At 45.4% G+C, this 144,179-nt stretch overlaps 2 protein-coding genes across 4 annotated transcripts in view; one reads left to right on the forward strand and one right to left on the reverse strand.

The window, feature by feature from the left end:
* The first annotated feature begins 25,805 nt into the window (after positions 1–25,805).
* On the forward strand, positions 25,806–111,704 carry SLC25A13 (solute carrier family 25 member 13). Its single transcript, XM_075271792.1, has 18 exons — positions 25,806–25,879; positions 48,984–49,037; positions 49,120–49,262; positions 60,709–60,824; positions 64,589–64,728; positions 66,816–66,962; positions 68,384–68,522; positions 71,609–71,702; positions 71,848–71,932; positions 83,844–83,931; positions 84,307–84,465; positions 87,948–88,000; positions 89,853–89,933; positions 97,563–97,703; positions 101,031–101,169; positions 109,419–109,577; positions 109,808–109,898; positions 111,066–111,704. Exons 1-18 carry the CDS (start codon positions 25,868–25,870, stop codon positions 111,238–111,240), a joined length of 2,016 nt encoding a protein of 671 aa, XP_075127893.1. The 5' UTR covers positions 25,806–25,867; the 3' UTR covers positions 111,241–111,704.
* Positions 111,705–119,627: 7,923 nt separating this feature from the next.
* Positions 119,628–144,179, reverse strand: part of DYNC1I1 (dynein cytoplasmic 1 intermediate chain 1) — a 280,263-nt gene continuing 255,711 nt past the window's right edge. For all 3 annotated transcript variants that reach the window (XM_075271791.1, XM_075271790.1, XM_075271789.1), the window contains one exon: positions 119,628–120,000. In XM_075271791.1, coding sequence (XP_075127892.1) covers positions 119,893–120,000 — 108 coding nt within the window. In that variant the 3' untranslated portion in view covers positions 119,628–119,892. The remainder of the gene's footprint in view (positions 120,001–144,179) is intronic.

Below are 144,179 nucleotides of genomic sequence, written 5' to 3' on the forward strand. Positions count from 1 at the left end.
TTTCCACAAACATAGTTACTACACTGGATTGCGCAATAGGCTACTTTTCGTCACAATAGCACACATACGTTTTTCCTAGGACCCCCACAAAACCCAAACTCACATCTCCATCTCTGTAATCTCACACACTTACAAGCATAGCAATTGCCCTCTACAGCCTAGCCCCTAACCCCACACAATCACATTTACAGATACTTTAAGACTTTGCCCCTCACCTTCAGGGGTGAACCTTCCCCTTTCGCTGCCCGAGGCGAACTACAGAAAGCCCCCCCCCCCCCGGAAGGAGGGGGCGTGGCTGAGTGGAGGGGGCGGGGCTTAGTGCCGTTCACAGGCACAGAGATGACCTGCTCTCTACCTGAGCGTGAGGGGAGAGCGCTGGAGCAGCGCTGCTCCAGTGGCCTCCCCAAACCACCGCTCGGTGCTAAGCCAGTCCAGGACAAGTGGCTTAGGGAAGCAAAAATGCCGCCCTCCCTGGGGCCCTGACATAGCGCCGCCTGAAGCGCTTGCTTCAGGTCGCCTCATGGGAGGTGCGGCACTGCTCACCTTAATAATACTGCAGGAGGCTACCTCTGCAACGCTCTGGAGCAGCCATGTTTGCCGATCCTCCACCACTTGCACGCTCAGCGCACCACCCACCCAGCCACTCCACTGTGTTGCCAGGCGCATGCGCATGTTACCCACCTACAGAACATGTTCCTGCATGCCACCATTTTGCACCTCCAATGTAGGCCGCAGAACCCAACATACTGTCTCCAGCCAGCTACACTCCCCTGTGACCACCCTGCTCTTTCGTCTTCACCATCCATCCACGTTCCCAAGCTCTACATGCCACACTGGTAAGTTCGGCTCCACAGCCGCAATCACTCCCTCTCCTCTACACTCCGCTGTACCCTCTGAACACACCATACACACGTTACGGCCCATAACATCTGAACAATCTGCCTGTCTGCCGTCTCCTTCATTTTCCCCCCACACCAAAACACCAGACATTCACTTAAACCTGACTTCAGCCCTTGCCTACATACGCCGTACTACTACGGCCCATGCCGGCTGGCTTCTTATACCAAGCGCCCGCCATACAGGCCTCTGTCACTACTGGCGCTCAGTTAACTCTTTGCCGACATATGCCGTTGTACTACGGCGCATGCCAGCAGGTTCACTATAGCAGCCGCCTGGCAGCGGACGGCCGCCATAGCCCTCCCGTTGCCTAATATTCCATGCTCTTGGCAAGCCACCGTCATGTCCAAGGTTGCTGGCCACAACAATCGTGGACATGACCCTTTCGGCACCATAATGTGCCCGATTGCTGCCCACAGCAATCGTGGACATTACCCTGTCCTACCACATACCTCTACAGCGCCTCCAGTCTGTCCCCCACTGCGCATACCTCTCCTCCTCTTTATGTACAACACCTGCACTCTGCTACCCTGCCGGCGTCTGGGTGCTATAGCAGCTGGCAGGTCTCACACGCCTCCCTGTCAGCTCACTCCCGTCAGCCTTCTGCACGCTACGCCACCTAGCCTGCAATACCACTGCTGCTATTATGAAATGCATTACTCATCACACTCCCTGCTACCCCTCGGGGGTCTACCAAAAAATACAACTGAAAAAAAAAATACAAATTCAACTCACCCCCCTTTCTCTAGAAGACATTAAAAAGTACTTACCGTTTTTTTCGGACTATAACACGCCCTTCCCCCCCCCCATATTTGGGGGGAAAAGAAGGGTGCGTGTTATAGTCCAAATGTGGCCGCCAATACAGACCCCGCATCTGCTGTAATAGAAAGGTGGATGCCGGGGAGGGTTATATGAAGGGCAGGAGCGTATTCATGTCTCAGGCCCTGGTACCTGTGCCGCCATCTAACCCTCCCCGCCATCTGCCTTTCTATTACAGCGGATGCCGTGTCTGTATTGGTGGCCCCTTGCCCCCAAAGTGTAAACTACCTCCCCCCCCGCGGCCAAGCCCCACCGGCCCCATAGCTGTAAAGTTGCAGCTGCGATATCGCAGGAGCCGAACATCAAATACCTCTTTCCCAAAGACACTATGTACAGTTTATAACAACACCGTATAGCGGCTGAAATACTAATTAACTTCAACACAAAAGTCTCACGTATTCTCTGAATTACAACTAAAACAAGATACAAAGTTACATTACATATCCCATACCTTATACACAGTACGAAAACCTTACCCGCGCCTGTATATACCCACTTCTACAATCACCGCAGACGAAGTCGCGGGTACCAGCTAGTAATAATATACAGTAACTACTAGATAATAAGAATACAATACAAGAATATAACTGCTATAATATTTACACAGTATAATTTATACAACACTGGCTATTAATATTATATTACTGGCTATTATATTATGAGTAGAGATGAGCGAACACTGTTCGGATCAGCCGATCCGAACAGCACGCACCCATAGAAATGAATGGAAGCACCTGTGACGCTGACTTTGCCGGCGGCCTGCCGGCGTCACAGGTGCTTCCATTCATTTCTATGGGTGCGTGCTGTTCGGATCGGCTGATCCGAACAGTGTTCGCTCATCTTTAATTATGAGTAGCCTTTGCCGAACACAGAATAGTATGCAGGCAGTAAAAGGGAGAGCACTGGAGGGATTGTCGGGCCAAAATGATTTTCATACTGATGATGTACTCACATGATAGGTGATAATCAGCAATTGATCTCTGGGGGTCTGACACCCGGACCCTGCACAGATCAGCTATTCTGGCAATGTCTAGGTGCTGAAATTCACAGCAGTGGAAAGTGATTGTGTTCATGTAATAGCAGCGGTGCTGAACTTCCCTGGAACCAGCGCTATACAGTCGATCGGGTGCTGATCCTGTTCCGGAACAGCTGATCTGTGCAGGGTCCAGGTGTCAGACCCCCATAGATCATGTACTGACGAACTATCCTCTGTATAGATAGTCAGAATGACACATAATGGGGCCGGATGAGCCTACCTATACTATATGCTCAGGATCAAATAACTGGATGTCACAGATGATAATCACGACTTGTTTACAAACATCTTGAAATACACCAAGACCAACAGTGCCACCTACAGGCATCTGAATGTAACAACACTTTCAAAAAGTAAAACGTTCATGAGTTTGGGTCTAATATTATGGGCTCATCCCAGTGTCATAGCTATGGATGGAGATACAAGTGGGCCTTACCCCTGAGGGGGCAAAGACTTTCAACGATGTGGAGGCACAAGGACATCATGTAATTGCATCGTCATGCGGGCAACCTCCAAGGTTAAGGATTTGCATTTACAGCTCTGCGTCTTCATAGACTGGAGTACAACACCTGCCGGAGACTATAGGACTTCTTAAGCCTATGAAATAAAGATGAATTTCCATCATCTCTCCACACTACAGACACTGTGACCTGTGAGACGATTGGGTCTTCTCATGTTAGACATGTTTTCCCGGTTCTAAAGCCTCGGGGAGTTTAATATTTGAAAGAACCTCTTAGCAATAGATTTATCCTTTAATTCCTTCAGAAAATCTATAAAAGGTATGTCTGAAATCTCTTAAGCCCATGATAACCTGAAGCCACGGCACTTAATCTTCAAAAAAAAAAAAAAAAAGAAAAAAAAGAAGAAGTCAGAGCTGAAGACAAGGCTCTTGAGATCTCTGTAAATCAGCGTTGGGTACATCCAGGGCGATGTCAGATCAATGGTCGCCTCTCTTGGAAGTGCATGCCTCGACAGCCAAGACCAAAACGTCTTGATTGCATTCCTCCTTCAACCTGGCTGCTCGGCTTGTCCGGTTCTGTTTCTAAACAGATGGGTGCAAAAAAAACATAGATTGTTACCAGGCTACACTGGGAAAAACACAGCAAGGTGTCTCCATGGCCGGGCCGCAAGAGCGAGACTTCAATCAGAGGCATTTTTTCTACTTCACTTCATTTAACTAGTGTTCAGCTGCCCTTGAGCACATGGCAGCGCAAGGAAAATGATCATCGGGCTGTGCATTCAGGCCTGTGCCGTATAGGAGAGAACCCTGCCCGTAGCTTATACACAGATACATTATGCATGCTTACAAAGAGCAGGGTGATAAATATGGTAAGTGATATACCTGGTGCTATGGTTTGATTCAGGAATTAGGGAAGTGTCCAGGGGTGCCCACAGCTATAAATCCCCTCAATATTTGATATGACCTTTGCCCTTTGGAGGAGTCCTGTAAGTGATGATATGACCCCCGCAGATATAGCCCAGTCTGTCTGGGATGACATGAAGGGACAGAAGGATTGGAGCAAGCCTACATCTACAGAAGATCTGGGCTTAGTTCTCCAAGATGGCGGCAGGAACAACCTCCCTACTGAGTTCTGCCAAAAAGTGTCTGCAAGTACCGAGAAGAACTGATGGAGGGCAAAGGGTAAAGGTCACACCAAATATTGATGGGATTTATAGTAATATCTTGGCAACTTAGACAAGTGAGGGAAAGCACCAATTCATTCAGGTGACACTAACCTATCTATCTACAGGGCTGGGGTGATATGCTGGGTCTGGTGACACTAACCTATCTATCTGCAGGGCTGGGATGATATGCTGGTTCTAGTGACAGTAACCTATCTATCTGCAGGGCTGGGGTGATATGCTGGTTCTAGTGACAGTAACCTATCTATCTGCAGGGCTGGGATGATATGCTGGTTCTGGTGACACTAACCTATCTGCAGGACTGGGGTGATATGCTGGTTCTGGTGACAGTAACCTATCTATCTGCAGGGCTGGGGTGATATGCTGGGTCTGGTGAGACTAACCTATCTATCTGCAGGGCTGGGATGATATGCTGGTTCTGGTGACACTAACCTATCTATCTGCAGGGCTGGGGTGATATGCTGGGTCTGGTGAGACTAACCTATCTATCTGCAGGGCTGGGGTGATATGCTGGCTCTGGTGACAGTAACCTATCTATCTGCAGTGCTGGGGTGATATGCTGGGTCTGGTGACAGTAACCTATCTATCTGCAGGGCTGGGGTGATATACTGGGTCTGGTGACACTAACCTATCTATCTGCAGGGCTGTGGTGATATGCTGGGTCTGGTGACAGTAACCTATCTATCTGCAGGGCTGGGGTGATATGATGGGTCTGGTGAGACTAACCTATCTATCTGCAGGGCTGGGATGATATGCTGGTTCTGGTGACACTAACCTATCTATCTGCAGGGCTGGGGTGATATGATGGTTCTGGTGACAGTAACCTATCTATCTGCAGGGCTGGGGTGATATGCTGGGTCTGGTGACACTAACCTATCTATCTGCAGGGCTGGGGTGATATGCTGGTTCTGGTTACAGTAACCTATCTATCTGCAGGGCTGGAGTGATATGCTGGGTCTGGTGACACTAACCTATCTATCTGCAGGGCTGGGGTGATATGATGGTTCTGGTGACACTAACCTATCTATCTGCAGGGCTGGGGTGATATACTGGTTCTGGTGACACTAACCTATCTATCTGCAGGGCTGGGGTGATATGCTGGTTCTGGTTACAGTAACCTATCTATCTGCAGGGCTGGAGTGATATGCTGGGGTCTGGTTACAGTAACCTATCTATCTGCAGGGCTGTGGTGATATGCTGGTTCTGGTGACACTAACCTATCTATCTGCAGGGCTGGGGTGATATGCTGGGTCTGGTGACACTAACCTATCTATCTGCAGGGCTGGGGTGATATACTGGTTCTGGTGACACTAACCTATCTATCTGCAGGGCTGGGGTGATATACTGGTTCTGGTGACACTAACCTATCTATCTGCAGGGCTGGGGTGATATACTGGTTCTGGTGACACTAACCTATCTATCTGCAGGGCTGGGGTGATATGCTGGTTCTGGTGACACTAACCTATCTATCTGCAGGGCTGGGGTGATATGCTGGTTCTGGTGACACTAACCTATCTATCTGCAGGGCTGGGGTGATATGCTGGTTCTGAAGATCCTAACCTATCTATCTGCAGTTAGAAGACTCGATGCTATCTTATTGTATCTGACTCTGCCAACCACTGCCTATTTACCCTACCATTCCACCAAATTAGATCTTGACAGGGTACTTGGAGTTTTTGAAGACACTCACAATGGTATAATAAACTTCAATGTATACAACGTACATACACAGGTATCTGCATCGACTCTAAAATGCCGCCCGCGCTAGATCTTTATTAAAAATAAATAAATAAAAACAACAATTAAAGATAAAAAAAAAGTACAAAAAACAGGGAGGAGCGGCGGCGACTACTTTCTCTAGGCACTGTATGTGTTTGTAAATTCCACATAATGTACAGTAATTGACATTTCAATGTGAGACTAACACATTCCTGACGGCGTTTGTAAAGCACATTCATTATTCCATCGAGCAATAAACATGTGTTATGATGCTGTCAGGGTGATTGACGGACGGAAATTGTATGCAGCCGCGTACGGGTCACTGGCCAATTTATCAGCCTCCATTTTGTGGATAACAAATCTTGTAGAAATGATTTGCTTCTTGGCTGTGAAAAGAGAGGAATGAAACAAACAGGTGATACCGCTACTTATGTAAGAATAATAATCTTCCTGCGTATTATAAAATATCAATGTGGATCGCGGCGGCTCGTACGCCGCGGAGGTGAACACCACTCTAATTATCAGACACAATTATTAGAAATCACAACCGGGTATTTGGCACCAATGTAAGAGTTTTCCATGTTCCGTACGCCACCTGCCGAGACCTTACGTGCAACAGAAAGACTTTGAGAAATTATGTTAAGAAATAGCCAGTGAAACGTGGAGTTAAAGGGGTATTCCGTTAACACGTACCGGTGGTGATGCAACCGCTAAGAACCCCACCAACCAGAAGAAATGGGGCACTTTGAATAGCATGTGCAGCTCCATTTATTCAATGAAATTGCCGGAGACAGCTGTATGGCTGTGTTCACTGCCATTCTATTCACAGGCATCCTAGTGGTTGCACCCCCAGGATCAGCAATGTACCCTTTATCCTTTGGATAGAGGGTAACTCCAGGCTACCAGAATACCCTTTACACCTGCCTGGCTTGACACCTACTCCATATTCCTCCTTGACACCATCCCCAAAGATCCCCATTACTTAAAGAATTGCATGCAGTTCACATAATGTCCTTGAAAGTGCTTACCTGCTCCTCATGGGCGGGCCTTAAGCTCGCCATATACAGGGAAGAGGTTTTCCCATGAACTATATTTAGATTTGAAGTGAATTAAAAGTAATGCATTTTAACAAATAATTAAAAATTTTGCTGAGTTTTCTAGATGTCCTCTAATCATCTTAGTGGTGACATCTGTTGTCTCAATCGGGTGCCAATGGATACAACCATTAATCTAGAAAGTTTCTACAGTCTGGAACTTGTCAGACACCCAGTCATGATTTCCTTATTGAGTTATCTTCTCATGCATGTAGTGTTCTCCTGATAACCAGCCATGATGTCCTTATTGTGGTCGGGTTATCTTCTCATACATGTAGTGTCCTCCTGATAACCAGCCATGATGTCCTTATTGTGGTGAGGTTATCTTCTCATACATGTAGTGTCCTGATAACCAGCCATGATGTCCTTATTGTGGTCGGGTTATCTTCTCATACATGTATTGTCCTCTTCTCATGCATGTAGTGTCTTCCTGATAACCAGCCATGATGTCCTTATTGTGGTCAGGTTATCTTCTCATACATGTAGTGTCCTGATAACCAGCCATGATGTCCTTATTGTGGTCGGGTTATCTTCTCATACATGTAGTGTCCTCCTGATAACCTTCCATGATGCCCTTATTATGGTCAGGTTATCTTCTCATACATGTAGTGTCCTCCTGATAACCAGCCATGATGTCCTTATTGTGGTCGGGTTATCTTCTCATACATGTAGTATCCTCCTGATAACCAGCCATGATGTCCTTATTGTGGTCGGGTTATCTTCTCATACATGTAGTGTCCTCCTGATAACCAGCCATGATGTCCTTATTGTGGTCGGGTTATCTTCTCATACATGTATTGTCCTCTTCTCATGCATGTAGTGTCTTCCTGATAACCAGCCATGATGTCCTTATTGTGGTCAAGTTATCTTCTCATACATGTAGTGTCCTGATAACCAGCCATGATGTCCTTATTGTGGTCGGGTTATCTTCTCATACATGTATTGTCCTCTTCTCATGCATGTAGTGTCTTCCTGATAACCAGCCATGATGTCCTTATTGTGGTCAAGTTATCTTCTCATACATGTAGTGTCCTCCTGATATCCAGTCATGATGTCCTTATTGTGGTTGGGTTATCTTCTCATACATGTAGTGTCCTCCTGATAACCAGCCATGATGTCCTTATTGTGGTCAGGTTATCTTCTCATACATGTAGTGTCCTCCTGATAACCTTCCATGATGCCCTTATTATGGTCAGGTTATCTTCTCATACATGTAGTGTCCTCCTGATAACCAGCCATGATGTCCTTATTGTGGTCGGGTTATCTTCTCATACATGTAGTGTCTCTCCTAATAACTGGCCACAGTAAGAACATTATGGCTGGGTGTCTGATAAGTTCCAGACCATAGAAAGCATCACTACTAAATGGTTACTAAAAGTCCTCTCATATACTGCAAAATTTTTAACTATTTATATTTGTAAGGCTCGGTTCACATCTGCGCTTGATCTGATGTTTATGGGGATATACCAATTATCCTCTCATTGGTGGAGAAAGAGCAAGCAGTTGGTTTCAGCACGACTAATTCTTTGCATTGTCTGGCCATGCCAAATCCCCCTTCCCTTTTAGAATAAGCTGAGTATCTTTGCTTAGTTCTCCAAGATGGCGGCAGGAACAACCTCCCTGCCCAGTTCTGCCAAAAACGGTCTCCAAGTACTGAGAGGAACTGATGGAAGGCAAAGGGTAAAGGTCACACCAAATATTGATTTACATGTGGGGGCACCAGAAAAACGTAGTATACAGGTACCATGGAACACAAGACTTGCCTGGTCTTAGCCTGGTCTCCATACTCCAGCTTTCCAGTGTCCTCCAGATCTTTGTACCTTTCTAGAGACATTAGAGGTGTATCACCAAACCAAGTATCCAGACCTCTGCGAGATGCCAGACACACACTGGCATATGGTACCTATAAAGTTTCATGGTAAAATCACATAATACCAGCACGCAGCTGCTGTCTACAGAAAGACATCCTAAAAAACCAAACCCAGCTATGTTAACACCTACTGACCCGGTGGATGCCAAAAGGCCGTCCATTGGGAAAATATGGCCTTGGAGATGTCCAAAAATTGGTGAACAATACCTTGAATGTCTATAAGTATTATAACAGTTCCTATTAAAGCTCTAATTCTGAAGAATATTTTATTTTATTTTTTTAATTTATATGAATTTTTTAAATTTTTTTTTCAATTTTATATGAATATTTAAAATTTATTTATTTAAAAAAAAATTTGTATGAATTTTTTAATTTTTTTTTCAATTTTATATGATTTTTTTTTAAAAAAATGTATTTATTTTTTTAAAATTTTGTATGATTTTTTTAAAATTTTTATTTATTTTTTTAAATTTTTTTATGAATTTTTTTTTTAGACCTTCTGCATTGTATTGCTCCTCTGCGTCTTTTTGCAGACTACATTGTTTGTCCTGCTCTCCCTACAAAGACGACGCTATACAAAGACGTCAGACCAAAAATTGACAGCTGCAGAAAAAAAATCGAAAAAAAAAAGAAAAAAAAAAAAGGCTATCACTCCCATCTTTAACACCCCGGTGATTAATCATCTGCAACGTTTTTTTTTTTTTTTTAACAGAATAAACAATTCTCTTACACATGGGCAGTGATTATATTTCTGTCAGGGTATAAAAAGGTAGCGAGCGGCTTACTCATGCATGTGGTACACAGGAATCATTTCCACCCATGAAGAAACATAATACCCTTCATAGGAAACGCAGCTTCTCTATAATCCGTATCCACAGGGGTCCGTAGAGGGAGGTAGACTCATGTCTTCCACCCTCAGAAATTACTATGCAGCTGTCATGACCACATGCATCGCTTTCTGTCACCGCATTTAAATGCCACACACAAAAATAAAAAGCTTCTTCTAAATTCTTCTTTTTCTGTTTTCTTAGCCCCTACCGGAGGGTGCCAGGCCGCTTCGGATGGATGAAGACAAGGGGCATTGTTATGTCGTTGTGTAATAGACGGTTACTGACCTGATTCTGTTCCATCTGATACCTAAGAAAGATAACTGTGGAAAAGAGACTTTTTGGAACACCAGCGGAGGTCTTAAAGGAGTATTTTCGGGAGACCATACGATTACGATGGCATTGGTGGGATCCAAGGGATGTGACTTCACCAAGTGCAGCGACAAAGTGACTAGGAAAGGCTCTTTATGGTTGGCCCATTAAAGGGGTCTTATCATCAAAAGTCATTTTTTTTGTCCCTAACACATAGGAATAGCCTTAAGAAAGGCTATTCTTCTCCTACCTTTAGATGTCTTCTTCAGGCCGCCGTTCGGTATATAATCCAGTTTTCGTCGGTATGCAAATGAGTTCTCTCGCAGCACTGATGGCGTCCCCAGCACACAAACAGCACTGGGGGCGTCCCCAATACTGCAAGAGAAATCTCCAGCGACACCTCTATCTTCTTCAGGAACTGCCTCTCCCTGAGTATTCTTCCGGCGGTGGCTTCAAACCTCTAGGCCTTGGGCAAAGCTGACTGCGCATGCCCACAGGCCACAAGAAAATGGCCGCTTGCACAGTATTGTAAGCAGCCATTTTCTTGTGGCCTGTGAGCATGCGCAGTCGGCTTTTCCCTAGGCCTAGAAGTTTGAAGCCAACCCCCGGAAGAGGATGCGTGAAGACCCCGTTCCTGAAGAAGATGGAGGTGGCGCTGGAGAGTTCCCTCACAACATTGGGGACGCCCCCAGTGCTGTTTGAGCGCTGAGGACCACCCCCAGTGCTGTGAGAGAACTCATTTGCATACCGAAAACCTGGATTTCTACCGAACGGTGGTCCAAAAAACCCTGCATGAACTTACCTTTAAAGAGGTTTTCTAGGACTCCATATGTGATCAATACACATCTGACACCCAGGAGTTCCACCGATGGGTGAAGAGGTTAGAACATTCGGGTGATCGCTGTGGCCTCTATACTAAATTCCAACTCTGTACCTATCGTAGTGGCTATGGAATGGGTCATTGATACAGGGCCTCGGCCTCTTCACATAGCTCATTGTTGGGGGATCCAGGTATCAGCCCTCAAATGATCATATCAGGATAGGTCATCCATAGGCAAGTCCCCCCAAAAAAAACCAGTTTCCTAAAAAAAAGTTGACCATGACTGTCAGGAGACAAAGAGACTTGGACATTTTCCTTGCAGATCTGATCAAGCCGGTTTCATTCCAAACTTTCCATATCTAGGGTTCAGCTGAACCTGACATCTTTGGGATTCTGCACCCACAAATTATTATTATATTCAGGGTTCTCTGCACAATGTCAAACTGTCAGGACTCTGATGTGCCCTACGTGACCACTGAAGTCCAAATTCAGGCCTAGGTGGTCCTCCCAGGTTGCTGACATCTTGCAGAGGACTAGAAGAAGACCAAAGAAGCCCACAAAGGAGAAGTGGGTACTTGTGAGGGAACCCAGAAGAGGTGAGGGAAGGTGAGTTGGGTGAGTATGACAGCACCTCTCTTGGGCTAGGATGTGACTAGTTGTCACTAAAGATGACAACCAGCTACACGAAACGGTGTTTCTGCAGTAGGAACCAGGCTACAGCACATGGTACCTCCATCAAGGGTAGCCAAATTTAACTGAACCAAATAGATTCAGTACTATGCAGTGGAAAAATGGCTATAGTGGTCAGACCCACACCAAATGGGTATAGAAGGGCTATGCATGTGATGTCCACTTTACATAGATCGGTCATCATGCTATGCTTTCCTGGCAGACTATGGGGCTATGTTCACATATGTGTTAGGGTAAATTCACACGGGGATTTTTGGTCAGGATTTTGAGGTCATATCCGCCTCAAAATCCTCACCAAAAAGACGGCTCCCATTGATTTCCATGGGAGCCGCTCAGGTCTTTTTTCTGGGAGCCAGTTTGTTCTGGCTCCCGGAAAAGGAAGCGAGGTTGTTCATTCTTCAGGCCGTTTCGCCTCACGATTCGGCCTGAAGACACTCCCTCCTCCGGATTAGACCCATTCATTGGGCCTAATCCAGAGTGGAGTGTGTGGCTGGATGCCGGTGCAGTGCACCGGCTTTCACTCGCAGGTACCTGGTTTTTGGTCCGGAACCTGAGGCAGCTTCCGCCTCAGGTCCTGGACCAAAAAACTCTGTCTGAACTTACCCTTAGAGGCTCCATCACATTCGACAGCCACTTCAATGGGATTTCATGACCCCGTTACTGGTTGTAGGTCCTCAATATTAAAGCCGTGCAAAATACCATTATTTAAATCTCTCACTTATCTACAGGATAGGGGATAAGTGTCAGAGCGTAGGGGGTTTGACCAATGGGACGTCCACATTCATTCAATAGGTAAACCTAAATAACAGGCCTGTGCGTCTTCAATAGGCCCTTGGCTTTCGTGACAACTGCTCAGTTCCCATTATTGGGGGTACATCTGGGGTTCAGAGGCAATCCCTTTCCTTTAACCGACCCAACGTTTGGAAGGGGCTAAATGGGTTGTCACGCATAAACAGCTAAGGGCGGGTCCATACCAGCACCCGGTCTCTGCTTTGCAGGTTTCCATCTTCTGTTCGAAAAACTGGACATGAGACGGAAATCAGCAGTCAGTTTTCAAACCCAATCATTCGAATGGGTTTGCAAAGTGTCCGCCCGTGAGCGTCTTCTGGTCTCTGCGGCAAAACCGATTTTTTTAACCAGACACAAAGTCGGACATGCAGGACTTTGTGTCCGGTTAAAAAAAAAAAAAAAAACGGTTTCGCCGCAGAGACCAGAAGACGCTCACAGGCGGACACTGACTGACGGTTTCCGTCTCCTGTCTGGTTTGTTGGGCAGAAGATGGAAACCCACAAAGCGGAGTCCGGGTGCAGGTGTGAACTCCCCCTAATATCCATAAACTGTATCCTAGAAGGGCCTATGGGCTTTTTAGATAAGGGGGCTTGGAGTCTCCATCGCACTGTCTGCCTGAAAGTTGGCGGGAAAAACAGAGGACTTTTTCCTCCGCCGATTTCAATTTTAAAATGACACCCAATGGACCCCTGTATAGTCAATGTGGTCCCTTGGACTCCGTGTGTCACCGTTTTTTTTTTTTTTTTTTGGGGGGGGGGAGGAACAGAACAATGGTTTAGCGATGCTAGTGTGAACTTAGCTAAAGCGATCACAGTATGATATAGAACTAAAAAAAAAAAAAAAAAAAAGGAAAGTTTATTTAAGCTTATTTTAAAAAAGTTACAAGAAAAAATACTTCAAAATTGCAAAAATGTAAAAAAAAAGCACATTAATAATTTTATCCTAAGGGGCCGGGATCAGTAAATGATGCCGCGGGCCCCACAATATTATACTAGGGGTTCTTTTCAGAGAGGTAAGGGAACATAAAAATAGTGTTACTTACCTCTCCAGGCAGGCTTTGGGCCTAGTTGTATGACATCCATGATGTCACATGACCGGGACCTGCGTCCCAGGTAATGTGACATCCTGGATGTCATTGAAGATGGCCAACACCATCGGGGACTGAAGCGGAGCCGGAGATAGGCAAGTGACAGTGTTGTTTATGTTGGATTCAAACCAAACCCCCCCCCCCTCCTCCCCGATTATTATGCTCTAGGGCACTGATGGCGAACCTTTTTGAGACCGAGTGCCTAAACTGCAACCCAAAACCAAATAAATTATCACGGAGTGCCAACACGGCAATTTAACCTTAAAACTCTGTGGGTCCACAATTGCGGACCCACAAATTACAGTCATGTGACTGGGGCTTTACAGATCTTGTACTGAAAGGTAAAGGTCTCTGCATTCTGTACTTTTAAACAATTAATTTTCACTATTTACATCGCACAGGATCTGTTTTATAGTTTACCGTGCAATGTTATTACATCCTGTACTAATTTCACGTCTGCTATAAAACAAATACTGTGTGATATACATAGTGAGGGGACCCCACACAGTACAATCTGGCCCACAGTGGCCCCCCACACAGTACAATCTGCCCCTCAGTGGCCCCCCACACAGTACAATATGGCCCACAGTGGCCCCCCACACAGTACAATATGGCCCACAGTGGCCCCCACACAGGATTATACCTGTATACTCCACAGTAGCCCCCTCCCACACAACATGAAATGGTCCACAATAGCCCCCTCCCACACAACATGAAATGGTCCACAGTAACCCCCTCCCACAGAGCATGAAAGATCCACAGTAGCCCCCTCCTACACAACATGAAATGGTCCACAGTAGCCCCCTCCCACACAACATGAAATGGTCCACAGTAGCCCCCTCCCACACAGCATGAAATGGTCCAGAGTAGCCCCCTCCCACACAACATGAACTGGTCCACAGTAGCCCCCTCCCACAGAGCATGAAAGATCCACAGTAGCAGCATAAAATGGTCCACAGTAGCCCCCTACCCGCACAGCATGAAAGTCTACAGTAGCCCCCTCCCACACAACATAAAAGGTCCACAGTAGCCCCCTCCCATACAGCATTATATGGTCCACAGTAGCCCCCTCCCACAGAGCATGAAAGTCTACAGTAGCCCCCTCCTACACAACATGAAATGTCTACCGTTGCCCCCCTCCCCTGACAGTGCAAACAAACACAATATAGTTACCTGAAGAGCTGCCGGGTGTTCTCTCTTCTGTTCACTGCGCGCGCTGATGACTTACGTCATCACGCCCGCGCTTGTTCAGAGGTCACACTCTGTAGTCAGTGTAGGCCGCGTAGTACGCGTGGCCTACACTGAGCTACACTGACAGCTTTCAGCTGGATGCGCATTTGCACAACCAGCTGAAGGCAGCGATCGCTCACTAACGGGGAATCCTGCATCGGATTCGCCGTTAGTGAGCGATCAGGGCGACAGCACGCGTGCCAGCAGAGGGGGCTCTGCGTGCCCTCTCTGGCACGCGTGCCATAGGTTCGCCATCACTGCTCTAGGGCCTGAAGAGACCCCAGAACATAATAATTGTTCATAGCGGTTCACAGTGGGGCATGTTGCTGTGTTCAGGGGCCACTATGGGACATAATACTGTGTGCAGGGGCCACTATGGGGCATAAAACTGTGTGCAGGGGCCACTATGGGGCGTAATACTGTGTGCAGGGGCCACTATGGGGCATAATACTGTGTTCAGGGGCCACTATGGGGCAAAATACTGTGTGCAGGGGCCACTATGGGGCATAAAACTGTGTGCAGGGGCCACTATGGGGCGCAATACTGTGTGCAGGGGCCACTATGGGGCATAATACTGTGTGCAGGGGCCACTATGGGGCATAATACTGTGTGCAGGGGCCAATATGGGGCGTAATACTGTGTGCAGGGGCCACTATGGGGCATAATTGTATGTGCAGGGGCCACTATGGGGCATAATACTGTGTACAGGGGCCACTATGGGACATGATACTTTGTGCAGGGGCCACTATGGGGCGTAATATTAAGTGCAGGAGCCATTATGGGGCATAATACTGTGTGTAGGGGCCACTATGGGGCATAATACTGTGTGCAGGGAGTTCCTGCCAGACCTCCTCCTCCGGGGGCCCCCCCGCGTCCCTTACTGGCCCGGTTGATTAATAGTACGGATCGTGACACCGCGCTGCGGGCTGCGCGTCAAGTTGGGGAGATCAAGTTCAATGGAGCTACAGTGGCGATGTTTCCTGACTTCTCGGCTGCCCTCCAGAAAACCCGAGCATCCTTTGTGGCGGTCAAGAGACGTCTCCGAGAAAAGGCTATACAGTATTCTATGATTTATCCAGCCCGACTTCGTGTCATCCATGGTGACCGTTCCCTTTTTTTCAATTCTCCCAAGGATGCGGAGGACTGGTTGTCCCTGTTGCCCCGATCTCCTCGGCGCTGACATCGTATCCTGGTGGTGAGAGGTCCTGTTAGACCGGAGACCCGGCCTTATGGCTTTTGTCGTTACAGTGTTTAATTGACCCGGTGGCCTAAGGTGTGTTCACTGCTTTGGTTCTGCACCTTCGGCTTTATTACATGAACGTACTTTGCTTATTTTGCGCAAAAAAATTTTTTTCGAGAGAGTGCCCAACAATCCATCTGTATTGGGTGCACTTTCTCCCCCGTTGATAGTAGCTACGAGACTGTACTACTCCGTATTTGGTTAATGTGTTCGAGACTGTTTGCGCCCTCCATGGGTGTGTTGTTCTATTTTGTCTGTGTTTTCACGTTTTTTTTGTTTTTGTTATGCCACATACTGAATTGTCTTTTTCTCCTGAGACCCCGCTCACTGCCCTGTGCCTCCTGCCCGTGGCTCACGCTTTACGGATATAAGAGATTGTATTGTTATGGCGTCACTTAATGTTTTTTCATGGAATGTGAGGGGTCTAGGTAGTCCGCGTAAGAGATCTACTGTCTTCTCTCAAATTAGGCGGGTCCATCCTCATATTGTTTGCCTCCAGGAGACACATATGGTGGCGGAGACTGTTAGCCGGCTTCAGAAGCCGTGGGTTCAGTGGGCCGCTCATTCTATGCATACCTCCTTCTCTAGGGGGGTGTCTATCCTGGTGCATCGCAGTATTAGGTGGGAACCGGGGGTGATTGAGCGGGATCCCGAGGGGCGCTACATATTTGTCCAAGCATGGATAGACTCTACCCTGTATGTGATTTTAGGTGTATATTTACCGCCTGCCTCCGATATGTCTGTACTCCAGGGTGCGACTCAGTTTGTGGTCAGGTTTCCTGGGGCGGTGGTGTTATGCCTGGGTGATTTTAATCGGGTGATGAATGAAGCTGCAGACCGATTTCATGCTGGTGTGGATCCTCCGCTGTCTTCTCGTCCCACCTCTATGGCCAAATTGGTCCAGGAGTTGGGTTGGCAGGACTTGTGGAGGGTGGTGCTCCCTGATTCCCGAGTTTTTTCCTGTCATTCTGCTCATAGACATGCTCTGTCCCGCATTGATTATGCCTTTGGGAATGTTAAGACCTGTTCCATTCTACAATCTGTATCTTACTTGCCTAGGACGGTTTCCGATCACTCCCCTCTCTTGGTTATCTTGAATCATGGGGACACGATTAGATCGAGTTTGAGCTGCCGTATACACCCCTTTTGGCTCAAATTATTTACACCCAATGATAGGATCCCTGACCAGCTTCAAGTATTTCTGACCGTTAACTCCCCGGATACATGCCCCTCCCTCCTTTGGGAAACCACGAAGGCATACCTACGTGGGTGTATTAGGTCCTCCATTTCTTTTATTAAAAGGGAATCCTCGTTACTGGAGACTTCCCTAGCGGCTCGGTGTACCTCCCTGGAGGCTGAGTATGTTGCGAACCCCACGGATGAGTCTAGATCCCAATGGTTGCATGCAGGCAGACAGTATTTGCATGCACTCCATGAGAAGGCCCGCAGGTCTCTGTTTTTTAGCAAACAGAAATTTTATGAACTCGGGAATCAGTCTAGCAGCCTATTGGCCCACCTGGTACACCAAAATACGGCCTCTCCAGCTATTTTCCGAGTACGCTCGGAGACAGGCGATATCCTCACCAATAGTAATGATATTAGAACCCGTTTCCACCAGTATTACAGTGACTTATATAGTTCTAAATTAGGAGTTGGTGATCAGGATCTGGCTCTTTACTTAGATTCCATTCCCTTCCCCGTTCTGTCTGAGGACCAGCGTGCTTTTTTGGACTCCCCCTTTACCTTGGAGGAGTTGACGGAGGCGCTGGCGGACATGGCGAGGGGGAAATCTCCAGGTCCTGACGGTATTCCGATAGAGGTGTATGCTCAGTATGGGGATGTGCTCCTGCCAGTGCTGCTAAAATGTTATGAACGTGCCTTTCGGGACCGCAGTCTTCCGGCGTCCTTTTATGATGCCACAATTGTTGTTCTTCTCAAACCAGATAAGGATCCGCTGGACTGTGGTTCTTACAGGCCTATTTCTTTGTTGAATATCGATTATAAATTACTGACTAAAATGTTGGCAAGGAGACTTAACACTGTGGTTCTTGATCTGGTTCATTCGGATCAAGCTGGTTTTATGCCAGGCAAATCTACGTCTGATAATCTTAGACGTGTCCAGGTGGTGACCCAGATTGGCTCAGCCACTTCGGCGGACTGGGCAATAGCCTCGTTGGATGCTACAAAGGCATTCGACTCTGTCGAGTGGCCTTTTCTTTTACAATCTTTGCGTAAATATGGGTTTGGGGATGGATTTATTACTTGGATCTCCATTTTGTACTGTTCCCCTAGGGCGGCGTTGTCCATTAATGGTTCGCTGTCTCCGTATTTTACTTTGGGTAGGGGCACGCGGCAGGGTTGCCCTCTCTCTCCGCTGCTATTTGCTTTAGCTATAGAACCCTTGGCCATACTCCTGAGGCATGACCCTCTCTATAAAGGTATCTCCATTGGCCCTAGTGAGGAGAGGGTTGCGCTTTATGCTGACGACCTCCTTCTATTTATGTCTGACCCCTCTATATCCTTGCCCCGAGCCATGGAAGTGGTAAATGTTTTTGGCAATTATTCGGGCCTACGCACTAACTGGTCTAAGTCCTCTTATATGCGTATAGGTGGGGTGCCGGCAGCAGCGGAGGGGGAGGTAGTATGTGGATTGCAGGTGGTCTCTGCTTTTAAGTATCTTGGGATCGTCATTCCCAGAGACTATAAGAGTTATCTGGACCTTAATGTTTTCCCCCTTCTCTCGCACTTCCGCTCTAAATTCCTGACCTGGGCTGCATTGCCCCTGTCCGTAGCGGGCAGGATAAACCTGATTAAAATGATTGTATTACCCAAATGTCTATATTCTTTAAGTAATTCGGCCGTGCCTGTGCCCCTCCGATTTTTTAGTCAGATGGACTCCTTGATGATATCTTTTGTGTGGGGTCATTCTAGATCCAAATTGAGATTGACTGCTCTCCAGAGGCCGAAACAGCTCGGGGGGGCGTCACTCCCTGATCTGTTTCTTTATTATCTTGCGGGTCAACTCCGCTTTATAAAGCCCTGGCTTTCCTCGGATCGGCTCCCGGGGCCGGAGAGGCATTTGGCTCACCATCTGGACCTGAATATCTTGTGGCCTGTGCTGGACCAGTCTCGGTTGTTCAGGGGTAGGCTTTTGCCCATTCATACTCTGGCGGCGCAGGTTTGGGCGCAGGCCCGGAAAGTATCTTCTTATTCGGACACCCCTGCAGAGACCCCCTTGTGGGACAATCCTGGCTTGTCTGATTTATTCGTGTTACCTGATGCTAGGTCTTGGTCACGATATGGGGTGTCTACTCTAGCGAATTTATATACACAGGGGGTGTTTGTTACTTTTGATTCTTTGACCGCATCACATGAGATCCCAAGACACCAGTTCTTTAGGTTTCTTCAGATACGTCATGCCCTTTCCTCGATATTTCCTGCCCAACCGTGTGCCATTTCCGAATACCCGCTCATTGGTGTGCTACGCTCTCAGGGCCCTGGGGGTCTTATTTCGGTTCTATATAACCATCTAATTCATGTAAAGGTATCTCTGGCTGAGTCCCCGGCTCTGACGCGTTGGCGCACCAACATCCCAGAATTGACTGATGAGCTGTTTCAGGAGGTTTTGGAATCTCCTCTTTATGTCTCTCCTTCAGCTAATAATAAATTGATCCAAATTTTTATCATACACCAATGTTATTTGACCCCTGTCCGTTTGCACAGAATGGGCCGTATGTCTAGCTCGACTTGTCTCAGGTGTCCATATCCTCGTGCAGATTTTTGGCACATGATGTGGGGTTGTCCGGTGGTTCGCACCTTTTGGAGGGGAGTGGTAGACCTTCTGGCAGATGTCCTGGGCCGCCCAGTCCCGTTTTCTCCCGAAGTCTGCCTGTTTGGCGTTTTGGAGGAGGAGTTGTGGCAGCATCATACTCGAATTTTTCTTAGAGAGTGCTTGTTTTATGCTAGGAAAGCCATCGCCTTGCGGTGGATGGCCCCTAGATCCCCATCTGTCTCCCAATGGCGGAAAATGGTTAACTCGGTTCTCCCATTTAATCAGATTATATATAAAGGGAGGGGTTGTCCCCAGAAATTTACTACGGTATGGGGTGCGTGGTGTGATTCTCCCGTGACCCAATACTCTGCTCCCATGATGCGTTTGGCCCTAGACACCTTTGCTCCATAAATAGGAGCTACTGCCAGATAGGTTTGTGACTCCTCGTGTGGGGAATATATGTGACTGTTGTAACTTTGTTGTTGTGTCATGTGATATTGTGTTCAGAACTGTGTTGTGGTCGGGGTGGTTGGGTTGGGGTCGGGATGGACCAGTGCTGTGGCCTGTTTCTGGTTAACTGTATGTTTCTTGTGCTTATACTGTACCTGTGTTTTTCTTTTGTTTTGATTGTATTACTTGCTTTGTTATGTAATCTTCAATAAAACGAGTTTAAAAAAAAAATACTGTGTGCAGGGGCCACTATGGGGTATAATACTGTGTGTAAGGACCACTATGGGGCATAATACTGTGTTCAGGGGCCACTATGGGGCATAATACTGTGTGCAGGGGCCACTATGGGGTATAATACTGTGTGCAGGGGCTACTATGGGGCATAATACTGTGTGCAGGGGCCACTATGGGGCATAATACTGTGTGCAGGGGCCACTATGGGGCATAATACTGTGCGCCGGGGCCACTATGGGGGATAATACTGAGTGCAGGGGCCACTATGGGACATAATACTGTGTGCAGGGGCCACTATGGGACATAATACCATGTGCAGGGGCCACTATGGGACATAATACTGTGTGCAGGAGCCACTATGGGGGATAATACTGTGTGTAGGGGCCACTATGGGGGATAATACTGTGTGCAGGGGCCACTATGGGACATAATACTGTGTGCAGGGGCCACTATGGGACATAATACTGTGTGCAGGGGCCACTATGGACATAATACTGTGTGCAGGGGCCACTATGGGACATAATACTGTGTGCAGGAGCCACTATGGGGCATAATACTGTGTGCAGGGGCCACTATGGGACATAATACTGTGTGCAGGAGCCACTATGGGGGATAATACTGTGTGTAGGGGCCACTATGGGGGATAATACTGTGTGCAGGGACCACTATGGGGGATAATACTGTGTGCAGGGGCCACTATGGGGCATAATACTGTGTGCAGGGGCCACTATGGGGTATAATACTGTGTGCAGGTGCTACTATGGGGCATAATACTGTGTGCAGGGGCCACTATGGGGCATAATACTGTGTGCAGGGGCCACTATGGGGCATAATACTGTGCGCCGGGGCCACTATGGAGGATAATACTGTGTGCAGGGGCCACTATGGGGGATAATACTGTGTGCAGGGGCCACTATGGGACATAATACTGTGTGCAGGGGCCACTATGGGACATAATACTGTGTGCAGGGGCCACTATGGGACATAATACTGTGTGCAGGGGCCACTATGGGGGATAATACTGTGTGTAGGGGCCACTATGGGGGATAATACTGTGAGTAGGGGCCACTATGGGGCATAATACTGTGTGTAGGGGCCACTATGGGACATAATACTGTGTGCAGGGGCCACTATGGGACATAATACTGTGTGCAGGGGCCACTATGGGGGGGATAATACTGTGTGCAGGGGCCACTATGGGGGATTATACTGTGTGCAGGGGCCACTATGGGGCATAATACTGTGTGCAGGGGCCACTATGGGACATAATACTGTGTGCAGGGGCCACTATGGGGGATAATACTGTGTGTAGGGGCCACTATGGGACATAATACTGTGTGCAGGGGCCACTATGGGGGATAATACTGTGTGTAGGGGCCACTATGGGGCATAATACTGTGTGCAGGGGCCACTATGGGACATAATACTGTGTGCAGGGGCCACTATGGGGGATAATACTGTTTGCAGGGGCCACTATGGGGGATAATACTGTGAGTAGGGGCCACTATGGGGCATAATACTGTGTGCAGGGGCCACTATGGGACATAATACTGTGTGCAGGGGCCACTATGGGGCATAATACTGTGTACAGGGGCCACTATGGGACATAATACTGTGTGCAGGGGCCACTATGGGGGATAATACTGTGTGCAGGGGCTACTATGGGGCATAATACTGTGTGCAGGGGCCACTATGGGGCATAATACTGTGTGCAGGGGCCGCTATGGATAATACTGTGTGCAGGAGCCACTATGGGGCATAATACTGTGTGCAGGGGCCACTATGCGGCATAATACTGTGTGCAGGAGCCACCATGGGACATAATACTGTGTGCAGGGGCCACTATGGGGCATAATACTGTGTGCAGGGGCCACTATAGCACATAATACTGTGTGCAGGGGCCACTATGGGACATAATACTGTGTGCAGGGGCCACTATGGGACATAATACTGTGTGCAGGGGCCACTATGGGGTATAATACTGTGTGCAGGGGCCACTATGGGGCATAATACTGTGTGCAGGGGCCACTATGGGACATAATACTGTGTGCAGGGGCCACTATGGGGTATAATACTGTGTGCAGGGGCCACTATGGGGCATAATACTGTGTGCAGGGGCCACTATGGGATATAATACTGTGTGCAGGGGCCACTATGGGGGATAATACTGTGTGCAGGGGCCACTATGGGGTATAATACTGTGTGCAGGGGCCACTATGGGACATAATACTGTGTGCAGGGGCCACTATGGGACATAATACTGTGTGCAGGGGCCACTATGGGACATAATACTGTGTGCAGGGGCCACTATGGGGCATAATACTGTGTGCAGGGGCCACTATGGGGCATAATACTGTGCGCCGGGGCCACTATGGAGGATAATACTGTGTGCAGGGGCCACTATGGGATATAATACTGTGTGCAGGGGCCACTATGGGGGATAATACTGTGTGCAGGAGCCACTATGGAGGATAATACTGTGTGCAGGGGCCACTATGGGGGATAATACTGTGTGCAGGGGCCACTATGGGACATAATACTGTGTGCAGGGGCCACTATGGGACATAATACTGTGTGCAGGGGCCACTATGGGGGATAATACTGTGTGTAGGGGCCACTATGGGGGATAATACTGTGAGTAGGGGCCACTATGGGGCATAATACTGTGTGTAGGGGCCACTATGGGACATAATACTGTGTGCAGGGGCCACTATGGGACATAATACTGTGTGCAGGGGCCACTATGGGGGGGATAATACTGTGTGCAGGGGCCACTATGGGGGATTATACTGTGTGCAGGGGCCACTATGGGGCATAATACTGTGTGCAGGGGCCACTATGGGACATAATACTGTGTGCAGGGGCCACTATGGGGGATAATACTGTGTGTAGGGGCCACTATGGGACATAATACTGTGTGCAGGGGCCACTATGGGGGATAATACTGTGTGTAGGGGCCACTATGGGGCATAATACTGTGTGCAGGGGCCACTATGGGACATAATACTGTGTGCAGGGGCCACTATGGGGGATAATACTGTGTGCAGGGGCCACTATGGGGGATAATACTGTGAGTAGGGGCCACTATGGGGGATAATACTGTGTGCAGGGGCCACTATGGGACATAATACTGTGTGCAGGGGCCACTATGGGGGATAATACTGTGTGCAGGGGCTACTATGGGGCATAATACTGTGTGCAGGGGCCACTATGGGGCATAATACTGTGTGCAGGGGCCGCTATGGATAATACTGTGTGCAGGAGCCACTATGGGGCATAATACTGTGTGCAGGGGCCACTATGGGGCATAATACTGTGTGCAGGAGCCACCATGGGACATAATACTGTGTGCAGGGGCCACTATGGGGCATAATACTGTGTGCAGGGGCCACTATGGCACATAATACTGTGTGCAGGGGCCACTATGGGACATAATACTGTGTGCAGGGGCCACTATGGGACATAATACTGTGTGCAGGGGCCACTATGGGGTATAATACTGTGTGCAGGGGCCACTATGGGGCATAATACTGTGTGCAGGGGCCACTATGGGACATAATACTGTGTGCAGGGGCCACTATGGGGTATAATACTGTGTGCAGGGGCCACTATGGGGCATAATACTGTGTGCAGGAGCCACTATGGGACATAATAGAGGGGTATTGGGGTTGGCAATTTTAAGCGCAAGGTCTTTTACTTTGATAGGGCTGTTGGTTTTGCCGTTTATTGGGTGGTGAGGTTGGCATTGATGGTGGCACTGTAATTGGGATCTTCGCGACACTATGGCTTGCTTTTATGGGACTTATGACTGACATTTTTAAGGCGTTGTGGCTGGCATTTTGGGAGGTAATTTTTTATTTTTTTTTTTCAAAATTTTTGCAGGCGATGTGCTTTACATGTTTGGGGCATTGCGTCCGGCATTCTTGGGAACAGTGTAAAAGCCATTTCTGGGAGTACTGTGTGCTGCGGGCATTTCGGGAGCTGTCTTTGGCATTTTGGTGCACTGTAGCTAGCATTTCTTTTATAGGACACTATGGCTGGCATTCTGGGGTGCTGTAGTTGGCATTTGGGACACCATGACTAGTATTCATGGGGTGTTAGTAGTTGCATTCCTAGGGCACTATGGATGTTATATTGGGGAGCTGTGACTATCATTGTGATTGGCATTTTTACACAAAAAAACCATTTGTTATTTGTAAACCATAGTTATTTTCTGCCCAGAATCTGTGTATATGTATAACGCCCTGGACACTGTGAGCATAGTAATGGGCTGTCCCAGATTTTGAGTACATAATTATCTGCCGCCCCGGACCCTGTATACCACCCAGGACACTGTGCACATAGTACTGGGCCGCCCCGGACCCTGTATATATGTATACCACCCTGATACTGCGCAGTTATCTCCGCCCCGGACCCTGTATACATGTATATCACCCAGGATACTGTGTAGTTATCACTGCCTTGGACTCTGTATACATGTATACCACCCTGGATACTGTGTAGTACAGGGTCTCCGCCCCGGACACTGTATACATGTATATCGCACTGGATACAGTACTGTGTAGTTATCTCCGCCCCGGACCCTGTATACATGTATATCGCACTGGATACTGTGTAGTTATCTGCGCCCCGGACCCTGTATATATGTATATCGCACTGGACACTGTGTAGTAATCTCCGCCCCGGATCCTGTATACATGTATACCACCCTGGATACTGTGTAGTACAGGGTCTCCGCCCCGGACCCTGTATACATGTATATCGCACTGGATACTGTGTAGTTATCTGCGCCCTGGACCCTGTATACATGTATATCGCACTGGACACTGTGTAGTAATCTCCGCCCCGGATCCTGTATACATGTATACCACCCTGGATACTGTGTAGTTATCTCCGCTCCGGACCCTGTATACATGTATACCTCCCTGGATCATGTGTAGTTATCTCCGCCCCGCACCCTGTATACATGTATACCTCCCTGGATCATGTGTAGTTATCTCCGCCCCGCACCCTGTATACATGTATACCACCCTGGATACTGTGTAGTAATCTCCGCCCCGGACCCTGTATACATGTATACCTCCCTGGATCATGTGTAGTTATCTCCGCCCCGCACCCTGTATACATGTATACCGCCTGAGGACACACACACCTCTCTCAGTCTCCTCACACTTCTCCTCTAAACTCACCGGCGAAGGACGCCTGGTCACGTGGCCAAACCGAGGGCGGGAAACGATAATCGTCCAATCCTCTCTCTCGGTTGGGCCAGTGTGGGCGGGGCCGCCGTGACGTGACGGGGAAGTGTCTGATGGGAAGTGTGTGTGAGTTCTGTACAGCATGGCTGCCAAGGTATGTGAGCAGAGCCGGGGCCGGGGTGACAGCCGGGACTGAGGGGACGGGAGAGGCTGACAGGGACACGGGCTGCTGCAGGGGGCGCCACAGGAGGAGGGGCGCGGCGTGTGTCCTGTCTCACAGTCTGTGTGGCCTCTCTACACTGGTGACCTAGGGCCTGTCCTTGTGTGTGGATTATACCTGGGTTATGTATACAGCTGGCTGCAGGGGCTGCTGGGACTAGTAGTGCTCCCATGACAGTGGTGGTCCCATATAGTGCCCTATGCTACTGATATGCTACTCCCATTCATACAGGTGTGCCCTCCAGAGACTGCTGGTACTCCCATTCATACAGGTGTGCCCTCCAGAGACTGCTGGTACTCCCATTCATACAGGTGTGCCCTCCAGAGACTGCTGGTACTCCCATTCATACAGGTGTGCCCTCCAGATACCGCTGGTACTCCCATTCATACAGGTGTGCCCTCCAGAGACTGCTGGTACTCCCATTCATACAGGTGTGCCCTCCAGAGACTGCTGGTACTCCCATTCATACAGGTGTGCCCTCCAGATACCGCTGGTACTCCCATTCATACAGGTGTGCCCTCCAGAGACTGCTGGTACTCCCATTCATACAGGTGTGCCCTCCAGAGACCGCTGGTACTCCCATTCATACAGGTGTGCCCTCCAGAGACTGCTGGTACTCCCATTCATACAGGTGTGCCCTCCAGAGACCGCTGGTACTCCCATTCATACAGGTGTGCCCTCCAGAGACTGCTGGTACTCCCATTCATACAGGTGTGCCCTCCAGAGACCGCTGGTACTCCCATTGGATGCAGCTCTGCACGGTGGTGGTTGTAGTCTGGTCACATCCTGTATATGGTGGCCCATACTATCCTCCATAGATGGAGTTACTCCCATTGTAATGAACTCGCGCACACGCACTACTCCTGTATGAAGCAATGTAGGTTGTGAGTTGTGTCCTGTCACATCCAGTTACAGGCGGTGCGTACCCCATACCATACATTATACATGGCTGACCATAATAGAAGGTGACACTGCCATAGAGCAGCCCAGGACGGTAAGTACTAATGTCACATCTAGGCCGACTGTCTACTATATAGTATACGGAGTATAGTGCCCTCCATGGATAGTGGTACTCCCATTATTAGCAGCTCAGGATGGGGGTGGTATAGTATATAGTAGACGGTAGTATGCTCAGGATGGGGGTGGTATAGTGTATATAGTAGACGGTAGTATGCTCAGGATGGGGGTGGTATAGTATATATAGTAGACGGTAGTATGCTCAGGATGGGGGTGGTATAGTATATATAGTAGACGGTAGTATGCTCAGGATGGGGGTGGTATAGTATATAGTAGACGGTAGTATGCTCAGGATGGGGGTGGTATAGTATATAGTAGACGGTAGTATGCTCAGGATGGGGGTGGTATAGTATATAGTAGACGGTAGTATGCTCAGGATGGGGGTGGTATAGTATATAGTAGACGGTAGTATGCTCAGGATGGGGGTGGTATAGTATATAGTAGACGGTAGTATGCTCAGGATGGGGGTGGTATAGTATATAGTAGACGGTAGTATGCTCAGGATGGGGGTGGTATAGTATATAGTAGACGGTGGTATAGTATATAGTAGACGGTAGTATGCTCAGGATGGGGGTGGTATAGTATATAGTAGACGGTAGTATGCTCAGGATGGGGGTGGTATAGTGTATATAGTAGACGGTAGTATGCTCAGGATGGGGGTGGTATAGTGTATATAGTAGACGGTAGTATGCTCAGGATGGGGGTGGTATAGTGTATATAGTAGACGGTAGTATGCTCAGGATGGGGGTGGTATAGTGTATATAGTAGACGGTAGTATGCTCAGGATGGGGGTGGTATAGTGTATATAGTAGACGGTAGTATGCTCAGGATGGGGGTGGTATAGTGTATATAGTAGACGGTAGTATGCTCAGGATGGGGGTGGTATAGTGTATATAGTAGACGGTAGTATGCTCAGGATGGGGGTGGTATAGTGTATATAGTAGACGGTAGTATGCTCAGGATGGGGGTGGTATAGTGTATATAGTAGACGGTAGTATGCTCAGGATGGGGGTGGTATAGTGTATATAGTAGACGGTAGTATGCTCAGGATGGGGGTGGTATAGTGTATATAGTAGACGGTAGTATGCTCAGGATGGGGGTGGTATAGTGTATATAGTAGACGGTAGTATGCTCAGGATGGGGGTGGTATAGTGTATATAGTAGACGGTAGTATGCTCAGGATGGGGGTGGTATAGTGTATATAGTAGACGGTAGTATGCTCAGGATGGGGGTGGTATAGTGTATATAGTAGACGGTAGTATGCTCAGGATGGGGGTGGTATAGTGTATATAGTAGACGGTAGTATGCTCAGGATGGGGGTGGTATAGTGTATATAGTAGACGGTAGTATGCTCAGGATGGGGGTGGAATAGTGTATATAGTAGACGGTAGTATGCTCAGGATGGGGGTGGAATAGTGTATATAGTAGACGGTAGTATGCTCAGGATGGGGGTGGAATAGTGTATATAGTAGACGGTAGTATGCTCAGGATGGGGGTGGTATAGTGTATATAGTAGACGGTAGTATGCTCAGGATGGGGGTGGTATAGTGTATATAGTAGACGGTAGTATGCTCAGGATGGGGGTGGTATAGTGTATATAGTAGACGGTAGTATGCTCAGGATGGGGGTGGTATAGTGTATATAGTAGACGGTAGTATGCTCAGGATGGGGGTGGTATAGTGTATATAGTAGACGGTAGTATGCTCAGGATGGGGGTGGAATAGTGTATATAGTAGACGGTAGTATGCTCAGGATGGGGGTGGAATAGTGTATATAGTAGACGGTAGTATGCTCAGGATGGGGGTGGTATAGTGTATATAGTAGACGGTAGTATGCTCAGGATGGGGGTGGTATAGTGTATATAGTAGACGGTAGTATGCTCAGGATGGGGGTGGAATAGTGTATATAGTAGACGGTAGTATGCTCAGGATGGGGGTGGAATAGTGTATATAGTAGACGGTAGTATGCTCAGGATGGGGGTGGTATAGTGTATATAGTAGACGGTAGTATGCTCAGGATGGGGGTGGTATAGTGTATATAGTAGACGGTAGTATGCTCAGGATGGGGATGGAATAGTGTAGACGGTAGTATGCTCAGGGTGTTGGTGGTTACTTGTAGCTGAGTGTTACAATATACATTGCTGTATTGTTATCTGAGGAGACTGTTGCGACTCCCAGCTGCCTTACACTTTAGAGTCTCCACCAAGGATGTCCCCATTCTACCATTAAAATCAAATTTTCGGTAGAAATCCCGGTTTTCTTCTGTATTCAAATGAGTTCTCTCGCAGCACTGGGGGCGGTCCCCAGCGCTCAAACAGTACTGGGGGCGTCCCCAAAGCTGCGAGAGAACTCTCCAGGGCCATCTCCATCTTCTTCAGGAATGGCCTCTCTGTGCTGGGTTCAAACTTTTAGGCCTTGTGCAGAGCCGACTGCGCATGCCCACAGTCCACAAGAAAATGGCCGCTTAGTTACTGTGTAAGTGGCCATTTTCTTGTGGCCACGGGTATGCTTCACTGGAGATGTCTCTCGCAGCCCCCTGTGCTGTTTGAGTGCTGAGGACCGCCCCCAGTGCTGTGAGAGAACTCATTTGCATACAGACAAAAACTGGGATTTCTACCGAACGGTGGCGCAGAGAAGACATCTTTCTTAAGGCTAATCCTACATGTGATCAACAAATAATATGATTTTAATGGTAGGATCCCTTTAACTAAACTTTCTGTGCAAAGTGACTTTGAAACCCACAATGCAAAGCTTGCAGACTGTGGGCAACCCCGGAGGATTCCTGCAAGTTGTCACCACAAAAACCATCAGGTATCGGCACTTTTTTTGCAGCAGTAGCTGTCAGGAAAACACATCAGTGATGGAAATTCAGCAGCTTGTCCGTCCCCTGTGTCTCCAGGCTCATGGTACTATTCTCACCTGTGTCGCAGGTTCTTAAAGGGGTTGTCCTGCTGTGGACACTTATCCCCTATCTACATAGCACGGGATGTGTCTGATCGCTGGGGGTCCCATCGCCAGGTCCCCCATTGATCAGAAGTGGTGTTTGGAGTGCCGATGCGCTTGTTTATCCGCTGTTCCATTCACTTCTATGGGGCTACCTGGACTTTAATGTTCCCACAGCCCCATAGAAGTGAATGAGGCGCCAGTCACAATAAGCAACTGGAGCTCCAATCACAAGGAGGTCATAGGGGAACCTTTGCACCCCTGTCCTGATCATTGGAGCGGTTGGCGATCGGGCCTCAGTGATCACACACTTAGAACAGGGGATCAGTGTCCTGATTTGGAGGCAGAATCTGGCTCAGAATCGGTGCCATGTGAATACACTATATGGCGGTATTACTTGTAGGGGAGTATACATGGTGTCTCGTATTGCCATATGGCGGCACATGTAATGCAGAGGAGCCGCTCTGGCTATAGCTGATGTGTCAGGTGCGTCTCCTGCACTGTATATAGTAGTATATTGTCCTCTGGAGATATGACCGCCGTTTATCTATAGGTCAAGTGCCTCGTGACCCCGGGCTTGTGTGTAACTTACGATTTCTGACGTTGACGTGAAGCAGATCAGCTCTGAGACGATTATGTTATATCAGGCTAATCAGAATTTGTCTGCAGAGATTGCGGCGCGCTCCCAGCTCTGCTCTATGTTCTCGTACAATTACTCCGAGCGCTAATTGATTGTCGGGTAATGTCATTTACCCGTCTGGTTTTTTTTCTCCTTTTGCTTGTTATTTCTAGCAGGTTACCTGAGCGTTTAGTCACCGGCGCGGGGGCGGTGTAGACGGGTCTATTCATTTACCGCCTGTAATCACTTGGGGTCTCCTTGAAGGAGAGGTCACGTGGATTTCTTGTAGGAGCAGGAAAAGCACTAAATTGTTGTAATGGTAAGCGGCGGCGTAACAAGTGGAAATTGAGTTATTCCAATTCCGGGAAAGTGAGCGCCCCCGTCGTGTGGTCACCGTCCCAGGGATACAGGACAGATAAGTCACTGCTCCTTTATGCAGCTCTCGCTCCAAAGTGGTGAGGGGCACATAGGACACATTTACCTGATGAGATCCCCAATGGTTATCAGATTGGGCGTCCCTGAATCCCCTGCGGTGAGCGAGGCAGCGGTGTGCATGCTCGGCCACGACTTCCCCCTTCTATGGGACTGACTTAAAGGGATTCTACCATTAAAAGGTTTTTTTTTTTTGTGGATAAGACGTCGGAGTAGCCTTTAGAAAGGCTATTCGTCTCTTACCTTTAGACGTGGTCTCGACCGCGCCGTTCCTTAGAAATACAAGTTTTTACTGATATGCAAATGAGTTCTCTCGCAGCAATGGGGGCGGGCCCCAGTGCTCAAACAGCAATGAGAGCGTCCCCACTTCTGCCAGAAAAGGGTCTCCAAGCGCCGCCTCCTTTTTGGTCCGCCATGTCATGTTCAAAGTCTTCTTCCGGCGCAGGCTCGTAACCTAGCAGAGCAGACTGCGCAGACGCACAGGTCACGGGAAAATGGCTGCTTGCACAGTATTGTTAGCGGCCATTTTCCCGTGGCCTGTACGCCTGCGCACTCTGCTCTGCTCGGTTACGACCCTGCGGCGGACGAAGAAGGAGGCGGCTATTGGAGACCCTTCTCTGGCAGCGGGTGGGGACGCCCTGAGCGCTGGGGCCTGTCCCCATCGCTGCGGGAGAACTCATTTGCATACCGGTAAAAACCGGTATGTCTGAGTAACGGCGCAGCGGAAATCACGTCTAAAGGCTATTCCGACGTCTTATCCACACAAAAAAAATGGTTTTAATGGTAGAATCCCTTTAAGCTGGCCATACACTTGAGATATTTCTCTGCAGACCATTGGCAGATCCTGCTTAGTTTTGTAGCATCGGCTGCTAATCTTATGTCAGACACGTCATGCCTTGAAAAGTTGGAAGCTAGGGCCGGCCGCCCGGGTATCGTAGCTGAAGGCTGCGGCGAAAACCAGCTGACACCCCACAGTGGACTCAACACTTGTGGCCTTAGCCTAAAGGGTTTTTGGAACTTGGGTATTGATGACCTCTCTTTAGGATAGATTGGAGGGGTCAAACACCCTCGCTGGCCGGTGTCGTCATGTTCATCGGTCACATGACCAGTTGACGTGTGCCGCACTGCCCATCCGAGGTCCTCTCAGATAGCAAACCCCCTACTAATCTGATACTGGGGACCTACCCCAGAGATAGGGGAGTCTGCTATCACCGGGAGGGGCGGCTGCTGACCCTACACTGGGAATTTGACCGGAGCCCTATATGGAGGTTATTGACATGGTTACTCTAGGTTCACACTGGTGTCTGACGGGCCCTATTGAATATAATTGGGTCCATCGTTTTAGAGCTGAAAGCGGCGGAGTGGTCCCCGGTGCAGATACAGTGACGTGGTCTGCAACATAGGCTCCAGTGCAATGTGAACATAGCCTTAGCTGTCCTTGTAATATGGATATGCTGGCTCTGTGGGTGTGGATATATATATAGAAGTGTAGAAAATGGATATAGTCTCTTAGAGGTGTCCATTTCTTCTACGTTCCGCTCGCTGTCACCATTCCATGCTGTGTTATATCCATAAAGCTGCCATTGTTGGCCTGCAAGAAACGTCTATAGATATCTGAGCCTGACCCTTATGAGGTTAGTCATGCATCCTAGTCACTGACCAAGAGCAGGGAATGGGCATCCGCTCTACCAGGGGATTAGGATATTGATCTCTCCCACATTCTCCATAGTAGCCAGCATGGCCAGTAAGCTCTTATGGGATTTACTATTCTTTATTGTTGTGTTTCTGTATCTTAACCCCCCCAGAAATACCCGCTGGTCCAGCTGCAAACCGCTTATTTTGCATGGGACATTGGTGGCTAGTAATATTACATGGCGGTGGTTTGTATAAATGGTGGTCCATGTAATTCTAGGACTTGTCCCCAGTCCGCCATTATGGAAGCTGCTTGGATAGAGCGTCTTATAGGTATATATAGGAACACACACGCTCTGTCCACGTAGACCATACTAAAAGGGTGTAAGTCGTTTATTCATATCAGTATAGGTCAATACTTCCATCTATATGTCCTGCATGGATGGAGCCTACTGAAAGGAAAACTGCTCATAGAGGGATGTGGTCTGTATTATAGTGACCCAAAAATGTCACTACTACTATTCGGTGTTTTCTAAACCAGACAACTTTGTTTTTAAAGTCTACTTTCAGTTTTAGAAAACTTCTGACACATCAAAAGTTTTTATTGTTGGTGCTCCAGGTGCTGAGGCCCCCTCTAGTCGCTGACGGGACGGGCCTGAGTCACCCAGATGAGCCTCGCGCCTCTTCTGCTATGGTCAGTGATCTGCAGTGGAGGTTAGATTAGTGTATGGTCTCATATAGAAGGCAGTGGGGGCGACCACCTATCACTATCACATGTCACAGTGATAGGTGGTGGGCCATGTGACATGTCGCAGTGATAGGTGGTGGGCCATGTGACATGTCATAGTGATAGGTGGTGGGCCATGTGACATGTCATAGTGATAGGTGGTGGGCCATGTGACATGTCAGATGGTCCCATGGTCCACCACCTATCAGTATGACGTGTCAGATGGTCCAATGGTCCCACCACCTATCACTATGACATGTGAGATAGTCCAATGGTCCTATCACTATGACCTGTCAGATGGTCCCACCACCTATCACTATGACATATCAGATGGTCCAATGGTCCCACCACCTATCACTATGACCTGTCAGATGGTCCAATGGTCCCACCACCTATCACTATGACATGTCAGAGGGCCCAAGGTCCACCACATATCACTATGACATGTGAGATGGTCCAATGGTCCTATCACTATGACATGTCAGATGGTCCAATGGTCCTATCACTATGACATGTCAGATGGTCCAATGGTCCCACCACCTATCACTGTGACATGTGAGATAGTCCAGTGGTCCCACCACCTATCACTATGACATGTGAGATAGTCCAATGGTCCCACCACCTATCACTATGACATGTCAGATGGTCCAGTGGTCCCACCACCTATCACTATGACATGTCAGATGGTCCAGTGGTCCCACCACCTATCACTGACATGTCAGATGGTCCAGTGGTCCCACCACCTATCACTATGACATGTGAGATAGTCCAATGGTCCCACCACCTATCACTATGACATATCAGATGGTCCCACCACCTATCACTATGACCTGTCAGATGGTCCCACCACCTATCACTATGACATATCAGATGGTCCCACCACCTATCACTATGACCTGTCAGATGGTCCCACCACCTATCACTATGACATATCAGATGGTCCCACCACCGATCACCATGACACTAGTGTTTTTCTTCTGCCTCTCCTTCATTTCATGACACTTCAAATATTTTTTTTTCTTCTAGCTGAAAAAATCTGCCCGACTCCCACTGAAACGAAGGGGAGAGCAGAGAAATGTTTTTTTTACTGTGTATGAACTCCCCCCTAGACACGCTGTATAGTCTCATAGCGGGGTTCTGTTATTTTGGTGTCCGCTCTCTCAATGTCTGTGTGTTTTACTGTTTAATGGCCTGTCTGTTATCTGCAGTCATGTCTCATTGTGTAATGTTGCGCGTGGTCGCTGACCGACCGTGTACACGATCACATGCCATGTGCATGCTGCCCTTTATTTTGTTACCTGCTCGTAATCGTGTTTGTTCAGGAACATCGGCATGTGGCCAAGATTAGTAAATGATTTCAAGGTGCGGAGAGCAGAACGGCGAGGTTATTTGGGGTCTAATGAGGGTCCTTTTCAGTGCTGGATGTGAAATATGTATTTTGTGTACTTTTTATAACCCTACGTTATTATGGGGAGTGACAGAGAGGCGCCAGATCTAGGGCAGTATTTCTTTACAATCCAATTTTTTTTTTGTGTGTTCCAATCCACCCCCAGCCCCTGAATATAAGAAGATTTCAGGGTCTCCCCTTTGCTGAGACCTTCATTGATCAGCTGCAATCTCTAGGTTCAGTATCCCCCGCACAGCGCCACCACAGGAGAAATGGAGCATTACACAGTACACATTGGAAATAACCAATGTACAAACATGTCGGGTCCTACAGAGTGATGAGCGTTTCTGTTTTTCGCTGCTCTGTATAGACGTCCCCCCTGTTAGTGTAGGGTTCCCTACTCGGGTATTTCAAGATGAACTAAATAAACTTCCCGATGGCAGAGCCCAACTGCACATGCCAGTGGCCATTTTTTTGTGGCTGTTTACGTGAACGCATGCGCAGTACACTGCTGTAGTTCAACGGAGTACAGAACGTAAGCAGCCACCAAAAAATGGCGGCTCCCAGGCGACTGCCATAAATAAAAACACTCAACGTCCGCCGTACTAGTACGGCAGATGTCGGGAAGGGTTTAAACCTATGTCCTGGTTCACATCTGTGCATGGGTTTCCGTTTGGGAGAGTAATCGCATAAAAAAGTGGTTACCTAAGGAAACCTGCGGACCCCATAGACTATAATGGGGTCCTTGTGGTTTCCGCACGAAAAATGCGTAGAGGGGAACGGAATGGCTCAAAAGCAGATGTGAATCGGGCCTATAACAATGACAATTCTTGTCACATATGGGTACAAAGTCATATAAAAGTACCTACGGTCCTCCCATGTTCTCTACCTCCATCACAAGGCCTGTGTGAATGACTGTTTGGAGGTACCTTTGGACTTTACTGCCCCTGCTGCTCTATGATCGCCCGGTCTACTGCCCCTGCTGCTCTATGATCGCCCGGGCTACTGCCCCAGGTGCTCTAGGATCGCCCGGTCTACTGCCCCGGCTGCTCTAGGATCGCCCGGTCTATTGCCCCGGCTGCTCTAGGATCGCCCGGTCTACTGCCCCGGCTGCTCTATGATCGCCCGGTCTACTGCCCCGGCTGCTCTATGATCGCCCGGTCTACTGCAGCGGCTGCTCTATGATCGCCCGGTCTACTGCAGCGGCTGCTCTATGATCGCCCGGTCTACTGCAGCGGCTGCTCTATGATCGCCCGGTCTACTGCAGCGGCTGCTCTATGATCGCCCGGTCTACTGCAGCGGCTGCTCTATGATCGCCCGGTCTACTGCAGCGGCTGCTCTATGATCGCCCGGTCTACTGCAGCGGCTGCTCTATGATCGCCCGGTCTACTGCAGCGGCTGCTCTATGATCGCCCGGTCTACTGCAGCGGCTGCTCTATGATCGCCCGGTCTACTGCAGCGGCTGCTCTATGATCGCCCGGTCTACTGCAGCGGCTGCTCTATGATCGCCCGGTCTACTGCAGCGGCTGCTCTATGATCGCCCGGTCTACTGCAGCGGCTGCTCTATGATCGCCCGGTCTACTGCAGCGGCTGCTCTATGATCGCCCGGTCTACTGCAGCGGCTGCTCTATGATCGCCCGGTCTACTGCAGCGGCTGCTCTATGATCGCCCGGTCTACTGCAGCGGCTGCTCTATGATCGCCCGGTCTACTGCAGCGGCTGCTCTATGATCGCCCGGTCTACTGCCCCGGCTGCTCTATGATCGCCCGGTCTACTGCCCCGGCTGCTCTATGATCGCCCGGTCTACTGCCCCGGCTGCTCTATGATCGCCCGGTCTACTGCCCCGGCTGCTCTATGATCGCCCGGTCTACTGCCCCGGCTGCTCTATGAGCGCCCGGTCTACTGCCCCGGCTGCTCTATGAGCGCCCGGTCTACTGCCCCGGCTGCTCTATGAGCGCCCGGTCTACTGCCCCGGCTGCTCTATGAGCGCCCGGTCTACTGCCCCGGCTGCTCTATGAGCGCCCGGTCTACTGCCCCGGCTGCTCTATGATCGCCCGGTCTACTGCCCCGGCTGCTCTATGAGCGCCCGGTCTACTGCCCCGGCTGCTCTATGAGCGCCCGGTCTACTGCCCCGGCTGCTCTATGAGCGCCCGGTCTACTGCCCCGGCTGCTCTATGAGCGCCCGGTCTACTGCCCCGGCTGCTCTATGAGCGCCCGGTCTACTGCCCCGGCTGCTCTATGAGCGCCCGGTCTACTGCCCCGGCTGCTCTATGAGCGCCCGGTCTACTGCCCCGGCTGCTCTATGAGCGCCCGGTCTACTGCCCCGGCTGCTCTATGAGCGCCCGGTCTACTGCCCCGGCTGCTCTATGAGCGCCCGGTCTACTGCCCCGGCTGCTCTATGAGCGCCCGGTCTACTGCCCCGGCTGCTCTATGAGCGCCCGGTCTACTGCCCCGGCTGCTCTATGAGCGCCCGGTCTACTGCCCCGGCTGCTCTATGAGCGCCCGGTCTACTGCCCCGGCTGCTCTATGAGCGCCCGGTCTACTGCCCCGGCTGCTCTATGAGCGCCCGGTCTACTGCCCCGGCTGCTCTATGAGCGCCCGGTCTACTGCCCCGGCTGCTCTATGAGCGCCCGGTCTACTGCCCCGGCTGCTCTATGAGCGCCCGGTCTACTGCCCCGGCTGCTCTATGAGCGCCCGGTCTACTGCCCCGGCTGCTCTATGAGCGCCCGGTCTACTGCCCCGGCTGCTCTATGAGCGCCCGGTCTACTGCCCCGGCTGCTCTATGAGCGCCCGGTCTACTGCCCCGGCTGCTCTATGAGCGCCCGGTCTACTGCCCCGGCTGCTCTATGAGCGCCCGGTCTACTGCCCCGGCTGCTCTATGAGCGCCCGGTCTACTGCCCCGGCTGCTCTATGAGCGCCCGGTCTACTGCCCCGGCTGCTCTATGACCGCCCGGTCTACTGCCCCGGCTGCTCTATGACCGCCCGGTCTACTGCCCCGGCTGCTCTATGACCGCCCGGTCTACTGCCCCGGCTGCTCTATGACCGGCTGCTCTATGACCGCCCGATCTACTGCCCCGGCTGCTCTATGACCGCCCGGTCTACTGCCCCGGCTGCTCTATGACCGCCCGGTCTACTGCCCCGGCTGCTCTATGACCGCCCGGTCTACTGCCCCGGCTGCTCTATGACCGCCCGGTCTACTGCCCCGGCTGCTCTATGACCGCCCGGTCTACTGCCCCGGCTGCTCTATGACCGCCCGGTCTACTGCCCCGGCTGCTCTATGACCGCCCGGTCTACTGCCCCGGCTGCTCTATGACCGCCCGGTCTACCGCCCGGTCTACTGCCCCGGCTGCTCTATGATCACCCGTCCTAACATACACAGCACTGCCTCATTATTATTACTTTTATTACAATAATCAGACTTCTTATATTTCCCGCCGGCTCCCGTGACTTTCACCCGTCCCGCTCCTTCACGTCCTCGCCTCTCGATCTGTCACATTCTCCTTCTCGTCATCCTCGCTTTTTTCCATATTGAATGTCCCAGTAGAGAGATTATCTCTTATAGTTCAGCAGGAATAAAAAACCCCGTCTTAAGACAGATTGCAGCATCTTTTTCGTAAACTGCTTCTTAAAATACATTCTGCATCTTTATCCTTTCCCCGATGGCGCTGAAAAGCAATTTTAGTCCCAGTTTTCTGTCCATTAGCTTTATGAGGAATAAACCACTTACGCCCCCCACCTGCCGCACCGCCAGCACCTCTGGATATCACATTGATCCAGATTTAAGGCTTCTTTTGAGCTTTTCCAATTCCCTTGAATTTCAAGTGTTCGGTGTCGCGCTCTTTTCTTCCTTTACCCCCAAGGAGTCTCTCAATGGTTTGGTAATTGAAACTCTTTATGTCCGGGGGTAAGTGGCTTCCACAAACGGATTACCCCGCCAACTTTTCCAATATTTCTTCACCTGGTGGTTTCTCTTTAACAGATTATTACTTTTAGGCTTCTTATTGTAAGCAGTTAAGTTGTAGAGAGGCATTTGCAAGATCGGGCACAAGTTTTTGTTTCTTATTTCTGAACCCCCCCCCCTTTCTCACATGACCGCACTTCAGAACAACTCCCTGAGTCAAAGATTTCCGTCCGTCATAGATCTTCAGCCAGCAAAGAATGTGGCCAATATTGTGTATTATGGATGATAAAGCCGCACCTAAGTTTAGAGTAAAAATAAGGAAAACATTTTCTTACGAATTTTAGATTTTTCTGGTGGTTTGGGACAGCAAGCGGTCTAATCCAAGCTTCCCCGGTGGGCTTAGGGTAATTGAACAGAGAATGCTGGCTTCACTGGTGGTCTAGGGGACTAAAGTGGTTAATGCTCACTTTTATGGTGTGCGGTAGTGGATGGTTCTTGGGGGTGTTGGAAGTGTTTCAGGACGTTGATGGGATCACTTTTTTTTGTGATCTAGTGGAGTGAAGCAGTAAATTCCATCTTCGGTGGTCTAAGACTGTGAAGAGGTGGACGTCCTATTCTCTGGTGGTCTAGGGTAATGGAGTGGTTAATGTTCACTTTTATGGTGTACGGATGGTTCTAGGGGTGCTCTAGGGCATTGAATGGGTCAATCTTTACTACACTAGACCACAAAAAAGTGACCATTTTACCCATCCAACACCCTAAAAATTTTTCAAAGAACCCTCCACTACCATCCTACTAATATTATAAGTGTGAAAGTTTGTGTGTTTGGATGTTTGGATGTTTGTGAGTTTGGATGTTTGTTCCTCAATCACGCTAAAACGCCTGGACGGATTTGCGTGCAATTTTCCAAAAACATAGTTTTCCCTTAGGATTGAGTCACAGGCTACTTTTGGTGCCACTAAACAACATGGCTTCCTAGCAGGAGACTCACAAAAGCAGGACTCCTAGCCCCAGCTATAGACTCACACACACTGCCTGGCATTCCCTGCCTCTACCTGCCTGCACACTCCTTACTGTCACCTCAGGAGTCGCCCTCACTCTACTCACTCACATTTACATATAGATTTCCACTATATAACACATCACATTGTCTGTATCACGACATACACAATACAACACATCACATTGTCTGTATCACGACATACACAATACAACACATCACATCATATTTGCTATTCCACCAAACTTTTTAAAGCACTTTTACAGTTTCACACGTCTGTGTCCGCCCAATTCTCAAATCACCGCAGACGAAGTCGCGGGTAAAAGCTAGTATACCATAAAAGCGAGCATTAACCAATCTAATAACCTAGACCATCAGGTAAGGGGACGTCTACCTCTTCACAACCCTAGACCACCAGAGAAGAAGGCATTCACTCCACTAGACCACAAAAAAGTGACTGAATGACTTCTTCTCTGTTGGTCTAAGGTTAGGAAGAAGTGGACGACCCCCTTCCTGGGTGATGTGAATGCTTACTTCCTTGGTGAGCTAGGGTAATTGGGGTGAATGCTTAATTCTCTAGTGGTCTATACTAGTCAAGGCCTGAATACTTCCCTGGTGGATAAATATTTTGAGTTGGGGTTGAGCCGCTCTTGAGATTTCAGGATCAATTTTAAATTCCGATTTCCGATCATTTTCCAGCCGATCCCGATCGTGAAATTTGCTCGATCACGGATCGGAATCCGATCTTTTCCGATCCCGATCGCTCAGCCCTAGACAATGCTTCTCTATGTGAAAAGTCACTTTTAGGGTTGAGCCGATCTTGAGATTTCAAAATCCGATTTCCCATCATTTTCCAACTGATTCTGATCTTGAAATCTGCTCGATCGCCGATCGGAATCCGATCTTTTCTGATCCCGAACACTCAACCCTGATTTTGAGTGCCGCTTTCCTCGGTGGGTTAGGGTTTGGACAGGTCTCTATCCTTGTGGTCTAGGATATTGAAAATGTGGATGCCCACTTCCCTGGTAGACTTGGGGGTACTGGCAAGGTGAATGCCTGATTCATTGGCGGACTAGGGCAGGATAAAAGTGAATGCTCAATCCTCTGTGGGTCTCGGTATAAGGGGGTTGAATATATCCATGGTGGACGGATGTGTTGAACCAGTATGTGTCTTTGTCCATTTTTTTTTTTTGCTGGTTTAGACTGGTGGAGGAGTGGTTGCTTGCTTCCCTGGTGGTCTAGAGTGTTGAAGGGATGAATACCCTTCTCCCCCCCCAGTGGTCTAGGATGCTGAAACGGTTAAATACCCTCTTCTGTGGTGGTCATGAATGTTGTGCTAGGATATCCCATCATATAACCAGTTGGGGGGGGGGGGGTCCAGACGTTAGGAACCCTTCCGATCCTAAAACAAAATCTGTGCCCGGGCTCCTGATATGAGGTAGAGACAGAAGGTTACTTTACAGGCTTGTTTATGTAGGTAGTAATATAGAAGGAACAAAGAACATGGCAGACTGTCCTCTACCAGTAGCTATAAGATCTTATCACTCACCATCGGAGTACACCAGTTACTGAATTTATTTGTTCAGCGTATTATAAAAGTTTTACAATGATCAGTAGACAGGCTGTAAATGTGCTCCGGGAGCGTGGCTGGGCCGTAATCTGTAAGGGACTGATCGTGGCATGATAAGGGGGTGCGTGCCCAGGACCTACCTGCCCAGAGTGGCCTGAAATCTGTACATATGGATTATAATGCAGCTCCTCTGGTTTCATGCACAGAAATTTGCACCTGTATCTCAAAATTTTTGACTTTTTGGCAGGATTTGTCTCAAAAAAAACCAAAAACATACTCAGCGTTTCATTGTCTCCCACCGTGTCAGTGGTCCCTGGTGTATTGTTCCAGCAGAAGTCCTTGTCTCACATTATCGTTGAGGCCAATGTAAAGGACACCGACAAGGCACATGGGGTTGAGTATGAGCCTTAATAGTAGAAACAAGGTAAAGAATAAAGGAGCACAGAATTTTTAAAAAGGACCTTTCATGTTGGATATCCCGGTATGTACCTGGGTGGTGGAGATATCGGTGCTGTTAGTTTCGGCACTGATGTCTCCCCTCTGTCAGAAGGGTGTTCTTTAAAGCTCGGCGTCATCGGACTTGTCCCGTGTGCTCGTAGCCTTACTAACAACCCTCAGAATAAGGCCCAGGTGTCACTGCTGGGTGTCCAACTATAGATTGATGGAGACAGCAGATTAGTGTCCGGTCAGTCCCATGGAAATAACTGGAGTGATGGTCATGCATGTGCACCCCATTATCTACTCCATTGGTTCAGGGACCCCCTTTCTATTGATCACTGTGCACCTCATGGTCAAATCCAGTGATCCCTTGAGAATGGAGGATACGTGGCGTTAGTGGGGTTGTCCAGGGTTTCCTGGGTCCTCCGCTAGCCTCTATTTCCTATAGTCATGTAACCAGTCAGAGGCCGCAACAATGGCCCATCTTGGCTAGTGATTGGCCGAGCAGCTTTTCCTGTTTGTCCAGAGGGACCAGGAAGTACAGACTGGCACGGAGCATTGGGTACATGGACCGACCCTAAGGATAGGGGTCCAACACAAAGACCCCTGCGGATTAGCTGCATCCTCTTCCCTGTGCCAATGATATCACGTTAATTGGTCGCCTGGTACATCAGCAGCTCAGTCCTCTTTTATTTTTTTTTAATGTAGTTTGTGAGCCCCTTATAGGGATCACAATGTACTTTTTTTTTCCTCCTATCAATAGGTCTTTGTAGAATGGGAGGAAATCCACGCAAACAAGGGGAGAACATACAAACGCCTTGCAAATGTTGCTCCTGGCGGGATTCGAACCCAGGACTCCAGCGCTGCAATGCTAACCACAGAGCCACTCTGTTGCCTCCCTTTATTTCTAAGGCGCTCCGCTGCAATATCCAGCACATTCTCAACCATATGTATGGCGCTGTTCTTCGCTTTCCATAAAGAGGGTTCAGCACTTGCACAAACTCGATGACCTCTTCAACCAGCTGATCTGTGAGGGTTCTGGTTGTTGTACCCCACAGTCACTTATTGATGACCCATTTAGAGGAATCCCATACAATCCCTTTAAATGTTTTTTAGTAGCCCGTGCACTGGGGTTCTTCTGAAGACCTGAATAGCTGACCTGTGCAGTGTCTGGGTGTTAGATCCAACAGATCTCCTACAGATGATCTGTCCTGTATATAGGGTATCAGTATGAAAACTTGATTTGGGATCTCAAAACTCCTTTAAAGGGATCTTATGATTGGATACCCTTTTTTTTCTGACCAACACGTAGGAATAGCCTTAAGAAAGGCTATTCTTCTCCTACCTTTAGATGTCTTCTCTGCGCCACCATTCGGTAGGAATATGGGTTTTCTTCGGAATGCAAATGAGTTCTCTCCACACTGGGGGCGGTCCTCAGTGCTCAAACAGCACTAGGGGCGGTCCCCAGTGCCGCAAGAGAACTCTCCAGCGACACCTCCATCTTCTTCTGGAACGACCTCTCCCTGTGTCTTCTTCCGTCCTGGGTTTCAATCTTCTAGGCCTTGGACAGAGCTGACTGTGCATGCCCAGGCCACAAGAAAATGGCAAATACAGTAAGCTGTAAAAGCGACCGTTTTCTTGTGGCCGCTTACACAGTAAGCTGGTGTAAGCGGCCATTTTCTTGTAGCCCGGGCATGCTTCGTCGGTTCTGCCCGAGGCCTAGTAGATTGAAACCCAGGACAGAAGAAGACACAAGGAGAGGGCGTTCCTGAAGAAGATGGAGGCGGCGCTGGAGAGTTATCTCGCAACATTGGGGATGCCCCCAGTGCTGTTTGATCGCTGAGGACCGCCCCCAGTGCTGCGAGAGAACTCATACTGAAGAAAACCAGGATTTCTACCGAACGGCGGCGCAGAGAAAACATCTAAAAGTAGAAGAACAGACTTTCTTAAAGCTATTCTTGCGTGTTAGTCAGAACAAAAAGGTATCCAATGATAGGATCCCTTTAAGACCTAATTCTTCATCATCTTCTCCTACAAGACATCCTAGCTCACATCAGTCCGCCGAGACTCTTCCACTTGAGGCTGGAGATTCGTCTCTCCTTCTCATTGAAAGGACTTATAAGAGGTGTAAAGCTTTTCCCGGCGAGGAGCGTCCACGAAATATTATTCTTCCTATTTTGGGTATTTATTTACCGGCGTATTTTCTTATATGACATATTTTTTTTCATCTGCGGCTTTCAGCACCGGCGGTGACACTTACACTTAAAGTAATTTCTGAAAGTATGTCAAAAATAAATGTTTTTGCATAGGAATGCAGGATAATGTCACTCTGAGTGATTTTGATTTTTCAAGCCTGCTTGAAACAATTTTCCGGCGAGCCGTGGGCTCGGGCTAACGTCGGCTCCTCAGAATGGATTTTCTGTACGTTTTCGCGAGCGCCGCCGTTCCCTTTTTTTTTTTTTTCTTTTTTCAATTGTTAACATCTCAAACTGATTGCGGTAGAAGGGAATTTGTGTAAGATATCTCTAATCATAGAGGAGAACATGACTACTCTGTTTCCACTCAATACTTGTAAACATAATTGACACGTGTTACCGCGCCGGCGTCTTAAGAGGTCATTTGCCTGTTCTTTTCGTGCCGCTAACATTTCCGATCTACTTTGTAAAAAGAGCAAATAAAATGATTTCTGCTCCGAGTCTATGAACCGCTGACATTCACTGAGTTTTTGTTATTCTTTTCTTTTTACAAGTTTCTTTCCGCTCAGTCCCCGTGGTGAAACTGACGTTGGGTTTGTTTTGGTCTTGGACCTGTCACCATCTCCGCCATCTCCACTTTTTTTTGCCTTGGCACTGTTGGAATTTTTTCTCTAGCCCCCGCCATCCCTAAGCGATCAGTGTTCATAGTTTTGGGGATTGATATGGCAATTAGGCTGTACTGTCAAGGGGGTGGAGCCAGGGAGGAACAGATAAAGAGGCGTGAGAGAGCTCAGATTCACACCTACTTGTCTTATCCTTCTTGGCATAGCCCACTCGACAGTAGAAGCCTAATGAGGATATCGGACATCAAAACTAATGGCACTCATTGCTCAGGAATGGTGTGGGACGAAAACAAAATTCCAACTGTGCCAGAATCTGTAAAGATGAAAAGAATTGGAGATAGTAACAAGGTTCTCTTTAACACTCCTATCTTCACCCCAAAAGTTTGGTTGACTTTTGTGTGTTCTTTAAGGCAGATACCTTTTAAAGGGATCCTATCATTGGATACCCTTTTTTTTTTTTTCTGCCTACCATAAGGAATAGCCTTAAGAAAGACTATTCTTCTCCTACCTTTAGATGTCTTCTCCGCGTCGCCGTTCGGTAGAAATCTGGGTATTCTTCAGTATGCAAATGAGTTCTCTCGCAGCACTGGGGGCGGGACCCAGCGCTCAAACAGCACTAGGGGCTTACAGTCTATGATGGAGGAAGGATAGAGACAGAAGGTGAGGGGAGGGACTGTACAGATGGTGGTGTGGGGACAGTAGTGTTATTGGGGGTTGTAGGCCTTCCTGAATAGGGGAGTCTTCAGGGCCTTCTTGAAGCCTGTGATTGTGGGGATCAGTCTTATGTGTCTTGTTAAGGAGTTCCAGAGTATGGGGGATGCACGGGAGAAATCTTAGAGACGGTTGTGTGAAGAGTGGATGAGGGCAGAGCGGAGTAGGAGGTCATTGGAGGATCTGAGGTTACGTGTGGGCAGGTAGCGGGAGATTAGGTCAGAGATATATGGAGGGGCCAGGTTGTGGATGAGGTCGGAGATATATGGAGGGGACAGGTTGTGGATGAGGTCGGAGATATATGGAGGGGACAGGTTGTGGATGAGGTCAGAGATATATGGAGGGGCCAGGTTGTGGATGAGGTCGGAGATATATGGAGGGGACAGGTTGTGGATGAGGTCGGAGATATATGGAGGGGACAGGTGAGGATGAGGTCAGAGATATATGGAGGGGCCAGGTTGTGGATGAGGTCAGAGATATATGGAGGGGACAGGTTGTGGATGAGGTCGGAGATATATGGAGGGGACAGGTGAGGATGAGGTCAGAGATATATGGAGGGGACAGGTTGTGGATGAGGTCAGAGATATATGGAGGGGACAGGTTGTGGATGAGGTCGGAGATATATGGAGGGGACAGGTGAGGATGAGGTCAGAGATATATGGAGGGGACAGGTTGTGGATGAGGGAGGAGATATATGGAGGGGACAGGTGAGGATGAGGTCAGAGATATATGGAGGGGACAGGGTGTGGATGGCTTTGTATGTTAACATTATGGGGATAATATCACTCCTTAGGGAGAGACCACCTTTTCAGGTGTGTGGAGACTTATACAGCCATAGTTGCTCCACTGCAAGGGAACATGGGAAGAATATGAGAAAAGATGGTCTCTCCCTAAGGAGTGACATTATCCCCATAATCTGGTCTCTCAATTCGCTGGGCTATAGGTAGCCAGTGGAGGGACTGGCAGAGGGGAGCAGCCAATGAAGATCGGGGGGTGAGGTGAATTAAGCGAGTAGCGAAGTTTAGGGTGGACTGGAGGGGGTGAGGGTGATAGCTGGGAGTCCATGGAGAAGGGTGTTGCAGTAGTCTAAGCGGGTGATTATGAGGGCCTGGACGAGTATCTTAGTAGTTTGTGGGATCAGGAAGGAGCAGATTCAATGGAAGTTCTTGAGTTGGAGGCAGCAGGAGGTGTTGAGGGTTTGAACGTGTGACTTGAAGGATAGGTCGGAGTCCAGGGTTATCCCAAGGCAGCAGATCCGTGGGACAGGGGTAAGTGTGCTTCTATTAACTTTGATAGATGGGTCAGGTGGAGGGGCCATACGGGGTGGGGTGAAAATGATGAACTCAGTTTTCTCCATATTGAGTTTGAGAAAGCGGGAGGAGAGGAAGGAGGCTACAGCTGCTAAACAATCTGGAACTCTGGACAGCAGGGAGGTAATGTCAGGTCCAGAGATGTAGATTTGGGTGTCATCGGCGTAGCAGTGGTACTGAAAGCCGTGAGATTCTATGAGTTGGCCCAGGCCAAGGGTGTAGATGGAGAACAGGAGGGGTCCTAGGACGGAGCCCTGGGGGACACCTACAGAGAGAGAGCGAGGAGAGGAGGTGGTGTGCGAGTGGGAGACGCTGAATGTGCGGTCGGTGAAGTATGAAGAGTATAATACAGGATGTAACTCGGGATCAGTAATGTATGTACACAGTGACTGCACCAGCAGAATAGTGAGCGCAGCTCTGGAGTATAATACAGGATAAGTAATGTAATGTATGTACACAGTGACTGCACCAGCAGAATAGTGAGCGCAGCTCTGGAGTATAATACAGGATAAGTAATGTAATGTATGTACACAGTGACTGCACCAGCAGAATAGTGAGTGCAGCTCTGGAGTATAATACAGGATAAGTAATGTAATGTATGTACACAGTGACTGCACCAGCAGAATAGTGAGCGCGGCTCTGGAGTATAATACAGGATAAGTAATGTAATGTATGTACACAGTGACTGCACCAGCAGAATAGTGAGCGCGGCTCTGGAGTATAATACAGGATAAGTAATGTAATGTATGTACACAGTGACTGCACCAGCAGAATAGTGAGCGCGGCTCTGGAGTATAATACAGGATAAGTAATGTAATGTATGTACACAGTGACTGTACCAGCAGAATAGTGAGTGCAGCTCTGGAGTATAATACAGGATAAGTAATGTAATGTATGTACACAGTGACTGTACCAGCAGAATAGTGAGTTCAGCTCTGGAGTATAATACAGGATAAGTAATGTAATGTATGTACACAGTGACTGTACCAGCAGAATAGTGAGCGCAGCTCTGGAGTATAATACAGGATAAGTAATGTAATGTATGTACACAGTGACTGTACCAGCAGAATAGTGAGCGCAGCTCTGGAGTATAATACAGGATAAGTAATGTAATGTATGTACACAGTGACTGTACCAGCAGAATAGTGAGCGCAGCTCTGGAGTATAATACAGGATAAGTAATGTAATGTATGTACACAGTGACTGTACCAGCAGAATAGTGAGCGCAGCTCTGGAGTATAATACAGGATAAGTAATGTAATGTATGTACACAGTGACTGTACCAGCAGAATAGTGAGCGCAGCTCTGGAGTATAATACAGGATAAGTAATGTAATGTATGTACACAGTGACTGTACCAGCAGAATAGTGAGCGCAGCTCTGGAGTATAATACAGGATAAGTAATGTAATGTATGTACACAGTGACTGTACCAGCAGAATAGTGAGCGCAGCTCTGGAGTATAATACAGGATAAGTAATGTAATGTATGTACACAGTGACTGTACCAGCAGAATAGTGAGCGCAGCTCTGGAGTATAATACAGGATAAGTAATGTAATGTATGTACACAGTGACTGTACCAGCAGAATAGTGAGCGCAGCTCTGGAGTATAATACAGGATAAGTAATGTAATGTATGTACACAGTGACTGTACCAGCAGAATAGTGAGCGCAGCTCTGGAGTATAATACAGGATAAGTAATGTAATGTATGTACACAGTGACTGTACCAGCAGAATAGTGAGGGCAGCTCTGGAGTATAATACAGGATAAGTAATGTAATGTATGTACACAGTGACTGCACCAGCAGAATAGTGAGCGCAGCTCTGGAGTATAATACAGGATAAGTAATGTAATGTATGTACACAGTGACTGTACCAGCAGAATAGTGAGCGCAGCTCTGGAGTATAATACAGGATAAGTAATGTAATGTATGTACACAGTGACTGTACCAGCAGAATAGTGAGCACAGCTGTGGAGTATAATACAGGATAAGTAATGGATTTATAGATAAACTTCATGAAATAAATCTACCATAACCCGTTTGCACTTTTTCTCCTGTGTTTTTTGTTTCCCACTCTTAACAGGAATTTTCCTTTCAATGCAATACTGACAGGGCTTTTCTTTCATTATGTTAAGGGGGTTTTCCCGTCTTATAAACCGATGGCATATTGCTTAGGTATGTCATCACTTTCTGATCAGTGGGGATCCCACTGTCAGGACCCCCATTGCTACTCAGAATGGGGAAGCTGCGGCACTGACCATTTTTATTCTGTCTTACACAGCAGGTGATCCGGAGCGCCGCTGTGCTAAACCTGCAGCACAGTCCCTTTATTCTTAGAATTGGCAGGGGTTCCAGCCGTCGGACCCCCACGAATTGCAAAGTGGTGGCCTATCCTAGCTGTGTAAAAACCCTTTAATGTCTAGTACTTGTAATTAAACCGTCGGGTATATAAATGCAGCTCTCGGACACAAACACCGCTACATACCTGCCGGCATAACTCCTCATAAAGACGACTGTCCTCTTCTCATTTCCAGGTAGCATTGACCAAGAGAGCGGATCCAGCTGAGCTGAAGACGATATTCCTGAAGGTAAGCGTTCTCCCTCTACCCTGTAAACTGCACTGAGTCTCTCTAGACAAAGGTTTTGACGTTTTTGGGTCGTCTTTCCTAGTACGCCAGCGTTGTAAAGGATGGAGAACATTACATGTCCCCGTTTGACTTCGTCAGACGTTACCTGAACTTCTTAGGAGATGGAGAGCCAAACCCCAAAACCGTCCAACTTCTGGCCGGCGTGGTGGACCAGACCAAAGACGGGTGAGTCCAGATCTTAGTTTTAGTCTTAGACCTTGCTCTAGCGCCACCATTTGGATGGTAGCTCCTTATAGATCTGTGCACGGTACGTCATGGTGGCGGTAGAGTACCATCTTTATTAGAGATGAGCGAGTACTGTTCGGAACGGCCGATCCGAACAGCATGCTCCATAGAAATGAATGGATGCACCTGGTACTTCCGCTTTGACGGCGGCCGGAGACTGCAGCGTTACACAGACTGTTATCATGAAGATACATAGGGTCTGCATCTGATCCTTTTTAATTAAAGGGGTTATCCAGGGAGCAGAATTGACCATTGATTTTCCTAAAAGTGATCATGGTGCTTGCTGATGTGCAGAATTCCAACCCTTCCTCCACTTCTATCACCACGTGACTGACAGCACCCCACTCCCCCTCCCCAAGTTGCGTCACCTAGTCACTGATCACATGACTGTAGGGTTGTTTGCGGGTTGCAGTCTTGTGATTTCTGACCTCCGGACACCAGGGGGGTGGGTATCCAATAGATTGATGTACGACACAATACAGGTCTGACAAGACATTGGGCAATAAAATAGAACTGAATGTGACTTTTTAAAGGGTTTATTCAGAGACTGTTCCTTCCTCCGGTTCTATGTGGGTCATGTGATCAGAACCAGCACCCGGCATTCCCCTCTCCCATGTTCACTGGTGTTTACTTGTACTATAGGGGCTTTTGGAATGGGTACTTGTCCTAGTAAAGCCAGTCCCTATAGGACAGAGAAGAGATGGGAGACGGCAGATTGGCTCAGGAGCTGGTTCTGATCACGTGACCTAAGTCTGGAACCAGCCTGTTGTCCTGATTCCTGGGGACCTGGTGATCGACCTACCAGCGACTCGACACCTATTCCCTGACCTATGAATAGAAGAGATGTGTCCGTAACGGCACAACCCCTTTAAGGGCTTTTGTACCTGATTAGACAGCAAAGGAGCAGATCTCTAGGAAATATTAACCTTTTCGCTGCCAAGGGTCTCTGGAAATTTTGCACCTCCAGTAGCCAGAGCAATTTTCACAGTTTTGAGATGAATCAAACCTAAATTGCAACATTTAAAAAGCATCCAACCCCCATACATGTATATTTTCTTAAAGTAGACACCTGCAGCATTGTCAGAATGCCACTTGGTACTTTATACGAACAGGCACCTTCATGCAATTTTGATTTAAAGTGAATGTTTTATGAAAAAATGCAAATAAATGTATATTCGTTGTTAAAAGCGGAAACCAAACAAAAAATTAAATGCACCAAAGCTCCTAAAAATAAGAGTTCAACATGTGCAGAGTTCATACATATCACTATGGCCTGAACCCGCATGCACGTGTCTTCAGAAAATCGCTAGAACTGGAAGGAACAAAAATCTACTTTGAAACTGGAAATGCTAAAGTATCATCCTATAAAATGTAGGGATTACACACCATGAAAAGTAAGTGAACCCCTAAACCCTATATATTTTTTGAAAGTAGACAACCTGAAGATTACAAATGTCTTAATGGTTCATCGATAGCCACATCCACCTTCGTGCAACTTTGCAACCAACACAAATAATTTTTTGAAAAAATACGCTAAAACATATATTTCCACCTAAGACTCATGTTCAATCTCAGATTCATATACAAAATACATTTAAAATAATAGCTTAAGGTGTATACAATGTGTATATATACTATATGTACCGTAAACATCAACTACAACAAGAGCTCGGACTCCCAAAAACACAAATACAGAAGACAAGCAGGATTTTGCTGTTATTCACTAATATGTTAAAAAGCTATACTGCACCTACCAAACTGTAACTGTGATACCAAAATCTAACTTTTTTCAGAGTACACAGCATACCGTATATAAACAATTTCATAGTTTATATATATAACCACCTTCATTCAACTTTGCCGCAAACAGAGATTGCTAGCAAAAATTGCAGAAAAATTCAAATTTGCCACTAAAGTGCGGCTCAAGAAATCCCTTTCTGCAAACATAATGTACTGTCCATAAAACTGCGATATGTGAGGAGTTCATACATACCACACATGTATATATTTACAGGGGCGGGTGTTAAAGAATCGCCAAAATCGCAGAAATGCGCCATCCCATTTTGTGCATGCAAATTAAATAGGACTTAACATGAAAATATTATTTTCCATTCCCCTATAAAAATTTTTGCAACCTATATGTTCATCTCTAGTGATAATCGTGATTACTATTATTTTAGTGTGTAACGGACATCACTAGAGACGTATTTTACTGTAGAAAGCTCAGGTATAGACAGGACATTGATTGGGTGAAATGTAAACTTTATTTGCGACTTTGTGTATAAGTTGTGTAAGTGTTTAGTGCAACTTTTTTTTTTTTTTTTTGGTGCTGTGACCTGGACAATGGTAAACGTCTGGGTCACAGTGCCGTTAAACTTCCTGGTTATGTTCAGGGGGTATAACATAAGAATACCCCACTAGTAAAGCTCAGGGGGGGAATTACATTATACCTGTATGTGACAATCAGAGACAAATGTACAGTATGCTCTGATTGGCAGGAGAAGGGTTAATAAGGACAGAAGAGTCCCTGCCACCCCCCTCCTATTGTCACATACAAGTTATGCAGAGAGTCAGTATGTTTCTCTGTCTCTCTCTCTGTCTGCTGGGCTGCTCGTATCCCTCTCCCTTTCCTGTTACAGTTCGCAGTTCGCACTTTATAGCTCTATATATTTGGACTGCATCAGCATATCTTGATGCTTTCAATTGCATTTTAAAGAGGAGAATCTCATTTTTAAAATGATACCAAGAATTTGATGATTGAACTTACAGTTTTGGAGCGATTCACTGTTGAAACGCTGTCGGGAATTGAGATCTACAGTTGGATCTCAATGCCAAATAGCGTTTTCAACAGTGAATTGCTCCAAAACTGTAAGTTCAATCATCAAGTCCCTGGTATCATTTTAAAGATGAGATTCTCTTCTTTAAAATGCATTTTTAAGGATCAAGATATGTTGATGCAGTCCAGAGATATCGGCATTAGTAGGGAGGGCGTAGTAACTACGTCCTCTACTACTGAAGCACGTGCGTCCTTGGGAGCACGTGTATAGCTATGTGCTTGGCAGCGAAAGGGTTAAGGTACAGACCATCAATATTTGATGTGACCTTTGCCGTCCAACAGTTCCAGACAGTTTTTGCTAGAACTGGGCGGGGAGGTTGTTCCCACCACCATCTTGGAGAACTAAGCACAGATCTTTTTGTAGATGTGGGCTTGCTCCAATCTGTTTATCTCTTCGTGGCATCCCAGACAGACTGGATGATGATATCAGGGCTATATTTGAGGGAGGGGGGGGGGGGGGTCATATCATCACTTCCAGGACTTTTCCTCCAAAGGACAAAGGTGATATCGAATATTTGGGTCATTAGCAAAAATAAACAATTAACCCTTCCATTTCTGAGAGCATTCTTACTCTGTGCAACATTGTTGCCTGCCTGAAACTTTTGCACCACACAGCCCTATAGCTCCATACATGAACTAAATATTTGGGTCCAACGCTGAAATTGATCAAGATGGGGAAATACTTTTCTGATCCTCCAAGACAAAATCTTGTCCTTGGCTCTAGCCTTAAGGTCACGTACACGAGCCATTGTTCTAGTCTGGCAAACAGTAACCGACCATTAGTCGTCTGATAACTCCAGCGCTCACCCCAAAAAGACCAGGGCTTGGTGTCCACTTTGGGTTGTTTACAGGTAAATCTGCTGGTGGTGCGCCGTCCCCTGCCTGACTTTTCCTGGTGCCGTCCACTTTGGGTTGTTGACAGCTAAATTCCCTGCTGATGGTGCGCCGTCCCCTGCCTGACTTTTCCTGGTGCCGTCCACTTTGGGTTGTTTACAGGTAAATCTCCTGCTGGTGGTGCACCGTCCCCTGCCTGACTTTTCCTGGTGTCGTCCACTTTGGGTTGTTTACAGGTAAATCTGCTGGTGGTGCACTGGCCCCTGCCTGACTTTTCCTGGTGCCGTCCACTTTGGGTTGTTTACAGGTAAATCTCCTGCTGGTGGTGCGCCGTCCCCTGCCTGACTTTTCCCGGTGCCGTCCACTTTGGGTTGTTTACAGGTAAATCTCCTGCTGGTGGTGCGCTGTCCCCTGCCTGACTTTTCCTGGTGCCGTCCACTTTGGGTTGTTTACAGCTAAATCCCCTGCTGATGGTGCGCCGTCCCCTGCCTGACTTTTCCTGGTGGCGTACACTTTGGGTTGTTTACAGCTAAATCTCCTGCTGGTAATGCGCCGTCCCCTGCCTGACTTTTCCCGGTGCCGTCCACTTTGAGTTGTTTACAGGTAAATCTCCTGCTGGTGGTGCGCCGTCCCCTGCCTGACTTTTCCTGGTGCCGTCCACTTTGGGTTGTTTACAGGTAAATCTCCTGCTGGTGGTGCGCCGTCCCCTGCCTGACTTTTCCTGGTGCCGTCCACTTTGGGTTGTTTACAGGTAAATCTCCTGCTGGTGGTGCGCCGTCCCCTGCCTGACTTTTCCCGGTGCCGTCCACTTTGGGTTGTTTACAGGTAAATCTCCTGCTGGTGGTGCGCCGTCCCCTGCCTGACTTCTCCCGGTGCCGTCCATTTACATTACCTAGTCACAGCGGTTGCCAAGAACCTGTTAATCTCCAAAATATGATATATCTTTCCACCCCCATGGAAGGGAAAAAAAATTACAGGAAAGGGGGGAGGTGGGAGAAGGCTGTACGTGAAGATTTCCTGATGTAGACATGGCTCAGAAAATGGTTCCCGAGCTCCGGGTGTCAGCGCCGTTAATTGTTCGCTGACACGTAATTCTCTTGTTGCCGGGCAACCCTGCACTTTGAAGCCTCTACCGATGCACTAAAAGATGACATTATATAATAGAACGACACACACAACCTACTCTGAAAGGCATTAGGGAGTCATCGCGCCTCTCGCTCCCGGCCCCACCCACAGTCTATTGTGCAAGTTACAATTATTTGTCATTTGGGCAAAATATTTCTTTTTCCGGACAACATTTCTGAAAATAATATACCGAGGGGAAAATGACATTCTCAGTAATATCGGGCGCCAGACCTAAAGACACCTCGCCGCCATCTCGGGACGTGATCGTCTTCAATCAATGTCTGCATGGAAAATGGGTTTTATTGACTTATTTTATGGCCGGAATGTATGTTTGTAACGAATGCAAACAAGATGTTCTCTATGGGACTTGTAATGGGGTACAGGAGTTCGGACAACCCTTTGGATACTTTTTGGACAACTACTAACCATATTTGCGGCATGTACAAGACCGAGGTGGGGTCTAATAATTATGGCGCTCCGTCAAACCCCCTCCCCCCCACACCATTGAAGCCAATGTAACACGGTGCCTCATGCACGCAACCGAGTGTGCAGGACAAGGGGCTTCTGATGTGTGTGACAAAAGGGACTCGGATGACATCTGACTGACAAAATTGGACCTGCACATCCTGTTGTATACCTGAGCAGGGGTGAACCATGGGTTTGTGCCGCCTGAGTCGGACGTCAGAAAGCCGCCCCCCCACCCCCACCCGGGGCATCTTTAGCAGGCAGGGAGAGGACCTGCTCTCTGCCTCAGCGTGAGGGGCGGCCGCTGAAGCAGCGCTGCTCCAGCGGCCTTCCCAATCCACCGCTTAGTGACGGTGACCCTAAGCCAGTCCAGGACAGCTTGTCCTGGACTGGCTTAGGTCAGCAAAAATGCCGCCCTCCTCGGGGCCCTGGCATAGCGCCGCCTGAAGCGGTCGCCTTATGGGAGGTGCGGCGCTGTACCTGAGGCCTATCCCATTTTTCGGATCTATAGACGTGCAGTGCACCAATGCATTGCATATGGTGAGCGGTGTAATGCTCAGGGAATCTGCCCAGGCTGATCTGCAGCGCAAGTGGATACCCAAAGTGGATAGTCCCTTTAAAGGGGCTCTATCATTGGATTTTCGTAATTTGAGATAAACATATGCCTAAATAGCCTTTACAAAAGGCTATTCAGGTCCTGCTAATCATTTTTGAAAAGACCCCCCCATTTTAATGAATTACTGTTAAAACATATATTCAAATCAGTCCAACCGTGCACCCCCACGTCATAGCTTATTCACGCCCTCCTCTCTTGCTTCTTCTCTGTAAGACCTCCTCCTCCTTGCGATTCACTGCCTCCAAGTATCTTTATTCCCGGCAGTTTCGATCGAAATCTCGCGCATGCGCAGTAGCACTCCGTCCCGCGCCATTTTTGTGTATCGAACTGCGTGACTGTACTGCGCGTAGTTCTCAGGGCAGCTGAGCATGCAGTTCTCTACCCAAAAATGGTGCGGGAGCGTGCGCAGTAGCGCTTCAGAGGAAACGCTACTGTGCATGTGCGAGATTTCGATTGAAACTGCCGGGAGTAAAGACGCTTGGAGGCAGTGAATCGCAAGGAGGAGGTCTTAAAGAGAAGAAGCAAGAGAGGAGGGTGTGAATAAGCTATGACGTGGGGGGGGTGCACAGAACGCCCAGGGTGCACGGTAGGGCTGATTTGCATATACGTTTTAACAGTACTTCATTAATAGGGGGGGTTCTTTTCAAAAACGATTAGCAGGACCTGAATAGTCTTTTTAAAGGCTATACAGGCATGTGTTTATCTCAAATTACGAAAATCCAATGATGGAGCCCCTTTAAAGGGATGATCTGCATGGTTTTTGCAGAATCCCCTCCAGTGCTCGCCTGTTACATGACAAGGCTACGTTCACCTCTATGCTGGGAATCCCGAACCATAAAGTCCTGCAGTCCTGACTTTTCTTCCAGCTATTTTGGAGGAATAATATGGGCACCTATTGGACTCCATTATAGTCATTGAGACCCTTGGGCGTCATTGGTGGGCCGTTTTACGTTCTTATGGTCCTTCAACGGACCAAAGGAACAGACTTCCTGATGCAAAGGTGAACGTAGAACAATCTATGGAGGGGCGTAGTAGTGTAGTATTACATCCCAGCCTTCTTGTGGCCGGGGGGCAAACGCATCGTCTGGCAATGTGCTGCTCCTGTCCTATACAATCCATCCGGAGGAAAAGACCTGAAATACAACAAGACTTCCTACACCTCTATAGATGCGTTATTACTACTCCATGTAAAGGTCTCCTCTCTCTGAGTTATCGATTTATATACAACAACCAGCTGCTGCAGTGTAAAGTATGGAGGCTCTATGAGCTCCACCCATTGTTCTAGCCATCCAGCAGCTGAAGCCGAAACAGAACGGCTTGAAATTAAAGGGTTTATCCATGATGACGACATTGAGCCCTCACTTCTTCTTTTCAGGAAGTGACATCACGTCCGTCGATCACATGGTCATGCTGCAGCTCGGCATCATTCAAATGAACTTTGGTTACAATGAGGTGTGGCATGGGTCCAGTAGATGGCGCTGCCCTGGATCTGGGAGTGTTGGCTATGATGAGACCCCATTATTGGTGGCTTTGCAGTCCAAGTAGAGGCTATGCCTTTCCTATCTGGTGCTGTAGACACAGCGGGCATTGCCTCGTATGAACAGTCACAGGACGTAGCGCCACCTACTGTACCCACAGCATATCGTGAAACACCTGATTTTACCCAATCCATTCTAACACTTGAATGGGACTGAGTGCGGCATGGCCATGTGACCAATAGACATGATGTCACTTCCTGGGTAGAGCAAGCGGCGCCTTGTATCATTATGGCTGCTTCCTCCTTCTCAGGAAGTGACATCACGTCCTTTGGTCACATGACCATACTGCGGTTCTGTCACGTGACGTCACTTCCTAAGAAGAAAGGAGGCAGCCATGTTTTCTAAACCCATACAATCCCTTTAAAGGGTTTAGCCTGGACTATGTGTGACTCCTTTATTGGGTCTCCAGATAAAAGGCCACAATCCTTTTGCACCGTTTTTTTTTTTTTTTTTTTTTTTCTGGCCCGTCTATACCATCGGACACAAAAAAAAAAAAAAAAAATTGTCCGTCTGCGCAACCTTATTACGTAAAATAGCAGATATTAATAGGAGGTTTTAATCCGATGACTAAAGGGGGCGCCGGCGGATCAGCCCCGCGGCAGCTGCAACAAAATTAACCCAATTTTTCCAAGTTAATTAAACCGTCTATTTTCATCTTCTTGTATTTCGGGCTCTCTACAATGGGCCGGCCTCGGCGGTAAATCGCAACAGATTTACTCCCTAATAACGGTGACGTATTCACTTACCCAAATGATGACCCGCACAATAAAGTAACCCAGCATCAATTTTACACAGTCAATTACATGCCGAGCTCTTTATGTCTAAAGAAGCCTAAGTAATGCCAAGCACACAAGCCCGTCTTCCCGGCCCCGAGCGGCGGCGGCAGCGCCGAGGGCAGTTTCCCTGGTAACGCGCTCTCTTTCAGGATTAGCCCCCACCCCCGCACCCCTGATTGCACATCATTAGGTGTCATTAAATAAAATTTAAATATGAACTTCAACATACGACTTAAAATGGATTCTTTTCATGTGCGGGAAAAACAGGTGTTCCAGCCGCCGCCGGGCCGGAATACATTATCTGCCTGATAACTTTCTCCAGATAATGGAGTACAATGTGTATGGGGGAAATAATCACAGGGCTAATGAAAGAGTCAAGATCTGGGGGGAAAAAAATGCAAAAAAAACCCTACATTTTTGAAAAAATTTTTTTTAATTTTGTAAATTTTTGAATTTTTTTTTGTCAATTTTTCAATATTTTCTAGTGTTTTTTTTTTTTTTTTTTAATTTTATTTTGTTTGCCACAAAGGGGAATTAGGATACATGTATTCATTGGACGTAATCCTTTCGCTGAGCTCAATTCAGTGAAATTGCTCCTTTTTGTATCCTTGGTTCTCCTCATTAACCTTTTGAGAAGTCTCCAAGTGCCTGAGAGGTTTTTTTTTTTTCTTAAACAAAAAGACCAAGCTGCAGCTTTCGTTGTGTTAACTTGGACAGAACGATACGTTATCCTGCAGCTTCCAGTGAGGTTTGGCTCTGGTTATTTTTGTATTTTTTTTCCTCCCATTGGGAGCAGAAAATTTTAAAAAATGTCCAGAATTTTCATTTGGGGATTTTTAAAAAAAAAAAAAAAAATTAAACTTTTTGGAGTAAGTATAGTATTTGTAAGAGTTCAATTATTACAGAAAATTTTGTGAAATTTTACAAATTTACAAATCTGAAGTTCCCAAATATTTAATTCAGATTTCTGTCAAGTTTGTATTGTGTAGTGTGTAAGGAAAATGACTTCCCTAGGGTTAGTTTTGATAGCTCTGGTAATCTAGGGTAGTGGAGGCCACTCAGTGACTGTACCAGCAGAATAGTGAGCGCAGCTCTGGAGTATAATACAGGATAAGTAATGTAATGTACACAGTGACTGCACCAGCAGAATAGTGAGTGCAGCTCTGGAGTATAATACAGGATAAGTAATGTAATGTATGTACACAGTGACTGTACCAGCAGAATAGTGAGCGCAGCTCTGGAGTATAATACATAAGTAATGTAATGTATGTACACAGTGACTGTACCAGCAGAATAGTGAGCGCAGCTCTGGAGTATAATACAGTCTAAGTAATGTAATGTATGTACACAGTGACTGTACCAGCAGAATAGTGAGCGCAGCTCTGGAGTATAATACAGGATAAGTAATGTAATGTATGTACACAGTGACTGTACCAGCAGAATAGTGAGTGCAGCTCTGGAGTATAATACAGGATAACTATTGTATGTACACAGTGACTGTACCAGCAGAATAGTGAGCGCACCTCTGGGATATAATACAGGATACTTAATGTAATGTATGTACACAGTGACCGCACCAGCAGAATAGTGAGTGCAGCTCTGAAGTATAATACAGGATAACTATTGTATGTACACAGTGACTGTACGAGCAGAATAGTGATCGCAGCTCTGGAGTATAATACAGGATAAGTAATGTATGTACACAGTGACTGTACCAGCAGAATAGTGAGCGCAGCTCTGGAGTATAATACAGGATAACTAATGTATGTACACAGTGACTGTACCAGCAGAATAGTGAGCGCAGCTCTGGAGTATAATACAGGATAAGTAATGTAATGTATGTACACAGTGACTGTACCAGCAGAATAGTGAGTGCAGCTCTGAAGTATAATACAGGATAACTAATGTATGTACACAGTGACTGTACCAGCAGAATAGTGAGCGCAGCTCTGGAGTATAATACAGGATAAGTAATGTAATGTATGTACACAGTGACAGTACCAGCAGAATAGTGAGTGCAGCTCTGGAGTATAATACAGGATAAGTAATGTATGTACACAGTGACTGCACCAGCAGAATAGTGAGTGCAGCTCTGGAGTATAATACAGGATAAGTAATGTATGTACACAGTGACTGCACCAGCAGAATAGTGAGCGCAGCTCTGGAGTATAATACATGATAAGTAATGTATGTACACAGTGACTGCACCAGCAGAATAGTGAGCGCAGCTCTGGAGTATAATGCAGGATAAGTAATGTAATGTATGTACACAGTGACTGTACCAGCAGAATAGTGAGCGCAGCTCTGGAGTATAATACAGGATAAGTAATGTAATGTATGTACACAGTGACTGTACCAGCAGAATAGTGAGCGCAGCTCTGGAGTATAATACAGGATAAGTAATGTAATGTATGTACACAGTGACTGTACCAGCAGAATAGTGAGTGCAGCTCTGAAGTATAATACAGGATAACTAATGTATGTACACAGTGACTGTACCAGCAGAATAGTGAGCGCAGCTCTGGGGTATAATACAGGGTAAGTAATGTAATGTATGTACACAGTGACCGCACCAGCAGAATAGTGAGTGCAGCTCTGAAGTATAATACAGGATAACTATTGTATGTACACAGTGACTGTACCAGCAGAATAGTGAGCGCACCTCTGGAGTATAATACAGGATAAGTAATGTAATGTATGTACACAGTGACTGCACCAGCAGAATAGTGAGCGCAGCTCTGGAGTATAATACAGGATAAGTAATGTAATGTATGTACACAGTGACCGCACCAGCAGAATAGTGAGTGCAGCTCTGGAGTATAATACAGGATAAGTAATGTAATGTATGTACACAGTGACTGTACCAGCAGAATAGTGAGCGCAGCTCTGGAGTATAATACAGGTTAAGTAATGTAATGTATGTACACAGTGATCTCTGCAGCATATAGACTGTATATATAGATGTTTATAGGGTTGGATCTGTTGCACCATTACTAATCTATTATACTCCCCTGAAATGGGGCAATGGGCACGAGCCTCATGAGGATTTTTGCCTTCCCCTGGATCAACACTGTAGGGGATTGTAGGGTTATACGGTGGACTTGACGGACTGATGTCTTCATCCATCCTCATCTACTATGTAACTATACTGAACCTTCACTATTGTGTCTCTTAATTTAACCCTTTGTCTTTGCAGGTTAATCTCCTTCCAAGAGTTTGTGGCCTTTGAGTCCGTCCTCTGCGCTCCCGATGCGTTATTCATGGTGGCCTTTCAGCTCTTCGATAAAACAGGGAAAGGCGAAATAACTTTTGGTAAATGTTTTTTCCTCTACTTTTTCCTATTCCATATAATAATAATAATCCGGCCTATAAGGTCGGTATGGCGAGTCTTTTATTAGCCTGTAGTACTTGTTATTGCTCCGTCCACCGTTATGACCTTACGTTTCCCATATATTGCGCCTCTTCCCGCTCTGTGCGTATGCCGAGGCGGCGCTGTATACTTATTTGATAGACTTGATCAGAGATGTAAAGAGTTTTCAAGCAGATTTTGTGAAACATTTACCTTCCGCGTCCGCCTACAACAGTGAAACAAGTTAAAAAGTGAAATCAAATAAAGACGGAAAGAAATCTGCATCTCAAAGAGCGCCGTTCACCTTGTCAGCGTTACAGCGAGCGCCAGAAAAGAAACCTTCATGTCACAGTCTTCTGTTAAGTTATTAGGACCTGCATGGAGACGCCAAACCGCCTGACAAGTCGCCATTTATATACCTGAATATTTGTTATGTCTTCATTGTACTTGTTACCACAGTAACAGTCATTTCACACTATGCAGGTATATGGCTGCTTTTATGGTACGTTTCCCCATACATTTAAGCATGTTTTAGGGCCGCAGTATCTTACGGTGAGATATTGTAGGCTGGGATATTCTTCTATGGATCTCATTTTGATGGGTCGGCTCTGTTTGGAATAATCCCTATTTGAAGAGGGCTCCCTTGATGGTATCCTGTTTGTGATCAGCTTTAATCTATGCCAATACCTGATAGTAGGTGTTCTGTTTTACTGCAGCGCCTCCGCAGGGCAAACTAGGCATTACACTGTGCCTGTTCAAATCAGTGGGGGGAGAGGTCATCCAGAGAAGACAACGCTCTTCTGTCTGGCCAAAAGATGAGAATCTGGAACAGAATGGGCCCCTCTTTCATTTAGCCTTATGGTCATTTGATGAACAGTCCATGGTCATGTGATGGACACACAGGTACTCGGCTCGTTACAGTCACAGCACGGTAATCGGACATCTAACTGATAATGAGCCGTGCGCCCATGTGCTCATCACATGACCATAGACCGCACATACCATGACCATGGACCGTACATCTCATGACAATGGGCTGCACATACCATGACCATGGACCATACCTCCCATGATAATGACCATGGACCGCACATACCATGACCATGGGCTTCACATCCCATGACCATGGACCATACCTATTGTGACCATGACCATGGGCTGCACATTCCATGACCATGCCTACCATGGACCGTACCTCCCATGACAATGACCATGGACCGCACATGCCATGACCATGGACCATACATCTCATGACCATGGACTGTACATACCATGCTCATGGACCATACATCTCATGACCATGGGCCATGCCTACTGTGGACCGTACCTCCTATGACAATGACCATGGACCATACCTCTTGTGACCATGACCATGGGCTTCACATCCCATGACCATGGACCATGCCTACCATGGACTGTACCTCCCATGACAATGACCATGGACCGTACATACCATGACCATGGACCATACAGCTCATGACCATGGACCATACATCTTATGACCATGGGCCATGCCTACTGTGGACAGTACCTCCCATGATAATGACCATGGACCGCACATCTTGTGACTATGACCATGGGCTTCACATCCCATGACCATGGATCATACCTCTTGTGACCATGGGCTTCACATCCCGTGACCATGGGCTTCACATCCCATGACCATGGACCGCACATCTTGTGACCATGACCATGGGTTGCACATCCCATGACCATGGACCATGCCTACCATGGACTGTACCTCCCATGACAATGACCATGGACTGCTCCGGATTAGGCCCAAATGAATGGGCCTAGTCGGGAGGGAGATGTCGCGAGGTGGACGTCTATGGCTGAATTGGCATGTCTAAAGGAAATGACCGGCTCCCATTGATTTCAATGGAAGTCGTTTTGTTTTTTGGTCAGGATTTTGACGCAGATTCCAAAAACAAACCCACATCTGAACTTGGCCTAATTCCGCCTTATTACAAGGTGAGCCTGTCCTTGAGGACTTGTCCCCTTTAACTGTAAACCTTAAACCCGGGTTACATAAAGGTTAGAAATAATATATTTATATAGATTTAAAAGTCAGAAAGTAGCTGAGTCGGGAGGCGTCAGACATCAGTAATTGTCTTTATGGCTTCGGCTGTACTTTACTAAGAACTTTGTGTAGGAAACCTTTGAAAACAGTTTCTGGCGTACATGTATAATTCACTCCAGTCAGTGTCAAAGCGAGGAGAGATGTGTCACGTTGAATAGAACAACACTAGGGCAATTTCCTTAGCGGTATACAAAAGTGATCTTCCCACACAAAACTCAATAAAATCCTCGGCAATTGTGCCTTAAGTACAGAGCTCATGTAAATATGATCCGCTAATTGTCCTCCGCTCCTTCCAGAGAGAAATGCAAAATAAAAATCCAGGTGACAGTGTACCTGGTACGTGAGCGCGTCTGGGGTGCACGCTGCTGTGCAAAGATTTTAGGCAGGGGGTGGAAAAAATGCTGCAAAGTATGAATCCTTTAAAAGGGGGAAACAGAGGAGTGAAAGTTCAGTCTCCACAAAAGTAATATATGGGGCTGCCAGGGTGTACGGGGCTGCAAGGGACAAGGGTGTAGGGGGTCTGCGAGGGACAAGGGTGTAGGGGGGCTGTGAGAGACAAGGGTGTAGGGGGGCTGCGAGGGACAAGGGTGTAGGGGGGCTGCGAGGGACAAGGGTGTAGGGGGGCTGCGAGGGACAAGGGTGTAGGGGGGCTGCGAGGGACAAGGGTGTAGGGGGGTCTGCGAGGGACAAGGGTGTAGGGGGGTCTGCGAGGGACAAGGGTGTAGGGGGGCTGCGAGAGACAAGGGTGTAGGGGGGCAGCGAGGGACAAGGGTGTAGGGGGGCAGCGAGGGACAAGGGTGTAGGGGGGCTGCGAGGGACAAGGGTGTAGGGGGGCAGCGAGGGACAAGGGTGTAGGGGGGCAGCGAGGGACAAGGGTGTAGGGGGGCAGCGAGGGACAAGGGTGTAGGGGGGCAGCGAGGGACAAGGGTGTAGGGGGGCAGCGAGGGACAAGGGTGTAGGGGGGCTGCGAGGGACAAGGGTGTAGGGGGGCTGCGAGGGACAAGGGTGTAGGGGGGCAGCGAGGGACAAGGGTGTAGGGGGGCAGCGAGGGACAAGGGTGTAGGGGGGCTGCGAGGGACAAGGGTGTAGGGGGGCAGCGAGGGACAAGGGTGTAGGGGGGAAGCGAGGGACAAGGGTGTAGGGGGGCTGCGAGGGACAAGGGTGTAGGGGGGCTGCGAGGGACAAGGGTGTAGGGGGGCAGTGAGGGACAAGGGTGTAGGGGGGCTGCGAGGGCCAGGGTGTAGGGGGGTTGCGAGGGACAAGGGTGTAGGGGGGCTCCGAGGGCCGGGGTGTACGAGGATTGCGAGGGCCAGGCTGTAGGGGGGCTGCGAGGGCCAGGGTGTTGGGGGGCTGCGAGGGCCAGGGTGTACGGGGCTGTAAGGGCCAGGATGTATATTAGTAATAAAGCCTAACCAGTCTAATGCTCTGGTACGATGTATCGGTCCCCGTAGGACCCCTTTAAGCAGTAACATGACTTTCCACCATTGCAGTCCTTTACTTCTGATCAGACACCATATTGAATCTTAACTACTTTATCTCTCCTTTGGCTAGGTCCTAGATATGGACGGCCCCTTTAATATCCTTATGCTTATATGGCCTTGTGTCACCATGTAGTGATTCCTGTTCTTCTACGGTTTCTCCTTGCAGAGGACGTAAAGCAGGTTTTCGGCCAGACCACCATCCACCAGCGTATACCGTTCAACTGGGGCTGTGAATTCATCCAGCTGCACTTCGGCAAGGACCGGAAGAGGCTTTTACCCTACGCTGAGTTTACCCAGTTTTTGCTGGTAAGTAATTGAGATGGACTTAAAGGGGTATTCCAGCCATAGCAGAAAGGAGTTGCATTCTTTAAAAGGGATTTATACTATTGGTGGCCTATCCTTAGAATATTAGATCTGTGAGGGACCGATACCCAGGACCCCTGCAGACTAGTTCTACCGGGTCATCTGGGCTCTCAATCGGGTTCTGGAAGCTGTGCTGCTCTCTGTACACACTAGTGGTGGGTTCTGGTACTACAGCACTGCTCCTAGACCTCCATACCTTCACCCACCATTACAGTTTGTACGACCATCCATCTCCTAGTATTATTTACATTTCTGTTCTGGTACAGCTGATCTGCTGGGGTTCCAGTTGTCAGACCCTTGCAGATCTAAGATTGACAACCTATTCTAAGACACTGGATAAATATAACCCGCTTCCCCCTGTAACTGGATCCGCACAGTGAACAGCCCCTAAAAATGATTTATAGCTTCTATCGGAGAACATCGTCTTATGTTGTTGGTTTCCTTCCCATCCGACATCTACAAGGATGAATGGATTCCGCAGGTTTCTTCAAGATGTCACATAAAGCAGAGAGGCTGGCGGTCCCGGGCCAGGAATCTGCCGCGCTGTACATGAGTTATGCTCTCGTTACGATGTCTAGACCTTGGGCTGTAGGCAGCAGCTGGAACCCGAGTGTACACGGAGACGCTTGTTTAACTTCACTTTCTTTTCATGTCGCTCTTAACCTGGACCAGATGGGGACCCGAATGCATTTTATGTTCTCCTTCCGTACACTGTTCCATCAGCTGGCGAGCTTAAAAGCCACCGCTAGCGAGAAGCCGGCGCGTTGCATCAGCAGCAGGAACATTTCCTCCATACAACATGCTGTGGTCAGGACTCCCGAGGAGGAAGCCGAAACATCCCATATCCGATTTCCTGAAAGATGTGCAGCCACATGAAAGCCGGGGCGCAGAGCGCGGCTATAAATCTGCAGGCTTCATTGGCAGATCCATAACTACGCCCCCTTCTGTTCGTTCAAGACTACTTGACTGATAAAGCATCTGATACTCCAAAATTTCCAACAGTCCTTATTCACTTTATAACCTTGGATAAACTGTATAGAGGTTTATCCATTTTGGAAAGTCATTGTACGATAGGACCGATCTAGTGGGGTTGAGCTGATCTTGAGATTTCAGGATCAATTTTAAAATCCGATTCTTTTCCAACTGATCGTGAAATTTGCTCGATCTCAACCCTAATTGTATATTATATATAGAGTACGGTTAAGCCGATCTTGAGATTTCAAAATCCGATTTTCGTTCATTTTCCAACCGATTGCGATTGTGAAATTTGCTCAATCCCGATCGCTCAACCCTACTCACTAGGATAGGTCATCACGTACTGATCTTTACAGATGAGGATCTTTATTACCATCCTTAAAGGGTTAGTCACTGATGAGACAACCTCTTTGAAGAGGATTTCCTATACTAGCCTCTTCAGTACTTGCCAATCACAGCACCATACATTGTATAGTGGCTGTACTTGGTATTGCAGTGTAGGGACTGAATGTAAGTTCACATCCTGTGTAGTGGAAGGGGCGCCTGGTGTCAGACTCCTGCTGATTATGATATCGATGATCATCAAAAGTAAACTCCCAGGATACCCCTTTCATGGAATTTAACTGTAGTTAAAGGAGTTATATGGTAGCAATAGAACTTACCGAGTCTTGATTCCAGCATTCATAAAAGGACGATACAAGGAGAGTAGATGCATGAGTAAGACGGGCAACATATGTTTCGCACCTCTCAGGTGCTTTGTATAAGGCTTGATAAAGCACCTGAGAGGTGCAAAACCTACGTTGCCCGTCTTCCTCATACATCTACTCTCCCCGTATCATGCTTTTATGAATGCTGGAATAAAGACTCGTTTTTAAAGAAAGCAGACACCCCAGGTGAGCCCCCCACTTGTCTCTCTTCCTTTTGTAGCTTATGTGTTCAGTTTAGTTGCAGAACTGCAGTGTTCCTGTGGGATCGGATATGCTCACATGCTTCTCAATGGCCATACATTGGGGGATAGCGATTTTTATTGACAACTCCGTCCTCTGTCATTGCAGGAAATCCAACTGGAGCATGCCAGGCAAGCTTTTGTCCAACGTGATACGGACCACACCGGGACAATCAATGCCATGGACTTCAGGGATATCATGGTGACTATCCGTCCGCACGTATTGACGCCATTCGTGGAGCAGTGCTTAGTGGCTGTAAGTAAATCTCCCTGTCTCTCATTTCCGGATAGCCGCTTTATCGTTAACTGTAATTTTTTATTGGAGAAAAATTCTTCTCTGTCCACTCGTCTGGCTCTCTTCTTTCCTTCACTGACTTTCACTCTTAAATATCTGCTGAATTCCGTCTTTATTCTCAATGATGATGATGGAACCCATCTTATAGATCTTATCAAATTACAGCTCACGGCCAGTCTGAAAAGGGGGAGGGGAGAATAGATACGTATAGAGAACTAGACACTGAGACTGGATGCTGCAGCTAGTAGTAAGTGTTCTGTCTCGACCCAATGATGGAACACACCTTCTAGATCTATCCAATTACAGCTCACAGCTAGTCTGTGAAAAGGGGGAGGGGAGAGTAGATACATATAGAGAACTAGACACTGAGACTGGATGCTGCAGCTAGTAGTAAGTTTTCTGTCTCGACCCAATGATAGAACACACCTTATAGATCTATCAAATTACAGCTCACAGCTAGTCTGTGCAAACGGGGTAGGGGAGAGTAGATACGTGTAGAGAACTAGACACTGAGACTGGATGCTGCAACTAGTAGTAAGTTTTCTGTCTCGCCCCAAGTGCTTAATTCAGGGGTGGAATCTTGCGTTTTCTCTATGTGCTGTGTATGGGAAACAACATAGCAGCTAGTCTCCAGCCACCAGCTCAGGGAAAACTGAAGATTAGATATAGAAACGGGAAAACTGCAAAAAAAAAAATCTCTTATAATGGCAATAAACTAGTGCCGTATAAGGGAACTGAACCCTTACTGCCCGACAGATTACAGATGATCACTGAGGATCCATCCGGAGGACACCTTGGGATCAAGTTATGGTCAGCGGCTGAAAACCCCACAAACTCATTAGGACCGATGCACCCTACATTGTAGGAAGGTTACATCATTGATTTGTGCCCATGGAGGTCCGTCTTTGGAGTGGCTCTGCACCATGGGTAACGGGGACGAGGATACGCTTTTTATTTCCCACTCCCCTTTTCTATTTTCTAAATCTCTAAAAATGTCCCAAACCTAAGCCTGCCGCCTGTGTCCTCAGTGACGTTTGTTCGCGTTTCTTCCTTCCTCCTGGCCGCTTTATATTGCGATGTTTCCACATTCATTACCTTAACTAAATAGACTTGTAAAACATTTCTGACCCAGGCAATATTGAAACTTCAGCCTTGTAAATCAGCGCCGGCCGGGCCGCCGTAATCCGCCGCCATATGTATTTGTTTAGGATCTCGGCTTGCGCTTTCATGGAGTTTATTAGCAGGAGAAAAGTATGTTCCTTGACAGCTCACTTTGTCGTCTTCATAAATCTTTTGCTTGTGTGTTTTTTTTTGTTTTTTTTTCTCTCCAAATGTACGACTAACCATTTCTTCCGCCTTTTTCCCCCCGCGTTTCATTGAAGGCCGCTGGAGGTACCATATCTCATCAGGTCAGCTTCTCCTACTTTAATGGCTTTAATTCCTTGCTTAACAACATGGAGCTTATTAGGAAGATCTACAGTACCTTGGCCGGAAATAAAAAAGACGTGGAGGTCACCAAAGGTCAGTCCTTCTCTCACGTGATCGTGTTTTGTTTTTTTTTTGCTCATTTAATACCTTTTTATACCAATATTGCTATTATTTTTTTGCATTTTTTTATCAGAAGTTTTTTTTCACCCAGTACAGTGACAGGCCCTGCTATATTGAACCTATGTGCAGTGAAATGACACTTAAAGGGGTTTTCATACTGTTGACCTATGCACAGGATTTGTGAGGGTTAAGCAACTGGACCCCACACAGATCAGCTGTTGTATTAGCCTTTGCACGATGTTATCTGCTAGTGGAAAGGAAGCATGTGCAGCACCGATCCTGTACAAGTAATAGGCTCGTCCACTGCATAGTGGTGGTTCCAGTGGTAGGAACGGTGCTGCACACACTCACCCGTCCACTAGAACAGCGGATCTGTCCCACGACCCCAGCAGATCACATACTAATGGCCTATCCTGTGCATAGGTCATCATTATGAAAAAATCAGTTTGAGCCCTTCACTGCCCTAAACCACCAGAGACTCTGACATGAATCCCTTTACTGCCCTAGATCACCAGGGATTCTGACATGAGCCCCTTTACTGCCCTAGACCACCAGGGATTCTGATATGAGCCCCTTTACTGACCTAGACCACCAGGGATTCTGATATGAGCCCCTTTACTGACCTTGAGCACTAGAGATTCTGACATGAATCCCTTTACTGCCCTAGACCACCAGGGATTCTGACATGAGCCCCTTTACTGCCCCAGACCACCAGGGATTCTGATATGAGCCCCTTTACTGACCTTAAGCACTAGAGATTCTGACATGAATCCCTTTACTGCCCTAGACCACCAGGGATTCTGACATGAGCCCCTTTACTGCCCCAGACCACCAGGGATTCTGACATGAGCCCCTTTACTGACCTTGAGCACTATAGATTCTGACATGGACCCCATCACTTCCCTGAACCACCAGTATGTAGGCAATACCCTTCACTGTATCCGCACGTTAATAGTTATAGGAGGTGGTTTGGTAGTGGCGGCCTGGTCCCTAACTACCCCCCTCACTAGCTTCCAAGCCTTCGAGAAAGCTTTGCTGCTGTACAGCCATAGTTACACCTCATAGGACATTCTGCCAAGTTAGAGGTTTGAGAAAGAAAATGAAAATCTCCTACTAGTGTTTGGATTGTACTCGCTGGGCTTCCTGCCAAATTGGCAGCATGGTGACCTGTCAAGGCGGCGTAAGGAGAGCAGTGTGAGGCCGGCCAGCAAGCCCAGAACAAGATGCTATCTCTACCTCCTTGACCACATCTGTAGGTGATACTCCTCCTGGGCTTTCTGTCTAAGGGCTGCTTTTTAATTATAGGATGATTTAGTCTGAGCCTACACTGAAGGCAAAGGTTCGCTGTGTCCTGTTATTTACATGAAGGAACCAGAAGAGTCTTTCATGTAACATTGGAAATTACTGGAGTAGACAGTACCTTGTGTCTTTATAATCTGTGATTCCATCAGCAGAATAGTGAGCGCAGCTCTGGAGTATAATACAGGATAAGTAATGTAATGTATGTACACAGTGACTGCACCAGCAGAATAGTGAGCGCAGCTCTGGAGTATAATACAGGATAAGTAATGTAATGTATGTACACAGTGACTGTACCAGCAGAATAGTGAGCGCAGCTCTGGAGTATAATACAGGATAAGTAATGTAATGTATGTACACAGTGACTGCACCAGCAGAATAGTGAGCGCAGCTCTGGAGTATAATACAGCATAAGTAATGTAATGTATGTACACAGTGACTGCACCAGCAGAATAGTGAGCGCAGCTCTGGAGTATAATACAGGATAAGTAATGTATGTACACAGTGACTGTACCAGCAGAATAGTGAGCGCAGCTCTGGAGTATAATACAGGATAAGTAATGTAATGTATGTACACAGTGACTGCACCAGCAGAATAGTGAGCGCAGCTCTGGAGTATAATACAGGATAAGTAATGTAATGTATGTACACAGTGACTGCACCAGCAGAATAGTGAGCGCAGCTCTGGAGTATAATGCAGGATAAGTAATGTAATGTATGTACACAGTGACTGTACCAGAATAGTGAGCGCAGCTCTGGAGTATAATACAGGATAAGTAATGTAATGTATGTACACAGTGACTGCACCAGCAGAATAGTGAGCGCAGCTCTGGAGTATAATGCAGGATAAGTAATGTAATGTATGTACACAGTGACTGTACCAGCAGAATAGTGAGCGCAGCTCTGGAGTATAATACAGGATAAGTAATGTAATGTATGTACACAGTGACTGCACCAGCAGAATAGTGAGCGCAGCTCTGGAGTATAATACAGGATAAGTAATGTAATGTATGTACACAGTGACTGTACCAGCAGAATAGTGAGCGCAGCTCTGGAGTATAATACAGGATAAGTAATGTAATGTATGTACACAGTGACTGCACCAGCAGAATAGTGAGCGCAGCTCTGGAGTATAATGCAGGATAAGTAATGTAATGTATGTACGCAGTGACTATACCAGCAGAATAGTGAGCGCAGCTCTGGAGTATAATACAGGATAAGTAATGTAATGTATGTACACAGTGACTGTACCAGCAGAATAGTGAGCGCAGCTCTGGAGTATAATACAGGATAAGTAATGTAATGTATGTACACAGTGACTGTACCAGCAGAATAGTGAGCGCAGCTCTGGAGTATAATACAGGATAAGTAATGTAATGTATGTACACAGTGACTGTACCAGCAGAATAGTGAGCGCAGCTCTGGGGTATAATACAGGATAAGTAATGTAATGTATGTACACAGTGACTGCACCAGCAGAATAGTGAGCGCAGCTCTGGAGTATAATGCAGGATAAGTAATGTAATGTATGTACGCAGTGACTATACCAGCAGAATAGTGAGCGCAGCTCTGGAGAATAATACAAGATGTAACTCAGGATTTGGCTATTTCTGAGCTGGATCACATTGTTTGGCTGTAGATATAGACTTTATGGGATATCACAGGTGACTGAGCAGGTTTCCTCATCCTTCACCTATTTCTTCTCTTTCGTGATTCTAGACTATTAATGTTTGCTCTCACTCTTCCCTCTCTTTATACAGAGGAGTTTGTGTTGGCCGCTCAGAGATTTGGTCAGGTTACACCCATGGAAGTCGACATCTTGTTCCAATTAGCAGATTTATATGAGCCGAGGGGGTAAGTAAGACGCTGCCACATTGTTTTATGAGCCAGTGGAAAACAATAACCTTAATTAGTGACATTTCTTAATATATAGACACGAGATATAAAACGAATATTCACTGTCTATTTTACTAGTGAGTGTCATGGTTTTCTTCAACAGGCGTATGACGATGGCAGATATTGATCGGATCGCTCCTCTGGAGGAGGGGGCATTGCCTTACAATCTGGCGGAAGCTCAGAGACAGGTAACCCTGATCGGTTCTTGTTACTAAGCGGAGTATATACAGGACACCTTATTTACCCTTAGACCGGATATACACATAACTAGCTTATTCAGCTATTCCCTATAGCTTTGATTCTCCCCATATCCATATATGGTACAGGCCAAGCATGCCTATGTTCTAAATAGGGAGAGGGAAGGAAATCTCCACCAGGCCCCTCTGATGGCGACGTATCTTCTTGAGAACAAACGGATTGGACATGTTGGTATCCAATCAGCCTCTGTACACATTAGATCTTCAACCAGTCGCCCCAATATCAGCAGATGCAGCAAACATATATCTATGCATGGGCAGATTAAAGGGGCCTTCTTGGACTTGCCTATTGAAGACCAATCAATATGTGATCAGTGGGGTTCCTCACAAATCATCTGTTTGCACTATGACCTCTTCCCTGTGCATATGTTGATCCGTTCTTACGCGGCGTTGTAAACCGAATTTCGACGTAAGTCGGAAACATACCATACGACGCCGCGTAGGAACGGATCAACGTGATTTAGTGTGCAGCGGAGGAAGTGAGGAAGACTGTACCATGTACAGTACAGTACAGTCTTCCTCTGTTCCGAGCCGCTGCACACTAAATCATGTACTGTACAGGGAGAGCTGGCAGCTTGCTGTTATGAGGGAGCTTACTTTTTCTCATAGGAATGCATTGGCCAGCGTTGATTGGCCAGTCTACGCTGGTTCTGCCGGAATCTCGTCTGTGAGGAGGCAGAGTCTAATATCGGACCACAGCAGTCTCCATTGTAGTCCAATCTTAGACTCCGCTTCCGGCAGAACCAGCGTTGATTGGCCGAATGCTGTACACTGGCCAATCAACGCTGGTCTATTCATTCCTATGAGAAAAAGTAAGCTCCCTCGTAACAGCAAGCTACCAGCACTCCCGACTAGCAAGGACGAGTCTGTGGCAAATCAACGCTGGTTCTGCAGCAGGCATGTCCTTGCTAGTCAGGAGAGCTGACAGCTTGCTGTTATGAGGGAGCTTACTTTTTCTCGTAGGAATGAATTGACCACCACGGACGCCGAGAAGGCCTTCGATAGGGTCAACTGGGGCTTTATGGAGGAAACCTTGCTCCATATCGGCCTTCGAGATCGTATGATGAAGTGGATCCTGGCCTTGTACTCTTCCCCTTCGGCCATGGTCAGAGTGAATGGGTTACTTTCCGATCCTTTTCCCATACTTAATGGCACCAGGCAGGGCTGCCCCCTGTCGCCCCTTATTTTTGTTCTGACTCTGGAACCCTTCCTTCGGCATGTCAGGGCTAACCCCCAGATTTCAGGTGTTGCTCATTCCTCACTGATCTATAAGGTGGCAGCCTATGCGGACGATTTATTGTTCTTTCTCTCCTCTCCTCATCTCTCTTTGCCGGCCTTAATGTCTGCTTTCCAGGAGTACTCGGTGCTGTCCAATTTCAAAATAAACTTCTCGAAGTCTGAGATTCTTAATGTCTCTCTCCCCACCCGTCAGGTTGATTCCTTGAGTCGCTCTCTTCCTTTCCGTTGGGCGCCTTCCTCCCTTAAATACTTGGGGATCTACCTTACTCCAGACCCAAAAGATTTGTTTAGTTGCAATTTTCCCCCATTACTTACCTCCATCCGGGCTGATTGTTCCAGGTGGTCTCTGAATGCTTTTACTTGGTTCGGGAGATGCGCCATTTTTAAGATGAATATTCTCCCGCGTCTTCTCTACCTCATGCAGGCTTTGCCCATTCATGTCCCCACTTCTTTTCTCCGGTCCCTAACATCTATTCAACTGAACTTCATTTGGTCAGGTAGACCGGCCAGAGTGGGCAAGGCCCTCCTTTTTTGCCCCAAGGACTGTGGCGGTTTGTCTCTCCCAGACATGCATTCGTATTATTTGGCCACTCACCTGACGCGAGTTGTTGATTGGTGCAGACACGGTTCGTCCAAACCTTGGGTGTATATCGAACAGGCGTTTTCCACGGTCCCTTTGCAGGCGGCTCCCTGGTTGTCTTCTTCCTTTCTCTCTTCCGTTTCCTCTCAACCCACTATTGGTCCGACTCTTCGGGTTTGCTCCAGAGGTCTCATCCGGTCCACCTTCCTTCCCGGAAATTCATCCTTTTTCCCTGTATTGGGTAACCCTGGCTTCTCTCCGGGACTTGTTGATCGTGTTTTCCGCAACTGGCGTCGCCTAGGGATCCACCGCGTGTGCCACTTCCGCAGTGATACGGGCTGGCGTACTTCGTCAGGTCCCCGAGCCCCTCCTGACTTGCCCCCTTTGGATGCGTGGCGGGAGATGCAACTCCGTCACTTCCTGGCTTCTCTTCCCGACCCCTCGGAGTTCCGCTCTGAACCTACGTCCTTGGAGAGGATTTTGGTTGGGGATGGCCCCCTTCGTCATTCTCTCTCGCTCACATATCGACTCTTAATTGAGCCTCCGGATGACTTTGTGCCCCCATTTATGTTGAAATGGGAAGGTGACTTGTCTCTTTCTCTTTCCCGGGAACAGAGGCGTCGAATTTTCCGCCTTTCCCACTCCACCTCGATCAGCTCCCGCTACCAGGAGGCTAGTTATAAACTTTTGTCACGGTGGTACAGGGTCCCTACGAGGTTACACGCTATTTTCCCTCAGGTGTCTCCTTTGTGTTGGAGATGTGGTCAAGAAGACGGTGACATGCTTCATATCTTCTGGTCCTGTCCTGCTCGGTCCTCTTTTTGGGATGGAGTCAAACGTGTCACCTTGCAACTCACCAATACCCCCCACCACTTGGGTCCGGCCCTGTTTCTCCTCAATCATTGCGAGTCCTCGGTGAAAGTTTATAAACGTTCTCTGCTTCGCTTCTTGGTCATCGCTGCCCGTGCGTGTATCCCGCTCTTCTGGAAGCGTGTAGAAGCCCCTCCTCTATCCCTCTGGATTTCCAAGGTCAATGAGATTATGCGGATGGAAGAACTTACCTCTTTCCTGCAGGACTCGACTGATGCTTACATCAAGACCTGGTATCACTGGTTCCAATTTCAGGGTACCGGAGAGTATCGGACGCTCCTGGGTTCTGGTCCTCCCTCTTAGAACTGACGGCCTTCACTATATCTGCAGGTCTCGCTGGTACTTGGGTTTTCGGGTTTGTCTTCTGCTCGCTCCCCCTCCCCCCCCTTCCCATTCTCCCCTCCCCCTTCCCCCCCCTTTTTTTTTTTTTTTCTTCTTTTCTCTCTCTCTCCCTCTCTCTCTTCTTCTCTTCTCCTTCCTCTCTTTTCTATCCCCTCTTTCTTTCCTACTCTCCTGCCATGGTTTGTTACTCTTTTTCTTTTCCCCCTTTTTATCCCTTAATTTGCCTAACTTGGTTTGTCCAGGGATTCTCCCTGATGATGCCGTTTTGTTCGGTGTTTTTTCCTTTTTAGTTATTTGTCATTTTGCTTTTGTATATTGTCTTTGTGCATCTCTGGGCGTTGGTTGGCCCTGATGTTCACTGTTTTTGTGTGTTATAAAAATTTGCAATAAAAACTTTGAATTAAAAAAAAAAAAAAAGGAATGAATTGACCAGCGTTGACTGGCCAGTGTACAGCATTCAGCCAATCAACGCTGGTTCTGCCAAAGGCTCGTCTGTGAGGAGGCGGAGACTAATATCGGACCACAGCAGTCTCCATTGTGGTCCGATATTAGACTCCGCCTCCTGGCCAGCATTGATTGGCCAAATGCTGTACACTGGCCAATCAACGCTGGCCAATGCATTCCTATGAGAAAAAGCTCCCTCTTAACAGCAAGCTGCCAGCTCTCCCGACTAGCAAGGACCTACTCGCTCATCTCTAGTCGTAACCCGAGGACTACCTGTATATAATGTACGGAGCTGTGTTCAGTGAAGAAGCCACAGCGCTCATCCAAATTCTGAGACCCCTGCAGCCCCCACCAATCATATTTTAATGACGTATCCTAATTACCGATCATCAATATAGAAGTCTTAGGAAACCACTACAGGGTCTTATTTCATCAAGTTGCATTCTTTCAGAAATAGCGCCACTCTATGGATTATATGCGATTCTGCAGCCTCTGATTTCAAGAGAATGGGTGAAGCTTCAATACCAGACATAAGTCACTTATAAGGACCTGACGATACTAGGCCAGGACCTGCAACCTTCGACACGACAATGCCCAGCCGGCTCCACTCACTTTTATGGGAGTTCTAAGGGTTCTTTTACACCTGCGCTCGTTGTCCAGTTGGTGCAGTCCGCCAGGATTCCGTCTTATAAACTGGACAGGGGATCGAAACCCGGCGGTCAGTTTTAAAACCCATTTACTTGAATCAGTTTGCAACGGTGACCACCCATGAGCGTCTTCTTCCTGTCCTTGGCGAAACACCTATACAATGTATCTCTATAGTAGGGTTCATGCGTCTACTAGGACACGTTACAATGTCTCCCCCCTTTATCAGTCTTCTACATCGCCCCCCTCCCCTCGCCCCGGCTGGACGTTCAGATTGTCTTCTCTAACGCCCGTACCCTCAGGCTTGTTACACAATGTGACCGGCGGATCATTACACACGACTCCCTATAGATCTCTACATAAAAGCCTTTGAAAGGCTGTGGCCCCTTTTTATGTCTGTCATCCACGGAGTGGCCCCGACCGGGGGGGGGGGGGGAATAATAACCAAATGGCTCAAATCCTGCTTTACATCCAAGTTTAGGTCGACGCCGTTCCTATTTCTGTATTCCTGGCTGCGTTTGATCTCTCCGGCTGTTTTAACTCCGTCCGTGCTGAGGCTTCATACATGTTTCATTCATGTCATTAGGCAGTTCTGTAGCATCCCGGGCCCCGTGTTTAAGGCTCTTTGCTCCGTAGGAAGCCATTTCTCACTGTGCGCAATTATCTTCAAGGGCCGCGTCTTTTCATTTGAAAGCCGGGCAATTATACATACATCACTTTAATTATAGCCATTAAAGGGACACGGGCCGCATGTCTGTAACATTTTCATAAGTGGCGCATATAGCAGCCAGGAAGAAGATCCTTTTTACTAAAAGCAGGATTTTATTTTATCAATAGACATACAAGACACTTGTCAGGTAATGCACCTATGGAGGATGGGAACAATCGGCGGTCTTATTACTTATCGGCCATTGTTCGATTTTAGTCTTATTTTTGATATTACTGAAATGTATGATGGGGCCGCTGCTGGGTAGAGCGCTGGCGTCTGGGCACTCATAGGACACTAGGAAATGGGCAGCGCTACATGTCAGGGGAAGAAGCCCTTACCTGATGGGCTGTGCCGGTATATGACCGCCAAACGTCAGGACCACGACAATGAGGTTCAGATGATATTTATTGCTTGTCCTCCTGTGAGAGAGTGAGCTGAGATGTCTAAAGAGACAGAAGGAAGAAGATGGTAGAGAGCAGGATTACTGATCCCGGTTTATCACTCTCTGCCCCCATCTGACACTCTTTGTATTTCTCTCTATCTCTTGCGCTCTCTCTCTCTCTCTCTCTCTCTTCCCCCTCTTCCCCCTCTTTCTTCCCCCCCCCTCTCTCTCTTGCCCTCTCTCTCCCCCTTCTCTCCCCCCTCTCTCTTGCCCTCTCTCCCCCCTCTCTCTTGCCCTCTCTCCCCCCTCTCTCTTGCCCTCTCTCTTGCCCTCTCCCCCCTCTCTCTCTCTTGCCCTCTCTTGCCCTCTCTCTCCCCCTTCTCTCCCCCCTCTCTCTTGCCCTCTCTCCCCCCTCTCTCTTGCCCTCTCTTGCCCTCTCTCTTGCCCTCTCTCCCCCCTCTCTCTCTCTTGCCCTCTCTCTTGCCCTCTCTCTTGCCCTCTCTCTCCCCCCTCTCTCGCCCTCTCTCTCCCCCCTCTCTCTCGCCCTCTCTCCCCCCCTCTCTCGCCCTCTCTCCCCCCTCTCTCTTGCCCTCTCTCCCCCCTCTCTCTTGCCCCTCTCTCTTGCCCTCTCTCCCCCCTCTCTCTCTTGCCCTCTCTCCCCCATCTCTCTCTTGCCCTCTCTCTCTTGCCCTCTCTCCCCCATCTCTCTCTTGCCCTCTCTCCCCCCTCTCTCTCTTGCCCTCTCTCCCCCCCTCTCTCTCTTGCCCTCTCTCCCCCCTCTCTCTCTTGCCCTCTCTCCCCCCCTCTCTCTCTTGCCCTCTCTCCCCCCTCTCTCTCTTGCCCTCTCTCCCCCCTCTCTCTTGCCCTCTCTCCCCCATCTCTCTTGCCCTCTCTCCCCCATCTCTCTCTTGCCCTCTCTCCCCCATCTCTCTTGCCCTCTCTCCCCCATCTCTCTTGCCCTCTCTCCCCCATCTCTCTCTTGCCCTCTCTCCCCCATCTCTCTTGCCCTCTCTCCCCCTCTCTCTCTTGCCCTCTCTCCCCCCTCTCTCTCTCTTGCCCTCTCTCCCCCATCTCTCTCTTGCCCTCTCTCCCCCCCCCTCTCTCTCTTGCCCCTCTCTCCCCCCCTCTCTCTCTTGCCCTCTCTCCCCCCTCTCTCTCTTGCCCTCTCTCCCCCCTCTCTCTCTTGCCCTCTCTCCCCCCTCTCTCTCTTGCCCTCTCTCCCCCCTCTCTCTTGCCCTCTCTCCCCCATCTCTCTTGCCCTCTCTCCCCCATCTCTCTCTTGCCCTCTCTCCCCCATCTCTCTTGCCCTCTCTCCCCCATCTCTCTTGCCCTCTCTCCCCCATCTCTCTCTTGCCCCTCTCTCCCCCATCTCTCTTGCCCTCTCTCCCCCTCTCTCTCTTGCCCTCTCTCCCCCCTCTCTCTCTCTTGCCCTCTCTCCCCCATCTCTCTCTTGCCCTCTCTCCCCCATCTCTCTCTTGCCCTCTCTCCCCCCTCTCTCTTGCCCTCTCTCCCCCCATCTCTCTCTTGCTCTCTCTCCCCCCCCCCATTTTCTTTTTTGTATTAAAAGCAGTGTATGTCTATATCATATATATTACGCTCTAGTGTATGCACCATATATACTTGAGTATAAGCCTAATTTTTCAGCCCAGTTTTTGTACTGAAAAAGCCCCCCTCAGCTTATACTCGAGTCAGCAAAAAATTATTATTATTTTTTTTTTTTAGGAGGGGGGGGATCTATGACCAGCCGCAATATCAATGTAAAGAATCTTCCATAAAATAGTGGGAAAAAGAAGAAGCTTTAAATTTTTTTTTGAAAAAGTGTAAATTACTCCTTTCCCTAGAATACGGTACATACAAAAGTAGAATATTACTATGAAACACATATGGTATCCCTGTGTCTGACAGTGCCCGGTCTACTGAATATAGGGGATCGGGTCGGCTTATACTCGAGTATATATGGTATATGTATATAACACCTCCTCTGAAGGTCTAGTAACTCGCCCTGTACGTGCCCATATTAGATAATATTTCGGCCTCTTTGTCTGGACAGAGCGCTCTTATTTTAGTCCTTTGCATTGACTGACATTAATGATGATGTGTTTTATTTATATTTTCTTTAGATCTATTTTATATAATTTTTATTTTTAATCAGCTTTCTATGATAAAACCACAAGTGTGGAGGCCAAGTCTGCGCTGAGACGCCTGCTCGAGACCACAGAGGGCTGATACAGGCTACACTTTGGCAGGCAGGCCCCGATCCAGACCTCCATCCCAGGGTTTTTCTGTGCGGTTTTGGGGGGGGGGGGGATCTTTATTACCTCATTATGCTTTCTATATACTTTGACTCCTGACCTGATGTCTCTGTACAGCGGGCGGCGGCGGCTGCTGCTTCAAGACGAGCAGAGAAGCTCAAGAGCCGTTCCAGGTGTGTCAGCGTCCAGACCAAAGAGCTTGCGCTTAGAATGATGTGATGGAGCTGAACTTTCTTGTTTTGCAGTTTTAGAGCTGCTTTTGTTGCCGTGCACGATCAGCTTTGTGGCGTCTACAAGCACGATCTGCAGAAAGACCGCCTGAATCTGTTGGCCAAGGCTTTGGTCCAAGGCTTTGTGTGGTGAAGCGGAATGCCCATCTTTGAACACCAGTTTACAAATAAAATTAAATTTTATAAAGTAACTTTTTAAAAATACATCATATTAGCATATCGTTCGTTGTGCTCCAGATCTGCATTCACAATTCTGCAGGCTCTGGAGTATAATACAGGATAAGTAATGTAATGTATGTACACAGTGACTGTACCAGCAGAATAGTGAGCGCAGCTCTGGAGTATAATACAGGATAAGTAATGTAATGTATGTACACAGTGACTGTACCAGCAGAATAGTGAGCGCAGCTCTGGAGTATAATACAGGATAAGTAATGTATGTACACAGTGACTGTACCAGCAGAATAGTGAGCGCAGCTCTGGAGTATAATACAGGATAAGTAATGTAATGTATGTACACAATGACTGTACCAGCAGAATAGTGAGCGCAGCTCTGGAGTATAATACAGGATAAGTAATGTATGTACACAGTGACTGTACCAGCAGAATAGTGAGTACAGCTCTGGAGTATAATACAGGATAAGTAATGTAATGTATATACACAGTGACTGTACCAGCAGAATAGTGAGCGCAGCTCTGGAGTATACTACAGGATAAGTAATGTAATGTATATACACAGTGACTGTACCAGCAGAATAGTGAGCGCAGCTCTGGAGTATACTACAGGATAAGTAATGTAATGTATATACACAGTGACTGTACCAGCAGAATAGTGAGTGCAGCTCTGGAGTATAATACAGGATAAGTAATGTAATGTATGTACACAATGACTGCACCAGCAGAATAGTGAGCGCAGCTCTGGAGTATACTACAGGATAAGTAATGTAATGTATGTACACAGTGACTGTACCAGCAGAATAGTGAGCGCAGCTCTGGAGTATAATACAGGATAAGTAATGTAATGTATATACACAGTGACTGTACCAGCAGAATAGTGAGCGCAGCTCTGGAGTATACTACAGGATAAGTAATGTAATGTATATACACAGTGACTGTACCAGCAGAATAGTGAGCGCAGCTCTGGAGTATACTACAGGATAAGTAATGTAATGTATGTACACAGTGACTGTACCAGCAGAATAGTGAGCGCAGCTCTGGAGTATAATACAGGATAAGTAAAGTAATGTATGTACACAGTGACTGTACCAGCAGAATAGTGAGCGCAGCTCTGGAGTATAATACAGGATAAGTAATGTAATGTATGTACACAGTGACTGTACCAGCAGAATAGTGAGCACAGCTCTGGAGTATAATACAGGATAAGTAATGTAATGTATGTACACAATGACTGCACCAGCAGAATAGTGAGCGCAGCTCTGGAGTATAATACAGGATGTAACTCGGGATCAGTACAGGATAAGTAATGTAATGGCACTATTTGTAGGTTATATCTATGTGTGAAGTGGTGTTCGGTTTTCCGCTTACTCTGTGCTTTTTGTAATGATAACTTTGCATGAATCCATGTAAATAAGTGATGTGAGTTCTGAGTAAGGGCTGAGGTCTGTGTCTTACTATATTCTACCACATTAGACACGGTAGTTTTGTCATTCTGTGATTATGGTTTCCATCTGACCAGACACTACTATAATACATTTGTTCTCCTATATTGCCCTTCCTGTATTGATGTTCGGACACCCAATGTATATTCTTGAGGGAACTGTCCCTATGATCCCCATGGTTTGGCATACTTTCCAAAAATGTTATTCTTTAAGCATGTCCTCTTGCTTTATGTTGATATTGTATAGGGAGGATTTTTGTTATGTACTTCATTAACCTATATAACTTCCTTTTACTAGAAAACAGGGTCTAAAGTTCTCCTTTGCAATAATGGAGACATCGCCAGTAAAAGACGGCAGTGACTGTTCTCTAACCAGCGATTTGCTCCATTTCTGTTCTATCTCTAGCAGTGATATTGTGGTATACAACCTGAGATAGAGCTGTTTGTATATACTGGTAATACAGGGTGAATATAGGACTAATCTCCTTAACAATGCTTACTTACAGAACCTCTCCTCCTCTGCTTTTCCCATTTTTAGTTCTGTGTCCATCATCTTCTCCTTTCCCGTAACAGCCCATCATCCAAACACTTGCCGCCTGTGTCCACCCTCGCAAAGAATTTTAGTTTTTTGCTGCATATAACTACTCGCCTTACTAGAATAAGATCAGGGCTGAACTCACCCCCCCAGTCCACGAGCAGCACCAGACACCCAGAGGCTGCAGCAACAGCTGATCAGTGAGGGCGCTGCCTGTGATCCTGTAGATGAAATTGATTTCAGGCCCGAGAACCCCTTTTACTATCAGTCTGCTACTCTTAGACCTCATGCAGTAAGACATTGCCTGACTCTACCAAGTATACCGTCATCACGTTATCAATGTCTAAAGGAGACATCCTAGATCGGTCATGTGACCCCTGCGTGTCTCACTATATAGTCATTGTGGGCTGTAGGCTGTGTGATAGATGTGGGGTGGGGGTGGGGGGTAGAGTGTGCAAAGCAAAAAATAGCCCTGAAATCAATTACACGAGAATCTGACAGGTCCTCACTAAGGTAGAAAGCTCAGTCTTGCAAAAGGGGAAATGTCTTTAGCAATAATTCTAGAGAAGTCAGCTAAAAATATGGAAAGAGGCCGTAGCGTAATAATGGGGTAATGGGAGAGCCCATGGACGGCTGTATCAGTGTAATCATGAAAAGTAGAGGCCTATGGAGGATGAGGGATATGGGGCGCATGGAGGATGAGGGATATGGGACGTATGGACGATGAGGGATATGGGGCGTATGGACGATGAGGGATATGGGGCATACGGAGGATGAGGGATATGGGACGTACGGAGGATGAGGGATATGGGATGTATGGAGGATGCGGGATATGGGGCGCATGGACGATGAGGGATATGGGGCGCATGGATGAGGGATATGGGGCGCATGCGTGATGAGGGATATTGGGCGTATGCATAATGATGGATATGGGGCGTATGCATGATGGATATGGGACGCATGGATGATGGATATGGGGCGCATGGACGATGAGGGATATGGGACGCATGGACGATGAGGGATATGGGACGCATGGACGATGAGGGATATGGGACGCATGGACGATGAGGGATATGGGACGTATGGACGATGAGGGATATGGGACGTATGGACGATGAGGGATATGGGGCGTATGGACGATGAGGGATATGGGACGTATGGACGATGAGGGATATGGGACGTATGGACGATGAGGGATATGGGACGTATGGACGATGAGGGATACGGGACGCATGGACGATGAGGGATACGGGACGCATGGACGATGAGGGATACGGGACGCATGGACGATGAGGGATACGGGACGCATGGACGATGAGGGATATGGGACGTATGGACGATGAGGGATATGGGGCGCATGGACGATGAGGGATATGGGGCGTATGCAGGATGAGGGATATGGGGAATGGGGGTGAACGAGTTAGCCTAATACGTAACCCATTAAGACCAGCGATTTCTAGTATTGGACTGCACTGCCCGGGTTATTGGGTTGTTCAGTATTACGCTGTTATAGCTGGAAGCAGAACCCCATTGTTTGTAGTGGCCTTTGAATGGAAGCTGGACTGCAGTATCCCAATCCTACCACACAGAGAGAGAGGAGCTGTGTTCATATCTGTCCTCTGTGCTGGGGCCTGTTGATTGGTTGGGCAGGCTTATTTGCAATACCAAGCACAGCCACTATACAGTTTACAGCGCTGTGCTTGTTGAGGCCACAATATTCACCAGACTCTTAAAGCCGCTCCTTGGCAGGGGTCCCGGGAGTGTCTTTAAGGATAGGTCATCAATTCATAAGCCTGGAAACCCCATTGTTCTTATGTATCATGAGCGTTTTTACTGTTGCACATCCCATAGGGTTACCATAGATCTATATACTATGAGCACATCCCTTATATTTGTAGGACTCTACATAGGAGCCCGCCAAGTAATGGCTGCCTGACTTGTACCTTTGTGCCGCACAATAACAGGTGTCTTATGTTTGTCCTTTTTTTCCTTCAAGCATCAAGGCTCCGGAGATGTGTCTCGTACTATCCTTGTCCAAGTGGCCGAGTCGGCGTACAGATTTGCTCTGGGTTCAATCGCTGGAGGTTAGTCATGGTTGACTGTAGCCATCTTATCTTGAGGATCTCCCTCCCCTTCTTGCCCGGGCACACAATGCCCTCCCTGTCTATTCCCACAGTAGCTGTACTTTATGGGTCAGCGCCCCTGTCAGTACTTTAGGCGGGGGGTTCATTGTCCTTCATGGCCATCAGAGGGTTACGAGTTGTACCTATGACTTGTCTCCCTCCGAAACAAGTTTATAAAGTTTATTAAAACGGAGCAGTAAGATGTTCTACATTTATTAAGTCTCGGAGGAGCCTTTAATGTAACCTCATTAAGTCTTATGAAACAAGTGCACTTAAGATAATTGTATCTTGTAACCCTTCAATCCATCTTTTTTTCTTCTATTTCTCCCCAATAAGCTGTTGGCGCCACCGCTGTCTACCCCATCGACTTGGTCAAAACGAGAATGCAGAACCAGAGATCTACCGGATCCTTCGTAGGGGAGCTCATGTACAAGAACAGCTTCGACTGCTTTAAGAAAGTGTTGCGGTACGAAGGATTTTTTGGACTTTACAGAGGTCAGTCAAACCTCCCCACCCTCCTCAAGGACCAGCTATTGCTCTGTGGTGGCCATGTTTCCTTTTGCATGCTTTGTTTGTTTTTTTAAAGATGACCTTAAGCCTTAAAGGGGTTGTGATGAATGACTGAATGACCATCTAAAGCCTCCTTGTGAATGGGGCGCTAGTGGGCAGGTGTGACGGGCGCTCTGTTCACTCTTATGGAGCACACTCACACTCCTCTCATAAGGCCCCGCTCACATGGGGCAAAATGGTCCCGCGGAATCTGCGCGGTTTCCCACTTCAAAATCAGGACCAAAATAAGTGGTCACTAGCCCGTGTGAGCTAGGCCTTAGGGGGCTTTCAGTTGATCCCCCAGTGATCGGACACTTATTCCCTGTCCTCTGGATAGAGGATAAGTGTCCATATTGGTACAATCCCTTTAAGGCTCCTGTCCTCTGGATAGAGGATAAGTGTCCATATTGGTACAATCCCTTTAAGGCTTCATGCACACGACTGGGGCTATTCCGATTGTTATCCAGAAAAGAGAAAATCAATTGGAACAAAGATGGAAGGCATTCGGAAAAATCAGAACAGCTTCAGTCTGCATAGCGAAGGGGTTCTTAATGCTTAATAATGGATGACCTATCCTTAATTGAAGATCAGTAGAGGTCTGACACACAGGACCTCCACAGATCAGCGGTGTTTGGGTGAACACTACAGCCGATTCACTGCAAAACCAAGCACAGCACCGTACACCGTACACCGTACACGGTCACATAGTGGCCGTGATTGGTATTGCAGTTACCGCAAACAAGCCATGTGATTGATTCAGTGGGACATCACATGGCCTGGTGCTGATCCGTACAGGTCCCTTTAATAAGGACTCCTTGGCGTGTTGGCTATACGTACATGGGGGGACTTCAGGGGTATTACAGTCCCATTGAATGTTGTAATATTACCCGGAGGATCTCTAATCTAGACCCTTTTGTTGTACTGATTGGTGGTGAAGTCCAGGTGTTAGACCCCCAGAAGGCCATGTCAGGTCAGAAGACCCTTTGTCTTATGAAGGACACTTTTATCCAATACACCCCCGACCCCCATTGTTAATATCAAGTTGCAGGAAGAATCCTACCCTTATGGTTTCTGTCCATGGAAAACCCCTTTAAAAGCCTGAAGATCACTTTAAATCGCTTTTGCCTCCCCATTATACGTCCCCTGTTCCTTGTTATGAATGTCATGTGACCTGTCTGTGTTTACGATTGGGGTGATCTAACCTAAATAAAAATACAACCCAAATGGTGACCAGGCTGGAAATCTGCAGCCGCCCGCGTCAGAGTCCACTTTACAAGATGTTACGTCATACGACGGCAGAAATTATTTGTAACCCTCCACCTAGTAACAAAAAAATTAAATCCGCCCTGAGCTGTAAATATTCACCTTAACTCGACCTCCGAAATCCGCCCCCTCCCCTAAAGAAAAAAAAAAAAATTCTAACTATAAGTAAATTAGATGATGAAAAACGTCATAAAAATCTTTAATGAAAACTAAACAGAAACGCTAAATCCTGCGAAAATACAGACGTAAAAAGGAAATGACATCAAACAGGGGGGCTTTGTGGTCTCCATTCTGCTGATTTATGTCCCTTAAATCTAAACCCCCTCCCCCCCCATTTCAGCTATGCATAATCTACGCTCCTTGCCAAAGTATCTGGATTATGAAGATGATGGGATTTCCTTTGCTAAATATTTCAGTTTCTTGCTTTCCCGGGCCGTCACGGTTCATGGGCCATTGCCTTTGCGTTGGCCATGAGTGTGGACTGTGGTCTGCAGATTTCCAGGGCACGGTACACACAAGTCATAGGTAGCCGTTCGGTAAGGCAGAGGTTGGTTCTGTTTGCATAAGCCTAATATAGCGGATATTGAGTAGTGGGCCCGAAATCGTGAAATACTAGCAAGTTCATGAGGTCGAAGCGTTGAAATCCTGCAAACCCACCAGGAAGACCATCGTGACTCGGGTATGCCACCAATTCACACCAAGGAGGCTCTGATGGAGTCACCTGTTGACCTCCTGTTAAAGGAGCGAGTTGTAAATCTCCATAGAATCCATATCTTTCCAGTATTCCTATAGCACATATGGTCAGGGACTTGGAAACCCTACTTGCTTGAAGATATAGATTTTTATTTATTTTATTTTTATATTTTTTATATATTTTATTTATTTTTATTTCATAGTTTTATATTTTTATTTAATATTTTTAAATATTTTTATATATTTTTTATTTCATAGTTTTATATTTTTATCTATTTTTATATATTTTTATTTCATAGTTTTATATTTTTATATATTTTTATTTCATAGTTTTATATTTTTATATATTTATTTCTTAGTTTTATATTTTTATTATTTTTAGATATTTTTATTTCATATTTTTATTTTATTTTTGTTATATCATATTTATACTTTTATTTTTTTATTTTATATTTTTAGTCTTTTTTTTTTTTTTTTTGGTTTTCATTTTTTAATAAATTTTATTAATTTTTCCAAACAATTAAAAAGTGAAGAAATCAAGCTTCCCGCCCTTCCCACCCATAATTTTCCTAAACTTCTGTCACTACTGGGTCTGCGAGATCTCCCGCAGGACAACCTTAGCAGGGAGTGTGTGCGCCCAGAACTGGAAATTGGGCTAAACTCCCAGTGTGTGGGCTACGAGGCGATAATTGGAAATATAGCATTTTCTCACCTCCTTACTGTGCAGAGATTTGTGAGGTCAACCCCTTAGTATGATGAACCGCACGATGGAGAAGAGAAAAAAAAAAGTTAAATGCAATATTTTTCAGTATTTTTTTTTTTTTTAATAAGTTTTTAAAATTCTGGGCTAACTTATTCTTAAAGGGCTCCTATCATTCAGATCGATTTTTGTGTCCCTAACACGTAGAAATAGCCTTAAGAAAGGCAACTCTTCTCCTTCCTATATTTTAGATGTCTTCTCTGCGCCACCGTTCGGTAGAAATAGTGTTTTCCGCTGTATGCAAATGAGTTCTCTTGCAGCACTGGGGGCGGTCCCTATCTCTCAGACAGCACTGGGGGTGTCCCCAATGCTGTGAGAGAACTCTCCAGCACCGCCTCCATCTTCTTCAGGAACGTACTCTTCACGCATCTTCTTCCGGCGCAGACGGTGAAACGTGTAGACCTCGGGCAGAGCAGACTGCGCATACCTGCGGCCACAAGAAGATGGCCGTTTACTTACTGTGTAGTAGATGACAGTATATTTCTGCAGGAAATGTAAAGGGGCTACGCTGTCAGCTGCCAGAGGGAGAAGTAGACTGTTTCTGGGCCCATCCTCAATAGCATCGGGGGGGGGGGGAATACGTGGAAGCAACACATTTTAGGTGTTTTTATATGTTCGAAGTCCAACACATTACTGGTGACATTGACATGAAGGTGAAAAAATCTGTAAGAAGGTGAGGTAAAAAAACATCTTTTTTTTTAAATCTTTTTAGGTCTTCTGCCGCAGTTGCTGGGAGTGGCACCAGAGAAAGCCATTAAACTAACAGTAAGTAACAACAGATCTCCATGTTTCTATTATCAGTGCGGTCTTGGCCGGGGAATGTCATGATTTTGGTGTTTTTCCATGGTTACAGACTACAAACAAAAACCTGTGTGTATACCCCATTGTTTCTTGTTTTTTTGGGTTTTTTTTTTTTGTTTGTTAAAAGTGAGTGGCTTCTATTGAAATGAACAGGAGACATTTTTGCAGACGGATTCCACGTCAAAATCCTGCAAAAAAGTCTGTGTGAACATACGCTTAATGGGGCTTTTACATATGACTGGTGCCGCATCAGACGACACAAGGTTTGTTTGTAGTCTGTAACCCTAGAAACACATAAGCTCAAAACAGTAGTGTTTGGTTTTTTTTGTTTTGTTTTTTTTTAATTGGTTGTCCTAAGATGTAAATAGGGAAACATATTTGCATATTTTTCCCTTGGGAAGAATATGCAAATCTGACTTCCATGATGTAATTAGGAATTCAGTGTCTCAGTCATGCACACCAATAGAGGGCGCTCTCTGAGGATGTGCAAGTCTATCTTCCATGATGTAGTTAGGAAGTCAGTGCCTCAGTCATGCACACCAATAGAGGGCGCTCCCTTTAACATCATGCCAACCTTCTCAGAGGCCTTTGTTTGCAATGATGTTGGGATTTTAACAGGTACAGTCTCTCAGCCAAGGACAGCTGTTTTGATGTTATTGCATCTCGTCAGCTTGGCACAGAGAGGACTGACCTGGCAGAGGTGAGAGGTTTCTAGACCGGGTAGGGGGTGATATGGTGGTCTCTCCATAGGGTGTCCATAGGGAGAGACCACCATTTAGGTGTGTGGAGTCTTATTAAGCCATGAGCGCTCCACTGTGCAAAGGAACATGGGAAGAATATGCAAATCTGACTTCCATGATTTAATTAGGAAGTCAGTGCCTCAGTCATGCACACCAATAGCGGGAGCTCACTGAGGCTGTGCAAGTCTATCTCTGTCTAGGCTCTGTCTTCCTAATTACATCATGGAAGATAGACTTGCACATCCTCAGTCAGCGCCCTCTATTGGTGTGCATGACTGAGGCACTGACTTCCTCATTACATCATGGAAGTCAGATTTGCATATTCTTCCCATGTTCCTTTGCACACTGGAGCGCTCATGGCTTAATAAGACTCCACACACCTTAAATGGTGGTCTCTCCCTATGGAGTGACGATATCCCCCCTACCATATTTTTCCCATAATGCCCCCCCCCCCCCCCCCCAGTGGAGCTAAAATGGCTTTTTGTAAGACTCCACACGCCTGAGAAGGTGATCTCTCCTTAAGGAGTGACATTATCCCCACAACCTAGATAGACATGCTTTCTAAACAATGACATTTCTACCTCTTGGATCACCCCGTCTACCTAATCGATTGTAAGCCCTTGAATGGGCCCTCAGTCCCGTTCTGTGAATTGATTTATTACTCTGTCGTGTCTCATTTTATCTGTACTTTAGGCCTATGACTTGTAAAGTGCTGCAGAACACGTTGGCACTATAGAAATAAAATGTATCATTATTAATTCTCTCGTGTAACGGCGTCCTTACATTCTAAGTTTTCCCAAAAAAAAAATATCTCACCCACACACTTCCTCTAATGTGATTTCAGTCTCATTGGTGGGGAAGTATTTGAGCTCACGGAGTTGGCTGCGATAATACAGACACGTTGGTAGATTTTTATGCATGAACTGCTCTTCCAAACCCATTCTTCGTGACAAATACGCCATAATAGGACATCTGGAAGGCGGCGACTACGGCTCCAATTCAGTGACTGTTCTGTATGAAATTATGAAAATGAACCATTCCCGGAAATAACACTTTCTATTGTATTTGTGTTTCAGGTAAACGACTTCGTTAGAGATAAATTTACGCAGAAAGATGGCGGCATACCGTTAGCCGCCGAGATCCTGGCTGGTGGATGTGTAAGTGTTGCATGAAGTCTGTGTTTGTACAGTGGAGATTCACTATAGGTAATCCCTATTTGCTAGATGATTTCTTTAGCAGGATCTGTTACTCTCTACAGCAATGTGTGGGGAAACCTGGAGGTAAGTGTTCAGTTTCGCTGCAGTGCCCCCGCAGGAGAAACAGGGCATTGCATCATACGCATCCAATCCAAGAATTTGTGTAATGCAGGACAGGATGGGTCCTCCAGAATGAGAGACGCTCATTGCACCCACTCTACTTTGGCCAAGGGATACTGAATGGAGGACCCTCTCTAATAATTCGTGAGAGGCTCGAGGGAAATTTTTTTTTTTTTTCAAAACCAGTCCGGCCTTTAAAAGTGGTTGTACCAAGTTATGTTGTTATCCCATATCAATTGGATACAGCATAATTTCATGATTGGTGGGAGTCCAACCAAGTTGGATCAACCCGCTCTAGGGTTCAGGGATCAGGAAAGATCGGATCCCGATAGACGATCGAGCAAATTTCACGACCGGGATCGGCTGGAAAATGATTGAAAATCGGATTTTAAAAACGTTTCTGAAATCTCAAGATCAGCTCAGCCCTATAGTACATAAACTCCTAAATAGGGCTGAGGGATCGGGAAAGATCGGATCCCGATCAGCGATCGAGAAAATATCGGGATCGGCTGGAAAATGATCGAAAATCAGATTTTAAAAACTATCCTGAAATCTCAAGATCGCCTCAACCCTAACCCCCACCGATCCCGAGTAAATTTTTGGGCTCAGATTGAACCATTTAGCTTACAAAAATTCCCCATTGCATCAGCTCGGAGCTCACAGATAGTTGGATACGACGGTAACAAACCCTCAGCTGTGAAAAGTATTAGATCTGCCCAGATTTGCGCGCCACAAATTTTTGTATTCCGTGTCAGCAAGCAGAGATCTTAAAAAAAAAAAAAAAAAATGGCAAGCGAAATGAAAGTATAAAAATATATTTCAAAGGATCTAAATAATATAAAAAAAAACTATACATATATACAATAATAAAATGCCGATCTTTTTTATTATACGATCTAAAATCAGAAAACCCTGTAAAATTCGGGGTATCATCTGGAATCCAGAGGTGTTCCGCTCAAAGCGTGCGATGACTAATAAAGTTTGTTTGCGAGGTCGTGCCACCCCTTGTTGAAAGATCAATGCACTTCATTGTACATGGAGGCTCCTCATAAGCGGCCCCCTGTGTGATCAGTCATGTCTGACCATGTCCCTGCCTTTCTCCAGTATGGGCAGATTGACCTCTCTATTGCAGCGATGGCCTCGGCTCCCCCCGTCCTTGTCTCCATGGACCGGTCTGACAGGCGCGAGTCAAGTCATAAAGCTCCCGGAAAGTTCCCTCCGCCATGTGTTTATTCTCTGGAGACGTCACGTGCTGATTTGGCCGCTGATTATCTGCTTTGTTTGATCGCTGACCTTTCTCTAAATTCCAGGTACTGTCCCTTGTTCTGCTCCCCTGCGACTCTTCCTGGAATCCGGGTAATAAAAAGAAATCGGCGGTCTTTGATTATTCTGCCTTTTTATTTGCAAGCGTCCATGTTTCTACATAAGAAGTATCGCTTGTCATGCTTTATCTATGGTTGTCTACGATGCCATGGCAGCATCGCTCTCCTAAATGCCTCCGGGGGTAGAAGTCACACTTGCACCAAGGCCATGGAGTCTCCAGGTTTGCAAAAGCCCCTTTACCAAACCATGCAGATATAAGAACTATGCAGGACGCTAGTGCTGTGGTGCAACAATGTTGACCACAGGGCCGCCCACTTGTCATAATACATTAGTTCGGAAAGCGAGCATTCTAATTTTTTGGGCCCCCGAGATCTCTTCCAAATATGGACCCAATATGCACCACCTGAAGTTGCAAAAAGCATTGGTCTGAAGGATGCATGTCCATTGACCTCCCCTCCTATGTCCATCCTCTGAAGGCTGAGACAGGTTCCAGTTTCATGTAGGGCCTATTCTGACGGCAAAATTTTAACACTGAATTTGCCACATTACGGCATGCCAAAATTTGCGTCAAATCTGCGTCCCATTGCTTTCGCTGAGATTTGAAGTCTGCAAACATGAGACCGCTTTTAATGTGGGGATGAAAGCAGATGGATGCCAAACACAGAGTGCTCCGTCAGCATCTATCGTTTGTTGGCCATTGCTCTGATCCTGTGCAAATTTTTGGCAGAAATTTGAGGTTCTGCCTTAGAATTTTGCTTTGAATTTTCCAACAAAATTCTGCAATTTGAACGTCTCTAGAGCGAGGATCCCATGTGATGTAGTTAATAGGTGCCAGCACTAAGTATCCATTACGTCAGACTGGTGCCAGGTTCTGAGACTGGCCAACAAATTTTCCAATCCAATTTTGTAGCGGGTTAGTTTTATCACCGGAACTATTTGTTTCGTTTTTGTGCCATGGCCTGTCCAGATTCTTCTTGGCTGTGCCCATAGGATGGTGACGTTCGCATAAAGTGTCCTTGTTTGCGTCGATTTACCTAAACGTAATGTCTGTTCTACCTGCGCCACTGGGATGAATGGGCTTATTGAGTACGTCGTCTTCCTGTAATTACTATTATCCATGCCAACCTCCCGATCCGTGCCACTCAACGAACCTTTGTGCCCATTGATAACATTCCATCGCCTCTGGTAGGGTTCCGTGTCACATGATCCTCTCCACTTTACTCTCCAGTCAAGCGTCACCGGGTTCTGACTCCCGAGACCCTCCGGAGTTCACCTTGCATGGTAATTACTGGGAATTAGTACGCATGGCTTGTTTTGGCCACTTCTCCATTGTGCAATTTTCTGTTTGTAAATCTGATTCCCCCCCCCCCCATCACCACCCTAAGCCTCGTGACCCCGCTTCTGCTAACAGCTTTTCAGCCGCTTTTTATTGCATTAAATAGACGTGGTAAATGTGTCAGGTCTTTGTGGTGAGAAGACACAAACAAAGCACGGCCCTAGGAGGTCAACGCTAAGGAGGAAGACCAGAGGTTCGATGACGGCGGAGAGAGATATCGTCATTAAGCGGCGCATTAGATTTAATTTTTGCAAAAAAAAAAAAAAAAGTGTAACTCAGAAGGCCAGAAAAGAGACTTCCTGCCCCGTAGCGATGACCCACGGAGCAAGGCTCTTATTTGGTTATGAAACAAGAGACTCCAAACTCTAGACAAAGACAAGAACGTCGGAGCGTCTCCATATTGACAGGTTTTTTTTTTTTGCATCTACATGGAAGTGTGATTCATTCCTGGGTGTCGGAGAATAGATTGAGCTCAGAAGCGTCATCCCTGCTTGATGACTGTGACGTGCTCTGTAATTAGTGTGTCCATTTTAACCCATCAAGCCTCCCTCGAAAGACTCAACATTCCAAGCACCTTCAGCCCATGATTTGAATTACCTTTAGAAAATATTTGGCTATTTGAGTGCTTTTTCAGTCTTTAATCGGGTTTCCGAACTGTTTTAGCATTGGAGGCCCCTGGAAAGAATTTCTTGCTTTGGGAAACCCCTGGATTTGCTCATTCTGTCGTCGATCCCGGCTTTTAATGGCGTTCTCCAAGGAAGGGTTCAACAAATATTAATATTGGTGGACCAATGATTTCAGGCTTGTTCCGACCCCCGGATCACCAAGAGTCTCTGCACCTTCTCCATGTCCACTGCTTGTTCCCAGTACTATGGGGGCTGCCTGGGTACATCATTAAAATAGGAAAGCCAGCCCCCATACTACCCCCTATAGGAAACAGGTTAACTCAGGAGGTGAAGTACCTCTGGGGCCCTCAGAAATCCATGTTTCGTCACTAGAAGTCGAGTGAAGTGCCGAAACTCTCCATGGAATAGCCCTTTAAATAAAAAAACTTTTAAAAAATTCTATGCGTGGACCTGCAGCTTAGACAGACTAATGTTCCAGTCTTACCTCCCTTCTCGATGACCGTATGACTGGTCAGTTTGCTATCTGGGTTTTTCCCAGAGCTGTATTGGAAATGGCAAGAAGAAAAGTCCTATTCTTGTCCAATTTTGCGCCCCTGCTTCCGCGGCTCCTATTCGTTGAATAAAAGGGGGCACGGGCTGCACGCGTGTGGCATCTGTGTGTTCCCCATGCTCCGCCCGTGCCGTTCATTCACAGTAGCCGGTTAGAACACAGGGTGCAACCAGCTTTAGACTTAAGTCCAAACTTTGTGGAAGAGCTCCATTTTTTTATTTTTTATTTTTTTTTTTATATTGAAGGTTTTGCTACATTTTCTTGAGCCAATGCCAAGAATGGCTTTAAAGGGATCCTACCATTAAAATCAATTTTTTTTTTCTCGTTGACACATAGGAATAGCCTTAAGAAAGGCTATTCTTCTCCTACCTTTAGATGTCTTCTCCGTGCTACCATTCGGTAGAAATCCCGATTTTTGTTGGTATGCAAATGAGTTCTCTCACAGCACCGGGGGCGGTCCCCAGCTCTCAAACAGCACCGGGGGCGTCCCCAATGCTGCGAGAGAACTCTCCAGCACCGCCTCCATCTTCTTTAAGAATGGGCTCTTCACCACGTTTTCTTCCGGAGCTGGGTTCAAACTTCTAAGACTCGGGCAGAGCCGACTGCGCATGCCCGCGGTCACAAGAAAAATGGCCGCTTACACAGTAAGCAACCATTTTCTTGTGGCCTATTGCAGCTAAATTTGCAACAAAACAAGATTTTTACGCACTGTGTGGCGTCAACCTTTAAAGGGCGTTTTTTAGAACCCTTTTTTTGTTTGTTTTCATGGCCTCAACAGGACACTGAAGCCTAATTGGTGGGTGCCCCTTGACTGATCAGCTGCTCTGGAGTACTGCCTGGTACTATACATGGTATGGATCCAGAAACAGAAGGCTCCGTACACTGTAAAGTGTATGGCGATTGACGCGAGTATTTTTGCCGCAATTTATTCCTCCCCAATTAGTTTGGACCCCACACTACAAAATTTATTGACGACCCCCCTCTAACTCGTCTTCATCCATGATGAATTTTACATCGATAGAGCGCTTTGGATTTGGACAGACTGGGATTTTTAAAGCACAGAATAAATAAAAGTTCCTCTTCCCTGTTTTGATTTTGGGTTTCACGCCTGTCGATGTTGTTTTTGCTTTGGTTCTTTGATGCTGAGTTTTGAGAGGGAGATGAGATCTGAGATTTTCCTGAAAGGACCTCTTTCACCAAGTACACAGAGCTGTGGTAACGGCCGACGTAGCCGAACACAACAACGTTACCCGCACTCAGAAAATGTAACACATCAGACAGGTTTGGGACGTAATTGCCTTTGTAATGTCAGTCAAGGGGGTTGTTCTGCAACTTGGCCGAACTTCTAAGCGCTCCGCCACACACATGGAGATGAAACGCTCTGCACTTTATTTTATTTTTTTTCTCCTGCCTCTCCTGAACATGGCAGTGCTGGTCACAACTTGTGAAGGTTTGCAACTAATCTGTTTCTACCAGTCGGAATTTCTCTTTGCGTAAAATTCCTTTCCACCCATTTACTCATTCACCCAACAACTCAACAGAGCGACTGAAAGTAGTAGTGAGATAAGTCTGTGTGTATTGTAACCAAGGGGAGATGGGTTATGGTGTATCTATCTGCTGATGGGAGAGCTGTATTATTGTAGTAGTTCTCTACTTGTACATAGGGGGCAGTATTATAGTAGTTATATTCTTGTACATAGGAGGTAGTATTATAGTAGTTATATTCTTGTACATAGGAGCAGTATTATAGTAGTTATATTCTTGTACATAGGAGTAGTATTATAGTAGTTATATTCTTGTACATAGGAGCAGTATTATAGTAGTTATATTCTTGTACATAGGAGTAGTATTATAGTAGTTATATTCGTGTACATAGGAGCAGTATTATAGTAGTTATATTCTTGTACATAGGAGGCAGTATTATAGTAGTTATATTCTTGTACATAGGAGCAGTATTATAGTAGTTATATTCTTGTACATAGGAGTAGTATTATAGTAGTTATATTCTTGTACATAGGAGTAGTATTATAGTAGTTATATTCTTGTACATAGGAGTAGTATTATAGTAGTTATATTCTTGTACATAGGAGCAGTATTATAGTAGTTATATTCTTGTACATAGGAGGTAGTATTATAGTAGTTATATTCTTGTACATAGGAGTAGTATTATAGTAGTTATATTCTTGTACATAGGAGGTAGTATTATAGTAGTTATATTCTTGTACATAGGAGTAGTATTATAGTAGTTATACTCTTGTACATAGGAGTAGTATTATAGTAGTTATATTCTTGTACATAGGAGTAGTATGATAGTAGTTATATTCTTGTATATAGGAGCAGTATTATAGTAGTTATATTCTTGTACATAGGAGTAGTATTATAGTAGTTATATTCTTGTACATAGGAGCAGTATTATAGTAGTTATATTCTTGTACATAGGAGGTAGTATTATAGTAGTTATATTCTTGTACATAGGAGCAGCATTATAGTAGTTATATTCTTGTACATAGGGGGCAGTATTATAGTAGTTATATTCTTGTACATAGGAGCAGTATTATAGTAGTTATATTCTTGTACATAGGAGCAGTATTATATTAGTTATATTCTTGTACATAGGAGTAGTATTATAGTAGTTATATTCTTGTATATAGGAGCAGTATTATAGTAGTTATATTCTTGTACATAGGAGTAGTATTATAGTAGTTATATTCTTGTACATAGGAGCAGTATTATAGTAGTTATATTCTTGTACATAGGAGGTAGTATTATAGTAATTATATTCTTGTACATAGGAGCAGTAATATAGTAGTTATATTCTTGTACATAGGAGTAGTATTATAGTAGTTATATTCTTGTACATAGGAGCAGTATTATAGTAGTTATATTCTTGTATATAGGAGCAGTATTATAGTAGTATATTCTTGTACATAGGAGTAGTATTATAGTAGTTATATTCTTGTACATAGGAGCAGTATTATAGTAGTTATATTCTTGTACATAGGAGCAGTATTATAGTAGTTATATTCTTGTACATAGGAGTAGTATTATAGTAGTTATATTCTTGTACATAGGAGCAGTATTATAGTAGTTATATTCTTGTATATAGGAGCAGTATTATAGTAGTATATTCTTGTACATAGGAGTAGTATTATAGTAGTTATATTCTTGTACATAGGAGCAGTATTATAGTAGTTATATTCTTGTACATAGGAGCAGTATTATAGTAGTTATATTCTTGTACATAGGAGTAGTATTATAGTAGTTATATTCTTGTACATAGGAGCAGTATTATAGTAGTTATATTCTTGTATATAGGAGCAGTATTATAGTAGTATATTCTTGTACATAGGAGTAGTATTATAGTAGTTATATTCTTGTACATAGGAGCAGTATTATAGTAGTTATATTCTTGTACATAGGAGTAGTATTATAGTAGTTATATTCTTGTACATAGGAGCAGTATTATAGTAGTTATATTCTTGTACATAGGAGTAGTATTATAGTAGTTATATTCTTGTACATAGGAGCAGTATTATAGTAGATATATTCTTGTACATCGGGTAGTATTACTACTAGTTTTCTGGGTATGGGGGGACTCATCAGCATATAGTAATAATGTATATCTTGTATTTCAGGCTGGAGGTTCACAAGTAATATTCACCAACCCTCTGGAGATTGTGAAGATCCGCTTGCAAGTAGCAGGAGAGATTACCACCGGCCCTCGTGTCAGCGCACTGACTGTTCTCAGAGATCTGGGCTTCTTTGGCCTTTACAAGGTATTATATGCGCCATCACCCTGCTCTCCATTCCTTGCTCTTCTATTCATCTGACTTTAGCACAGATTATTCCGTCAAAGGAAATCTTCTTGTCATAGAAGTCTATGGGACAGTATTACATTTGTGCATTATATAGACTCCTCTGGATTCCCTTGTTTTATACATGTCACCATTTCTTCCTTTTCTGACAATTGCAGAAGAACTTGTAGAATTCTGTGGGAACCAGTAAAGTCTCTATTAATGTCTTAGTAGATGTAAATCACTTGTGAGCTTGTGACTCCTGATCTGAGCAGACAGGCCATGCTCAGGTAAGGTGCAATAAAGCCCCCTTGTGTCTTCTCTGGGTAATTGTCGGCTAAGGTGATGCTCAGGTATCCCGCTACCTCATACACATTGTGCTGAGTAAGTCCCATATAAAGCAGCTATACCTGCGGTGCTTGCTAGTGATAGGTGTGTATTTTGCAGGCTTATCTATTGCAAACCTGCATTGTTGCACGTGAGACTATTTTGCAACCTGTTTGATAATGCAGTGGATCTCCATTGAACTCTATGGGTCCATTCTGCAACACCTACACTTGCCCCTACAGCTTATAGGGTGAGTGAACTGGTAATATGTGAGGGTCTCAAGTTTTGCACAGCCGCAAATCTAATAACACTGGCTCCCTTTTAATTTTATCTGTGTAATCACAAGCATTTTCCCTATATATTTAATAGGAAATGGGGGGAAAAACTTAATAACATAGGATTACCCCTTAAATGTGGTGCCATAATAGTTTGCACTTATAACAATCCTGTATCACTAGTAGAACAGCAGCACTAGCACTACAGTAGGTGTCACAAGGTAGTGTAGCGCCAACCACTGGTACAATTGGGTGTGACCGTACATACTTCTAATCCGAGAATGACCGGTCGGTCACCCCATAGCGCACCTTACAGGGTTAATACGTCCACAAGGTATCCTGGGGCTGGGGTGAGTGGGTGGGGGTCAAATTTAGTGACTCGAGAAGAGAGTTGCTGCCTATTGTTTACAGCCATTGACTCCAAATAACAATTACAGATGCCAAATCATTACTAAGACCTGTAAGGTATAAGGGAAGGGAAAAAAAACTAGTACTTAAGAGGGGGTGGGAGCTGATACAGGTGCCAGTAGCATTAAATAACCCCAGCAGACAAGGTGCACCTCTGTCTTCTATAGATGAAGGTTTCCCCCCCAGTCTGGCATGTTCCCCCCCTACACGAGACAATGTGCATTCACTGCAGGAGACTGGGCTAAGCCTGCGTCTCCCAGACGTGCTGGCTCCTTCTGCCCAACCCGACACAGAGGTGCCTTTGTCAGCGTAATTACTCTCCCCTTGTTGTAGAAATGGCTGTTTTAGAGCCTTCCCTCGCAGGTACGCTTTGGAATATGCAAGAATTAGCATGCTAAGGGAAAAAAAAGTCCTCCAGCCTCCCGGGGGTATAATGGCCGCCCCATGTGTAGGATTGGAGGGGAAGCTCATGTGGGGGGGGCGGCAAGGGTTAATCCAGGCTCTCTGCAAATTCATTTTTCATTTTCTAACTCAGGAGCCGGATTGTAATTGTTTCACACGATAGATGAGACCTGTCATGGCGGCGGTGACCTGCTCTACTGTACTTGTTTGTTTTTTTTCTTTGGGGGGGGGGGGGCAGCTTATTATCTTACTGATTTTTTTTTTTTTTTTTTATTACTACTATTATTTTTCTTTTTTTTTTGTATTTATTATTGTATTTTTTTTTTTTTTTGTTATTTTGCAAAGAATTAAAAAATCTTCCAATTTTGACTTTTGCTGTGTCAGTCTCAATAGAAGCCCCAACTCGCGCATGGACCAATTTCTGAGGAGTTGGACCACCCTGGACCAATATGGAAATCTACACTGGTTAGGAATAGGGTTGAGCGATTGGGAAATATCAGATCCCGATCGGCGATCGAGCAAATTTCACGATCAGGATTGGCTGGAAAATGATCGGAAATCGGATTTTGAAATCTCAAGATCGGCTCAACTCTACTGTATATATAATATACAACTTAGGGTGGAGCGATCAGGAAAGATCGGATCCCGATCGGTGATCGAGCAAATTTCGTGATCGACTGGACAATGATCGAAAATCAGATTTTGAAATCTCAAGATCGTCTCAACCCTACTGTATATATAAAGTACAATTAGGGTTGAGCGATCCGATCATGATCGACGATCGAGCAAATTTCACGATCGGGATCGGCTGGAAAATGATCGAAAATCGGGTTTTAAAATCGATCCTAAAATCTCAACCCTAGCTAAGAACAAGCATAGATTTCCATCACAACTCGCATCAGAAAACTGGCGTGCGCTATCTATAATGAAGTGGTCGGGCCGACCCTGCTCCACCGGCGAATGAGGCGCAGAGTGGGGTTTGTGGCACAAGAAAGGGCCTTGCGCCAAATGTGCACCGCAGTATCAGCCCTCTATGAAAACTGGCGTAGAAGTATTGATGTATCCATCCCCCTATCCTTTGTGTTCATTGGACGACCGCACAAACCTATTAAAGAGGTGGGAGGGCGGGGGCCAAAATTTATGGCCAGCTACATTGTAAGTGAAGGGGCATTCCTAATGTTCATTCGAATGCCAAGTGCCAGGATAGATGGGTAGTGGCTGGTGTAACCCATTCAGTACCACTGAGGTATTAAAGGCATGAGGCTGGGGGCTACAAGCTCTGAGGGGTCTTCGGAAAAAAATTTATACAGTTATATAAACTTAAATGCTGATTTTCTTGCCGTGTCTGTAAAATAAAGGGTTAATGCAAACGATGTAAAAGGTAAAAAATTTGGGCAGCCATCATTTTACAATCGGTGGAGGTCTGACCACTTGGAGTCGTGCTCCGCCCCGGCCACCGCTGTGCAAAGGGAATGGAGCTGCAGTTCCCTGCACGGCCAGGTGGACAGGGTGGCGCTGCACAGGGGAGCCTACTCTACAGCATTACTAAAACCCCATCAGGTTTGGTGGGGATTTCTGAAATCAGACCTTCACCAATTGTAAAATGATGACAGCTGATGAGTAGAAGATTGTCCGCTACTGTTACCTCTGATCTCCAGAGAACACAAATGGTCAGACTAGACACTAGATCTTCATGGCCATGAATAACAGAAACTGAAATTCCAATTAGTACTTTAAATGTACAGCGCCATACGTCGTATAGTGGCTGAGCTTGGTATTGCACCTCAGCCCCATTCACTTGAATAGGACTGGCAAAAACCAATTAGGGCTGCAGTGTCTGAGTACATGGACCACATATAATGATCTGAGTCTGATTCTTGATGTCTTTCTTGTACAGGGTGCTAAGGCCTGCTTTCTCCGGGACATCCCCTTTTCGGCCATCTACTTCCCCTGCTATGCGCATATGAAACACAGCTTTGCTGGAGAAGACGGCAGAGTTAGCCCCGGGTACCTCTTGTTGGCTGGAGCCATCGCTGGTAAGTGAGCGTGGGTCCTTATTAAAGGGGTTTTCAGGACAGCCATATTGCTGTGGCCTGTTCTCTAAGAACAGCGCTGTACAATGTATAGTGGCTGTGCTTGGTATTGCAGCTCAGATCCATTCATTTCAATGGGACTGAGCTGCAGCATGGCCAAGTGAGCCATGAACGTGATGTCACTGGCCTGAGATGAGGAAGTGGAGCCCAATATCCTAGTCTTGGACTATCCATTTTAACTTTAATATTGAGAATTTGATAACCGAGCCCTCAGTTTATCCTCAAGGAGGAATAAGTCTGGGTTCACATGGTGACTTTCTGTAGCAGTTGTGTTGGTCACACCCAGTTATCAATTTACTGTACAATTTCTAGAAGTAATAAAATAATTGCATAATACAGGGTCCTCCAGAATTAATAATACAACTATCTACTAACCACACAGGTCAGGGCAGCTTTTAAGGCTGATGTGATGTAGTTTGGGGGGTAATTTTTTTTATTTATTTTTTAATCTGTGTTTGCTGAGCAGGCGTGACTCCTCCACAGGTTGCGTTTTTAGCCAAATTGATGTCTTCACACTTTGGTCCCTCCTCCCCTCTCACAGCATGCCCTCACAAGAGAATCTGCAGCTGCATCCCCCTCCTTCTCTCCTTTTATTTACTATATTAAAGGGGTTGTCCTGGGAGTTAAATGTTACCTTTCTCCACTGGTTTCTGTATGCTGTATTTGAGAGTCCTGGACTGGTTCTGACCCAGGCCACATGATCAGAAAGCAGCCCCGAGTTGTATACGCCTCCCCCTCTCCCGTTTTCACCACTAGGTACCTGTGTCATGGAGGTTGGCTTTTCTATAGTCAGCAAGCCCTATATCATAGGAGAAGAGGTGGAGCAACTCAGGGGACAGCGCTGGTTGCGATCATGTGACCCAGGGTTGGAATCATCCCGGAAACCGCAAGAGGAAGGAAGATACATTGAACTCCCTGAACAACCCCTTTAAGTCTATGGTCTAAAAACTTCACCAAACGACTGCAGGCAGGAAAAATGGCGCCATGGGCTACTAAAGGATGCTGAAGAGGATTGTCACCCTGGTGCCATCAGCTCATGTCTTCCCTGCACAGATCATAGAGCATGCTACAATGGCCCTTAGTGAACATCTCAGACTCCAGGATCCTAATGTCCTTATGCTGCTGTAAAGCAAAGCTCGAAATGCTGTTAACATTAGCGCAGGCAAGATGACTGCCTCTATAATCATTCCCTTTAAGAAGATACAGTACTAAGTTTCATACATTCCCAAATACTACTGATCGATGCAGAATCTGATTCCTCATCCTCTCCTGTGCCATGTATCCACCTCACTGTCGGCACGCCGCCTCTGGACCGATTTGTTTCCCTAATAACAACTTTTCCCTACATCATACAGACCAGGAAGTCGTCTCTGGCCCCAGGACATGATTCTGTAACCCTCCAGGACCTCCCGGACTCTGTCCTTATCACACGGCTGATCTGCAGATACCGCGCGGTGCTGGGTGGTCTGTCACATTCCTTGCATATTTTGATAGATTTTTATTGGAGCAATGCAAAATATTCTTCAGAGCTGACTTGTGCCTGTTATCTAGATGTCATCGGTGATAAATGTAGTGATAGGAGGGGGGGTATCAGGAAGCAAGAGGGGCGTAACGCTGTGTAACGGGTGCACTGCTTGTACTTGCACTCTATACAGCATTTCCATATAGTCAGGGACTATTTCGCTACCAGGGGTTTTGGGATAATTGTTACACTTAACCCCGTGCTTCAGGTGCCTTGTACATTGTGAAAGTGCCTTCATGTGATCTGTGCAAAGTTGCATGGAGGTGCCTTTTACAGTCACCGAAGCCTTCATGCAGCTTTGCACTAAAGAGCTTTTTTGTTTCGTGGTGGTGTTTTTTGTAGAACTTGGTGATCTACATGTGGCCATATTGGATGTCCGCTTGACTGGAAAGAGGTAAAGGGGTTGTCCATGGGAAACGCGAGAGCCAATGTCAAACAGAAAGTGTCTAGCTCTAGTGCTCTGTTGTACAGGGTCCTGGGCCGGAATTGGAGAAGCACACATGAACCCTGCTGAACCGGTGAGGATTCAGAAGGATGATGCCGGTTCTGAAATGACTTGTGATTGGCCTCAGTGGTCATGTGAGCTGCTCCACTTCCAGCCCAGGAACTACAGCATAGGGGGGACCGGGATTGTACCATATAGCTTTTTCCCTAAGTTTCCTTTGATTCCTGGACAATTCCTTAAAGCTTTGACCTCTTGAATTCTGTAGGCCACATCCAGCTGGCAGAAACTGCACCACACCATGCATTAGGTTGTGTCTGGTATTGCAGTTCTGTTCCATCAAAGTGAACATGGCTGAGGTTTCATACCCACAAAATGTAGACAGGTCCGGCACTGATTTCGGAAGAAAGCCGCCATGTTTGTGTAATCCTGGACATCCCCTTTTAGCCTTAAATGTCCGCCCGCGGGGTACTCATGTCTCCGGAGGTGTCACTGCATCATCAGCAATGAACGTATTGATACCACTAAGTGGTCAAATATATTGGATTATCGATCATCCAACATTCGGGACCCAAGGTGGCTCAGTGGTTAGCACTGCAGTCTTGCAGCGCTGGAGTCCTGGGTTCGATTCCCGCCAGGAACAACATCTGCAAGGAGTTTGTATGTTCTCTCCATGTTTGCGTGCGTTTCCTCCCATTCTACAAAGACATACTACAATCTACATAAAAACATTCGGGACCCCTTCTTGAAGAGGCTGCGGTGCTCTGAATTTCACCATTGCAATGTCACGTTCATTTAGTCACATGGTACAGCAATAGATCAGTCCCATCCAAGCAAATGGGGATGAGCTGCGATACCAAGCACAGCCACTATACAATGTACGGCGCTGTGCTTGTTATTCAGTAAAAAGGCCACAGTGCCTATCGGCGGGTGTCCCGGACATCAGACCAGTCCAATCACACACCGATAGGTCTTCAATCCATAACACCTGGAAAACCCCTTTAAAATATACTTGGGACTTTGTGAAGGCCTGGGTGCTAAAAATGGCTGCCCTGTAATAGTTACTACCTCCAACAAGGCGACCCAGAAACTGAAGTTTTATTATTTTTGGGCAAAAACAAACTTTCAAAAATTCCCACGCGTTTCCATCTATCTATATAGATGGAAACGCTTGGGATCTATCTATATGGATGGAAACGCTTGGGAACTATCTATATGAATGGAAACGCTTGGGATCTATCTATATGGATGGAAACGCTTGGGATCTATCTATATGGATGGAAACGCTTGGGATCTATCTATAACGATGGAAGCGCGTGGGATCTATGGATCGATCTCTATGGATGGTAACGCATGGTATCTATCTGGTTGGAAACACGTGGGATCTATGGATCTATATGGATGGAAACGCGTTGGATCTATGGATCTATCTATATGGATGGAAACGCATGGTATCTATGGATCTATATGGATGGAAATGTGTGGGCTCTATGGATCTATCTATATCGATATAGAAATGGAAATATAATCTAGAAAAAATTTTCCGTAGGACAGGACGAAATACATGGAGACCCAAAAACGAAACGATGCCTTAGAGGGACTCGCAACATTTTTTTTTTTTCTACCTTTTTTGAAGGTTCCATTTCAAAGTGTTCTTGGCGGAGCGCGGGGAACCATAAACACGTCTTTTCCCAACGACTTCCCGATCAGATACAAAATGTCTTTAGACTTTTCTACTCCCAACCTGTTTCATAGGAACAAAACAAGCCTTTAACATGGGAGCCTGCGCCCCGACGTGAAATGCAAGCGTACATCGACAAGCCAAACAATTTCTGAGATTCAGCCGTCCCCTTTGAAAGCTTCCATGTGATTGCAGACCAAGATAATTCCCCTTTTGAAGTTCAGTCACACAGGCGGCTTTTATGCTTTCATTTATGTCAGGCCTGCGATCTACGAGGCTGCAAAAAAATCTACGTCGGGGCGCAGCGCACACATCTATAGATATGATACAATACATTCAAATCATGCCGGCGGGGGAGGGGACAGCGCTTTTTCGGCTTTTTACTGTAATGTAATAGGTTCCCCCCCTCACCATGTCAACCTGATTGTCATCTGCTCTTCAAGGCTTGTGCCATTACCAAGATCCTGGTTGAAACGCAAAGTGCAAAACCTGAAATGTAAAACTATAGAGCAAAGTAGCCATCGTATAGATAGATAGAAATTCCTTTCTTCTGGAATGACTCCGATATTCTGGATTGAAGACATTGGACAAGATTAGAAAAACATGACGGCTATCTTTCACAGCGCCACGCTTGTCCACAGGTTGAGTGTGGTATTGCAGCTCAGCCCTTTTCAGTGGAGCTGCGGTACCAGACACAACCTGCGGACAGGTGTGGCGCCGTTTCTATAAGCAGTCAACTTTTTCTAACCCTGTATAAAATAAAAACACTTTACTTCTAAGGATAAAGAACTTTCAGGAACAAAACTCAACAGAAGAGATTACATGACTCTTAAAACAGCGTCCCCTTTGTTTATGGCCTGTGTCTGGTATTGCATTTTTAAAAATGGAGCTAACAATAAAAAAAATGTAATTTAGTAATATCTGTATTTACATTTCCTGTTTTAGGTATGCAGCTCCAATGCAGACCTATGTGACTACAAAAAACCCATCCGTGTAGTCTGGTCCTCCCCTATATTCTAATGGTCGTAGGTGATCATGGAAAGGGGGCAGAGAGAAAAAAAAATGACTGCCCTATCAGACTACACTGTTTGTAGTCTGTAACCAAAGAGACAAACACATCGGAGCGGTATACACAACGGTAACTGTTTTATATCCTAAATAGCTGAATCTGGCACTCGGTCCATTTTAATCTGAAACCGATGGACTCTCTAGATGACGGATTAATGGAGACTTATTGTATATTTTACTAGTTTGAGGGTACAAATCTTAATTTTTTACTTGTAAGTATCGGCGCGGTCTTATCTCCATCATCGGCGGTTGCCGCTCACCGACGCGCTTGTAAGTTTACTTTGGGCAGTGTTCATACACTATTCTGCATGCAGATTGATGGATAATTTTGCTGCGTGTCATGTTTTTCTCCCGACCACATGTTACAGATGCCCTCTCTCTATTTTTACCTCGCCTCGCTCCGCGACTCCTTAAATGTATACCGTCTGCTGCGTGCGGCTGTTTACTGCAGTTTCATCGAGATGGGTCGAGTGCGAGGAGCCAGACCATGATGGTTTGGCCTAAAACTCTCACGGACTTAATAAACGACAAGACGAAAAGATTTCACATTTCGCTCCTGAGACCTGTTTGCTTTGGAGCTTGTCGTCGAATCCAGAAGTAATCGAATCGGTGGGGATGGCGTTTCCACGGCGTACGCCGGTTTACTCCCAGGGCAAAAGGTTGCACACTGGGGAGTGAAGTATTGAAAGGCTTATTCACATCAACTTAAGTGATGGACTATCTAGACGATATACCATAATTCTCGATAGGTGAAGGTTCCTCACATCCCCAAGGTTTGGCACCCTCCATAGAATAGTCAAGTTTTGGAGGAGCTTGGGGAAAAACGGGGCACTGTTTGGCTCTTCTTATGACTTTAGTTGACTTACGCACCCATTGTAGGCAGATTACTAGAGATGGGGGAACCTCTGAAGAATTCGGGTTTGGATGGTTCAGTCCAAAGATTTGTTGGAAGTGCAATTATTATACTGTGCGGACACGTCCGGCTCTCTGGGTGACGGCAGGTGCCCCGGGGGAATGCAGGTCTGTAACTGGGCATCATCAGTCACATGGAACACACCAAAGTCATGACATTGTCATACGAACATCATGGTGTCTGGGTCTAAGCACAGGCCTCAATGGTCCCACGGGGAGCATGACTTCATACTGAAGGCCAGAAGGGGATCTCACGAGAACTGCTGGACACTGTGAGGAGGCCCAGGAGAGGTGAGAGGGGGAGTATGTGTGTTCATTATGTTTCTGTACCTTCCCTGAACCCTGAAAGGACCACAGAGTATTTTTCTGTACCTTCCCTGAACCCTGAAACTATATTTCGGCCCTCTAATGGTCCGAGGGACAGTGAACTGGCCCACTGTTTAAAAAGTTTGAGGACCCCTGGCCTAGAGACTGAAAATTTTGGAAAAATTTGGGTCGAATTATCTCCATGCATTACTATTTCACAGTCTTCTGATTGGTGACCATATCACAAAGTCATAGTCCAGGATCCAACCCTGTTTCTTCGGGCCTCCATGATGCCCCTACGGCCGCCTTCCTTTCACCCATACTAGTGTACAACTCGAGCATGAGCAACGTAGCCATCTGTACTGTGAAGATGCGGAGACTGTCGAGAGGATATTCCTCAACGATCATGTGACCCTAAATTGGGAACCCAACACGTAGCATTACCAGAACTCGGCCGGTAAATAGGTAAAATATTGTCCTGCATGGCCCCTTTAAGGCAAAAATCCCATAGGAGAAAACAGTTTACTAAAGTACAAGAGAGCCGACAGAATGAGATCTATCAGCAGCCAGTAGCCTGCTTGTTGACAGTTTCCAGGTGCCAAAAAAAAAAAAAAAAGCAAAGGTGGCATTATTACAAGATAGAGGTAGCGATTCTCCAACGTCTATAAGTAAAGTAGCTCGAAATAACTTCAGAGTGCGATATCTGGAGCCGGTGCAGGGTCTACATGTTAATTTCTGCGCACTTGGGCCACATGTTCTTCATTTCCATCTAATAGACTGAAGGCGACCCACCTACATAGATATTGTATGCCACGGTCAGACATCTGAGCGAGGACTTTGTAACCGTGCAGAGCGAATGCATTGGAAGAGATGAAAGTTTTTTTTTTTTGTTTTTTTTTTTGGGGGGGGGTGGTTTCGCTTTCCCTCCTGAAATCCTAGCTGTGTTTGGTTTGCTGATTTTGCACAGAAATGTTTCTTTGCAGGGATGCGGAGTTTACATAGGGTTATTTAAGGTGGTGGCAGACAGTCATGCTAGCGCGCGCCTGTGGGTAAGTGGTGGCGGCAGTGGTGGTGAGTTTGAAGACTTTGCTTTTCAGCTCGCTGTGTGTTCCTTGCCAGTAGCCACAAAGAGGCGTGAAAAAAAAAAAAAAGCTAAAGGCCAAAGGAGCTTTCACCTCCCAAAAATCTGAATTCAATCATCAGACATGTTGGGGATGGCGTGGAGCTGGATTGTCTAAAGCTGCCAATGCCGAGAGAGCCTCGAGGATCGGAGAATGTCACATGCTGAACATTAGGCGGGTGCGCTTGTGATCAGTGATTGCCGGGGTCACCGTCTACGGGGTCAGGGTCTGATTGGCTCTCCAGGCTCCGATATCCCGTATCATGTTGGGGTTTGTTTTTTTTTTCGTTTTCCCTTGGGGCGGATACGGAAAATCTCTCGGTATCCTTTCATAGCCTCTAATTTAGGGGTTTTCGGAGCAAAACCTCAAGAGATGATGGCACACTTTATACCATGAGATAATTTCCTGCATGAGGTCAATCATATTTCGGAGATCTCTGCCGCCCTTTGGATTAGAACATTGCCAAAAATACAGACTATGGAATCCTTGTATAAATTGAAAATTGTCTATTTTATTTTAGGTTTATAGAATTTTTTATTTTTTTCAAATTCTCTTGAAATCTAAAATAAAATTTCCCAGTGATAAAGTTCTTCAGTGGTGCTGCGGTGTGGAGAAATCCTTAAAGGGGTTGTCCGGGATCTCAAGATTATTGATATTGAAGACCAAGGTCATGGTGCGATCAGATAAGATTTACAGCAGGAAGTTGAGTGGGCACCACCGCTAGACCGTACGAACCGGAACCTATACAAAGTGTACGGAGCTCTGCACACTTTCGGGATGGCTCCTGGACCTGCAGATCGCTCCTGTTCACTTAAATAGGCACAGTACCGCATCCAAGTGTCCTGAGACTAGATCATCCGTATCCATTATCTCCAGATCTTGGGCAACCCCTTTTAGACGTTGGCATGACGTAAGAAAAAAAAAAACCCTAAGGATTATCACAGACCCTTCATCAGGATCCCCATCAAACCTCTAACCTCCTCCTGGCGAGTAGCGGGGGACAAGTTATAGTATGGTAGTACATGGCGCCATTGATCCAATACATCATCTACTTGGAGACCCATCAACGAAAATATAGGGAGACCAGACAAGCGGACATTTTTAAGGAGGTTATGGTATTGACTCTACTATTCTCTGCAGGTATGCCGGCCGCTTCTCTCGTGACCCCCGCCGATGTCATCAAGACTCGTCTACAGGTCGCAGCACGAGCGGGTCAGACTACTTATACTGGTGTTATAGACTGTTTTAGGAAAATCCTGCGAGAGGAAGGACATCGGGCATTATGGAAAGGCGCTGGAGGTAAGAAGGTAGCGGTGGTGAATATATGTAGAGGTTCCTCCTCGTAATGGTCCCACTTCCTTAATGTTAAGAAATAATACTTTGATACATTTAGCGATTTCATATCTGTCGATCCCCTCTTCGGCCTCCTGTAACACATCTATCTCTTGTCCTTCTTGCATTGCTCATATCTCAAATCTAATATCGAATTTCCAAATATACAAGTCCTGATGTCCTGTCCTGTTTTGCAGCCCGTGTGTTCCGGTCTTCTCCGCAGTTCGGTGTGACTCTGGTGACTTACGAGTTATTGCAGCGATGGTTCTATGTGGATTTCGGTGGAGTGTAAGTTTTTGTCTACAATTTTGTTTCCATCATTTTTGATATCTCAGTCCCGATCTGGTTCCTGGTGCCTGCTTACCTCTGTTGTCTTTGGTTATTTGCTATTGTCCCCCTCCATTTCATTGGCTCCTTGGTTATGGACAATTCTCTTACAAATTTCCCCTACTCACCTGCCAAATGTGTTAGGAAGCAGTAGGCACTTCTAGAGAAGGGAGTACCAGGACTTGGAGGATCATAATATTCTGCGTTTAGTCTTTATTCATGGAGATACATCTGTGATTGGTGGGAATCTGACACCTAGAATCCCAAGTACTGCAGTCCCTTCCTTATGCCGATGACCTCTATTTTGATCAGTCACATGGTACACCAGTGGCTCAGTCTCCTTCAAGTGAATGGGTTGGAGCTGTATTTCCACAAAGTGCCCAACACAGTGGGGAGTCCTGGTTGTCGTACCTTTACCAACCACATCTTGATGACTTATCCTACGTATAGCTCATCAATACAAATGGCCCGTAAAAAAACCCTATCATTGGATGCCTTTTTTTTTTTTCCTGCCTAACACTTAGGAATAGCTTTAAGAAAGGCTATTCTTCTCCTACCTTCAGATGTCTTCTCCGTGCCACCATTCTGTAGAAATCCCGGTTTTCTTCGGTATGCAAATGAGTTCTCTTGCAGCACTGGGGGCGGTCCTTAGCACTCAAACAGCACTGGGGGTGTCGCCAATGCTGTGAGAGAAATCTCCAGCTGGTGTAAGCAGCCATTTTCTTGTGGCCATGGGCATGCACAGTCAGTTCTGCCTGAGGCCTAGAAGATTGAAACCCAAGACGGAAGAAGACACAGGGAGAGGGCGTTCCAGAAGAAGATGGAGACGTCGCTGGAGATTTCTCTCGTAGCATTGGGGATGCACCCAGTGCTGGGAGAGAACTCATTTGCATACCAAAGAAAACCTGGATTTGTACCAAACGGCTGCGCGGAGAAGACATCTAAAGGTAGGAGAAGAACAGCCTTTCTTGAGGCTATTCCTACCTGTTAGGGAGAAAAAAAAGGATATCCAATGACAGGATCCCTTTAAGACATTTTTGGTCCCTTTCATTTCGGAAGATGAGCCTTCAGAGTATGATATTTTATGTATTTTAAGCTGTTTCTATACAAGTTATTTTTCCATTTCAGGAAACCAGCCGGATCAGAGCCAGTCCCCAAGTCCCGAATCACACTGCCTGCACCGAATCCCGACCACGTTGGCGGATACAAACTAGCAGTGGCGACTTTTGCCGGAATCGAAAGCAAATTTGGACTCTACCTTCCTCGATTTCAGCCGTCACCAGCTACCTCTAAAGCCACCTAAAGCCATTAGCGGTTAGCCTGAGAGTGCAGGCGTTTGGGAGAGGTCCTTAGATACATTGCCGTCATCTGTTAGTGTATCAGCGCCTCTTTCAGCTTCTATCCTGCAATCTGATTCCCAAGAGTTTTTAGATCTGTAGTCTCATTTTTATGTGCAATTACCTTTATGTGGTTCCCTTACAGGACGTAGCTCTAGGTGTGACGGCCCCGGTACCCTGCAGTCTCATACCGGCATCAACAACTGTTAGGGGTCTCAGGTTTGCTTTGGCATTGTGAACTTTAGTGGGATCTGCACACCCCATGAATGTAGTCGTAAAGAGGTAAACCTTCATCTTATAGGTCAAGTATTACAGGGACCCAAGGTCATTAATGTAATTGGTTCTGGGTTGCTCTGAATTTTTGGTGGAAGCTTAAAAAAAAAAAAAAAAAATTACATATAAAAATTAATATGATCATGTTCACCTTTCAGCTACATTCTATATTTAGAATCTAAATATAAGATTTCAAGATGTAATCTACATATTATTCTCCAGAGCTGCACTCACTATTCTGCTGGTACAGTCAGTGTATATACATTACTTATCCTGTATTATACTCCAGAGCTGTGCTCACTATTCTGCTGGTACAGTCACTGTGTACATACATTACATTACTTATCCTGTATTATACTCCAGAGCTGTGCTCACTATTCTGCTGGTGCAGTCACTGTGTACATACATTACATTACTTATCCTGTATTATACCCCAGAGCTGCACTCACTATTCTGCTGGTGCAGTCACTGTGTACATACATTACATTACTTATCCTGTATTATACTCCAGAGCTGTGCTCACTATTCTGCTGGTGCAGTCACTGTGTACATACATTACATTACTTATCCTGTACTGATCCTGAGTTATATCCTTTATTATACTTCAGCACTGCACTCAGTATTCTGCAGGATAAGTAATGCAGAATAGTGAGTGCAGCTCTGGAGTATAATACAGGATAAGTAATGTAATGTATGTACACAGTGACTGCACCAGCAGAATAGTGAGCGCAGCTCTGGAGTATAATACAGGATAAGTAATGTAATGTATGTACACAGTGACTCCACCAGCAGAATAGTGAGCGCAGCTCTGGAGTATAATACAGGATAAGTAATGTAATGTATGTACACAGTGACTGTACCAGCAGAATAGTGAGTGCAGCTCTGGAGTATAATACAATATAAGTAATGTAATGTATGTACACAGTGACTGTACCAGCAGAATAGTGAGCGCGGCTCTGGAGTATAATACAGGATAAGTAATGTAATGTATGTACACAGTGACTGTACCAGCAGAATAGTGAGCACAGCTCTGGAGTATAATACAATATAAGTAATGTAATGTATGTACACAGTGACTGCACCAGCAGAATAGTGAGTGCAGCTCTGGAGTAAAGCACATCATGTAAATCAGATTCAGTACTGGATAAGGTATGTCGCCCATTACGTTTTATCTCTTGATGTACACGATATAGAATGGTGCTGAAAGGTGAGTTGTGTGACAGTAGAATGGGTCCACGGCTTCAGAAACAGCGCCACTCATGTACATGGGCTGTGTCTAGTATTGCCATTCTGTTTCATGTATTGAGCTGATTTGCAATACCCCTCATGGCCCACTGACAAACATGTTGAAGTTTCTTTTCCACTCTCACACAGTCCACACTGAATTGCACATAGTCTAGAGACTGCATAGGTGGGGTCGGTTTTGCTGGGATGTGAAGCCTGCAGGACAAATATTATTGTACAGTCACAGAGCCCATGTATGGTACTAATGGTGTAAATTTACTAAGCGTGCTGGGTCTTTCATGTACCCTAACCTTTACCTCCAGGTGGTGGTAGGTGCAGACCTGCAGTACCCCACTTCTGCCACTGTACAGTGGAGGGGCCTGTAGCTCTCCACCTATTAGCGGTTTCCAACATTGGGAAGCAGGTGCTTCAGCTGATCGGTGCGGGATCAGGGTTTCAGACACCCCACGATTCTGTACTAAATAGGTCATTATAAAACCACTTTGGAGCCAAGATATCCTTTTACACCCGGGGAAATTTTTCAGTAACTGACACAAGGTGTTGGATGATCCTGCCACAACCTTATAGTGAGATGTAGATCGGTATATTGTCAGCTCCTCCAAGAGAAGGTCTGCACTCGATGGCAAGGCTGTGGTAGTCACAACATGCTGGTTAATGTAGTCCTCCAATAAATGGAGGCTTCTATACCGCACATCTGCAGACTCTCCCAGTACTCTCATATTGCAGTCAATTTTTTTTTGCCCTTTTTTAGCAATAACTTCATCTGGAGCAAGTAGGAGATTGTAGGAATGAAACAAGTGTAAATGTTACATGTAGGTTAAAAAAAAACAAAAAAAACTACAAAAAAAATTCCCTCTGTGGCCGTAGGTTTTATACAGCGCACAACGACTCTATCATGGAGATTTTATGTCCTCGGTGTTCACGTAATTGGAACCATTTGAGCGCTGCGGTAAGAGCTGGATCAGGCCTCGGGTTGGGGTTTGCCAAGTCCTGTGTTAAAAGGGCTCATTTAGGCTCCAGCAACACGTGGCTCCTCACGTCCGGGACCACGACTCCCAGCATGCTCTGAGAAGAATGTCGAAGCCCGTAGCACCACAGGTTTTCCTTCGATGATGTCATAATATGTAAAAATGTAATGGAACTAAATGTTACAAAATTTCAGGGTTGAAAATAAATGCTTTAAAGTTTTATAATTCCAGCTGTTACATTCTTGTCAAATTCAGAAATTTAACACGGCAAATATTTTAGATCAAATTTTTTTTGGCATTTGAAGTCAACTGGGTTCTGTCTAGAGGCACAAAGCTGAAGTCCAAGGACAGTCATACACATTCAACCATTGACGGGAAGCTGTGTCTTCTTACCACCCGTATACATGTATGCTCTGCTCCTGAAGACACATATGGCTGCAGCTTAACACCACTAGGAACAAAATGGTGGGTTGTTAAAATCCATCTGCCCATTGGGTTTGAGTTGGAAGACCCCACACACAATAGAGAGGGTCAGCTGGTCCCACCAAAATCAGCAACTTTGGCTGTTAATATATATGGCCAGCATAGTAATGGGGTGTTCTGCTCTGGTCCGTTGAAAGACCAAAATAGTGGACGCAAACTGAGACCAAGAGACGCCATTAGGGGTCCAAAGTCATGCGTCCAGTGATTTTAGATGGACACTGTGACGGGGCCTAAAACACAGATGTGAACTTGCCCATACTTGGCCTTGGCCACACTGAAGAACCCTTTCTAGATATGCTTTGTCCACCGGTGACCACCTCAATGTCAACAACTAGAGCAGCCAAAAAGAAACCAAAAATAGTGTTGTCCACGGCCTCCAATTTAATTCTTGCTTTCATTTTCTACCTTCACTTGCAAAATGACCACTAAAATCTGGCGGCTGTGGACGACATTGATGTTACACCGGTGATTGGACATGACCTCACCCGACCAAAAAACTGCTTTATGCTTTTGGACAGAACCGGTAACACTTGAGATCTCACAAATTTGTAGCTTCCTACATGGGATGGAACCATTTTTGTGGGTGATGTCATGACCTCAGAACATGGAGTGACTAGAACCGAGGTGCAATATTGAGGCAAGGTGCCTTCTGATTGTCTATTGCCCCCTAGTCATTGGATTGGATGTGCCATGGTTGAGTCCACAAAATTGGTGCTGACTGCGATGTGTATGTGACACTGAAATAAGTCAACTTCTTGTGATAGGAAATCAAAGCGATGTGTGAATTATGCACTTATGTAAAATGCTGCTTAAATGAACCGTAGAAAATCCATGTACTGTATCAACGTCTGCCTTATTATTAGTGACTGCCATTTGTCAGGAATCGTGCCGGCCGGAACCTGTAGTAGTTGACCGATTCTTCATTGTTGGTGATCAATGATAATGGCCGTTTCCTGCGCTCTGCAGTGTAATCCTAAGAGCAGGAGATGGCGTTAATTCTTCAGCATTCTGTGTAGATAATGTGTATTCCAGACGTTATAATGTGAGTCTAATAAAATGGAACAGAGGACAATCTCTGCATCGTCTTGTCTTTTTTTATTTCTTACTCATGGTCTTTGCTTTCTGACTCAACCAAAACTATGTGGATCATCTTCTCGTTTGCTTTCTCGCATCAGCCAGTGTCTTGCTAGCCCGTTCATAACGTCACGCATAGGACTATGGAATCTAAGTAGATCAGTAGTGTCAATGAAGTATCTCAGTCATGGTTTGAGAGGCCTATTCTGAGAAAGTCTCTGCCCTACTGCAACTGACTTGGTCATTGGCAGTCTCTGAACGAAGACTGTCTAGGAGAAACAACCTTTCAACTGCAAGGTGGTGGCCATTGAAGACCTTATTTAGAACTGTCGACTGTCAAGAATGTAAAGCTGTCATTGGAAACGATACTGGTAGACCACTCTTTGCCAAAAGCTTTATGGATGTGGTTTCCCACGATAGAGATCACCATCTACAATCTGTATCGGACAGAACTCTGCCATGATCACCTACTTCCTTAAACTGCCAAGAATTCAGACATGGGCAAGTCTTATGGTGGTTACGATCACATCGGATCTTCTCATGGATGTAGCTATAGGGGATGTCGAGATGGTCGTTATGCTTAAGAGCACAGGGCCCGGTTTGAATGACTTCATGCTCCTCCGGAGCTGGTAATGAAAATACTTTTGGTGACTGGAGGGCAGAACCACTGAAGGCAGGGGTTGGCCATCGTACTGGTGCCTAACGTCACTTCCAATGTTTGTAATGGACACCACGAGAAGGGGTGTGCCTTCTCCCAGCACTAGGCCAAGATTATGAATAAGCCAAGAGTCTTTATGGTTGTCATGATCCACATAGTCTTTCTGTGGCTGTAGCTAGAAGGTGTGGTGTCAAGCTGGCCGCTATGATTATCTGAATATGAGTCCAGAGGGCCCTCTATTCCGTAAGAAAAAAAAAATGATATTCAGACATAGACACTGGATTATTGTAAAATTATTTTTTGAGCCTTATGGACATTATAATTCTATAGGCTCTTCTCGGGGAAGTAACTATATGGGGATCAGAGGTGGCTAGGGTTGAGCGATCGGGAAAGATCGGATCCCGATTGGCCATCGAGCAAATTTCACGATTGGGATCTGCTGGAAAATGATTGGAAATCGGATTTTGAAATCTCAAGATCAGCTCAATCCTACTGTATATATAATATACAATTAGGGTTGAGCCATCGGGAAAGATGGGATCGCGATAAGGATCACCTAGAAAATGATCAGAAATCAGATTTTAAAATCAATCCTGAAATCTCAAGGTCGGCTCAACCCTAGACGTGGCCTTGTAGATGAGAATGAAGAAACCGATACTATAAATGACATAAAATACGGAGAGCCGTTGTAAATCTTGCATGTAGGTCCAAGAGCTGCTGTGTATTTGCCTTTTTTTTGTTGTTGTTGTTTGAGTCACTTCACAAGAACTAAACTTAATATTTTTGCCTGAGTGGGCCCAAAGAACCCTCTACCCCTTTGGAAACCATTATAATAAATGGCACACGGTACATGTGTAGGCCTGTTGTAGGTTTTGCATTAGGGCTCAGGAGCTTCAAGTTACGACTCAATTTCTACCCTTCGACTTTGTTGTGTCTGAGAAGCATCACCAGAACTAAATATTTTTTTTCCCATTTCCTAAAATCAACATGTTTTACCTATGAAATAAACCTAAAAAATGCTAATAAAGCATAAAAATAACTCCGTCTTCCTATCTCCCACTGCAGATGAGGAGCCACTGGGCAGTGGGACATTAATCTTCGATCTCTAAAAATCAGGTTTTGGTGGTTCTAAGTATTTCCTTTGTACAAGCTGAAGTTTTCTGTCTCTCACCGATGTGCTCTATGAACTGTGCTTTTGTGCGTCGGACTAAAAAAATCATCCAGGCCTCATATATTATCCTACGAAAGGAAACGTCAGATCTGTAAGGCATTTTTTAACTATGTTTTATGGGTCTCTCCGGTGTCGTTCTTGGACCACAATCTGTTAATATAACCTTCCATGAAATCAACTGCGCCCGAACGGTTCAAGAAATATAGCCCCAATGCTCTGGAGTAATAGCGAGGTGAAAGCCTATTCCATACGCGTTCCTAGTCCTTGTACAAACAGCCTATTGTAATTCCCTTTTTTGGGGGGAATTATACCGTCTTTGCAGCAGATTACAGATAAGGCCGCTCTCGTTACGTTCATGGTAAAGAATCGTTTATTATAATTATTCCAAATAAATAAGTTCCATGAAGTCGACCGCAATAAATACGATGCAGCGATATTCCTGCAGATCATAGAACATGAATGTAGCGTTCGAGAAACCCAAGTGAGAGACCACATCTGAGGTCTTCAGCCTGGTCCAATTTTGGAGAAAAACCACATCTGTATACAATCATATCTCGCTCTGAATGGATTTAATATAACTGTGCTAGGCATAATAAATTCACGGGCCGGGCTGGCTAGCGCTCTATGGCTGTTTTACGTGCCAAAGCATGATGGACCTTGTAGTTCTAAAATTGCGAACCTCAGCACTGACTGGGGGGAGTCAAGTTTACCGATTAAATGGAGTACTGAGGGGGATGGATGTCTCCTTGCTTTGGATGAGTCTCAAGTGGCTAAAATTCTTCACGTTTCAAGGACCTTTAATGGGTACAAGTGGGATATGCGTTGCGTACGTGAAATGGCTTCGCTTTTGCAAAATCCCCAGGAATGGTGGAAAGCTGGGAATTGGGGGGATTTTTTTCCTTTTGGGTCCACAGCAGCCTGTCTTTTCCAAACATCCCCCATAGACCCAATAAGTGTGGCCCCAGCCTTTAGGTGACCTTTAGATCAAGTTTTCTTTTGGGGGGGAAGATAACCTGCACAACTTTTCCCAGGGAGAACTGCCTGTAAGGGTATGTTCACACAGCGGACTTTGTATTCGTTGAATTCCAGAGGTTAATTTTTTTGCTTTATCGATGCCACTGCAGATTTGCAATTTCCGCATCATCTTCCACCACCCATTCATTCAATGGGAGTCATCAGTCTGAAGATCGAATATAGAAAAAAGTCAGTCAAAAATGTCTTTCTCCCATTGGAATAAATAGAGTAATTTGGAGCTCTAAAGTCCTCAGGGTGAACATACCCTAAGACTTCCTACACCAGTTGATGGTCTCTGTTCCCCAAAGGTCTAGTTTGGGTTACTTTGTGGGACATTAAGTGGCTAAGTGAGGACTCCTACTCCATCATGTTATCCTACAGCTGAAGATTTTGATTATTGATGACAGATCTAAGGCTTGACAATTTTATTGGAGTGCCCTTACTCGAGGCCTGAGACCGGTGTGATAGAACCTGCCAACATCTGGTCCACTATGGTGGCAATAGCCTCTTGGATATAGAGTTATTTGCACATACATGTCAGTGGGTCTGACCTCAGGGACATAGGCTGGGCATGATGGGTCGTCTGTTTGGGGTCGTGTGCTTGGCATCACAGGTTGTCCCATTCAGTACAATTAGGAGGCTGCGGCCTCATCATTGACCTAATCTGCAGGTTGGTTCCCCCACCAAGCAAATAGTGAAAGGCCTATCGCTAACAATGGTAATTTAGTATCGTTCCCTTTGTTTCAGGAGTTCAGATTTCATAATTTAGGAAGTCGTGGAAAACAAGTTGCAATGTGTCAATTACCAAAATAAAGTGAATGTAGATCCCATTAATATTCAATGGGTTTGTCCTTTGGAGGAGGAGTCCTGGAATTGATGATACGACCCCCACAGATAGAGCCCTCATCTCATCATCATCCAGTCTGTCTGGGATGACATAAAGAGACAGACAGATTGGAGCAAACAACATCCACAGAAGATCTGGGCTTAGTTTTCCAAGATGGCGGCGGGAAACAACCTCCCTGCCCAGATCTGTCAAAAACCATCTGCAAGTACCGAGAAGAACTGATGGAAGGCAAAGGGCAAAGGTCACACCGAATATTGATGGGATTTATATTTCTCTCTACGTCATTCACTTCATTTTAGTAATTGACAAAAATCTATTAAACCTTCCATTTCTGACAGTAGTTTTTTTCCACACTTTTGCACACCGACAAAAAAAGTCTCCAACTTGAAGTAGTTACGTCAGTGCTGCCCCCTAGGAGGAAGGACTTGGAAACTGTCAGCAGACACATTGTGCTTTCTGATACAAAGCTGCCACCACCACCACCAGGCTTCGTAAGGAAATTCATGTCTCCCGTGCAAGAACACGACAGTCGCGCAGGACCTACTCTACTATATGGAGCGACGCCTTGTGAATAGTTATACGTATATATGATTTTGTCCAGGAATGACTGAAGTGCTGGCTCTGATAGACTTCATTTAATTAAAATACTGGCACACAGTGAAATATTTGTAGACCAAGGAAGGACAGGAGACAAGAGTGTAGATTGTCTGCACAATATAGAGACGACAGGATGTCTCGCCTGGGCTGGGTACTATTTAAACAAGAAGCTGAAGGTAAAAGACGACTGGCGGCGCTTTAAAAGATCACGGCAAAAAAAGTAATGTCGGATATTGGTACATTCAGTTACGGATGAATACTGTGCTGGTTGTCACGTATGTTGGGCTATCAGGTGGACAGTTCTACAGCTGCTTCTTCCCCATCACCTCGGTTGGCGCGGATCTCGACCAAAGTACGGGCAAGGCGGCCCCATTCATCGCTGTGCGGAACGGCAAACTGCAGAGACAAAGGAGAAGGATTTGTGAGGGAAAACTGTAGTCACTAATGTGTAAAGAGAATTTTGGGGAAGTTCCTCCATGTGTTCGGCTGACCACGTCATCGCCAGTAATATATCAGTTATTGTGTATTCTGGGTAAGCCCAAAGTAACAGCTGCTTTCTCTGCAGGTGACAAAAAAACAAAACAAAACATACTCCTCCTGTCCCTGTTGTCTCCCACCAAAATCCTATTCTGCTGCTTCAGGGTCTAAGACCTGGTTCACATCCGAGTCGGTAATCCGTTCGGGGGAGTCCGCATTATAGTCTAAGGGGTCCGTGTGCTTTCACTGCACAACGCTTGCCAATGCATTTGGTGGGGGGGGTCCCCATGTGGACTCCCCTGAACAGATTACCGAACGAGGCCTAAGTCTTGCTACATACTTCAGTGGCCTAAGTAAAGAACGGCGACGTCCTGTGCCCTTGCTGAGGCTGCTGATTGACCACAACAGTCACGTGCAGTGGGACTTCTGCTGAAACAAGATCCCAGAGCAGCAGGACTGGACCGCAGTGGGAGACACCACAGCACAAGGGACAGGTGAGTATGGAGGGTTTTCGTTTTCGTTCTCCACTTTCCCTGTTCTCCGTGGAAAAAAAAAAAAATATTAAAATCGTGGACAACCCCTTTAAGGCAGAAGTTTTATTATCTCTCTAAGGCTGGGTTCACATGGGGATTTTTGGACCAGATTTTCATGCAAAATCCGGTTAAAAAAAACACCTCCCATTGACTTAAATGGGAGCCGTTTCTTCCTGCTCATGGAAAAAAGAAGTAACCTGCACTTTCTTGGCGCAAATTCCGCCACACAGTCCGCGGCGCGAACACTCCCTCCCGAGTAGGCCTATTCATTTGGGCCTAATCTTGAGCGGAATGCTGCGACTGGATACCAGTGTATTACACAGTCATCCAGTGACAGCTAGCCGTTTTTTGGACCAGACTCTGAGGCGGCCTCCGCGTCAAAATTGGGCCCAAAACACTCTGTCTGAACCCAGCCTAATGGATTAATGGGGAAAAACACAAAGCAAGACTTGCAGAAAAGACACATTGATCCATCGGCATCATGATTTGTCCAAGTCTTTCCAATTTGCCAAAAATGGAAATTGGAGATCAATGGAGTTTCAAGTTCAAAAAACTGCAAATTAAAAAAAAACAAAAAAAAAAACTTTTAATACCTGCCCATTTCTTATCTATCAATAATGAGACCTGAAGCAACATGGAGGACAACCTTGAGACATTCGGTCTTAAACAATATACAAGCACGGGTATTTTGCCACGACTTGCGCGATGATTTTAACAAAAATATTCCGAAGATTGGCCAAAAGCTTTCCACTGAGAAAACGTTTATCTTGTATCTACGGCCAAGTGACGAGACCTAATCCTTCGACCCCAGTTCATACAGTAGCAGAATTGGGAGCAAAACAAAATATCTACACAAGTACTAACCCCAAATTCTGAATTGTTATTGGTCCCATGAATGATGTAAGATGATCAGTATCTCATGGCCTGTGGTTACCGCTCACGAAAAGTAGAAAGCAAGTTTCAGAAGAAATTCGGCTACAGATTTTCATGTAGCTCGACGTTCCACAAACTAAAACCAAATGTCAGCACTTCTGTAGCTTAACCCTGCCGACACAGAACTGTTGCATCATTCATTTCTCGTGCAAGGAAGAAGATTTTTTTTTTTTGATTCAGCCATTTACACGTGAGGTCACCCACTTAAGATAATGGACTTTGGGCATAGCATCCTTGGCCATCATGGCAACCTTCATATAACGGTCCTGGTCTACCACCGAAGTCAATATATCCCTCCTCCATCGAACTTCTCCTTTTCCCATTCCACTTTTTGAGTAATAATTTCATTGCCGATATCCCAATTAACCAAGGTAAGTGTCTGGGTTACGAAGGTGGTTTCTTTTAGTTGGGTGCATAAAAGCTGGACACTAAGAACCAGTCGTTGAACTTTGAGAATTATGACCAGACACTTGGATCTTCGACTAAACCAGATCCTGCTCATTGGAGAAGACAATCATTTTTGGAAGCAAGTGGATAACCATAAACCACACGGGTTAAAACAAAAATCCTGAAACATCACTGACTCGGTTGACGATACTGAGATGACCATGAGTTGAAAATTCCTGCAGTTACTCAACGCGGTCATGTTTATTGAATGTCGCTAGGACAAACCCCTTTGCATGGATCATCTAAACTCTTAGGTGTCCTACCATGACCAAGTGGTCCATAGAGATGACCATGTGATACTTCGCGTCCACCCAATATGTATAGTCCATAGGCACCCCAACAAGGGTTAGGGCTACCATTCAAAACATGTTTTCCGTAGAACTTTGATCTATAGCAAGTGGCTCGCAAGTCTCCAACCCCAAGTAAGCCGTAACCCCAAGCCGTAGCAGCCTAGGCTTTTAGGTGGAGTTTCCCTTTTACAAAGAATGAGATGTTATGTGACCGAGCGCTGTAATATTTTGGAAATAAAACCTAAAAGGTGTTTTTTTTTTTTTTTTTTCTCCCCATTTCGAAATTTATCATAATTAAATTAGCGAGTGAGGTGACCTGCCAAAAAGCCTTACCGCTGTCTGGCCGCACGTCATAGTGCTTATCCCTTGTACCTTCTACGGGAAGGATCAGTCATGTTTCACCCTTGAAATTAATTTTCAGTGTAAACCTCTCGAAGACTTTCCCTGTTTACAATGAAAATATTGCAGAAACTGTGAAAATGACTCCATATTCTAATGAATGAGGATATCGAATGTCCTGACAAGTCCTGCCCTACAGTGGTGAGGCTGGTAGGCTCTGTATGTTGTAAAGCCTGCAATGGGGGGCCTTATAAAAACTACTGCATACAATGGGGTAAAACAAAAAATGTCCTTGGCCTTTGTGCACCCTGCACAGCCACATAAAAGGTTAATTTTTCTCTTTTTTTGGCGGGGCAAGAGGGGCAGATTTTGACGCTGAATCCACATAATAATCCGCCCCCTCACAATAGAGGTCTATGTAGACCGATAGCTTACTTTTTTCTGTTAGCGGCATGTTACCCATTCATTTGGGCCTAGTCCAGAGTGGTAAGCCGCGACAGTTGTGGCAGGCTCATGTTGGCCCTAAATCAGGACCAAAATCTGCCATTCCGCGCCCCGTGTGAACTAGCCCTAAGAGAACCTTTCTCCAACTCTTTGAATCCGCCAAGAGGTTCCGTTCTTCTCGTACAGTTGGAATTTCTTTCTCTAGCTCCCACCGTTCGTGAGCAATCATTGTTTCAGCATCCAAAATGCTAATTAGACCCTCTACAGTCAGGTGGGCGGTCTAGAGCAGATAATTTGAGACCACCCACCTGACATTAGAGCGCCTATATAGGATATTCCACGCTGAACCCAACCATAGCACAGAAACAATGAGGGCTGTTGAAAAAAATTCCAACTGTGCCAGAATCAGTGGAGCGGAGCCTATTGATGGAGGTAAAGGTCCTATATAAAGGGGTTGTAACTGCAACCAAAACCCATCACATCAATTATAGCTGAGCGTATCGGCCATGGCCTGCAACCTTTGCAATGCAAAAACTGAAATCTGCAGGAGACTTACAGCAAATATACCAATACCGAAAATAGACTGAAGGAAATTCAGAAGTGTGTCCGTCATGTTTGTCCTTGAGGTAGATGTTTTTGAGCCAAAACCAAGAATGGCTACAAAAGGAATGGGAAATATCTAGGAAGCTTCTTATACTTCTACTCAATCCACTCCTGACTTTGGCTCAAAAATCTGCAATGAAAAAAGCAGCTTTTACGCAATGTAGCCTAGGGCTATAACCCCATGATGCGGAAACGCAGCTTTTTTTGTTGCAGTTTTGTAAGCCAATGTCAAGAATGACTAGAAAGGAATGGGGAATATATAGGAAGTTCTTATACTTCTACCTTCTGTTCAATCCACTCCTGACTAGGGTTGAGCCGATCTTGGGATTTCAGGATCGATTTTGAAATCCGATTTCCGATCATTTTCCATTCGATCCCAATTCCGATCCTAATGCAAGTCAATGGGATTTTTTTTTTTTCTAAGATCGTTTTCAAAAGCTATAAAAAGTTACCAAAAAATTCATATAAGTTCTTAGAATGCATAGAAAGAGCAAGGGAACACTGAAATGGCCATGAAACATTATTTTTTAATCACTCGCCATATAATACGCCATGGCTGAAGTTCGCGAGTAGATAGATACTACTGTACATTGACTTGTCTATCTACTCTTCTGCTTCGTCTTTGCATTACCGTATACTCAGCTCTGCTACATCTGAGATGTAGCAGAGCCAAGTCTACGGTAAAGCAGGGATGAAGCAGAAGAGTAGATAGACAAGTCAATGTACAGTAATGCAGATGTAACAGAGTCCAGTATACGGACTCTGCTACATCTCCATTACTGTACATTGTAGTAGTAGTAGCTGACATTGTTAGCTTTTCCCACAATGCTTGGCCCGTAGCAAAGCATTGTGGGAAATAACATCTGACCTCGATCCCGCCTAAAAAGATCAGGATCGGAATTCCGATCGCGATTGTGAAATTTACTCGATCGCCTATCGGAATCCGATCTTTTCCGATCCCGATTGCTCAACCCTACTCCTGACTGGCTCAAAAAACTGCAACAAAAAAAGCAACGTGGGGCTTTAGCCTAAAGGGGTTTTTGGGCTTATTAATTGAAGATCGGCAGAGATCCGGTTCCCATCCGATTAGCTATTTGAAGGGTCACTTTCAGAAGAGCGTTGCAGGATAGTCTCACAAGCCCCAGCACATTGCCATATCTCATACAATTTCACAACACTACAGATTTTTTTGTTGTTACACCGCTGATCTACGCAACGTTCAGCTTTTTCTTAAAACTAACTTTAGAAGACGACCCTTATATTATGTATAGATAGAATCCTAAGACTTCTTCTACACCTCCAGTGTCCCCCTCACCCTCCAGGTTCTGGTCATCTACTTAGGTTTCCTATGACGGTGGTATATAATGGGATCACCATTTGTAGTAAGCGCGTCGTTAATTCTATATGTGTTACATACCGTGCCTGCCAAGCACACTTCAGCAGGCGGCCAAGATATATTAACCCCGTCCCAAATTCCAGCGCTGACTCCAGAAATTTACTGTGATGATGTCATGACAACAACATACACATTTCGGTATATGCCAGTCGTAGACGGAGTGTCGCAGAATTTTTTACAGAACACGAGTTGTCAGGTGGGAGGATCGGTCCCCGGTTATTGCTCTCCGGGGGCCGGTTAATCATAGAGCGAGGCCAGACCTGATAGGACGAAGGTGGATTCATGGATGAGGCAAGAAGAAGTTATTTATAGGGCAGGGAGTGGCAGCCTTCGCCCATCCCGTAATTCCAAGCTTTACCATGTGTCATAGTGAGACATTTTTGGCATTGCTCGGCCTAACTTCACCGACCCCTACGGAATAAGATGATTATGTTGTCAGTGACTCTATATCCCACCAGTGATTGACGGATTCTGCTCATAAATGTGTAAAAGATGGTGAAAATTATTAACAAGTGTCTGAATCGACTTTTCCGTTTGGGCAAATTTTTTTTCCAATTTTTTTTATACTTAACCTTTTTGTTAATCTAATTTGTGAAATTGGGAACAAAAAAAAATCCCAAAGTTCTGTCAATGATTTGAGTTCCATAATGGGTCCGTCCGAAGTGCCAGTGGAGGTGTCGGTAGGTGGCCGAATCTACCATAATATGATCTAACTGTGGTCTAGGGGACCCGCGTGTGAATCGGGATCAGACCGGTTGGGTATTCCCTACCCAAGGAGATAAGTGGCAACGGCCCTAAAGATGGCGCAACAATGTCTCAGTATGAAGGAGGTATCAATGGATGGATGAGGTGGCCAGTGGTTGGCTGAGTAGTCACATTTCATACGGCAAGTCAATCAGAAACATGAAGGGCGGTGAGATGCAGCTAATTTACAAAAAACTAACGCATTTTGGCCTTTTAAAAAAACAGTACAAAAACCATGTATGTTACCCAGACAACCCCTTTAAAATAACAATTCTTCATGGATTCCCCTCTGAAGATTGTGTGGTGGTTTATTAATGTTGCTCTTACTTTCTCAAGGCTATGGATGACTGTCTTAGGTAAGTCAGTCCCCCGATGCAGGTTAAGTCAAGTGATTTAATCAAGATGTCTTATAAAGTTGTCAGAAGAAGAAGTTTGAATTTATATTTCGTACAGGATTAAAATTGAGTGGAATTTAATGCAGAAGAACATAAACTGAGAAACTGGGAATGGAGGGATTGGTGGAGATACCTCAGGACACCTCCAGAACTAGTGGCCACTGCACAAGCCGAGGGGCTCAGAAACTGGACACAATCAAATCTGTCTGTAAGAGAGTCAAAACAGACAAAAGGAAAACCCAATGTGGCGGCATGTCCTAAATCACATGGCTGCACAGGGCCTGGACTGAAGGTAACTGCAAATGATTCAGTCATGACGTTGTGAGCGCAGCTCTGGAGAATAATACATGATAAGTAATGTAATGTATGTACACAGTGACTGTACCAGCAGAATAGTGAGCGCAGCTCTGGAGTATATATAATACAGGATAAGTAATGTAATGTATGTACACAGTGACTGTACCAGCAGAATAATGAGCGCAGCTCTGGAGTATAATACAGGATAAGTAATGTAATGTATGTACACAGTGACTGCACCAGCAGAATAGTGAGCGCAGCTCTGCAGTATAATACAGGATAAGTAATGTAATGTATGTACACAGTGACTGCACCAGCAGAATAGTGAGCGCAGCTCTGGAGTATAATACAGGATAAGTAATGTAATGTATGTACACAGTGACTGCACCAGCAGAATAGTGAGCGCAGCTCTGGAGTATAATACAGGATAAGTAATGTAATGTATGTACACAGTGACTGTACCAGCAGAACAGTGAGCGCAGCTCTGGAGTATAATACAGGATAAGTAATGTAATGTATGTACACAGTGACTGCACCAGCAGAATAGTGAGCGCAGCTCTGGAGTATAATACAGGATAAGTAATGTAATGTATGTACACAGTGACTGTACCAGCAGAATAGTGAGCGCAGCTCTGGAGTATAATACAGGATAAGTAATCCTATTAATATTATAAATGTGAAAGTTTGTGGGTTTGTGTGTTTGGATGTTTGCATGTTCGGATGTTTGTTCCTCAATCACGGAAAAACCGCTCCACCGATTTGGCTGAAATTTTCCACAAACATAGATAATACACTCGATTGCGCAATAGGCTACTTTTCGTCACAATAGCGCACATACATTTTTCCCAGGACCTTTTGGATGTTTGGCGGTCAATCACGCAAAAACCGCTCCACCGATTTGGCTGAAATTTTCCACAAACATAGTTATTACACTCGGTTAAACAATAGGCTACTTTTCGTCACAATAGCGCACATACGTTTGTGCCAGGACCCCCACAAAACCCTAACTCACACCACCATCTCTGCAATCTCACACACTTTGGACCATAGCAAGCCACAAAATTTATATTGCCCTCTACAGCCTCGCCCCTAACCCCACACAATCTCATATACATATACTTTACCACTTTGCCCCTCCCCTTAACGATTCTCTAGGAGGCGCTCTTTAACGCTCCGGAGCAGCCATGTTTGCCCCCACCACTCTGACAATCCGCGACACCGCCCACCCATGTCAATACCCCTAGGAAGTCTAATAAATGCAAAAAAAAAAGTTTAAAAAAAGTAAAAAAAAATATAAAAAAAATAAATAAAAAGGATTAAAAATTCAAATCACCCCCCTTTCCCTAGAACACATATAAAAGTAGTTAAAAACTGTGAAATACATACATGTTAGGTATCCGCGCGTCCTAAATCGCTCGCTCTACAAAGTTATAAAAATATTTTTCCTGTTCAGTAAACGCCGTAGCGGGAAAAATGGTCAAAAGTGCCAAACTGCCATTTTTTCACTGTTTTGATTCTGCTAAAAATTTGAATAAAAAGTGATCAAAGCAATAACATTTCCCAAAAATGGTAGAAATACAAAGTACACCCGTTCCCGCAAAAAAAAAACCCTATACATCCCCGTACACGCAAGTATAAAAAAGTTACGGCTGTTGGAATATGGCGACTTTTCAAAAAATAATTTTTTAACACAGTTTTGGATTTTTTTTAAGGGGTCAAAATGTAAATAAAACCATATAAATTTGGTATCCCCGGAATCGTAACGAAGCACAGAATACAAGGGACAGGTCATTTTGGTTGCACAGTGAACGCCGTAAAACCAAAGCCCGTAAGAAAGTCGCAGAAATGCATTTTTTCTTCAAATCCACCCCATTCTGAATTTTTTCCCTGCTTCCCAGTACATTATATAGAATAAATAATGGCGGCATCATGAAGAAAAATTTGTCCCAGGAAAAATTAAGACCTCATATGGCTCTGGGAGCGGAGAAATAAAAAAGTTATGGGGTTTAGAAGGAGGGGAGTCAAAAAGAAAATCAAAAAATGCCATAGGCGGGAAAGGGTTAACTTCAAATACTTCTGTCCCAAAGTCACTATGTAAAGTTTCTCACAACACCGTATATATAGCAGCTCTAATACAAAGTAACTTCAACACAAAAGTCTCACGGATTCTCTGAATTACAGCAAAAACAAGATATAAAGTTACATTTCATACCCCATACCTTATACACAGTACGAAAACCTTACCCGCGCCTGTATATACCCACTGCTACAATCACCGCAGAAGAAGTCGCGGGTACCAGCTAGTGTAATGTATGTACACAGTGACTGCACCAGCAGAATAGTGAGCGCAGCTCTGGAGTATAATACAGGATAAGTAATGTAATGTATGTACACAGTGACTGCACCAGCAGAATAGTGAGCGCAGCTCTGGAGTATAATACAGGATAAGTAATGTAATGTATGTACACAGTGACTGCACCAGCAGAATAGTGAGCGCAGCTCTGCAGTATAATACAGGATAAGTAATGTAATGTATGTACACAGTGACTGCACCAGCAGAATAGTGAGCGCAGCTCTGGAGTATAATACAGGATAAGTAATGTAATGTATGTACACAGTGACTGTACCAGCAGAATAGTGAGCGCAGCTCTGGGGTATAATACAGGATAAGTAATGTAATGTATGTACACAGTGACTGTACCAGCAGAATAGTGAGCGCAGCTCTGGGGTATAATACAGGATAAGTAATGTAATGTATGTACACAGTGACTGCACCAGCAGAATAGTGAGCGCAGCTCTGGAGTATAATACAGGATAAGTAATGTAATGTATGTACACAGTGACTGTACCAGCAGAATAGTGAGCGCAGCTTTGGAGTATAATACAGGATAAGTAATGTAATGTATGTACACAGTGACTGTACCAGCAGAATAGTGAGCGCAGCTCTGGACTATAATACAGGATAAGTAATGTAATGTATGTACACAGTGACTGTACCAGCAGAATAGTGAGCGCAGCTCTGGAGTATAATACAGGATAAGTAATGTAATGTATGTACACAGTGACTGCACCAGCAGAATAGTGAGCGCAGCTCTGAAGTATAATACAGGATAAGTAATGTAATGTATGTACACAGTGACTGCACCAGCAGAATAGTGAGCGCAGCTCTGGAGTATAATACAGGATAAGTAATGTATGTACACAGTGACTGTACCAGCAGAATTGTGAGCGCAGCTCTGGAGTATAATACAGGATAAGTAATGTAATGTATGTACACAGTGACTGTACCAGCAGAATAGTGAGCGCAGCTCTGGAGTATAATACAGGATAAGTAATGTAATGTATGTACACAGTGACTGTACCAGCAGAATAGTGAGCGCAGCTCTGGAGTATAATACAGGATAAGTAATGTAATGTATGTACACAGTGACTGTACCAGCAGAATAGTGAGCGCAGCTCTGGAGTATAATACAGGATAAGTAATGTAATGTATGTACACAGTGACTGTACCAGCAGAATAGTGAGCGCAGCTCTGGAGTATAATACAGGGTAAGTAATGTAATGTATGTACACAGTGACTGTACCAGCAGAATAGTGAGCGCAGCTCTGGAGTATAATACAGGATAAGTAATGTAATGTATGTACACAGTGACTGTACCAGCAGAATAGTGAGCGCAGCTCTGGAGTATAATACAGGATAAGTAATGTAATGTATGTACACAGTGACTGCACCAGCAGAATAGTGAGCGCAGCTCTGGAGTATAATACAGGATAAGTAATGTAATGTATGTACACAGTGACTGCACCAGCAGAATAGTGAGCGCAGCTCTGGAGTATAATACAGGATAAGTAATGTAATGTATGTACACAGTGACTGCACCAGCAGAATAGTGAGCGCAGCTCTGGAGTATAATACAGGATAAGTAATGTAATGTATGTACACAGTGACTGTACCAGCAGAATAGTGAGCGCAGCTCTGGAGTATAATAAAGGATAAGTAATGTAATGTATGTACACAGTAACTGCACCAGCAGAATAGTGAGCGCAGCTCTGGAGTATAATACAGGATAAGTAATGTATGTACACAGTCACTGCACCAGCAGAATAGTGAGCGCAGCTCTGGAGTATAATACAGGATAAGTAATGTAATGTATGTACACAGTGACTGTACCAGCAGAATAGTGAGCGCAGCTCTGGGGTATAATACAGGAATAATGTTATAGTTTAGTGGTAATTACAGGTGGACTTCTCCTTCTGCACTGTCTATAGTAATTTATCTTATATACTGGACATGACTCTGAGCACTGACATTAATGTGAATGACCCTTTCTTCTATGGCTGTGTCAGATTTTAAGTCTCCACAGTCTCTTAGGTCTCTTTGCAGTGCCAAGGAGACTTCATTCTGGAATCTTTTGTTGTCCGTCCTCCCAGACCGTTGCCCTGTAATCTCTTCACCTGTATCACCTATATGATCATGTGACCGGATTTCCCCTTTAACCCCGCGGTATCCTCGCCATCGTACTCTAATAGTTGTTTATTGTCGCCTGCCTCACACGAGTGGCGATGACATAAATCAGATGAATGAAGGCTCTCGGCAATATTCCCCCCTTCTCTCCTTTTTGGAGCACATGTTCCTGAGCCGTCTATGGAAACACAGCTGTGAAATCGTCAGAGTCAAAACTGAATGGAATTACCAACCGTAAAAACAAACATTTAACAGTAATAAAGGATCCTGCCGCAATGTCAGATACTATTGGAAGCGACATGTGAATAGCAGGAAAAAAGTAGGTGAACGACTGCCAGCGGAGGATCAACTTACCAGCTAGGCCAGGAGGCTGAAATAGGGGGTGAGAGGAGAGGGGGCAATATCATGGTTTATTATAGGGGGTATCTGGGGACACAGGGGGAGCTGGAACATCAATACCAGGAGATACCAAACTCCTAATACTCACCCATGTCTGCGAAGATAGGAAATGTTGTGTCAGAAACACTGATGGAAGCCATTATATAGTCTATAGGAGCGGTGAGCAGTCTGATATACAGAGTAATGCTGCTGAGATCTATATAGTTGTCCATAGTGGGGAGTTTATTCTTATCTATAGTGGTAGTAATATAATCACTATAGTCTTGTACATAGGAGGTAGTATTATAGTAGTTATATTCTTGTACATAGGAGTAGTATTATAGTAGTTATATTCTTGTACATAGGAGCAGTATTATAGTAGTTATATTCTTGTACATAGGAGGCAGTATTATAGTAGTTATATTCTTGTACATAGGAGCAGTATTATAGTAGTTATATTCTTGTACATAGCAGGTAGTATTATAGTAGTTATATTCTTATACATAGGAGTAGTATTATAGTAGTTATATTCTTGTACATAGGAGCAGTATTATAGTAGTTATATTCTTGTACATAGGAGGCAGTATTATAGTAGTTATATTCTTGTACATAGGAGTAGTATTATAGTAGTTATATTCTTGTACATAGCAGGTAGTATTATAGTAGTTATATTCTTGTACATAGGAGCAGTATTATAGTAGTTATATTCTTGTACATAGGAGCAGTATTATAGTAGTTATATTCTTGTACATAGGAGGTAGTATTATAGTAGTTATATTCTTGTACATAGGAGCAGTATTATAGTAGTTATATTCTTGTACATAGGAGTAGTATTATAGTAGTTATATTCTTGTACATAGGAGCAGTATTATAGTAGTTATATTCTTGTACATAGGAGCAGTATTATAGTAGTTATATTCTTGTACATAGGAGCAGTATTATAGTAGTTATATTCTTGTACATCGGAGTAGTATTATAGTAGTTATATTCTTGTACATCGGCGTAGTATTATAGTAGTTATATTCTTGTACATAGGAGTAGTATTATAGTAGTCATATTCTTGTACATAGGAGTAGTATTATAGTAGTTATATTCTTGTACATCGGCGTAGTATTATAGTAGTTATATTCTTGTACATAGGAGCAGTATTATAGTAGTTATATTCTTGTACATAGGAGCAGTATTATAGTAGTTATATTCTTGTACATAGGAGTAGTATTATAGTAGTTATATTCTTGTACATAGGAGTAGTATTATAGTAGTTATATTCTTGTACATAGGGGCAGTATTATAGTAGTTATATTCTTGTACATAGGAGTAGTATTATAGTAGTTATATTCTTGTACATAGGAGTAGTATTATAGTAGTTATATTCTTGTACATAGGGGCAGTATTATAGTAGTTATATTCTTGTACATAGGAGTAGTATTATAGTAGTTATATTCTTGTACATAGGAGGTAGTATTATAGTAGTTATATTCTTGTACATAGGAGGTAGTATTATAGTAGTTATATTCTTGTGCATAGGAGTAGTATTATAGTAGTTATATTCTTGTGCATAGGAGCAGTATTATAGTAGTTATATTCTTGTACATAGGAGCAGTATTATAGTAGTTATATTCTTGTACATAGGAGCAGTATTATAGTAGTTATATTCTTGTACATAGGAGCAGTATTATAGTAGTTATATTCTTGTACATAGGAGCAGTATTATAGTAGTTATATTCTTGTACATAGGAGTAGTATTATAGTAGTTATATTCTTGTACATAGGGGCAGTATTATAGTAGTTATATTCTTGTACATAGGAGTAGTATTATAGTAGTTATATTCTTGTACATAGGATGTAGTATTATAGTAGTTATATTCTTGTACATAGGAGCAGTATTATAGTAGTTATATTCTTGTACATAGGAGCAGTATTATAGTAGTTATATTCTTGTACATAGGAGGTAGTATTATAGTAGTTATATTCTTGTACATAGGAGTAGTATTATAGTAGTTATATTCTTGTACATAGCAGGTAGTATTATAGTAGTTATATTCTTGTACATAGGAGCAGTATTATAGTAGTTATATTCTTGTACATAGGAGCAGTATTATAGTAGTTATATTCTTGTACATAGGAGTAGTATTATAGTAGTTATATTCTTGTACATAGGAGCAGTATTATAGTAGTTATATTCTTGTACATAGGAGCAGTATTATAGTAGTTATATTCTTGTACATAGGAGTAGTATTATAGTAGTTATATTCTTGTACATAGGAGTAGTATTATAGTAGTTATATTCTTGTACATAGGAGGTAGTATTATAGTAGTTATATTCTTGTGCATAGGAGTAGTATTATAGTAGTTATATTCTTGTACATAGGAGCAGTATTATAGTAGTTATATTCTTGTACATAGGAGTAGTATTATAGTAGTTATATTCTTGTACATAGGAGTAGTATTATAGTAGTTATATTCTTGTACATAGGGGCAGTATTATAGTAGTTATATTCTTGTACATAGGAGTAGTATTATAGTAGTTATATTCTTGTACATAGGAGGTAGTATTATAGTAGTTATATTCTTGTACATAGGAGCAGTATTATAGTAGTTATATTCTTGTACATAGGAGCAGTATTATAGTAGTTATATTCTTGTACATAGGAGGTAGTATTATAGTAGTTATATTCTTGTACATAGGGGCAGTATTATAGTAGTTATATTCTTGTACATAGGAGGTAGTATTATAGTAGTTATATTCTTGTACATAGGAGCAGTATTATAGTAGTTATATTCTTGTACATAGGAGGTAGTATTATAGTAGTTATATTCTTGTACATAGGAGTAGTATTATAGTAGTTATATTCTTGTACATAGGGGGCAGTATTATAGTAGTTATATTCTTGTACATAGGAGGTAGTATTATAGTAGTTATATTCTTGTACATAGGAGGTAGTATTATAGTAGTTATATTCTTGTACATAGGGGCAGTATTATAGTAGTTATATTCTTGTACATAGGGGCAGTATTATAGTAGTTATATTCTTGTACATAGGAGGTAGTATTATAGTAGTTATATTCTTGTACATAGGAGTAGTATTATAGTAGTTATATTCTTGTACATAGGAGGTAGTATTATAGTAGTTATATTCTTGTACATAGGGGGCAGTATTATAGTAGTTATATTCTTGTACATAGGGGCAGTATTATAGTAGTTATATTCTTGTACATAGGAGGTAGTATTATAGTAGTTATATCCGGGTAGTTATACCCCCAGTTTACCGTTTATGCTGTTATTACTATATAAAGACCTGTTGGTGCGGTAAGGATTAAAGATATTATCATGATCCTGAAATGTTTATATATATTTATTCTCCTTTAATTGAAATCTCATGCCCCGTATTAAGCAGACACAGAATATGCAGAAAGTAAATGTTACCAGTTATTATATATGGAGTATACGACCAGACGAGATAACCTTAATGATCTCCAGCTCTAATGTGTTAAGTCCATTAATTATCGCGCTCAGCCTAATACATAGCTATAGCGGTAATGGTTATCATACTGTACTTAAATAATTAGGACAATGTAAGCCGTCCTGCCAATTACCCCGAGCCTTCATTTATGGCTTATTACAAGGATAATTATCGGTGATTCATTTAGCGAATAAAACTTCAAGTGCAAGTAAAATTATCCCGGCTTTTTATCCCACTATACTGTGTATAAGGACATCGGGGGTGACATTGGCGCTGTGACACTCGGATCTAGAAAATTACCCCTCAAGAGGGTCTCAGCTACATGAAAACATAGAAGTAGTCACAAAGAGCACAAATAGGAGAGGGATAGTAATGGCCGCCATTGTGTCCATCTATAAGGGAGGAGTCGTAGTCATGGACTAGCAGACGAGCCACAGGTTGGCCTGACTTTCCTCATAACAAGGCGTCCTTAAAGTGAATCTCTATCTGTAAACCCCATTTTTAGGCCTAACAGTCTATGTTATTAGTTTTCAGTTCTCAAGAACGTATCATAAAGGCCTTGACTTTCTTATTGCCATTCACACTTCTCCTTTTTCGTCTTCAGTCTTCATTGATGCTGCTGCAAATAATAAGAATAAGAGTCTCCTTCCCCCTCTGGCAGCTGAAAATATAGCCCCTTCCTTACTTCCCTGCAGAAAGGGTCTTCTCCGCTATACTGCCACCTACAACTCCTTCATGATAAGCCTGGGCAGAAAGCTACTCCTATTGGCTGCCCTGAACAGATCACTATGCAGACACCTTATTGTGAGGAGAGTAACTGAGCATGTGCGTCCACCAGCACTCAGCTCCTAAGGTGGACGTTCACATCGCTTTACACTTATGGTGGCGCCATACTATGTCAGTAAATAGAACTCTTCACTGTATCGCTTTCTAACCACCTACAAAGAACAATTTTTACTTATTTTTATGTTTTAATATTATATTTTTGGGCTGTCAGTCCATTATATTCTTCAGATGTAAAGGGTTTTATTCCAACTCCAATATTTCTTGAATTCCAAAGGTTTTATATTCCAGGATTCTACATCGTGTCGCTCGCTGCACTAAGCTAGAAAAACAAGGCAATGTCTTTAGTAAAAGCTGCAGAAGGTAATATACTGGCCAATAAATCAAAGTCGCATGCGGGTGGAAATCCAAATAAATTAATGCATTTCAATGCAGATGTATTTCAATGGCCTGCACCGATACGCCAGATGTTGGCTGTGCCGAATCCCGTGTTTATATATATATGACATATACGTAGGGTTCCTCGTCACTTACATCAGTGCATCTGACTTCCACATCCAGCACGATCCCGCTCTGTGAGATACTGTCTGTATAACGTCGTGCTTCACTCCGGCCATGATGACAGATTTATATTCAGTTGTATTTTCCCTTCTCGAATGTTGTGCTATGTAATTTTCCAGGGCAAAGTCTTTCACATACAACCTTTCGACACCAAGGAGTCAATGCTCTGACTCATCAGGCCACAAAATATATCAAGGCGGATATGTGACATACGCGGGCATAAGCCGCGGGGAACGCAATAATTCTCATTATAGATGGACCAATATCTACGGAGAGGCTACAACGAGCGACGGTAGATGGAATGTGGTCTTTAGTATTAAAATGTTTCGTTGCATGAAAAAAAATCTTAAAATAATGCAAATAAATTAAAAATAGCAAGTAAAAACTCAATTAAAGGGAATGTGTCACTAGAAAATGGCCTAATTTTTTGAACCAAGTTTTTATGTTAAACTTATCATAGAGTATTTTCTATGTCATTATATATATATATATATATATATATATATATATATATAATTATTATTTTTTTTTTTTAAGTAATAAATTCGGCAATGTTTACTCTGACCACTAAGCCTAATAATAGACAGACACTTGCCAATTCTGTATCGGTCTCCTTTACAACAAACACTTCATTTACATCACAGACAGGATTGCAACAGAAGTTAATACATCTATAGATAAGACCACTGACCCATCATTACATCACTACTGACACTAGATGATGTCACAGCTTATCTCCGCCCCCTCCCTGCACTGAGCATGTCTAGAAAATGCTCCCAAAAACCTTTATAATTCAGCTCCAGACTATTGCTGTCCATGGCCACAACTGTGCAGTAAAGCATATGACTGAATGCTGTTAACAGAGATGGAGAAGCTCAAGCACGATGGCCGCCCCCATAATCATGGGCAGAAAATAGAATAAAAAATTGAAAGAAATTAAAAAATCAGAAAATAGTGAATTGTCTTATGTGATTTAAGTAAATTAAGAACACATTGGTGACACATTTCCTTGAATAAAAAATTATTTAAAAAAGTTAATAAAAAGAAAAAATAATGAAAGAGTCAATAAAAAATTTTATAAAAAAAAATAAGCTGAAACCGAAGAAAAAATATAGCAAATAAAAATAAAAAAAATTAGGAAAAAATTTAAAATATGAAATTAAAAATGGAGAATAAATCCTTGAATAAAAATCATTAATAAATCAGAAAAAAAATAATCAGTAATTACAAGAATATGAAAATGAGAATAAAAAATTATGAAAAAAAAAAAACTACAGTAGTCAATAAAAAATAAATATTTTTGAAAAATTCCAGATTTATTTTATATTATTAATTTCCTTGTGAGGAAAGGCGGGCAGGTATGGGGGGGGGGGGGGCACAGGCTTTGTCTCCCTATATTTATGGAGGAATACGATAATAAGTTTTTAAAAATATATATTTAAAAATATTTAAAACCTCGGTAATAATATCAATGCTCAGAAAATCCACCATGGGCCTTGTTAGTGGGCTGATAGCTGGGTCTTTAAGATTCCTCACTTTTCCGGCCATTGGACAAATGTCTGACCATATAATATGTCCATGGGGCAAATTTTTTAAAAAAATGGATCCTAATTAGAGATGAGCGAGTACTGTTCGGATCAGCTGATCCAAACAGCACGCACCATAGAAATGAATGGATGCACCTGGTACTTCCGCTTTGACGGCGGCCGGCCGCTTAACCCCCCGCGTGCCGGCTACGTCTATTCATTTCTATGCGAGCGTGCTGTTCGGATCGGCTGATCCGAACAGTACTCGCTCATTCCTAATCACAAAAATTGTGTATTTTTGTAAATTGATATAGTAAATCTAGAAATACCAAAAAATCTATTTTGTAGTGTATAGAAGATCATACAAGACCCCTGTGAGAAGAACCTCTCTGGTTGTGTCCCCATCACAACACAAATTTCCCTTATTGTTGAGAATTTTTTGCTCAAATTTTTACCACATTTTTAGCGCTGTCCCCCTGATAACACTAACTGCCCTGATTTTTGAGATTTTTTTTTTATTTCCTGGATTATGGCCTGATTTTTCTGCAGCATATGCAAAATTAAATATCATGAACATATTCCAAGGTACTTGGCCACCAGATCCAGAACCAGATTTTCTGCATTATCAGATGCCAGTTTAAAGGAATTTTACGGTATTATTTGCAGTTGATGCTGTGTTGAGGGTTTTCCAGTTTCTCATCTCGAGGGACGTCGTGGGTCATGGACACTAATGTAAGTCGCTCTAGAACCACAGCATGACCCAACTCCCCACCTAAAAACTCTAAGTTTTGCAACAAGTAACGGGCCGCGGTGAGGAGTTTTTCCGTCTTGCTCGTATCAGGTCCTGGGCTGTCACTCTTGGGGGACCTAATAGGACGTAACACATGGATCTGATGATCTGCAGCCATTCACATTTATATGGGGCTTGATATTCTAATGAAAACCATGATAATGGTCAGATGGAGCTGCCCGGAGCCCGCCTTACCCCCTGCTGAGTCCGGCTGCTTAAAAGACTGGACCAGTTCAGTAATAATCGGGGCCGCTTAACAACCCTCATAAAACCAAGTCATTACATTTACAGATTTCAAAAGAAGGAATTTTCGGCAGACATAAATCCAGAGATATTCCGGAGCCGCGTCTCCTGACCCGCAATATAAAAGCTAATAAACTCCGATAGATCCATCCTATTATTTATACATCCTGCAGTCACCGGCGTACGCCGTATACCCGGCTATGGGGTCCTGCACAGTCTCATTCACATACACAAGAACTTCTAAGTACTGACATCAGAGTTTCCAAGGAGTCATCTTTTTTTATCATTTATATAGGACACGCCAATATTCCAAATTTCACCACTCACTAGCTATTATTATACAGAGGAGTCTCTTCATACCCCAGAGTATAATAAGTAGGGGGCCAAGAGAGGTGATAAATATAAAAAGACTGTTACTCACCTTCCCTGCGCTCTGGAGCGCTTCTTTGTTCTCTTCGGCCTGAAGTAAGAGACCACCGACTGGGTCTCAGGGGTTATGTCGGCATCATTTTGCGTAATGACATCAATGCAACCCCTAAGGGCCTATCAGTAGTGTCTTACTACAGGCCGAAGAGAACAGAGAGCCGCTCCGGAGCGCAGGGAAGGTGAGTAACAGTGTTTTTAATATTTGCCACCTCTCTTGGCCCCCTACTTATTATACTCTGGGGTATGAAGAGACCCCACTGTATAATAATAGCAGTTTCATTTTGGCTGTTTTTGGTCCGATCGAAAACAGCTGGGTAAGGACTCCGCCTGCCCCTGCCAGAGAGATAAGCCTCACGTGAAACTCTTGGCACGCGAGTCGGGGGTTGCTGACCCCTTCCCTTAAATAACACAGACTCCTAAACTAATACAGACCCCAGACCAGACCCCCTAAACTAATACAGACCCCAGACCAGACCCCTAAACTAATACAGACCCCAGACCAGACCCCTAAACTAATACAGACCCCAGACCCCTAAACTAATACAGACCCCAGACCAGACCTCTAAACTAATACAGATCCCAGACCAGACCCCTAAACTAATACAGACCCCAGACCAGACCCCTAAACTAATACAGACACCGGTCCAGACCCCTAAACTAATACAGACCCCAGACCAGACCCCTAAACTAATACAGACACCGGTCCAGACCCCTAAACTAATACAGACCCCAGACCAGACCCCTAAACTAATACAGACCCCAGACCAGACCCCTAAACTAATACAGACCCCACACCAGACCCCTAAACTAATACAGACCCCAGACCAGACCCCTAAACTAATACAGACCCCAGACCAGATCTCTAAACTAATACAGACCCCAGATCAGACCTCTAAACTAATACAGACCCCAGACCCCTAAACTAATACAGACTCCAGACTAGACCCCTAAACTAATACAGACCCCAGACCAGACCCCTAAACTAATACAGACCCCAGACCAGGCCCCTAAACTAATACAGACCCCAGACCAGACCCCTAAACTAATACAGACCCCAGACCAGACCCCTAAACTAATACAGACACCGGTCCAGACCCCTAAACTAATACAGACCCCAGACCAGACCCCTAAACTAATACAGACACCGGTCCAGACCCCTAAACTAATACAGACCCCAGACCAGACCTCTAAACTAATACAGACCCCAGACCAGACTCCTAAACAAATACAGACCCCAGACCAGACCCCTAAACTAATACAGACCCCACACCAGACCCCTAAACTAATACAGACCCCAAACCAGACCCCTAAACTAATACAGACCCCCTAAACTAATACAGACCCCAGACCAGACCCCTAAACTAATACAGACCCCAGACCAGATCTCTAAACTAATACAGACCCCAGATCAGACCTCTAAACTAATACAGACCCCAGACCCCTAAACTAATACAGACTCCAGACTAGACCCCTAAACTAATACAGACCCCAGACCAGACCCCTAAACTAATACAGACCCCAGACCAGGCCCCTAAACTAATACAGACCCCAGACCAGACCCCTAAACTAATACAGACCCCAGACCAGACTCCTAAACTAATACAGACCCCAGACTAGACCCCTAAACTAATACAGACCCCAGACCAGACTCCTAAACTAATACAGACCCCAGACTAGACCCCTAAACTAATACTGACCCCAGACTAGACCCCTAAACTAATACAGACCCCAGACCAGACCCCTAAACTAATACAGACCCCAGACAGACCCCTAAACTAATACAGACCCCAGACCAGAGGCCTAAACTAATACAGACCCCAGACCAGACCTCTAAACTAATACAGACCCCAGACCAGAGCCCTAAACTAATACAGACCCCAGACCAGACCCCCTAAACTAATACAGACCCCAGACCCCTAACTAATACAGACCCCAGACCAGGCCCCTAAACTAATACAGACCCCAGACCAGAGCCCTAAACTAATACAGACCCCAGACCAGACCCCCTAAACTAATACAGACCCCAGACCAGACCCCTAAACTAATACAGACCCCAGACCAGACCCTTAAACTAATACAGACCCCAGACCAGGCCCCTAAACTAATACAGACCCCAGACCAGACCCCTAAACTAATACAGACCGCAGACCAGACCCCTAAACTTATACAGACCCCAGACCAGACCCCTAAACTAATACAGACCCCAGACCAGACCCCTAAACTAATACAGACCCCCTAAACTAATACAGACCCCAGACCAGACCTCTAAACTAATACAGACCCCAGACCAGACCCCTAAACTAGTACAGGCCCAAGACCAGACCTCTAAACTAATACAGACCCCAGACCAGACCCCTAAACTAATACAGACCCCAGACCAGACCTCTAAACTAATACAGACCTCAGACCAGACTCCTAAACTAATACAGACCCCAGACCAGGCCCCTAAACTAATACAGACCCCAGACCAGACCCCTAAACTAATACAGACCCCAGACCAGACCCCTAAACTAATACAGACCCCAGACCAGACCCCTAAACTAATACAGACCCCAGACCAGACCCCTAAACTAATACAGACCCCAGACCAGACCTCTAAACTAATACAGACCCCAGACCAGACCCCTAAACTAATACAGACCCCAGACCAGACCCCTAAACTAATACAGACCCCAGACCAGACCCCTAAACTAATACAGACCCCAGACCAGACCCCTAAACTAATACAGACCCCAGACCAGACCTCTAAACTAATACAGACCCCAGACCAGACCCCTAAACTAATGCAGACCCCAGACCAGACCCCTAAACTAATACAGACCCCAGACCAGACCCCTAAACTAATACAGACCCCAGACCAGACCTCTAAACTAATACAGACCCCAGACCAGACCCCTAAACTAATACAGACCCCAGACCAGACCCCTAAACTAATACAGACCCCAGACCAGACCTCTAAACTAATACAGACCCCAGACCAGACCTCATACACTAATACAGACACCTGGGAGTGATGAGGACTACAAGAATCAGGAGAAATGAAATTTGAAAAATTCTTTCCAAGTTCTCAAAGATCAAAAACATTGGAACATTGGCGTTCAATGACATTGGGGGAACGAAAAAGAATTTTATATGGCAAAGTGAATTATTTTTGAATTTGGGGTCCTGGGGGGGGGATTTCTGCTGACTGGTATTAGCGGTATTTACATAGGGGTCCCTGAGATGCTCTCGATAAACCTGTCCCTACGTCGCCATGAATACAAGTCAATCCCATTCTAGCTTCAGATCCTGAGTTAGTAAATGGCTGTAAGTTTCCCGTCGGTTTACAGTCTCCCGGGGAGCGTTGGACTTTGCCTCGTATTATTATTAACATGTTGCAAATTGCAAAGGATTTTCACCAATTGACAGATAATCAAAAGTTTAGAAAAAAAAAAAAAAATTCCATGGCAGAAAATGGTGGCTCGAACAGTACATTGCAGCTTATTTCTATAAACCGCGGCCTCGAGTCAAGAGGGGAATTTACTGTTTCCTTCATTTAATATATCGTAATTGGGCCCCTGCCTTATAAATATTACCGTATAAGTACAAAGGGAAAACAAGGAGCTCGCATTGCCGTTTACCAGGGTTTGGTGTTGTTCTACTTTATCCAGGTTCTTGTCTACAATTAATTTATAGTAGAAACTTTCAGGTCATGTTACCCCCGTGGGCCATTTCCTGATCCCTGGGATAAAATACTAATAAATACCTCCAAATACGCTATTAATAAGTATATGAACTTATACAAGTCCTACTATTCATTAACATTGGGCTCTCTGGTCGGCTAATGTAAAATCCAGGTCTCTGCGAAATATCTTCATCACCTGCGTTGTGTTAATAGAATAAGCATATTCCGCTAGCTGGAAACCATCAACAAGCTGCTGTTGATGGATATGACATTCTGTGTTTAGTACCCTGAGTACACAAGGGTGTATGGCATTGTTCTGAATTATAATACCACCTACCGATCGAGCAGGGTAAAGGAACGTATCGTGCTACTGGAATGGGGCAACGTGGTGGCTCAGTGGTTAGAACTAGGGTTGAGCCGATCTTGACTTTTCAGGATCAATTTTGAAATCCGATTTCCGATCATTTTTCATTCGAACCCGATCTCGATCCCGATTCCGATCCAAATGCAAGTCAATGGGATTTTTTTTACTAATCGGAGATCGGATTTTAAAAACAATCCTATTTACTATACAGCATGGAATCTAACAATTGAACGCTTTAATTGTTAGAATCCACGCTGTGTAGTAATTTTTTTAATCACTAAGTAGCCAGAGGAATTTTTTTTGATCCTCTGGCTACTTCGTCCCCCCTGGTGTCCACTTACCTGCAGAGATGGCTGCTCCGGTACTCTCGTTCTTCTTCACCTCGATGCCCCCTGCCTCCCAGGTTAGGAGAGTGTGGGCGGGTACTGGGAGGAGAGACGTCAGGTAACAAGCCCCGCCTTCTTCCTAGCTCTTTAACACGAAGGCGGGGGCAGCGAGGCGAAGAAGACCAAGAACACCGGGCACCGGACCAGCCATCTCTGCAGGTAAGTAGCTACTAGGGATGTTAGCTAGTCTTCCATTAGAATAAATGGACGCAGCCGGCGCGCAGGGGGTTAAGTGTGTGCCGGTTGCTTCTATTCATTCCTATAGAACCGCAGCGGAGCCTTCACACTGAGTATACACTCCACTCAGAATGTTCTCCCCGTGTTTGCGGGGGAAAAAAAGTACATTTTGATCCGTGAATGGGGCTCCCAATCTACTTTTAAAAAAAAAAAAAAAAATAGATACCAATCTCTAAGGCTCGGGGTACTATGTATTCTAAATATTCTTCCGTTTACCCCCATAGAAGAACTTGTCCTAATAGTTTAACCCCTTGCCCCGACTCCTTAGTAGAGATGGGCAAATTGGTTCATTAGGAGTCGGGTTTGTTACAAATTTTTTCAAAAAATTTGCGCTTGATCCTGAAATTTTTGGAGTTCACACCCATAAATCACTAAACCTTGGAGTCTAAT

The sequence above is a fragment of the Leptodactylus fuscus genome, chromosome 4, assembly GCF_031893055.1.
Source record: "Leptodactylus fuscus isolate aLepFus1 chromosome 4, aLepFus1.hap2, whole genome shotgun sequence".
NCBI lineage: Eukaryota > Metazoa > Chordata > Amphibia > Anura > Leptodactylidae > Leptodactylus > Leptodactylus fuscus.

Coding starts and splice junctions, on each gene's coding strand:
- SLC25A13 (XM_075271792.1), top strand. Junction 49,038..49,119: donor TGAAGACGATATTCCTGAAG/GTAAGCGTTCTC, acceptor CGTCTTTCCTAG/TACGCCAGCGTTGTAAAGGA. Junction 97,704..101,030: donor GCTTCTTTGGCCTTTACAAG/GTATTATATGCG, acceptor TTTCTTGTACAG/GGTGCTAAGGCCTGCTTTCT.